This window comes from Meleagris gallopavo, chromosome 4, assembly GCF_905368555.1.
Source record: "Meleagris gallopavo chromosome 4, MGAL_WU_HG_1.1, whole genome shotgun sequence".
Lineage (NCBI taxonomy): Eukaryota > Metazoa > Chordata > Aves > Galliformes > Phasianidae > Meleagris > Meleagris gallopavo.
This window is the reverse complement of record NC_139407.1, coordinates 38060981-38205159: the sequence shown is the minus strand read 5'-3', so window position 1 is coordinate 38205159 and position 144179 is coordinate 38060981. Positions and strand designations below refer to the sequence as shown.

Here is a 144179-nt window from a genome sequence, read left to right as displayed (position 1 = left end):
TACTCACCAAGCGGACAGACACTTACGAAGAGCTCAAGTTGTTTTTGGCTGTTACTTTCCTATGTTCCATTTTACACCTTTGTTCTGCCCCACAACAGTATGATATGTGAAGTTGCAAGGTAAAAGCATCAGGCAGCTGGGAGAACCAAGAATCACCCCAGCTACAGCCATGCCCTTGTCCCATAACACCACATTCCACAGGGTACTTGAACATAGCAGGCAGATCCAGGCCCATTGGTAGCTATGGCTAGAGGAAACCAGGCCCAGGCAGGAGCAGCAGGAGACATTGTTAGAGATAACTAGAAACAGAGATTGAAAATACTCAACACATAGCTCAAAGGAAGGAGAGAGGAGTTCAAAGCTGAGCTTTTGTCCTACGGGCAGGGTGTGTGGGGTGGGGTGGTAGTCTCAGGTGGGACCACACTAGGAAATTAAGGCTCATTAGCATGGTTGGGGCTCACAGAGTGCAGTAAAACCAGTATAGCTGTGAAGTTCACAAGATTACTGTAAGACTAGACATCATTCCCCAATTTATTATTTTCCATGGGAAAACTATGTTCTGTAAACACAAACAAAGAGTTGAGACTTTCAAGATCCCAAGGACAAGTTGTCTCACTTCATTTGTACTGAAAGGGAACAGCTGATGATACTTGGTCTGCAGGCAGCTTCTCCAGTTACATCAAAATAATACAATACACTGTTGATTTTCTCTCTGCTTTCAAGATGTATTCTTTTAAAGTGTTCTGAAAGTCACTAAATTTAAAAGCTACAGGTACTTTATACTGAGGCAGTTAAGGGAACAGACTGCACTATGTAAACTGGCATAAATACACTTGATATCTTACAACAGTAGAAAGACAAATCTCAAATAGTAAGTCATGGCAGGTGCAAAACTCATAGCCAATTTCTGTGGTTTATCAAATCTCTTTTACAGGGATTAAAAATAAACTCAAAGCTGTGATTTGGTCAAGGGCAAATATTTCTGAGTATGTTTTACAGCTGTTTAGAATTCTAATTCCTTGTTAAATCATCAGCAAACAACAAGATTACTGCCAGGATCAGGTGTCTAAGCAAAATATAGTTGCATTTTGCCAATTAGTAAATATGAAGTCATCTAACCATGAAACATTACTATTCATAATAACAGATAAAACTGCATTCAAATTCCCCAATGGGGTTTTCTTTATGCAGACACAAGACTCGTGAGTTATACCAATCCTCTAGAAGACATATCAGTTCAATAAATATATACTTCATTTACCAACATGGAAACATACAACAGAAAAAAATACTGCTGAGGTCTATTACAGCGGTCTCTCATTCCAGAGTTCCCACTAGTGATAATGTCAAGTTTTAGATTTGATTTTTGGACCAGTTGTATATTGTTCCTCTGGATTGAAACATTCTACTCTACATACTGTATTTATGATATTTATGTGCTATCAAAATTCTATGTGGAATATACAGAAACATCTCCCATAGTCTCCAAAGTGAGACAAGAGCAGCACAAGATAGGTAAGTGCAATGTAGTCCAATGAAGTATTAAAATCTCACAAAAAGGGGAAATAAATTGTGTTCAGCTATAGCACAGCTAATAAACTATGTGATTTTAAATAAGTGTGCTCTCTGATCCAGGGTGTTTTGATATGCAAGAAGAACATGTAAGAAGAGGACATAATTGAGTCAAGTGCTTTTCAAAATTCATTGCTAATCTTCCTAGTGGAAAGTAACATATGAATGCATCCACAGCTTACTTCTGTCCTTTTTTGTGAATGATTTCTGATTATTAAAGGTCTTCATTTTCTTCAAAGTAGCATAGATGGACAGAGCAGTATGAGCAGAAGCTGTGGATGTGACAAGGAATCCTAATAAACAGCAAGTTCCCGTCCCTTCTAGTGGCCACAGATGTGAAGAAAGACAGAAAATCAGGCAGAAAACATGGCAGTCAGGTAAGTCATTGTTTATTTCCCATTTACCTCTAATACAGAAATCCACTTGCAACCAAAATGGTGACGAAACACACATAAGACAGCTTTTGCAGGTAACCAGGTGGCTACATAGTGGCAAAAGTTTTCTGAGGATGCTGCCTGATCATTACAAATATGGGCAGTCTCAAACTATATGCTTTTCTGGGAATCAAGAAGAGGTGTCACCTGTCCTCTGGATGCAGACATTAAAAAGTGATATACCTGCCAGGAAATAAACATGGGAATGGCTGAATTCCTCCAGAAAGGAGAAATTGCTAAGCTGCAAGAAGAAATCAATGCTTTGCTGAGAAACAATGACAGAGTGCAGTTTGTACAGATCATAAAATTCCTAAGTGCTGGGAAGTCCATACAAAATCTCTGTACCTTCAAAGTACAATTCTTAGTGAGATAATTGCTGGTGGATTTTCTAATCTTGATAGCACAAAAAAACCTTTATTTTTTTTAGGAATAAAGTACAAAAAAAAAAGAAGAGCCCTGGAAGACTACAGTTGGGCCAAAATGTTCCCATTTAGGAGAGACTCCCTCATGCTGGTTTAAGTTTTAGGCTATTTTGAAAGCTCTCACTTGTCTGAGGAGAGATTTGGGTGTGTATTTCAATGTGACATTTAAAACCTGGATTGATTGAAGGAAAGAAAAAAATTACATAAGTTTCCTGCAAGAAACTGGGAGAGGTGTGTGTTAAAATTCACACATTCTGTCCTAAGGAAAGGGTTTGATCTTTTCTGATGGAAGGAAGAAAGGTCTTCAGTACAAAAGGTAGAGACAAGACAAACATTACAACCATAGCATTAGGACCGTTAGCACCTAATCCCTGCCCATCTCATGAAGAGATACTCATCACTGTGCTCTCAAATGCCCACTGTCTTGTGCTACACAGTCTATGTAACACATTGGCAATGAGTAATGATGCTGTGCTTCAGGAGCCATACCTACTTGTTAGGATTTGCATATTTCACCAAATGGTCTGTCACTCCATCAGTAAACACTACCACAATATTGTGCTTATATTATATACTAAAAATTTCAGTCTCCCATGTACAGTTTTGCTTGTCCCAAAGCATCATCAACATTTATTGCATAGGATTATTCCCATATTCATTAATAATAATTTTTCTGAAGCCTTAAAAAAAACACCTGGGTAATTCTGAAAATCATTAAACGTGAGTCCATCCAAAATATTTCCTATCATTATCACTCTTCAGCCAGAGCCCACATATTTGTTCAACCATGCCCAAGGCAGCTGACAGCCTATGTGTAGGCAGCTTGCCTGTTTCCCCCAGCCCAGGAAGCACTTTCCACCACACCCAAGGTTTCTTACAGGTCAAAGCTTATTCTTTCTGCTACAAACCTTGGGCAAAACGTCAAACAAAACAGTTCTTTGCTTAGCTTGGGCTACCACCCTGCCTGTGACTCTCCTGCCTCTCTGTTCCTCTGCTCTGGGGATTATTGAAGGACATTGCCTGAAATCTTGATAGGAAGAATCTGGACTTGCTCCAGGTGGGTTTTTTAACTGCACAGAATTAACTGTGCAGAAGTCTCTCCTGCCTGGGCAAAGACCTTTTAACCTGAGAAAATTCTCCATTTGTTGCAGAACGCTCATATTTGTGTAGACTGTGCTCTCATTGCTTTCAGGATTCAAAACTTTAGCTGGTTGCTTGAAAAAACTGAGGAAGGAGTGTCTTTTCACATGCATGCACAGATGTCCAGATGCTCCTCAACAGCTAATAACTTCATATCTTTCATTCTTTTTCTTTTTTTTTTCTGCAGAACAGGGCACTGCCTGCATCAGTTACCTATATTTTCCTTTCTTGCTATTTAGTAGGTCACTACTGTTCATAAAATGTTCACATTTTACTCTCTGCTCGTAGTGATCATCAGTAATTTCAAGGCTGTTCTTGGGGAGTAACGGGTAATAAGATATTGACCAATAATATACAAAAGATCAGGCCATGCAGCTACTATTTTGCCCTAAAATTTAGTAAAATATCTTAAATAATAATAATAATAATAATCTACAATTATTAGCACTCAGCATTTTCTTTTGCCTTTTTCTGGAAAAAAAGTATTGTATTAATGCTTGGTCTCACTGGAGCCCTTTGGAATTCTCTGTCATTCCAGCTCCAGTACTTGCTACTAAAACTGTCCACAAAAGCAGAAAACATCAGAAAGACTTATGGATTCTTCTCTCCAGCCAAATAGCTAAAGCTCCGGGCTATATACAAATCTCCAGGTAAGAAAATCAACACGCATAAATATTTGGCTTCAGCTAAAGGTGTCATCTTCAGAGATGGTTAGCAACTTTGCTTCCCTGGGCAGGAAAATAGATGTCTTAGCCAAGTCTAGCAGTGGCCAGAGCTCTCCTCATACATTAGCAAAGTACTGAGGCAGAAGATGTGCTGATCCTTCACGGAGAAATATGCTAACAAATAAGAAGTAGGTAGAATGAATCTTACTTTGAATTCACTACTGTTTGAAGTTACTCTTACATTAACTTCAGCATCAGATATATTGCTCTTCTTTTCTTTTTATCTGTTAAAAATGAAACCATCAAGTGATGTGTTGCTGTGTGTTGCTGTACTAACTGTGTAATACAGATAGACATTACAAATACAATTACAAACACAGCTTTCAAACACAGCTTTCCCTCAAAAACAAATACCTATTATTTTAGGTACATTAAATCTTTTTTTTTTTTTTTTTGGTAAGTAAAAGCTGTTTTATCTAGGCGTACAAATCATGACAATGCCAGTATTTTCAACATCAGACTCACAAGCGACCAATGTATATTGTCTAAATTGATTTTTTTTTTTTAGTAAATTAACATTCTGAATCAGATTTTTATGAAGAGATGAGTATGAACATTGAAAAATAAAAAAAATAATAAAAAAAAAGAACCTTCATAGCTCTGAGCTTTGCCCTTTATTCCCAAATCTGCTTGTGACAGCTTGGCCGTTCGCAGAGATAGTTTATTCCTGGTAAAAAGAGCACACCCTACCTAGTGCAGCAGTACACTCAGATAAGCAGTTTTCAGCCAAGAAAAGTGGAAAATTACTCCAGAAGAACTACAGAGGAACAAATAAAGAGCAATCTCAAATGCAGTGATCTGAAATAGGCATTATTTCCGAGTGGATCCTCATTCTGTCTGGAATAAGCTTGGGATTCAACAATGTTAAAAATAGTGAAACCTATGGATATAGACCAAACAGAATTTTGACACATACAGAACAGATTTTTGATAAAAACATTAGCTTTGTATGCTAAATGGAAAATAGGAGACTACCAGGAAAAATTATGAACAACACATTGGGAACTTTTATAAAGCAACCACTATTACAAAGTTTAATTATTTAATTTAATATTCAAAGAAGCCTTATCTTCCAAGTAGTTTTCTTGTGGTCATCAAGTTATTAATCTCCTTAAATGTTAGAGGAATTCAAAGGTGCTGCTCTCCTATGAGGGATCTCATTTCACATCCGTGGAATGCAGAGAATTTCTGAAAGAAGTATTAAGCACAGATGTTCTTTCATTTATTATCGTCAAGACAATGCCTATAAAACATTAGCCAGGTTTGGAAGCCTTCTTGCCAACTGTTGGTCTACAGGAGGAACCTGCAAATAATTTAGTGAAGGTTGATTATAGAACTGTCTGTAGTTGATCTTTCACACACTAACATCTGCTTCAAGAACAGTTGTTATACAGTGGCAGACAAAGCTAACAGTTAATTTATGCCTGTCTCTGGAATATGTGGTGATGGACTAAAAAGAACCTTTCTTCTCGCCTTCATTACATGCAGAGGGCATAAGGCTCTTTTACCCCAGAATGTAATTCAAAGACAGACCCCTACTGCTTGAGGTAGAAAACTAGAGTTCAGACATACTAAAGGACTTTGGGCTGTAAAGCCTTGTGTTGTCCTTGGCACCAGTACCTCACCATGGAGTAGAAGAATCAGGGGCCTCAGAAGTGTGAACAGCTGGGGACCAACAGGGAGAGGAAGGTCAGGGCGGTCTCATCTCACTTGCTATCCATTCCTTGAAAAGCAGTCATCTGAAATATGACTCTTCTAATTCCAATGATCTACAATGGATTGGGAAGGAAAAAAGAAGGTCCAGGCCTACCTACATATTGAAAGACTTGCCTGTCAACTTGTTCAAGGATTACTTGCTGTGAAATACAAAAAGGATGTGGGAAAAATAAATGATAGCCCCAAACACTCCTCATGTGGAAGCTCTGCTCTGTAGGCTGGAAAATCATATATCTCCTCTGGGCCAGTAAATCTGAAATTATTAATGTTATTTTGCTTAGAGGTAAATTAAACAAAAACAAAACCTAAAAGCCTATAGCATGGGCTCTAGGATGATTTTCAAAGGGGGAATATTCTGACTTTAAATTCCTTTCACATACAGAAAGAAATAAATTCATCCTCTCACTTGGTGGATAAACTGACAAGGATGATATTAGATAAATGAAGGTCTTTTCCTTCAGCTACATGTTAGAAGGAAGTAGCAGCCATGACTTCAATTTTTGAGGAACCTACTGCTTTCAGTACATATATCAGACATTTTTCTGAGGAAGACACAATGAAGTAAAGGCTCTAGCAGAGCTTTTAACTGATCTGTTTTTTTGAGGGAATTATCATTTTTTGAGGGAGCAGGTATCTTCACTAATGACCACCCAGCTCCATTTCAACCTGTATACCACTTTGAACCAGTTAATGGTTATGTTACATTTTGGGGACCCCGATGCTACTGTACAGTTGTCCCTAAGGGCATCAGTGGAAAGATACACTTTTTGAGGACCCTGATGTTCTTCACTTATATACTAACGGCCAAGATTCTCAGTCTTGAGAAGGTTAGAGAAATGGTAAGATGTTCAGAGATACTCACACATCTGGAGAAATGAACACCAAACAGGTGAGTATTTGGAGAGTTCAGGTACATCTGGAGTCCAGTATCAGCTTAGTAAACTTTTCCAGAGAAATTTTGAATTGAGGTTCTTATACCCTTTAACGGCTCTTGCATCTACAGTGCTTACTAGTAACAGTAGCAGACAGCTGTCCTCTGTAAATTATTCTTTAAAGAAAAGATTGAAAATATGTCATGCTGGTTTTCATAGTTCTTTTCAAGTTTCTGAAGTGCACAGTAGTTGGTTTTTCCACTACGTCAACAGTAGGAATGAATACCCAAACTCCAGCCTCAAAGTTCTTCAAGCTGAAGGATTTCATCCATTCACTTGGATGAGTGGTCATCTTTGGTAGATTAGCCACAAGAGGAGCTGTGTAACATGCTGTAGTAGCAAGTCAGCCAGACAGCATCTGTTCACAGCACAGCAGCATGTAAATGAAGACACGAAATGGGAGGTGATCCTCCCCCTCTACTCTGCCCTCGTAAGGCCTCATCTGGAGTACTGTGTCCAGTTCTGGGCTCCCCAGTACAAAAAAGACAGGGATCTCTTGGAAAGAGTCCAGCGGAGGGCCACAAAGATGGTAAAGGGCCTGGAGCATCTCCCCTATGAAGAAAGGCTAAGTGACCTGGGTCTGTTTAGCCTTGAGAAAAGAAGACTGAGAGGGGACCTGATCCAGGTCTGTAAATATCTAAGGTGGGGGCCAGAGTGGCGAGGCCAGACTGTTTTCAGCAGTGCATGGAGACAGGACAAGGGGAAACGGCCAGAAACTGCAGCATAGGAAGTTCTGCACAAATGTGCACAAGAACTTCTTTACGGTGAGGGTGACGGAGCACTGGAACAGGCTGCCCAGGGAGGCTGTGGAGTCTCCTTCTCTAGAGATATTCAAGATCCACCTGGACACCTATTTGTGCAACCTGGTGTAGGGAACCTGCTTTGGCAGGGGGGTTGGACTCGATGATTTCTGGAGGTCCCTTCCAACCCCTACGATTCTGTGATTCTGTGTTTCTGTGACACCAGAATAATACTGGCAGTAGCTACAACCAATGTAGGAGAGGTATAGTTATGCAATGAAGAATGGCCATGCCAGCGTGACTGTGGCAGAGCAAATGCTTTTCCCATCATTATTAAGATACAGGACAGTACTAAATCACACCCCTCCAGATGCATTATGTCTTCTTTTACTTTTATAAAATGCCGTTGTCACTACCACTCTGATAGTACAGCAGTGGCTGTTAATTTACCAAGAAATATACATGGCTGTAACAAAGAATTCTATATCTCAAGAGGTGCATCTGCAATGTATTCCTAGGCAATCACCTGATGCTGCTAGATAATATAATGAATTTAAACCTGCCGAGAATGAACAAGAGTCCTGTAACAAAAGCAGAGACCTATTTACGTACTAGATCAAAACAAGCACAAAAAAGAAACTGTTTTGAAACTGAACTTCACACATTCCAGTTGCAGAGCTTGGCAGACTGTCAAGAGACACAGTGGAGACTCTGGTCTGGGAAAAGAGAGTACCCTATCACAGCAAACTCTGTGGCATCACAGCTAGTAGCCAATGACACAAAACCCTAATTGAAATAAAGCTTACAGTCATGAATTAAAAATTACGGTTTCTGAGACCAGAATTCCAAATGTCAGCAGGAATCTGATGGCTTCTTTTGCTTACCCAAGCTCAGATTAGCTCTTCATCAACCAACATCATTTGGGACCAGTGCTTAAACAATCAGCAAAAGATTATTTGCTGTGATTTATGAAGCATTATATTCCACACTGCAGATCTCCATCACGCAAGGATAGGCAAGCATTGTATCTGTGCTCTAGACAAGGAGATCAGTGATAAACAGGAGCTTCTGATCTGCTTTACAGCTGTGCACTGCCCCACAGCTTTCTGGGGAAGGTAATTTTTATGTGAAACAAGGCTCAGTGCAACCCCAGAGGGCATGATATTTTACCAAAAATACAAAGGACTAATCTTTAGCAGGGAAAAAATTAGTTGATCCTGCACTTAGTCATGCTCCATCACTTGAAACTATCATGTAATATGAGTAGCTAGCTCACTGAACCCTACTTATTTGTCAGTAACTTGTCCTGCCACAGATGCAAAGTAGATGATGTGTTGTGCAAACTGATTAAGATGCTCTATAGAGCGCTCTCCTTTGCATATAAACCTTTGGTTTATTATACTTGTATGTATAAACATACACTGAAACTCCCTGAACCAGACATCTCCCTCTATCAAAACTCAGATATTGACTTTTCACTCTGAATACAAGTAACTTATGCTTCAGTGCAGCCTTGTGCTCATGGATTTTATTTTAAAAAATCCAAATAACTGACTGATGCTTTTCTAAAATTTGTTGAATAAAGTACAATTCAATATATTTAATTGGCAGGATACCTGCAAGTAAAAGCAAACCAGTGCTGTTAATGGAAACAGATAACAGATACGATTCTGTGGCTAAAGATGTTACTTTGATTTGAGATAACTTACAATGTGTAATACTTTGCACAACTGTTTGTAGCATATGAGAAAAATTCACACGTTCTGTGCCTATAAGAAAAATTCACACAGTTTGCATCTGTGCCTATAAGAAACAACTATCTCTTTATTCTTTTTGTGCAGCACACTTGCCTTTCTCATGTGCTGGTAAAGCTAAAGCTAAGCTACTCTGTAACTACATGCCACTTCTGGAGCTTTAACCTTCAGTCATGTCTCAGGCTAATTCCCATAACTGAGATAAGTGAGTTTCTCAGAAATGATGGATCAGTCCCTCACCTGTTAAAAGATATATATATTCTATTGTGCTTGTAAAAAACCATTTCAAAACAGATTTTGCTCTGTTTGAAGTTATCAAACCAATTTCTTTTAAACTTAATTAAAGAAGATAGCGATATGCATCTTAGTGGGGCTTTTGTATTGGAAGACTCACTGGGAATGAATATCTCTGTCTAGAATATAAATCCCTAAAAATTCAGACAAATAATGAAAGGATTGATACATCTTTAATGATGACAATGCCAGGGCAATAAAACCTAACACTACAATGACACTCCTTTATACCAGAAATATACAAAAATAAACAAATGCTACATGTGGAGAAATTATAGAGAAACGCTGTTAACATTTTAAAGGGTAATGAAAATGCCTTTGGCCCATTAAATGTATTCTACTGACTATATGAATCAGTGCCAGAAAGAATCAAAGATTTTATGAAAAAAAAGAAATAAAAGAAAATGGCCAACGAACTTGGTAATGTGTGTCCTTGCTGAATAATTAAATGAATGTGTTGGTCATAACCCAGGAAAAAATATACAGGTAGTTTCATTTTACAGAATCACAAGTACACATATATACACACATACGTATTATGTATATGTTATACCCACAAGCACACTGTATATGGGATATAATACACAATACAAGTATGATAATTTGGCAGATATGAAGAAATCACTTAGCATTCTGTCCTTGTCTATTGAACAGCTCTTATTGATTTTTCTAAATTTTAAATATTTAGAGTACATTCTAAAGTTATGTTCATTTTCTCCCTTATTTTAACCTCCAGCACTTGAGCAACTTATTGATCATGAGCAGATGCAAAGGAGAGTCTCATAATGACAAAACTAGTTCTGAGCACTGAAAAATCGTGGGGTATATTGGATTTTGTGTTCAGTTCTGCAAACAATGGAGATCAAATGTAGAAATGAATATTTCTTATTTTTTCTCAGAACTAATTTATAGATTAAAAAGAAAGACCTGAATTATTCCATCTATATTAACTTGTGTTTCTCCTTGTTTTGGGCAGTGAATTCTTATGGCAAAATCTTGTTTCAAAATCAACTCTTCAGACGATTCCTATTGCAAATTCTTTCTCAAAAGTAACTTTATACCTAGTTCAACCAGCAAATGCAGGAGCAATTCTGTTCCTAAGCCTATGGCTACCTCCTTGTAAAACAGGAAACTTTCTTTTTTAGTTTTATAAACAAATCACTGAGGTAAACAGGAATAATCTATATTCATGTACTTCATGGGGGTCACGGTGATTATCTGCTTCCCACGAATACCAAGAGCAGGAAATATTTTCCATTACCGCCATACTATTGATTTCCTCCTGCTTTTTACTGTTCTCCTTCCTCAAGCACTATGAACAATTTGAGGCTTAAACCAGTCTTTGTGACATGTCTATAATGTACATTGCAAAAAGAAGTCTCGAGCTGCATGAAGCCTATGAATAATATGTTTCTAATACAGTTATGGCAAAGCGTCCTTAGAATGAGACATCTTTTCAGTAATCTACCAGGCAGGAAAAAAAATCCCTCAAACTTTTTGAATACATCTGCTTTATCACTTCTTCATGTAGCCAGAAGACACAGAACATACACCAAACGTCAAATAAATATAGGAAAATCATTAGAAGTTATTATTTCCTTCAAGCTTCTCAGTCCATCTTCTCTACTCTACATCTTCCTTGTAAAGATTGTTGATCATTTAGCAAAACTGCAGCTGCCCTAGTTATTGCCTGACCAACCCACCATTCCCCCCACTGGAATTGCAATCCATTAGATTTAACTTCTCTGAGAATAATAAGAGTTTCTCCTGTGGTATTATTCTGAAGCCAGCTGGCTGTTTAAGGACCCAAAAGATGCAAAACATCTCCTGGAGGTGCCACTCTGACCTTCTCTTAGTTGGGATCCTTTTACTTTCAGCCTGTGAAATAAGAGGTTTTGGATAGCTCTGTGTGGATTGATAACTTGATAGGGAAATCAAAAGGCAGAAGCAGATGAAGATTTTTCCCTTTGCAATTTGAAAAGCCCTAAAGGCTGGGAAGTCAGTAGACTGGGATTACTCCAATGAATACATACGTGCCTCTCTTTGAACAAGAACTGTAGTTTAATCTATTTACATTGACTTCTATCATGACTTCTGCAGTACGTCACAATAAACTCTGAATGAATCTATAAAAAACATGTTTGAAAAAATTCATAACTAATCAGATCACAGAAAAGTTTGGCTTCCTATTTGGACCAGATGGAAGAGATTTTACAGAAAGCACATATAGCTTCATTTTTTTACGTTCAAACACCAAACAGTTGAGGTCTAAGTGACTTTGAATCACTAAATACTCTGCAGAATTTCCCTCTTTACCAAATTTTATTTTCTCCTCACTGTTGAATTTCCTTAGCTTTCAGCTGCTCAGCTAGTATATGGCATATTGTCTCTAAGGGTACATGGGGCTGCAATCTGGCTAAAACAAGCTATGTGCACACATAGAGCAAGGAATAGAGCCTCTTCCCTGTGCTTACTCTAACAGCTTTGGCCAAGCAAAATAATATTTTGCTGAAGAGTCTTAAATATTATGAATGGCAAAAACATAAGATTTCACATCCAGTGTCTTATACTTCTATTTTCCTTCAGATATATGATCAGAAATATGTATAATTAATACATAGTAATTGACAGGAAAAAATCCTGTAATGAGAACTAGCAGCACAGGTATCATCAGCCAAATCAAGAATAAAAATAAAGATATCAATAAAAATTTCATAGAGAATATTTGGCATCTGGGATAATTCATAGGTGGGATGAATGAAGTAGTCCCACAGTTGTTCTGGATCAGGCTTTCTGCTTTTGTTTCTTTTGCACAGCCCATAATGTTTATTCTGCACAGAGTATTATCAACAATATGCATGGCTCAACCTACTAAGCTAATATAGTTCACACTATTATGTTGCTTCATTTGCCAAGCTAGACAGTCATTAACAGCTCTTGTGTTTCGTCATATATTTAACTTCCACATTTTGTAATATTTTCATTCACACCTAAAATCATAGAAAACTATTAATGAAATGGAAGGTGATTTGATATGATATTTTCAGCAACATTTCCTGGAAAGTGTATAAAATTATATATGAAAGCTAAGCCCTTGCTTTCCATAAGGAAAACTATTTCTTGCACAAAACCACATAAAGTTTTGACTAAAAGCGTGATATCAAAGTCATCCTTTTTTGTCTTCTTGGTAGTAACACAGGACAATCTGCCTTGGAAGGGACCTCAGGAGATTCTCAGATCAAACACTTGCTTTGAGGCAGATCAGGTTGCTCCGGATGCTATTTAGTTAAATCTCAAAAACTTCCAAGAATGGAGGCTGGATAACCTCCCTGGGCAAACCAATATCCCAAATAAAATATACATTCTTTAAATAAAATGCAATAAATCTTGTAGGCAAACCCACAGATGTACTCTTTTAGATATGTACACCTCTTACCACATTTTCTCAAAAGATAGAGAATAAGAACACCTGAAGAACAGTCCCATCCCAAGTCCCACATTCCTATTTTTACCCATTTAGTTTTTCATTAGTTGAGCTCTTTATAGAAAAAAATTATCAATACAAGCCTTTACAATCCAAAATATACATGTTCAGACATGAGTATTTTGTCAGTTCCAAGATTTTTCACTCATCAGTTGAATGTGAACTTACCTGAAACCCTTATGATTTCATACGCTGGCACCAGACTTATCCCTTTCCACAGCATGTGTAGCAATAATGTCCCACCTGGTGTCTGAATGGAGATTGCTGACCTTCCTGTTGCCAACTGTAAATGAATACAAATGCTCAGCTGAAGTTTTCAATATTCTCACGGGCAAAACTCAGCTAAATTTTTGGTCAGCCAGGACTGTTCTAACATTACCAATAAGAATTTTTGCTTTAATTTCAGCTCTTTCTGATGTACAGATGTAGTCATGTACAGGAGTTTTATATAGCACTTTTTTCTGTGTGTCTGTGATAGTTTTTGTCACGTTTTTCCCCAACTATGGTAGAAAAGGGCTTGACAAGGGTCATGAAACTTCTGCTAGGTTGCAGCGGAGTTTGCAGTTAAGGTCCTGCTAGTTGGCTATTTTTATTCTTTGGCATCATTAGGTGTCTGGAAAAATGCCCTGAAAAATTGAGTCCAGGCACATTGACTTCAGAAATTGTTATATATTAACCAGAAATTTCCTCTTTCCCCACCTACTTTTAAAATTTTTAACAGTGGAATATATTGAAACATGCAGAGAACTATAAAACAGCCAAGTGGACTTATATAAAACTCACTGAAATGATCCACTCAGCAATGAAATAAATCAGGGGAAATATCAGCTAGGAAAGAGGATATCCAAAGAAAGTGACTACAGATTACTAGTTAAAACTAAAGTGTGATATCCCTTTCAATTTCCATTTGTCTGTTCTTAAGTAGCCAATGACATATTCTAAATGAAGAAATTTTCTCCATTAACTGGTTTGGTTTCAGAAAAATCTCCCATTAAATCCATTTTACTTTCCATTCTCCGTAGCAAACAATGGCAACAGTAACAAAAGTTATACCTTCTTTTGGATCAGCATCAGATGTCTGCAGGCTGATGCCTTCATGGGCACATTTGCCTTCAGTATGGCACGCAAATGCAGGCACTTCACGTTGGCTGATGAGCATCTCTGGGGAGATGTGACAAGTGTTGAAACATGTGGGACAAATCCCACTCTTCAGTTGTGTGTTTGTAGCCCTGCATCTATTGTCTGTGGGGAGGAAGTAAGCAAAGTGCCTTAAAGATGAGAGCAATGCTGGAAATGGTGATCAGAGGCTGAGTGTGCTTACATCTGTTACGGAGAGTTACAATGATATTTCTGAGAACTCCAATTACCACTTATAACTATGTTTTCCAAGAAAACTCCCAATATAGTAGCTGTCGTGAACAAAGACCGCAGGCTATAAGCAACAAATGATCTAACCTTCCTGCCTTTTGGGGCATATTTTCTTTGGCCGGATCTGCAGACAGTTGGTGTGAGGTGCAGGGACAGTCAGGCTGGCTCCTGCCCTGCTACAGGAGCCTGTGATGCAGCTGAGAAGATGGGACTGAAATGCTGATAAGTGGCACTGCCATCACAGCCCTGCCTCTCCCATCTGCCCTGCTTTAGCACTTTGCAACTCACATCAGCAATACAAGGCACAAGATTTTGACTACAGTCTCCAGTGCCTGGGCAAGAAGTAGTAAGTAGAATCTACATTCAAAATTTAAGGGAACGGACTTCACTTTGGTTCCTTTCCTACCCAGAATGGACAAGCGGAGGCAGTATGGGGAGCTGCCACATGCATCCCAGCCACCTCTCTGATTCTAGCCTGAAAATTTTAGCATTTTGCAAAAAAATCCAACCAATTCTAGCACTGTTAAACATCGCAACGTGTAGCCAGTAAGAAGAAGACCATTTTAACTGCTTCCCATCATAAACCCTCAGAACTTGAATTTTGGCTTCACTAACTTTTGACTAATTGTATCGAAGTCCTTAGCAATACTTTCATCCCTATTTTTATTTCCCCTGCAATATTAGCTTCAGACTTCACTCTTTTGTTTATTTTTTCCTTAAAGACTTTGACATTCAGAAGTGATTTTATGTTTCCTATCCTGGCAATATTCAAAGAAGGACTACACAGATGGACAAATAATCATATCAAGATCTGAGGTAACGCTTCCCTTCATGTCGGTCCACTTGGGTAAACTCACACCACGTGCCAGCATGAACTATTCTTGTAACAAGGGCTGTAAATCCCTGCTGAAACTTATTTGGGAAGGGTAATTTTGGCTATGCATAAGTACCATACGTTAAATATATTACAGGTGAAACCTGCTAAGAAGGGCTTTGACATTTATAAGTTACACCAACAGTGTATAATACAGAGCCTCCAAATTCTGAGAGAATGCAATAGAATATTATTTTATATAGCAATTTTATCTTCAGTTTCTTCAAAAAAACTTAAAGAATCATTCAATGTCTTTACATCCTCTGGGGCTCGTATGTTTTTTTGGAAAGCAAGAACAGCAGCAGCAACAACAACAACAAAAAAAAACAGTCTCCAGTATTTAGAATTAAGTAATTTTACTTCAGTTCTTCCTAGATAATCCCTGTGCAAATTTTATCTTCCTACTGCTGAGGAACCTGAGAGGCTTGGACAGCACCTGTAGCTCTGCCTGTGCACTTTCTGCACTACAGCTACAGAGCATGGTTTATTTGCAAAGTTCCATCCACTTCTCTGCCTAGTTATAGCTCTTATTCCAAAGTTGCCAAGTGGTCCCAGCAACCTCTGGGATATTGCTTTTGCTAGAGATATTTGCCACTGAATTAAATTTCTCTGTAAACCTTTTATTTCTTATTGTGCCCTGGTGCATTGGGGGCACCTAATACTCACTTGTAAAACTGCAGGAGATGTATTTCTTGCACACAGTGTAATTCTCATGAGAGGTTTTAAAAGTTGAAACGAATTCTCCCATGTTAAGGTGGTCCAATTGCTGCATTTCCCAACAGGTCAATGGCTGCTTGTCACTACCTGGATACAACCTGCTCTGATGTTTTGTTAGAGTCAGTTCCAAGTGAGTGCTTTTGGCTTCTCTGTGGCAGTTTGGAATGGAAACCAATCCTCCCATGGACTAGGCAATGAACAAAGCCAAGGACATGGCACATAGAGTCTCTCTCTAATATGAGCACAAAAATCTGACCAAATGGAAGGTGTTCCCCCTCCTTTTTGAGTTTAACTGTACTTCAAAATATCTCCTAGAAAAATAGTAGTCAGTTTCTCTTAAGCAGACATTTTCTCTTAAGAAGACAGCCATATCCTAACCCAGCCTATCTGCATACATTATGAGTGACAAGTAATAGATATTCTTGTTTAACTCATCCCCAGTTGGTTTCTCACGGACAATTTGGGAGATAATCATGCCATCCAGGAGATGCAGCTGTGGTGCAGCCTCAGAGCATGGCTGAGGCTCACCCAAAGACAATTTTCACCTCAGCCCAAACAGAGGTATCGGAGGTGCAGCCAAAAATGCAAAGGTTCCATCTGCTGGGTCTGACCCAACCAGCTTCTTTTCACTTTACAACATCTCTAAATATCCATTCCTCCTCTACTTCCAGCATGCGTCTTTCCTGTCAGCTTGTACCTGTTCATTTCTGGATCAGTAACATTAAATTTGCCATCTCATACCTCAATTCTATGAGAGGTTACTGCTCTGGCCTTGAGGGTAGTGGCATTACACACAAAACATCTGGGATGTAAGTTTGAGCCTGAGAAGCTTGAAGATAGCACAGCCTCAGTGGCTGCAGATGCTTTTAGCCATGCAGTGATTAAAAATGGCAAATACTAAATCTGCCACTGGTCCAAAATTAAAAATATCACTCCTGGCACTTAGGTAGACTCTTATAAGATTTGTGCTGGAACTGGATTCACATTTGTGATTGCATTGATTCAGGATCGCTTAGTTTTGCTAGCTTCCACAAATCTGACTACATGGAAAAATAATAACATTGTGAATCATTTTAACAAAAAAGACTTCCACATAAGCTGACAAATGTAAAGAGCTTAGAAAGTGTGCATAGTTGAGGTCTGCAAGGAAGATAAATAGTCTGCTGAATTTCAAAACAATAATAAAAAAGCTAGGAGCTATACATTAATAAAATTGCTTTACAAATATTAATTTAAAGATGTCTGTGGCACACTGCTTGCAGTTAGAATCTAATAAAGCACCGATCTTCAAGGAGACCTCTTGCATGTTTAAGAAGAAGCCCATCTTTAAGGGCTTTGCTGGGTTCCAGACACCAAATGTTGTGTTTCCAGCAAGTGCCATGCTGCCTGCAGTGTCTGGCTTAGTCCAACGGACACTGTCTTGCGTCCAGATCACAAGTCAAAAGGCCATACAGTTTACTGTAATGGAGCGCCTAAATCTGGACTTAATGAACAAGAATGAGAGAAAGGCTGCTAGTTGGATTTTATGCTCATCATCTTTACAATTCAGAGCATGAAGTTTTCTATTCTTTGTATACATCTGCATAATATTATCCGTATGACAACCATAATAAAGGAAAAATAATTAAAACCAGGGTGGTTGGAACTAATACAAAATAAACAGTTTGCTTAATAACTCTAGCTAATTTCCCTTATGAGAAATTGAAGCTAATGCTTCCATCCAAGCTACACAGGGGGTGGAACAGAAGAAAAAGCAAAATATTTAGCTTACATCACCTGAAAGCAATTTCCTCTTTGATCCTGTTTTGATTGAGATGCCAAAATCACTTTTTCTCCAAGATCAACAATTTCCTGTCCACCTCTATGCACATCTCCTTCTGGCCAATTGTTAAGAGCATAGTGATGTTTCAGAATGATTTTTATTAAATAGAATTTCCATATGCGAAAAAGGCTTCATAATTAGCCTCTTTCTCAGCTATATTAGTTTTGCTCCAGCTTTTTGTGTCCAAGACACAAATCTTTAACATAAAGTTGAATACTTGGATGGATCTTATCCCAAACTTCTGGTAGAATTTAAAATTATTTGATTTCTGCTTACTGGAGGAGCTTGACAAGCCTATTATTTATCTCTCCCTCCTTTGAGAAAGCCTTTTCCTTGTGTGTAGTTAGCTGCATAGTTTGATCTATTCTTGCAGAGGAAAAACTTAAGAAGAAGCTTGGTGTATCTTTAACTATAGAGAACTCTGTAATTGCACTCACACATACACTAGCCATACTGCCATCACTCCAGTCAGGGCATACCATTGACTGCTGTGTGTGGCCTTTACCTTCTAATAAATCTTCCCCTGGATTTGGATTTATTTTTACACTCCAAACCTCTGAACAGTTTGAGCTTTGAAACAGAGCAGATCATGCATATGAACACCACAGCAGCACGTGTCTTTGCTGTGCAGATTGTATTACACTGAGAGAACACTGGGAAGGTTGGGAAGTCACGGTCTCTGAAGCTGGGGAGCAGACAGCACCTGTTCAGCCCTCCTCACACACAGCCTTTGATTACCTGTGTGGAACCACCCTCACCCAGGGAAGCTCAACAGGATGAAATGGGGGCACTGCCTGAAGGCAGTTCCTCATGGCCTGTTGTGGGTGAGACATTTCCAGTGATACACTGGAAACTTGGATGGATATCCCCTAAGATGGCTGATCATTTACAAGCAAAACTTCTTTGCATTAATTGTTTTTGGAAGTTACTATTTACTAACACTAACACATGTATAAAAAAATGAAATGAAAATAGTAGCTTACCATGGGGATTGTTGGGCTCATTTAACATGATTATATCACCAGGTTCATCTGTAAATAGTCATTTTCTCTTCACAGGCAGCTATCATTCTGGGAGCTTTTCTCGTAGGCAAATAATTAAAATAGGATAAATTGAAATGTGTCACTGAGAGCTAAGTCAAAGCACAGCAGAGGATACAGCAGCCAAAAATCTTCTGCTGAGTACCTAAGAGGTCTTATAGCCTCGTAACAGCACATGGTTCTTAGAAACTGCTTCCTAAACAAATGAGGGGCAGCAGGTGGAGAAACACTTTCTCGTATCATTAAAATATATATTCTTTAGTAGAGGTAAAACAAAATGAATATACAGGTGATGTCATGGTGGCTCTAAAACAGAGAACAATCTGACAGCTGAGTGCTGCCTTCACCCTTTCCCTCTGTGAGCACATACACATCTCTGGGTTAAACCATCACTTTCATCCTACACACTGAAAATGCTCCATGTGTTAAAGCATGCTGCAGGTTCATCCCATGTGCTTTCAGGGGAATGATCCTTGCCTACCCCATGGGACAGCCAGGCCTGAACAAGGCTGAGCAGGAGCTCTACTAGTTGACCTTCAAAGGTCCCTTCCAACTTCAACCTTGCTTTAGGAAAATAAGGACAGTTATTTAAAAGAGGTAAATGAGGCTGCAGCTCCCACCATCACTAACAGCACCTGGAAGGGAAAGCATGAGGATCCCTTCCAGATGGATAGGAACTCCAAACTAGCAGTGCTGACATAGTGACAAAGCAGGGGATCAACTACCGGATTAGCTCTGGGATTCTTTGTGCTGTTATTCACCTCCAGCTGACACAGAGGAGGATGTGGAATCTGCAGACTGGGGCACTGCAAGAGGAAGTACTTCATGCTTGCTCTGTGAAGACTCCATGTGGCCTTTAGCAGAGGTGGCCATGCCAGAAGCTGGTAGCAATTCACAGAAGCAAAACCATTAGAAAGACGGAAATAGTTCTGCTGCCTACAGACAGCACAGGATGGAATGCTGTAATCTGAAGCAGTGGACAGCACTGATAATGTTAAACAAAGCTCACTTCAGCCTCTGGGTAGCCCAGGAACAACGATGACAAGGAAAAAAAAGGATTTGTTTGATCTCACAGGTACCTCATGAAGACAAAAGAGCTATTTGACCTAAAAGAAAAAAGCTGGCAGAAGAAAAATATGCAAATTTGATGATGAATAAAAATAGGATAGAGAGCGAAGAAAAGTTCTGTCCCACCAGGCTACATCATCTGTATCTCAACTAGGAACATCTCTAACATCTCCGTCTGCTTGCTTCTGAGAATAGTTAAATCTTCTTCATCCATCCTTCATGTCCCCTCACAACATTCAGCCTGACCAGGCTGATAAACAAGTCCTGTGCCAAAATCAGTTTGCCCATTTAGATTCCCTCATATAGTAATCTGTGCACACATTGAAGAAGTAAACCAATTCATTTGCTTCTGCATTTGATTCCTGCTGCTCTGAATTTCTGATGCAACTTATATCCCAGGACCACTGTGCAGACCTGCTTTACACCAATTCTGATGCTATGAAGGGCACTGAGTGTTTAAGAGGTAAAACAGAGCCAGTGCTGGGGTTGTCTGCACTGTTCTCCTTTGGTGACAACACCAGAGGCTGGTCTACAGACAGGTAAAGTCTGTCCAAACTGTGTGCAACATGTCACATTTAGATGGGGGATGATCATATACCATGGAAAGATGTGAAGGACAGAATGGCCAATGCTGTTACCAGCGTCTCAAATGCCTGATGGAAGAAACTACTTTGGAGCACTGTTTGCCTTCCTGGTTGAGTCTGCAAACCTGTGAGGAAGAGAGCGTCTACCTGGGAATCAAATCATATACTGCACTGACTTAGCAATGACAAGGCCTGAGATTGCAATCAACAGTGACCTCTGCAGTGACAGGATGGCAGCCCAAAAGAACAAGAAGAGAGGAGAAGCAATAGTTTGAACAGCCATCCCACTGGGTTGATTTTGTTCTGGGTATACAAAAAATTATCATCTATGCAAGGGAAAGGGCTGGAGCCTGGGTGCAGGTGGTAATCCACCATACAGTGATTTTCACTTCTATGCATCCTTTGTGTGCACAGAGCCATAGCCCAACCTGTAAGCAAACAGTGAGCTCCCACTCATGCCCAAAGGCACTGAAGCTCTGGAGGAACTTTGCCTTTTCTGAAGAAGAAAACATTGATGGTTTGTGACAAACAGAGCTGGGCCAGCACTGGCTGGCATCCACTAATCACTCTTCTGGGAAAAAAGAGGAAAATCCCCTTCATGACATTTTAGAAACATGTTCCCCATGACTGTAAGAGATTCCAAATGACTAAGGTCTGAGTCAATGCAAAAAACCTTTCAGTGTTCTTTTCTTAAACAAAAAGAACTTAATACTATAGGTTTTTTAAGGAATGCATCATTTCTCAGTATATCAGATCATTACAATTCACAACACGATAAAAATATAAAAGCCACCTCTTTATCAGGCATATGTTGATATATATAATATTAAAAAAAAAAAAAACTGTTTAAAAAAAAATAGCAAACAACCAACAGTAACACATTTATAGCTTAGGTGGTTGAAGTAGTGGTGGCTGTGATCTTATAGCACAAGCTAGCACTGCTTTCAATTCCTGAGCAGCAGAGGCTGACAATAACTTAGTCTTCAATATGAAATAACATTCCCATACATAATATATATTACAAATGTAAACTACATAGGCAATATAACACCATCTGTGGGATATCTCAAGTAAATAGCAACATTACCCGCTTGTCTCTTTTCATAAAGGAATGCTACACTTACTATATCTGTCATGTTCCAAATTCTGACTGTTTCCCTGCAATACCATAATACTGTCTAACGAACCATCCAACGCTCCCACAAGACATTACAATCCTAAATGCTAATTCTCATTGAGAAGAAAAATATATGACTTCTCATTCTCCTACTATGATCACATAATTGTCTAGAAGATGAATCTGTTTGGTATGAGGAAACCTTTGCCAAAGCTTTAGAGCTTTTGTAATGGAGAAGCCTTGAAAAAGAAAATGTGATATTGCTGATTTTTTGGGAGAGCATCACAGGCTTCATCAGGGCTGATCTCCGCCAAGAATCTGCACAAAACCTTTTGGAAAAAATGAAAGAGGAGACTATAAAAAAAATAACCTCTCTCCAAATGTTGCAGAGGAAGCCTCTAGCCAACTACAAGAGGCGTTTCAGTGAAAGCAGGAGCAAACAGTTGATTAGCTGCAGATTTGGGAAAATATATATGAAGATGATATATATATATCATATCATATATATATATGATATATATATATATATGATATATAAGATGAACATGTGAGACTTAATGACAGATTGTAGTTTTACTGTAATTTTAGTGATGTTGACACACACTGCTGTATTTCAGAGAAAGTTCAGCGTATTTGTTTCTCCATATATCACTGGTCAGAAATTCCCTGTAATACTCTACTGATTGTCAGTAGAGCATTCCCATATGGGAAAAAAAGTGATACAACAGATTGACTGCACTTAGTTTGCTTACAGAAAATCATGGTAAATCATAGGTTGGACCATAGGTGCTGTGAATGTTAATGTACTCTATTTTATACCCTCCTTTATCTCCAGAAACAAGCACAGGATAAGAATATACAAAAAGAAGCAGGTCTTCTCTATGAAAAATAAAAATAAAAGTCTTGCCTTATGAAGTACTATTTGTTCTTCACACACAGCAGAAGTAGGTAAGTTACTGCAGCATGTGTCACAAACAACTCTTTAAATAATGAAAGTGAATTTGAAATAATGCTGAAGTAATTTTCAAGAGCTCTGAATGAGAGATCTGAGGAGAACTGCAGTTTAGTACAAACACCAACAATTTAGTTTATTCGTGGAGCCAAATTAAGAATTCATCTTTTCTTTTTATTTATTCTTAGAGTATAATGATGATCCTGATTACTAGGTAAGAACTAAGAAATGTTGTATTTGTGTGGAAGTGTGTAAGAATTCAACAACATTTCATTGAATCAGCAAGTAGCTAGAGTAGGATCTTATTTTCACTTTAACTGAAAATTTGAGATTTAACAAATGAAATATCACTGTTTTAAGCAGTATTACTTATGGTAATGATGTTAGAATGACTTACTTCTGGATGCTGCGGTACTCAACTGTTTGTCATCCACCAAACTACAGCTTTCCTCTGAATAGCTTTTGTGACACTAATGGAAGCCTCACTAAAACCAAGGGCCCACGTCCCCGCTTAATTCTGATCTCACTAACTGGGGAAAGAAAATGATCAAATGAATATAGTTTTGATACTAGTTCTATTTTATTTGGAGGGGAGTTAAGTTGAAATAAGCGAGGCCATATTCTCCTAGGTTATCAATGTATGTAATGCTCCATTTGCACTTATATGCTTTTCTTTTACCTGATGAGTTTCAAGGGAAAGAGTTTATGTGGGATGTAATTACTTCTTTGATCTGGTATCTTAAGTTACTTTTACAGTGGAAATTTCTGGGTGGGAAAACTTGATGCTTTGGAAAGTGTGCCAAAATTTAGTGGAAGTTTATATTTGCTAAAGGGACATTTGGCATTTCATTGATGCATCACAAAGACAAACAAAGGACACACCTTGACAGGATTATCTTGTGCTGAAATATTTTAAAACAAACAATAGCACTGTCCAGTAGTAAGAAAAAGCGAGGCGAAGGCATGAATACTGAACAGAAGTTACTGTCATACTGTGGAAAATATGAGCCCTACTCAGAATACAATGTGACAATACATATTTTCAGAGTACAGTAGGAATCCAGAAGAAAAAAAAGAAAAAGAAAGAGAAAAAGGAAAAGGAAAAGGAAAAGAAAAGGAAAAGAAAAAGAAAAAGAAAAAAAAGAAAAAGAAAAAGAAAAAGAAAAAGGAAAAGAAAAAGGAAAAGAAAAAAAAGAAAAAGAAAAAGAAAAAGAAAAAGAAAAAGAAAAAGAAAAAGAAAAAGAAAAAGAAAAAGAAAAAGAAAAAGAAAAAGAAAAAGAAAAAGAAAAAGAAAAGAAAAAGAAAAAGAAAAAGAAAAAGAAAAAGGAATTTTTTAAAGAGCTGAAGATATTTCCAGTGCAAATACAGAAGTGTTTTATTACAACTTGCACACCTTATTATCTTAAATATTTTGGAAAAAAATATTGTGGAAGATATTTTTTCCAAGAGAGCCACATATAAGTTTTAGTACAGTGATTTTAAATTTCTTTAGAGATGTTTTGCTTGTGCTCCATACTATTATAATTTGCCATTCTGGTACAAGACTTTCCTGTAACCATTAAGAAGAGACAGTGGTTTTCTATCCCCAAACTTCCATAGGCATGCTATATTTGGCCTTATCACAGAGCCGAGCACTTTGCCCTATTTTTTTCAGTCATAAGCACAAGTTTCCTATCTATGCCAACTTTCATGGCAAAGGATGAAGAAAGAGACCTTTAGGAGCAGAGTAATACAAAAGCTTGTTATAAGCTAGTTCATGAAATCATGAGCTGTGGTGTGCAGTATGTACAAGGAAAACTGCTAACCAAGTTCAGGAATACCAAATGAGATGATAAACTTGCTGCTGTTTTTTTTTCTTTTTTGTCTGGGAAAAGCAATTCTTTAATGAGAAGTTAGAAGCACAGCTAAATATTTTCTCTCACAAATTCAAGAAAAAGCCATACCACTTTGAGACTTCTGCTGGGCAGCTCTTTCTCCTTTCTTTTCCTCTTTTAAATTTTAAATACTGCATAGGAACCATTTGCTCTGTGAGGTTCCCATAGTTAGGACCAAACCCTTTCTCAGAGGAATTTTGGCACCTTATTAATTAGTTGGTTATGAGAAGGAGCTGCACTCTTTCAGTGACTCCTATTTTGCCATCAGTAAAGTGTGATCCCATAATAAATTTCCATCAAGCAAACTATTTCTGGTAATTCCCCCTAATTAACACCAGACCACTAATAATAAATTAGGCTCTACGTGTTTTTGATATAACCAAGATCTTGTCTGAGAACAAGATATTAGCCCATGTCCTGAGAAAGTAAAACTCAAACCTAAATCAAGCCTTTGCTGGTAAAAGGATTTATATGCAATTTTGTGAGAAACCCTTTGAAGATCTCATACAGCGCATTTTGACCAGCAAACATTTTGAGTGACAGAGAGATTTGTTCTGTGCTGAGCAGTGAAAGTGGATTTACTGTGAAAACACACTGTTGAGTTTTAAGCCTATAAATCTTACACAGGATTACAGTGTTTTAATGAATGAATGACAGATTTCTTATTTTTGTCGGTGCATTTAAATGTTACATGACGTTGTGATTGATAGAAACCAAACCTTTGCCATTAAAACGTCAAATGCAGACCTGTTGCCTTTAAAAGTTTGGCTTCTGGAGTTTAATATACTGTTTGCAAATAGACTTGCATTTGTCTCATTCATAGCCTAAACGCTGAAGGGGAGACAAGTTTTCTGTAAAGTTGCCTCTAAATTTTATAGAGCTACGTGCAGTGTTTTCCTTTGCTTGTATAAATAAAGGTAGAAAATAACAGCACATTTGCCTAGTTAAGAGAGATTCAACTAAGGAAAGTCTTATGAGACCAGTGTTATCATGAAGTAATTGGCCATGTTATAGTTGATGGCTAAGAATCCTGCAGTGAAAGCAGAGAACGCTTTGTGCCACGGCTAAGTACAGCATCAGATAGCGCTTGTCAGAGCAGATAGTATTGCCTTGAACAGTCTCAATATATAAAAATATAAAACACTTTTAAACAAATGTTGTAAACTGTTCTATCTGGATGGTGGAATAGAAGTAAAGGGTGCAAATAAATAGCAATCAGCCAAATCTGAGTTTTACATTGTTACATATTTCACAGTGTTCAGTACTTACTTCCAACTTTAGAAGATGGAGAATCAATCACACCAAGGCTTGGAAGGGTGTGTCTTTGTCCATCCACCTTTCGAAATGAAGGGACTTCGTCTAGTCCCCTGTTCAGAACAGGCAACCACGATCAGTCAGGTTTTGTAAATCTTCACGGACAGAGAACTCCACAACGTCCTTGTGCAACCTGTGCCAGTGCCTGATCACCCACAGTTCCTTGTCACAAGATACCAGTGAGCAAGACCTGGCTCCATCATCTTTACTCCCTCCATCAGGTATTTATCCATGTTGGTAAGATCCCTGAGCCTTCCCCTCTCCAGGAGGAACTATCCCATCTATCTCAGCTCCTCCTCAGAGGAGAGACAGAATTGTAGAATCATTTGTGTTGGAAAAGACCTTCAAGATCATCAAACTCAACCACCAACCTGACCTACATAGTTTCATCGCTAAACCATGCTCTAAATCCTTCATCATTTTTGTGACTTCTCACTGGACTTGCTCCAGTGTGTGTGTACATCTCCCTCGTACTGGTGAGAAGGCCTTGACCTGCTGGCAAGGCTCTGCCTACTGTGTCCCAGGAAGGCAGTGGTCTTTTCACAAGGACATTGCACTGGCTTCATGGTCAACTTGCTATCCACCAGAAACCCCAGGTTTTTCTCGTGCAAAAAACCCTTCAATCTTACTTGAAGAATAAGCAACTCAAATGATATTTATTCATGTGTACAGTCATGACTTTCTTTTACTGACTGAATAAGAACAAAAGTCCAGCAACTGCAAAATAACCACAGACAGATAGTGAGTTCTGTTTTTTATGCTTTTTGTTTGTGGCTTTTAAAAAATATATTATTAAATTTTCAAATGTGAACAGTCAAAAATGCAATGCTCAAACCTTTTAAAGACAAACAAGCAAATCGCCAGGAAAAAACAGCAAACTGTTCAGAGTAAAACAATATAAAATAATAAAAAAAGGAAACTCAAGAAATTAATCTGTGAATGGATATATTTCCCCTTCTTACTCATTTGTGAGTAGCTCCATAAGGAGACAGGTGTGCAGCTGAACAGACAGACACAAAATGAACCATTACTTAACTTTTGTTTATAAGTTTATTGCATTGTTATATTAAGCATTTATTATATTTACACATAACTCTGAATCATTTAGTTACAATTTACTGAAACACTCATCATGATTCAATTATTTAGTTATAAAGATCTTCTAACTTCAAACAGAGTTAAATCCAATTCTCTTGACACAGTTTTGGAAGAAAAAGAAATTACTGGCTGAAAATGCATGCAAAAGCCTACTGTAGTTAGGTTACTAACAAGAATTTCCTGACTTTCTAACTTTGCCTCAAAACATGAATGCTATAGATCTATTTTATGAAGTTGGGAATTTTAAAAACAAACAAGCAAAATCAAATGATAATGAAACTGCTCTGATTTTTGCTATGTCAAGTCTTCAATCAAATATATGTATGTGTATGTGCACAAATATGTATGCCTTAATGTACACACATGTGCATACCTAGGTAAGTATAGATAAATACACGCACATTGACACGCCAAAAATTCCAGAGGTAAGTATTCAGGCTGACAAATAAAACAACCAGTATGAAATAGTCCTAAACAACAAAAAAGTAATAAATATTCAGTGAGATATATGGCAGTATTATAAAGTGCTCTACTAAAATCTCACTTATTAAAATAACAACAAACAATATGTTCCTTTTTGTCTTAGTTGATTTAGATAATTTGAGAGAGCCATTAAATATTCATTATATATCAGTGATTCTATGCTTCCTTTTTAAATTTTAAACAAATAAACATAGCAAAAGCTAAAACACAAAGCAGCTAAGTGAAGCAATCCTACTGGAGCCTTTCAGGCGCTTGTCTTCAAATTCACTAACAACTGTGAAAGTTCAAATGCTAGAGCATATGAATTAAGAAATATAAATCCAATAAAAATTATGAACCTAAAATTAAAAAAAAAAAAAAGAAGAAGAAAAAAGGAAAAAAATCAAATTGACTTTAAGAACATTGACAAACTTTGTGCCCACTGAAGAATCTTCTATCCTACTTCAAAGTAGCCAGGTTTGAACTGCAGAAAATACCACCTTACCCTGTGCATTCCTATTCTCTCCCTCAAACATGTGCAATATAGCTGTATGGAAACCTAGCTCTTAGGTCTCGTTTTCCCACATTCCACTTTTTTCAAAAGTAAACTGGCTCACAGTGCTGTTATCTCATCCATTCAGCTTCCACCTTTTCGATTTTCAGCCAGACTCACAGAAGGGTACCTATAATAGTAGAAGGGTACCTATAATAGTATAAACTCTAAAACAGCTTTGTGACATTTCTTCCATACCACCAGTAGTTAAAAATGAAACAGTAGTATTGAAGAAAAACATCCTCAGGAAATAAAATGAAACAGCCTATCGTGTGAATTCGTTTAACAGAATTATAAAGAAATACCTTTCCATCTTTCAGTACAGCAATTTTGGAGCATTTCCCCCCCCCCCCCCCCCCCTCTTTTGTTGACATTCCCTCTTACTCAACCATAGTAATTTTTTGTATTTTTTCCCAGGACTTTATATCTAAATTTCTTCTTGTTATCATTTAAAAAAACAAACAACAAAAGTCCAAACGAAAAAAGAAATCAGAAGAAAACAAACAAAAAACCTGCCCAGTAAATGGTCAAATGGTCATTTTGAAAGTGTATTGGAAAGAGCACTGAAGCCTAACACAATTCAGCTCTAAAATCCCAGTTGAATTTAATAGCACATAAATGCATTTTGCATCAGAAATCTAATATAGCCCCAAAAGGGCATCCTCTGTTGTGCATCTCTGTTGGAGTAAATTCACCCCTTGCAGAGGGTCATTACCCCTCCCTTATATACTTACTATTACTCCATAACACTTGAGCCCTAATTTGAAGACAAGTGCAAATTAGTTGGTGCATAGGTCTCGTGCTGATTCTCTTTATGGACATGAAATTCATACAGGATTGGCAAAATCTCCTGGCTTGCAATAAATATATAATGGCAGTATTGTCTCCTTTCACCTGCAAAATCTAAGAAATACTGGACTGCTTGACTCAATGTTACATTATTTAATAATATATTCCTTGCATCTGCTGGAAAGGAGAGAAAAAAGCAAAACTAATAAAAATCTTAACAGCTGAGCAAGAAAATAAGTTTTCAGTACACTACCTGGCACACCACCAATATACGTATTTATAAGCTACATCATAAATAGTGTACTAAGAGAAAAACAATGTCCTCAGTTGCATTTCAGAAGTTTCCCTCATTAAACACCAAAGCATCACATTGAAGTTATAAACACTTTTATGCGTAGATTCAATGTTTTTTCCTTCCCGAGGCATTGAAAACTTCCTAAAACTTCAGCTGTGAACAGTAGACTCCCACTTCCTTATACTGAAGATCTGATCTGACATTTCTATCTTGTCAAATGCACCTCAACTAGCACTTTGTTTTGGCTAGTGTTCTGGTAATATATGCCATGATGTAAGAAACAGTATCTCATCTATGCTTTCTTTCAAGTGGCCTCTTCTAAGTCACTCCTGTTTGCTTGTGTAGCCACCTATGCTTAACTGCTTTGTAAAAACATATGTACTCTGCAGGCCCATCAGAGACTTCACTGCTAAAGGCGCAGATATGGGTTCATAAATCAGAGCATCAGATGAAATTATCAGTTGTTGAACTGCATACATACCAAGTAAGCCTATTTTTGCTTTGAGTTCCTTTTTAATGGAGTTTAGCTTCAGTACTTCTAGATACACTTTAAAAAAACATCAGCAAAATAAAGTGATCTGGATCACTGAAGCCAATCTCCTTTCGTTTGTTGAACAGCAGCAAAACCAACACATTAGTATCAGGTATTTATTTTTAGAGAAGTTTCCTTCCTCATATGTAAATATATATAAATGTGGTCATAAAATCATGAACCCAGTAATATGCCAAATGCAGATGTAAAGGCTTGGGTTTGATTCCCAATTCCCATCTTTTTATGAAGCAAATCCCTAACTGATAAAGACTTTAAAAATAGCGTACAAACACCTATTTCCACATTTCTCTTCCATTTTTAACATAGCATACATAAATAATTTTAACCAATTATTGAACACTGACATTTTGACCTTTCCTTCTGCTCAGTACGTTTGCTAAACAAGATGAGCTCCAAGAATCAGATGTTGACAGAGTGAGCATGTTTCTTGCAGAGTGGCTTGTCCTTCTTGGAGAAGAAAGCCTGACCCTCCAAACTGTCATTACATACCTGAAATGGGATCAGAAAGAAAACAACACCCAATTCAGATGGATGAATTGCACGACACATTATTCAGAATGCCTAGTCATGCAACTGTAGTATGAAAAAGTATATTCAAAGCCCAACAGTTATTACCATTTTTCTCAGGGGTATTCTGTAATGCAAAGTTAATGGTCAATGCAAGCATAGCCTTCTTCTTTAAGTCAATAGGTTCTTAACTTGGAGCAGCATTTACAAAAATGTATCCCACCAACAGGATTTCGATGTGTGTGTGTGTGTGTGTGTGTGTGTGTGTGTCTGTGTGGTGAGAGAGAGAGAGAGAGAGAGAGAGAGAAAGAGAGAAAGAGAGAGAGAGAGTGTACGCCACAGAATATTAAAAGGTCATACTTTGGCTACAGTGTCTTTATATCAAAAGCACTCTCGATACCTAAGAAATGCAGCCTGTTCCTTTATGGCCTTCAACATTTGTTTTAGGGAAGTAAATGTCAAGAGTTAAATGCTAGGACACAGGGCTGCAACTCACGCCAAAGCATCTGGACTGATGCCAAAGGCTCACAATAGCAACATACCTTCCAAATAACTGTGAAAGTGCTTTTTGTTTGGGTTCTGAGGACTGAAAGGCATTTTAGCTGTAACTCCTCTATCAGTCAGGTTAGCACAAGTACTGCCGCCATGGGATTGTTTAAAAAGTAGAATAGCTTTACTTACCGAACATACAAAGCAAGTGTCATGCCAAGTGTGGCCAAGGGCTTCAAGGAACCTGTCTCCAGCTTCAATGGGGAATTCACAGCCGTGACACATAGTACCAAAGAGGGCATAGTAATCTGCATCAAACACAAATTTTTAAGATGAAGTATACACAGAAAAGCAAGATTGACCCCTAGAAATTTTTGTGCTTTTCTTTCAATGGCAGTGGATCTGCACTCGTTGAGTTTTGCAATATTAAGTACAAAGTATAAAGAGGACCTAGACTGAAAGAAAGGGATATCCTCCTTTCATTGGCAATTCAGTTCTCTTCCCCTTCTTATCCTTTCAACTGAGCAAATTGAGCACTGTTTCCATCTCCTTGGTGTTTCATTTCCTTGAGAACAATAGAGTGCCAGCAGGAGGGGGAAGGCACTCCCTGCAGGGCACCAGTGCAGACCCTGCCTGCTTCTTATGTTCTCTCAAATTGTGCTTTGAAAGCATGCCCTGGTTTCATGCTGCCTGCTTACATGACAAACCTTGGTTGCATTCTGGCACAATATTTGTCCTAGATTGTTTTACACAAAATCATATAATATTTAACCTCCCATCCTAAACAGAATCTAGCAATGTATAACAAGTCAGAGGAGTCTTCTAGTCACTAGAGCTTATTTCATGGGTCTTTAAAACACAACCAAACAAAACCCAGATACTTTAGCCAGTATACCTATTGCATTTAACAAAAAGTACCACTACAGCATCAGGATGGTTATTAGCATCTAGTGTTGTTGGAAAGTATTCATACCATTATTTTTAAGGCAGTGGAGAGCTTGAAAAAGAGAGAGCAGGGCAAGAGATATATATGAAGTTGTATGTATGGCACATACAACCTTCCATATCCTCACGCTCCCTCTGCATGGGAAAGTTGCTTCTCTGTGCAGATCCATATCATGGACCATGAGACACTACAGCCCTCCACTTCCAACTGTGCAGACCTAAACTTCAATTCAAGTTGTCTGGTCTTTCCTGTTTATTTCTACTTTCAGTGCTTTTTCCTGCACAGAACACAATAGCACTATGGTTCTAACATTAAAAAAATTGGGATCAGCAAGCTGTCATGCCAAATGTATAATGTCACATAGCATTACATCTCATAAAATGTATAAAGTGACAACCCTAATGAAGCTTTTAACTACATCCTTTATAGTAACACTCCAGCCCTTCCAGGGAAATCAGATATTGAGGCCCTTCATCAGGAAGACTTAAAAAGAGCAGCACAGAGGCTACAAGGAGATTCTGTTCTTTTGCTTGATTATTGAGAGATATATGACATAGTGTTAATTGCTGCAGTGACAACAGAGTTTTATCATGTGTGCCCAGCATAGGGAGAGTCCTGTTTCAGTTCAGTAAAACAGTGTTTTCTATAGGGACCTCAAAGAGCATCATCTGGACAAGAAAAGCTACCAGCAGCAAGAAACATCTTCACCAATCTCCTTCCTTTGTCTATGCTGTTGGAATGAATTTGGAAATGTTAAGAAGAAGACAGGCAGTGAAAATATCAAATGGAAGAACACCTCCATCCAAAACCTCTGAAGGACAAGGTCTCATGACCATGCTGTCTCAGCTCTTCACACTCATGTTCACACAGTCTTCTACTGATTTTTTCCTGGTGCCAGCCATTACAACATTTTGTAACGTGCACTATAGTTTGTGTTACTAACTTTATTGGCTTTTCTTCTGAAGAAAAGTAAGAGATAAGGGAGAATGAAGGGCATCAGCTTTCTTTGGCTTTCACATACTTAAACTGCGATACCACAGGAGGCTTCCAACACACTTCTCATATAATAATACAGTATTCCCTGCATGCAGCACTTTCAAAACTAGGTTACTAACTGCGATATTTTAAAGTTGTAGACATCTGCACATTTAATTAAATTTTAACACTCAAATAAAAGAAAATAAAATTGAACTTTTTGCAGATTAAAGCACCCTCTTACTAATAATCATCAGTGTGACAATTTAAAATACAAATTTAAAATTAGAACCCTCCATTGCATTAGGAAGAAGGAAATTTGGCAATGACATTTACTCCCTATTCCTTTAAAATTAGTTACAGGCCCTTAAATCCAGCTGGACTGAAAGTCTTTGAAGAACGAAAACGTCTCAAATTAACATATAGTTAGAGAACCAGAGCCATCACAGCACATCACTGTCAACAGCATCTTGCAGAACGTGTCTGCCTTAACTTGCACTAGGGCCTTTTATCTCAGAAATAAATTTCACAAATAGTATAATATTCTTGACCTTTTATCCATGTTTCCTGCTTGGAGCATAGAAAAGCGTGCATTTTGTGCAAGGGAGCTGTAACAGTAGCACAAATCAATACACTGCACAAGATATGGGTCATTTGGTGAGAGAACAAGAATTCAGTGTTAGCAGAACAAACCCAGTCATGAGCTTTCCACCCAAAGGGAAGTAATCAATCCCTCTGGTACTATTTTTGAATCATGAAATAGATCTAAGATCAGGGGCTTCAGACAGCTTCAGGATGAAATTTCACCATGCTGTCACACTGGAGGATGCTGTTTGTATATCCATTTCCTGTGCTGCTCTACAAATCCAATAGGAGCAACATGTTACCCTACTTGTGTAACTGAATTAGCAGTAACCTAGTTTGTCCTTCCACATCCGCCAACACCTCATCAAACCTGCTCCAATAGAAAATATGGATAAATTTTGCCTGCCTTCTTCACCCATTCAGCGTCTATTATTCTTCATAGCACCCACTTTGAACAGCTGTGGGATCAACTTGGAAGGAAATCTCAGCTTCAAACAATTTATTAGGATTTCGAACTAGATTTCTTCCCGGTCAAACTACTTCCACCACTTGGTAAAAATACAATGCTCCTTACAGTAAAGGAAAAACATGGAAAAACTTTGTCTGACAATTCTGACACAGATGTAAATAATGCACAGTGCAAAAATAGACAATTTTAATATATTGCTTTTCTTCTACGTGGAATTGTTTTACAAATGACATCTATTTCTGCCCTAGCACAAAATAGCACAAGGGAAGTTTTAAGAAGACTAAGAAATTGATATAAATGGAAAAATGTTCATGTTAATCATATAAAAAGATACAATTAGCTGGAAGTGCTAACTAAACAAAACAAAACCAAACAAAAAAAACCCCTGAATTTCTTTGCCACATTTTTCATATATTACTGCTCAACAGGCTTTCATATGCTATACTCTTATCACTGTATTTTTCTCCCGGTGTCCTTATTTACTTTTTTATTTTTATCCTAAGCTTATGTTTCACAGACATTATCCCTGAATCTGCAAACACTTCCTGGGCAGACTGCTTGCTCTTGGAAGTAGCCTCTCCACTGTGAATAAGGCTATTCAAAGAAAAGTACATTGCTCTACAGATATTTGCTCATGTAATAAATAAGCAGATCAAGATAAACTATTATAAAGCCAACTAGAAAATCAACTTAAAATGCTTTGCTGTATCACTGATACCTACATTTGAGAACTTAACAGAAATAACAAGTAAAACCAGTGACAAGAAGCCTGCTCCTACTGAAACCAATTAATAGGTTCTTACCATCTTCTCTGCAAAAGAAACCCACTGCTAACTTTAAGCGTCTACTACATTTATTGTTAGCGTGAACTGAAATTTCAAAGTTATATGAATTTGCTGGGACACTTCTGTATCAAAGTGAAGCTTGAGAAAAAAAAGAATTAATATTATTTTTTAAACCTTATTAAGCTGTTTCTCTGCACAGCTGCATTAATCTTTGCTTGTGTTACTTCTTACCCATCTCACAGTAGGGATCACCATCTTCTAAGTGGAAGACATTATTGCGGATGGGGTTATGACAGGCCACACACACGAAGCAGGAAACATGCCAAGTTTGTTTCAAAGCATTTATTACTTCCTGTTGGGATTAGAAAGAGAGTTATTAACACATTACTTTGATGTGACGACTAGATTGTGGTGACAGTGCTTCCACACTTGGTTCATTTCAAGAATACTTTGCTTCCTACTGCTACTTCGAACACTGTGCATACAGTTTCTGCTGACGTTAAACTCTATACAGTGATTTATTTACGGCACATTTCCTTATTTGTCAGAAACAATTCTACATGAACCTACCAAAAAACAAGGAGCCTGACATATTTAACAACTCATTTGTTCCCTTTCTTCATCTTACTTAGGATCTTATCTACCACAGTCCCCTGAAGTATGAAAAGAAATGTCTTTGACATCTCCTGAAGTCTGTGAATAGTTAATCATAAATTATCATGCTGAAAATTATTACTGCTCCGTGTTGTTTTGTAAGACAATATAATGCCAAATATGACTTGAGAACCATGCTGCCAAAGCCCTGCATGACCCCAGTTGCATAAGAGTACAGACACGCCATTTTCTGCAATAAAGCAGTGAGCAATGAGCTGGCGGGCTCAAATTAGTAATATTAGTGCCGAGTGGGATGATACATCTTTCTATTAGCACTACCATAGGGAATATTTCACTATTTCAAGTCTAGCCAACCAGTGTGCTTCCCAGTGTTCAGTTTGGTTAAGGAGGATTATTTATTTTCCTTTCTTTTTTTCCTCCATTTCTGCAAAATTAAAAGCATTTTGCTCAAGAAAATCTAGTAATATCAAACAGTTACAGAACAGATTAATGAAAATAGGGGCTTAACTTGAAAGATCACATGAGACTACACAACTATCAGAATGCTAGAGAGAGACTGAAAAGGCTCAATGTTTAATATATACATACATATATATACATACATATATATACATATATATATATATATCCCATATGTGATGGGAACATAAGAGGTATGCCAAGGTACATTTGGAGGAATACAGACTAAGAATTTCATTACTGAGATGCAGCAAACACAGTAGTTAATGCTCCCACTAAAGTTTGGGTTAGCCTCTGATCACTTACTCCAAGGATCTTCTTCTGGCACTTGGAACACTCAGGTGCAAAGAACTTCTCATAGCAGACCTCACAGTACAGAGCCCCTTTCTCTTCCACAAATCCAATGTAAGCCATGGAAGTTTTGCAGTGAGCACAGTTAAATTCCTCTGGGTGCCATGACTTCCCCAAGGCCACCAAGAAAGGTCCTCTGGTTAGGAAGAAACGATTAGTTAGCAAATGTCATTGAAGTGGTGGAAGTGATTCCTGCTGAAGCTTTTAATTTACCTCTGCAACACCATGGCACCGTTCAGAATGTGGTATTGCTCCACGCCTCTTCCCTTGGATGGGATTGTGAGAAAGTGCCAATGTTGACTAGTGCTATTCACATGGTACTATCTCCCAGAGACCCATGACCCCAGTGATGACTAATTTTTTTCGCTTCGTGCCATTTCAGAAATCCTGTTTTAGTATTGCATTGAATACAATGCTGAAGTGGCTACTAAGGAAAAGGAAGAAAAAAAAAAAAAGAAAAGAAAAAATAAAAATGTTACATGTTCCCAGCTGTTTCTATCTACTGCAAAGAGACTCAGTGATAACATCAGCTCTCTTCCAGCATGTAATTGTATCAAAGCCACAAATGTTAAAGCACCCTTGACTCCACTGAGAGCCAATTAAAACATTTTCTTGTAAAACAAAAATTCCATAGCTGTCCTTATACAACAAGTTTTTTGCAAGATAGACCATTCAGTTGCTTTTTGTGTGTTTGCTTGTTTTCCCCAGAAGCTAATTAATATTGGACCATTTTCTCCAAGAACAGAAGATCTTCTCCCTTCCCCTCCCCCCAAACACAAAGCATTTGTCTGGCAAATGCAATATGGTTAATGCACAAAATGAAATCTGCCTTTTCTATGCAAACAAACATCTTAGTTTTTAAGTCATAAATCTCTAGCATATATCACTGCATCAGCATTCAATTGAAAACATAATCAGCATGCTTAATTTCTTTAACAAAAATATTTACTTTTATGAGGTGTCTCCTGAGTCCCACCAACACTCAACCTTTCAGAATTCAGGTTTTAAGTGAACACTGTGGCTCAAGCTCATTTCTCACATCAAATTTCACACTTCTGTGATACCACTAATAAAGATACCATTCTTACAGTAACATGTCAGGATTTTTTCCTGATCTAATACTTCACTGCAGAAGAAGTGCAAAGTATTAGCTAGTGTCACCACCCTATTTGCTAAACAATTTTGGAAACCGAATAAGAAACAAAGATGTTTTTGTATAAGAGATTCTCTGATGAGCAAAGAAATGACAACAATAGAAACAAAAACCTTAAAATTTGTTTCCAGGGTTTTGCTAATTGTTAGATAAGAAAATAAATGAGCAGAGGGTGATGTCTCTGGGAGGAACAGATAATTTTTTTTTTCTATGTTTTCTCTGTAGATGTTATATATTCTCAACAGGTGGAGAAGTCAAAGACCGAAAGACTGAAGCAGATTTAGGATTCATGTGTATGCTGCAATGACAACGATACTGAAGCAGTTTCTTCCATTCACCTCTGATTATCATAAAGAAAGCAGTGAAACAGCTCCTGGAGTAGCTCCCAGCCCTCAAGGAGTGAGCCTGGGGATCCCAGTGGATGCCTGAGCAGTGCGAACACTGACCTAACCTGATACCCTCCAGCTGCCATACAAGCACCTTTCTGCATCAGTTGCCCTTTCAGTTATGTACTGATCAAACAATACAAGTCCTTGTGTACAACAAAGCACTCTCCTGGTGCAGTGTCAGCACAGGCTAATTTAATAGATTCATTAAGACAGGACTGACATCGAAGAGGCTCTCTCTTGCTACAGGCAGGATTGAGTTTCTGGACATCTGCATTGCAATGATAGGCCTGGTTAGTTATGAAATGGAAAGAAAGCATGCTAGCGACCAGAGGGGAAGGAATTTTTACAACATCTGCAACATTTAGCTCTTCACAGTTTACAATTCTGACATATTGAGATTAGCCATTCAAGACAGCATGTAGGACTCCAGATGGAAAGTGCGCAAGAGTGCATCTACAGAGTTTCATTCCCAAAAGTCCCCAGGAAGCTGTGGCTGTGCCCTGCACAATGTTTCCTAGGTGTTCCATTAGCAGGCTTGCTCCCTGTGCACATGTGTCCAAAGGAGCACTTTCTAAATGTGATTTCACTTTTAATCAGGCCATAGTTTAAACATGTCAAACTGACATTGTAGCTTAATGATGCCTGTTACTTAAAAGCTGCCCCAAAGCATGTGGGAAGAAAAAAAAAAAAAAAATGGAAAAAAATAAACACTGTCATGTAAAAAACTAAAACATGATATTCAGAACTTGGAGGTGTTCCTGGTCTTTGCATACTTTCATGATCAAAACGGTAACTTCCAGTTATCAAAGGAATTTATTTCCCTGCTTTCATTCAAAAAGGAGTTAAAATGCCTAATTTGGCACAGCCATGCATCCTAATGGGAAGTACCCAGAGCAGGAAATACTAGGAAGATGGCTACAAATGACTTCATCCTTTCATGTACATTAACAAAACAACAACAACAACCCCTTTCTGTCAACTATCTTCTAGTAAACTAGTCAAATTTTACAGGTGGAGTACAAAAAACATCTTACTTCCAGTTGATGATAAGAAATGGTAACATAACTAGCAACAGTTGGCAATGAATACAACTTCATTCCAAGCTACCTTCAAATGCTAAGTAAACTGCTGACATTACCATCTAAGACTACACGAACCAAACCCACAGATGGAGGCAAACAGTAGTAACTTTATTATTATTATTATTATTTAAGAGATTCCAGTGTATTTACATCAGTAGTTACATACTGTTACGTCCCAAAAGATCACTAGATACGTATATTTCGTAGATGTATAACATCTGGATCCCATATGTAGCAATGAAACAGGGTCAAATTGGAACAAAAAGTAAGTAATGTATAAAGAATGCAAGGGTAATTTCAGTATTTTTCCATTTGTAACTATGTATAACTTGATCAATATGTTCATGATGTATTAGTATGGCAATAATCTAGCTTCTCATGTGTCTTTGATTGTGATAGAAATCCAGAACTGAAATTTGTTGGTAGAAAGATCAAAAGGATTTCCACATCTGGTGAATTGGTGAGGCCAATTGTTTTGTAGTTAACTATTCTTTTTCTCTTCATTTGACAATATCATGATGTATAATTACATGTATGGAGATGGGATATGGATATATGGAGATGCTGAAGGGAAGCACCATTTGTACTTTTTCCCTAGTACCTTTAAGATAATTAAGATCCATGAAAAGGTGAAAAAGCAAATCATAATTCAGAAGCAGACACACTAAAGAAACGTTCTCAGACAAGATACAGGGAAAACACATTTGGACTTAAAAGGCAGAGTGAACTCTGCACTGAAGCACCCAGTGAGACTGCCTGATAACCAAAGTCTTCATCAGAAAGTGTCAGGAGTTCATCAGACTAACACAGCAAGCAGATCAAAAGAAATTTAGTTTGCCTCCAACTTGATACTTACAGACATGGAAACAAAACCTTACTTATTGAAGCTGTGGAAGAACTTGAAATCTTCATACAATCACTGTATCAATAATTGAAGATATATTTAAAAGTTATCAGATGCTTTCGGTTTTGGCTTAACTAGCTACGGTTATTCAATGCCTTCGTGTAAAGTAACCAATTTCACAACACATTCTGGCTTCAAAACAGATGCACAGTGCGATGTCACTTAATCCTCCTCTACTTTTTCATAGTAACATGACCATTAAGGGCATGAACTGTAATTATGATAAAACTTGAAACCAAAATGCCTTTGCAATCTTTCAAATTCGCTGTAGACTGTGAACATTTGGTATAATTGACATTGATTAACATGAAAACTCATCCACAAATGAAACAGTGCTTGCTTTTAATAATTGAGATGGCATTTAACATATGAAAAAGTATTAAGATTTAAACAATGACAACAATTTAGGGAGTATCAGTTACTATTCATAAACAGGTGTCACTTTCAGTAGGTGACAATGGTTTAAGTACTGTCAAGTAGGGCTCACTCCTTTCTTCATATGTGATCACTAAGGAACAAAGGTTGCTCCTAGACCACTACACTCCCCTACTCGCAGGGCTGAAGCTCATTTCCTTTTCAATGGTGATTAAAGGAGGGCATAGCAGCTTGTGTTTTAAGTACTGAGAAGAGCACTCAGAAGTGATAGGTTGACTGTTCCGTGAGAGCCTACCGTACAGAGCAAAAGCAAACCCTGCTAAATTACAGGTTCTGTAAAAGGCCCTGAAGTTTCTGCATGAAAGATGCATATTGTATAAGTGCTGTGCTCGTATTCCTTTTAAATGGAAATGTTAATGACAAAAATGAAAGTATACGTTTTCTCACATAGTACTTACTAGATGAATTCAAAGCTCTCCATCACTCAGAGAATAAAGAAGTCAGAATGCTAAAAATGGATATGGTAATTATCAGATGAATCTCTTCCAAAAAGTGCAAAGGCTTTTTTGATACTAATCTTTCATTTTGCAGTGAAGCATAAGATCAGGATTGGTGATCATATACATTTACATTCAGAATTCATGTTGTTTTTTTCTTTCTTTTCTATTGCTTCAAAGAGATTGAGATCATATATTTTATTACCCTGTTATGTAGAATTAAAATAGGAAAATCTTCTCCAGAACTCCACAGGAGAGTTAGCAAATAATCCCCTAAATTAACTTTATGTTAATGGAGCTAGTAGTAAAATATCAGAACAGATATCTAATGGAAGTCAACAAGTTGGACTTGATTCAACCCTAGAAAGAAGCGACCAGTCAGATGAATTTTCTGATGAAGAATTCAAGCAAGGGTTCAAGAAACCTTAAAAGTCTATCGTAGAAAGCTTGATTTTCTATTATCCTGAGTGAAATCTATATGTCTTACAGAGCTCACTTTTCTAATCAAACAAGTTTCTTCCTTTAACCATGGTGAAATATAGTGCATGCTCTCCTATGTTGTTCACTGAAAACATGGGACACAGGTGAAAAAAAAATAAATACTACAGTACATTACTTTGCTCTTGCAGTTCAACAGCACAGATAACTGAACAAACAAGATGGTATCTTAAAAGAATATATTTCATTTAATAATCCCTCCAAAATCCCAGTCAGATGAAAATCAAGGAGAATTTGCACACTGACATGAAAAGTGGTAAGACAACCACATCTAATTTTCAGAACTCACTGACAGAACAATGTAGCCCAGAGTCATTTCTTCCCCCATATGAAATTCTGACTAAATAAAGAATATCTTGGAGATTGAACGAAATTTATTTATATCAATTAGTAAACTTATTTTTGTGTATTCTGGTGATTAATCCTTTCCATTGATATTATACAAATCAAGGACACTAACTACCCAAATGCTGGGGAGCCCACAAAGAACCTTGAAACTTGAAATGTAGTAGGAATTTATTACTAAACCAATCCTAGCAATTGTTAAAACTGTTCTCCTTACTTCTCTTGTATAGCTGAGCCTGCTATCTTTCCTCCTCTCATTTAGAAATTCTGGTTAATAAATTGGCTTTTGTGATGTTAGTCTGCATTTGGTTTCCCTGTACTCTCATTTGTTTCCAGCTTGCTCATTTTCCAGCTTTACTGGCAAGGATGTGAAAGTGAGAACTAGCTATCTGACTCTTCTTTTGCTTTTATTTTTGCCCTACTCCACCCAGCTTTCTAAATCTCTGTAAAATGTGTGGCAAGGATGTGACTGTTGCAACGTTTTCAGTGATTTCCAACATTTGCAATATTCTCCCTCCATAATTTTCTCTCATTCTTAGGTTTCTCTAGATAAACCACTTACAAAACTGGTGTTCTCTGTTACTGAATTGGAACCATACAACACTTGTGACTAAGGAATCAAAATCAATGAAAGCAAAGCAAAGCTTTGAGTAGATACAAACCTAATGACTTGATTGCACTGTGCACACATTGGAGTACGCTTTCCTGCTGGAATATGCTCTGCCCTTTGAACCAATGTGTCCTGTTCTGTTAGCTGAGGGGCTGTTTCAAACTTTTGACTTGGAGCAGTTGTTCCAAATGTTTTAATACTGTTTGATGTCCATCCACTGGCAGGAGCTGTGAAAACAGTGCCAAAAGTATCTTTCAGTACCAAGTAAATGATTCTGAAATACAAGCAACAGGTAGAATTTGTCCAACATCTTTGTCCAGCTTGGTGTATGCCTGCCTACTTAAAGCAACAAATTATAAAACTGGCATTTTTCCTTCCTCCTCCACCAGTAAGACTGTACTTACAAAACACCCATGAAATAACATAGAACAGTTTTAGCTAGCTTGTAAAAGCAGTGGACAAATTTCAACATGTGAAAGAATGTACAACCTGTGAAGGCATTATTTTGCTTCAGATACAAAAGCCAAAGCCAAGAATATCAGTGTATGAGCAGAAACAAGAAAATATGACATAGCTACTCAAAACATTTTACATTAAGTAGAAAAGATCATCCATCATTACCAACAGAATAAATAAGAATATACATTCAACACAACATATATAGGAACTTAAAATACAGTATTGTATAAGGAGAACATATTTCCAAATCAAATTTAAACACTAGGCTAGCTCACTAAACAATGCCAATCTGAGGCATTACAACAACAGTGGTCACATCCCTTTAGAAAAGTTGTGTCTCTGACATAAAATCCAGACATTTCCAGAAGTGTATACATCCATAGACTTGCATTTGCATTCTGGTTTTTAAGGTCATAGGTATAATCTTTTATGGAGTTTGAAAAATGCATTTACAAAAATGAAATGCATAGACCTGTTGCCAAGGGTGATGAAGAAACAAACACTTCTCTACTTTTCTTTCTCCTTTACAGATATGTCTACCTTGATAACATACAGATCACAGCAGTAGATGGTTATGGGAGTAGTTACTCCCGTCAAGTGGAGAATTCTTTTTCAAAGCCAAAAAAAACACCACCAACAACAATAGACACTAAACAATCCCATGTTTCCATAGTGTCTTTTTTGTAATCGGTGGCAAGAAAAACCATGATTGTTTATTCTGTGTCCTGGCTTTATTACAACCATATTAAGCCATATAAATCAAAAAGAGATATTAGGAGGTGACTGGTCAGAAAGTAACAACCAAGCAACTACAGACATGTCTGACAGCATGGGACAATTCTTCTGTTGCAAAGATGCAACATTGTAATATACGGCAAGGATATCTGCAGGTAGCTTCACCAATACTTTTTATGGAAAATTATGAGTTTGTGGACCCATTAACCTTTGTGCTAGTCTTTCACCCTTACCTTTTAAATCATCTTCCAGGGATAAGATGAAAAATTGTTTCACACTATCTCTACCCTATCAAAAAGATGCAAATGCCTTTCCCTAAAGTAAAGTATTCCCTGCTCAGATCAATGTGGCATACTACTTCACAGATAAACTTAAGTCAGAGTGAATACTAAGAGGTTGCACTGTCTGCTGAATTTTCTTACTGCACACTACACAGTTTAATAAAATAAATCCATTGAATGCTAATTAAAAGAAAAAAAAAAAAAAAGGTTGTCCTCCTTCATATCGGTGCACTACGGTCACACAGCCTTTTTTAACACCAACGCTTTTGTGCTGTAATTATGCCTGGTATTAATCCATAGATCCTACTTTTTCTTATTTTTTCCTCTTTATGAAGAAGCAATATAACAGTCACACACTTATTATGTCTAACTGGCTGGTTCACCAAATTTTCTCAAATCAGGTCATTTTAAGACTGATACATTTTTTTTAATGCCTTTCAGTATTTGAAATAGCAAAAAACATTCCATATCCCCAGTTGTTAGTTGTTTTCTTGAGTATAAAGACATTCATCATCACTGAGTTGAAAGCATTCAGAAATATGCACCTCACAAGCATGCGCTCTTGAACAAGTCACTCTGCTACTGTAGTTCATTTTAGATAAATAGCTGCTAACCTGAAAACTTAGGAAGATACAAAAAATGGAAATGGTGGAAGAATGATTTTGAAGATTAATAGCACTTTCCTATTTTCACACATTGCCTTCTAATTTTCAGATCCTATTTCACAAGAAGACAAAAATATACACATTAAAACAAACCCTGTCTGAAGATTGTTTTCTTCATAAATCAAATTGCAATGTAACTTCCAGTATACTGCTAACATGCACTTATCTGCTGAATCCCAAAACATCAGCTAGCTCTTGTTTGCACCATGTAGTTAAAAAACAACAGCAACCACCCTTCAGTTTGCTTAAAGAAAGAATAAGTATAAACACCACAATCACTTCCTTTATTTGGTCTCATTACAGCTTCTATTAATGTTGTAATCATGAATGATGCTTCTTAGAATGCTGCCCAGCTTTAAAATCACTACTGATCAGGATTTATCTGTATAAACTCTCCTAAGAGTTGTTAGACAAATCACATGTAATTCCTGAATTACTTAAAGCGCTACTAGAGGAGAAGATGACTATTCATCAGTTTGAAAGACAATGTTGGTTTACCAATGACCCTATGATAAAATAAAAATTCTCTTAAGCATGAACCATGCTATAAAATATGTAACTTAGTATTGTGTTAAGCAAGAGCTGTAGCCTAAGTAATAACAAATTGGGCACTGAGGACTAGTGAAGACAGGTGGACCCACAGTATCTTGATTGAAGTGGATGAACTCAAGCTCAATGCCCAAATCAGAAAATAGACCAGTAATGTAGCTATATTTATTAGGAATGATAAAAATTATTATGAATCATAAATGAATATATATATTATGAATAGCTATTTCAGAACATACACTATACTGGTTTCTTTGTAAAACTCCTACAGTTCTACAAGACTTTTTTTTCCACTATCTATAATTCTCTCTTTCTTGCTGTTTGACTTGTCTCAGACTTTCATCTTCATGATTACCATCTGAACACCAGCCTGCAGACAGATTTTATTGACTGCTTGTATCTTTCTGCAGGCCAGAAGCGTGCCATTAACACTCCAGTAATTCTACCAAAGGCTTATCACTCTCACTGCAACACAAAGAGCATTTTTTGTTGGTAGCGGTGAGTGGGTTTTTATTGTTGTTGTTTGTTTGTAACACTAATAATTGCCTGCTTATAATCTATATGATTTGTCAATATTTTTTTTTTTAAGCTTTGTTCAACATGGTGTTACAGAATTTCAAGTATTAGGCATATTTTCTCTTTCAGAGTGAACACTGATTTTTTCTCACTAGCCCCCCTTGTTTAAAAGCTAGTCAATTCAAACAAGATTTTATGGATTATAGGGAGGAAGACAACACTGTTAGAGTTCCTGCATTTTTTCCTCCGTTTTATTCTCTATTCCCTTTGTAACTTTTCAGACTGAATTTCGTTCCAAGCTCCGTTTTACTGTGGAAGAAGCCTAACTTGTTTATTTACTTACTAACTTCTGGTTACTTAAACAGATCCTCTAGTTTTCAAACACAAAGGCATCATTTAAAGAAAAACATCAGCCCCTGAAAATTTCCACAGGTTTTTCCCTTGCAAACAGAGCTTTTACTGTGGCACACAAGTAATAGCAAGGTGGGTACGAATTCTCACACTCAGCCTAAGCCTCTCACCCTCTCAACTCTGGCCATCAGTCTGAGCCCTCCTGCAGTTTATACTTTGCTTTTTACTCTCTCCTTTTGGTGTCAAAGCTTGGGGATGGGTTGCTGCTAACTGATGCTTTCCTTTGGAAATACTGTGGACTGCAGATTTGTTGTAGGGAAAAGAGGCTGCAGAAAGGAGGTAGTTATGCTTCCAAATCCCTTTAAAAATGTGTAGACAGGTTCAACAATGAAAAGATGAAAAGACCAAGCACACATGAAAGGAAAAATACATACTGTTAGATCTGCCAGCAGCTCTGTTCTCACAGAGTTGGTACCCAAGGTCTGGCAAAGTGCTCACAAGCATGTGATTTCAAAAGATGACCTACAGGGAGGGGACAGGGAGCAACGCCAGCTGCCCCACAGCATCTCGCTGTAGATTTTCTGGCCCTTGTGCATGCAGTAGGATAGAGTGCAGCAACTTGCAGGGGGGCTCTGAAATATCATGGTTGTAAATAATAAAAAATAAATACATTATAATCAAAACATGACGTTTCATAGGAATTATATGTGTCGTCAGGACCAATTCCACTCTGAGTATCAGAGAGGTTCACATTCTCTTCAAGTCACAGAAAAGACCTCTGTGGCTAAATTTTGGAGTTCTGCAGGCCTGCACCTTCATTCTCTCTTTAGTTAAACCTTTCAAAGCACCACTGATTTCCACTTGTGCATTGTCATAGCTGCCTTTTGTAGAAGACAAAACACTCTGTACCTGACTATTAACTTTCTACTTTATTAGGTTTAAGTTTAGCAAACCCTCAATGTTTGTTTTTACTGAACTCCTTGGTATGGCCAGTTTAATATTTAACAAAGTTTTAGGCAAGGTAGAGAACTGCCTTTTTCTTTCTAAAAATCCCAGTGTGACTTTGCCCTTGTTTCACTAACAATAGGCTGTTCCATTGCTGAACACATGGATAACTACAAACACAAGCGAAAGATTTTTAAGACAAAGGAAGAAAGGCGAATACGCAGTGGTGCCAAAGTCACTTTGACAGAGGTTCTCCGGTGCATAGCAACAATACAACAGCCTGAACTGTTTAACGCTCACTTAAACATAACATCAGGCTTCATGTAATATCTATAAATAACAGTGCTACTTTAACTGGTGGGAGTGCCAGAACTTCATTTTAAAGTGTTCTAACTCGGTGATTTATACACTGCTATCAAACTACTGTATTATTAATGGAAAATATAAAGGTTCATATGTCCAATTTTCTGACTTCTCTTAATATATCTGTATAGTAAGAAATCTTCCAGTTCTTTCCTCCAACTCAAACAGATGGCCGGATGAAGCAACGCGTCTGAAAAGCTCTGCTGTCAGCTCGTTACATTAACCATATATAACACTCTATCCACTCCCGGGCCCGCGTGAAATCGTACAAGTTAAATGGAGAAAACTACGGGACTAGCAAGAAGGAGAAAAAAGAAAAAAGGGGGGGAAAAAAAAAAAGAATGTCATGTTCAACAGTTCTCCCTTCGCTTGCTGCACGGTCTTGGAAGCATAGACAAAGTTAAAAGCCCACCGCTGATTAAAAGCAGAACAGGAAGGATTAAACCATTATCATTTCTTTAAATGCTGGTGAAGGCTGGCATGTGCTCCGTGGAAAATCACAACAGGTGCGAGTGCGGCCCAATTTCAACAACCTCTGCAATTCCAGGGGCCAGTTCCTGTGCTAGCGACCAGCCTTTCAACTGCAAAGATTCCGACTAAATTAACTGTAAAAGATCTTTAATTAAAATGAGTATGGTGGTTTTGGCTTGCTCAGCGTGTCTCCTTGTGATTTGCTACGTCACATACCATCACAAATTTGGCACAACTGGCAGAGCTGTTACTGAAAATGTGCTTCAAGGAAAAGAAAATGAAGCCCTCCTCATTCTCCTGTACAATACATTTTTATTTCTCTGCAGTAACAGCTCAGAAATCCATTTTGTGGCCTTCTGCAGATAACATTTTTCTTCTCTCATTCTGAGCTCCTGTTTTGACCTTGATAGCTTGGCTATGCCTGAGAAGAGCAGGACAGGCTGGTCCTTTATCTGCTGTTTTCATAGAGCTGATGTTTAAGCTTGCATAGTGATAAGACTGTATTTGACAAAGAAATACTGATTTTTCATTTGTTGTACAATTACTAAGGATAACTTCTAGATGATCTACACTCCTACAACTCACTCTTCTGAGTTGCCACCAGCAGTGGTGCAGGCTGCAAATTAAGGAGAAGCTATCAGACAAAGCTGTCTGTGACAACAGACTAATCATTTTTTAAGAAAACAAAGGCAATGAGTATCTAATCTAAGACTGGTGAATGTTCTCACTTAGTGGGTGTGAAATAATCAGAGACAAATAGTCTCCCCACCTCCTTTTTAATGACTAGAGAAAAGAGCATGAATCTGATTTGTGCCTACAATTATTTTAAGTGTACAAAAGTTTGTTGCAATAGCACATGAAATAGCAATACTGGATCACAGGAAAAAATTCAAAATATCAATTTGTTACAGAAAGGTCAGTTTCTGTTCAGCAGATCCACTATTGTGTAGTAGGCCATTCTGCCTCCAGTAAGCACAAGTACACATCTCTATCATTACTAAGACCCACTCCTTCTTAAATATCAACATTCAAGTTTTAAAAATATATTCTAGTTTTCACCATGTCTGCAGGAGTTACTATTTCACATTACCATCAAATTAAGGTTGACATTTATAAATCACTCTGGTTTCACATTGGGTTTTGGTTGGCTAAGTCCAAGTTCACATTACTTAACTTGTAAGAATAAATTCCTGTGCTTTGCTGTCATATGACAATATAATCATTTAGATTAGATGAAAAATTAATAAGAAAAACAGTCCATACACCAGAATCAGGAAGCTTTTGTGTTTTGACCTGTCAATATATCACTTTTATAGACAAGCCTTTCTTCTTTTACGAACAGCAACTGCATCACAGTGGGGCAAACTTTAACAGTCTTTTTCAGTGAAAAATAATGGAACTGTCTATTATTTTTGGACCATTTATAGCTCACCAACAATATAAGAATTTGCCTTAACTTGAAGTATTATTCCAGTTTCTCCTCCATTTTCACACCATTGTCCTCAATGGGCATGGAGTTCCTTAAACCCCTAGTAATTAGTCCAATCTTTATTCTCCTGTTCAGCAAAGGAAACAAAGTGGGACTGGATAACAATAAAGTGCAGGACTTTATGAACAAGGTGACGTTGCCTTTGCCACGCAAAGGTGATAGGCCACAGACTTCACTCACCCTGTCAGGGCAACCTGTAATGCATGTGCATGTAGAGAAAATAACTACTGAAGCATAGAAAAATTTAAAGTGCCACAGGTAACTCCTTTATGGACCTTTAGTAAGTCTTTACTGGAAGTATAAGCATTCTGCCACAGCAGAGTAAATCTCAACACCCCCGTCTTTCTTCTCCTTAGCTCCATGCCATTTGATCCCGAGGCTGATACCATCTTGATTCTGATACATTTACCTTAGCAAACTTTTGCAGACTAAGTCACAAAGAAAAACACAAAGACCCAAACTGGTGGTACATGCAGGACAGGATGTCAAGTCACACCTAGCAGCAGGTTTGTATTTTATTCTGTTTTCAACGTTCCAATATTATCAAGGGACTGGGAAGCAGGAAAAAAAAAAAATGAAGCAAGACAGCACAATAAGGATAACTCCAGAGACGGTAAAGGCAAGTCTATCAAACACATGAAAACAACTGCAAGGAAATAGCAGAATTTTTCAAACAAAGTTGCCTGGGGAGCAATTTTTCAATGCTTACAGTTAGCTTCCAAGTGTGTTCCCCCTACTGAATGGAGCATGTGCTTAACACATGTGCTGGCTCAGGATTAGGCAACTGACAGTTGCGGCTATTGCAGAATATGCTGACATGTCTGACCAGCCCTACTGGAAGAGGATTACATATCCCAGAGGTATTGGGCTGAGAGAAACCCTGGGAATAAGGAGGTTGGCAAAAACAGCTAACTGGTCATCTAACACTGCAAGCTTTGGATGCTTCTTTCATAAACCCTTCCCACTCCATCCCCAGGCTCAGGAGGAAGGTCAGTGCTTATGGCAAACCCTCCTCTCCAAGCAATTTGCTGGCTTTTGTGGCCTCAGCTACACTGACTGTAGGCTATGGTCCTGCTGGAGCCCACCAGCAAAGCAGGGCTCTGCCCACACAGGTCAGCATCGTGCCAGCAGCTTGACATCTGACAACAGCATCTTGAAGAAGGTGATCTTGCATAAGAAATGTGGTCCTACAGTCCCGACTTCTGATCATCAAAGATCCTGCTGCCCATTCTGAGAGACAGTTTGTCTCCTGGCCAAACTCCAGTTTGTGTAACTGCATTTATTGGATAATTGTGCTTTCTAAAATTGTCCCAACAGTTTCAATTTGACACAGTGCTATTCACTTCCTTTCAAGATGCTGTGGGGTGTTACAATGTGCTGAGAAGCAGCTGTTACGTTTCACCAAAGAAGTGTCTGCATGGTGGGCAAAAGCAGTGCCTGTGAGTGCATCATGTGCTTGCACATTAAGACTGCAAATGCTTTGGCATTCCTTGGGGGCTGAATGGTGCTGCATAAGTTACAAAAGTTAGCTACAAAATAGTAAAATAACTCACTGTATCTAAGCTATGGGTGGACTGTGATGGAGCTAGGCCGCTGGTGAGCATTTTGTTGCTGTTGATTGCATATAATAATCTTGTCAAAAGCTTCTCTGTCTCTGGTGGGAGCTCAAAAGGAACATCATAACTTGAAAAACACAAACTGAGGTCTGCTATAAACCCTAGCCAATAAACTTCACACAGTAGCCACCACAGTTTGACTTATTCAAACAAATGGCAAGAGTGTTCTTGTCAAACTGCTGTCCAGGTGTGTATCACCACTTCATCATGTACATGTCCCACTTGCTCTGGATGTTGAGATCCTTGTACCCAATACACCAAAGATCAGGCTTGATTTGACAAGTCAGGCTTTTACCATGTTTATCCAGCTTCTATTACCATACAAGAAAGAGTGAGGCAGCTATCCGCCATTTCCTTTACCAAAGCACTAAAGAATCCTGCAACATTAGGATTTAATTCCAGAAAAGGACATTGTATTGTGTTACTTTCATACTGGGTAACTAACATTGTGATTTGCTGAAATTTGAAAAATAATAATAGTAGAACAATTATGCCTAACTGACATCTTTTCCAGATGCTCTTGAAACAAACAAACAAGAAAAAAAAGAACACCTTTAATCCATAATGCCATCCCACAGAAAACTTTCTACAGGCAACAATACAGAGCTCGTTTTAACCCTAAAAAATTACGCCATTCGTTTCAGCAAGTTGGGAACCTATCATGAGATCTAGACTGGCTCTTGCCATTCTCAATGTCCACTACCACTCAGAGTGCTCAAAGTTGTTTCACAAAAAAAAATGAAATGTTGCTCTTTAAGGAGGTCACTAAAGATTTTAAGGAGGAGAGCTTGAGAAAGGCACACTGATTCATAGACATCTGAAACAATTTTCATGCTACTGTCCAGGAGAATAAACCAAATGCTCCTCTGGGGAGGGCAGAAGCTTGCCATCAGGGAACATATGGTGCTCCCATGTTTAGCACAAGTGTTCACATATACCCTGCAAGCGGTCTCCTACAGCATACAAGGATAATTGAGATCTATAGATGCTATCACTGCAAGATCACTTGGATCAAGGTTGACATCTGCACTGAGAAAACCTATGCCTGGGGTATCTCCAAGTTCACTATGTGAGCCACACATTGTAGACAGTTTTTGCACTTTCAAACCTCTCAGCATAATCCTAAAACAAAACAAAAAAATCTAAGCCAAAACCAAACACAAGAAGCCACACAACTTTTCTTAATATTAAGGGTATTCTCTGATAGCCTATCCAAGAAAGGGAGGTGCCAGTTAAAGGCTTAAGGATGCCTTCTGACCAAATGACTAATGTGTGCAGTTGGACACCTTAATAAATAAAATCACTGGTAATATTTATGCCATAAAACAGCAGACTACATCTTCCCCAAATACAAACAAAATCCTGTAACATGTCTGCTTAGCTGTGGAAATAACTTAGTGCTATGTACAATATTCATTAGAAGAGTGAGTATGACTAGAGCTACAAAACTGTACTCCAAAGGAGTTTCTATTATTAATAGCATACTGATACACATTTGCATAAGACTATGCCTTGATTCCTATTTCCCACGCTAGACTACAACTATGAAATCAATTAGACTCAAAGGGAAAGGTTTCTATTTGTTTAAAATTTTGTCAGATCCACAACCTGCAAGGCCAAATTTTGCTTGGCCTGTGAAGCGTTGGCAATTTTACTTGAAAAGAAACGTCAAGCTCACAGACTGCAAACAAATAGCAGAATTAGTGACTGAAATCCAAATACGCCCTGAAACAGTTATAGTCTTTCTTCAACATTTGACTAATTTTACCAAAACACTCAGCTAATTAAAAGGTTTTACTTGTCAGACTGCTGGTTTCAGCCTTACTAAGCAAGCTTAGGCACAATGAAACCATGGGAATTTTTGTTTTTATGGAATACATGCCTGAGAAAGACTGCCATCAGTCTCCGCTCTAACACTGCTGTAACCACGTTTAGGTCTCTTCTAACTGCTAGTTTTGCATTACTGACCTCGTGAGTGACTGGGGCAGCATGTGACAGAAAAAGCCAAGGGTGAGCTTATGACAGGTCTATGGGTCCAGCTTGCAGTGAAACTTTTATAACCTCCGGACAAGTTTCAGATGCCTAGGCAGCTGTCACAATCTCAGTGAAATCAAGAATTGTTTCTTTTTTCTTTTCTTTTTTTTTTTCCTTCTTTTTCAGCCTAAGAAGCTTGGCTAGTGAGTGGCTAGGTGCATCACTTCCTCACACATGGGCAGATGAAGGTACCTCCAGACTGATAAGTCAAATAATTTAAGATGGAGGAAAAAATAGAAGGAAGAAAAAAGGGCATTTTGACATTTCTGAAATGTCCATTTTACATTTACATTTCAGAAAGAAGCTCCACGAATAAGGAATGAGTACAGACTGGCTGTCCACTTTAGGAAGCATTAGATTTTCAATCTCTCTCTCTACTACACATTTTATTTCTTGCTCCCTCAGTATTTCTGAAGCAGGTAAGACTTTGCTTTTTTGGCAGTGAACTTGAGGCAAGATATTCTCAGGTTTTCTAGCACAAAGCATAAAGCAAGACAGCACAGTTCTCATATTCCCAGCACCACCTTTTATATCATTGCACATCACCCTGAACAGGGATGCAAGGAATGTGCCATATTTCTCTACCTTTGTTTGTCCAAAAAGGTATTTGTTACCCAACATCTTGTATGGTCAGCCTCTTCCCTTGTGCCTGCCGCTGCGGGGAACAGCACTGATCATAACTGGCTCAAATCTGGGGTTCAAGTGACCTGGTTGCATCTCCCAGTGTACAGGCTCATACCTTCATTTTGGACTGCCAGATCTTAACATAGATGCCTTGAAAGTTGTTTTATATAAACTTTGAACTTTTAAAAATAGACTTCTCATTCAATATGTATACATGTAAAACCTGCAAATGCCTGAAAGTGATGAAAAAAGCAAGAGCCAGATGCAAGTTCTAGTAACTAACTGCGGACTTTGCAATTCTGTCAACTTCTACATTATAAAAATTATTTTAAATATGTTGAAATGGCACACAAAGTTGTTTGGGTTATTTTTTAAGCTTTTCTAGTGAATATCAACCAAATCTGCATGCCTAGCTTTTACCCACACTGATCTAATTGATACTCCTAAGGTGAAAGAAGAGATTTTCAAATCATCCAGAGCAGAGGCCCAGATTTCCACAGATGTACAGAATAAAGTGAAATTTAATTCATCCTTACTTATCTTTCTCCATCATGCAGCAGTCATCAGCACCTCAAAAAATTATTTCAAACAATACTTGCATTAATGGCAAAGCACAATAGTAGGAGTTGCTGTGAAATACCTAACAATATTCTGAAAATGGGTGTGGTACTGTTGAAACCCAAAGTTGACCATTGTGGTGGTTGGTTGTTAGTTAGTTACTTAGTTTGTTTGTTGTTGGCACATGAAAGAAATTAATCCCTTTGTGGGACAGAGAAAGGAGTTACACCAAACATGTAACACAGTCACTTCTAAAAATGAAGGATTATCATATTCCCACAATGCTTGCTTGAAGTACATGCTATCAAAAGTAACTTTAAAAAGATTTTCCAATGATAGCTTACTCAAAGTCAGAAAACAAAATTTGACGTCTTTACCTTGTCCTTAAGATGTTTGACAGGGTAGTATAGAAATGACAGCATATTGCCATCTCGAGGCTCCATAGCAGTACTGCATGTTCAAAATGTCTATTTGTCACCAGGCACAACAGTAATTTTAAGCCATATGCGCCAAAGGCTCCATTATAAACATACATCATTAACAACATATGTTTTATCTTTATTTTTATGCCATGGCCTCTGCAGATCCCTTTCTGGGCTGGGTATACTTTAAAGAAGGAAAATCCTTAAGAGTAAAATTTTAAGGGAAAAAAAAAAAGAAAGAAAAAAAGAAAAGAAAAAGCAATTTTAGCATTGCATCCCTTTTCAGAAGGAGAATCGATAGTATTCATCTCATTATTACCAGAAAATCTGCAGTCTAAATTTAATTAGTAATACAGATTTCCCGATTCCTTTGAAATTAATACTAAAGTTTAGTTCAGCACCAAAGACAGATTCAATTTAAGAAACAAGTTACATTAAGAGATTATCTAAAATCACTGCATGTAATATTATGAAAAAATATATACAGAATTACACATATTGTATTTCTTGAAATGCATACAATAATAAGACAGGAGCTTCCATAAAGAAAATAGCATGCTTACCAGACATTTTAGTGTTGGCATAAAGCAATAAAAAATCACAAAACTGAATTCGAAGGCAACAGCCATGCTAGTGATCATTATAAGAACCCACCTGTAAATAAACCCTTATGTCATAAATTGCATAACATTGGCATCCTCCATGAATAAAATCTGCAAATGCCAAATATATAGCCACTTTCATGTTTTAGTCTTTTTTTCCTTTTTTATTTTTTATTTTTTTAACATTGACTTCAGAGGAGATCACTTGGGAAACACGCGTCTCTGTTGATATACTCCTTGAAATCACAGAGAATATGTTCTGTTGAATTTACAGTCATATGGGGAATACCAAGTTAAAATTGTATTTGTACATATGTGATTGTTATACATAATTTTGACAGAAGGTCAAAGACATTGGATTTTGCCTGTTTGTGAAACCAATTGCATCTATAAGGATGCTTTCATAAGGCTATTCATTTACTAGAGCTTCTGTGCTGTTCTTCTTCTCTTTGTTAAACAAAATTTCTTCTACTCAAAACACACGAGTATCCCTTTGAAGGCAGCTGTTCTTACACCTCTAATCAAGCACATCTTACTGAGCTCTCTGAGGGTCTTTAACCAAACAAGAAAAAATACCTCACTGCAAGTTACCTGCTTGACTTGGAGGCTGCCAGCCCGAGTACTTGGCACCGCTTGGCGGTCCTGTTAGCTTGGGCACTGAAGGAGATGTGGCGTTGTTGGTGGGGGTAGGTCTAGGATCTGGGCTTTCATGGCTGGCAGACACATTCCTCACTGAAGTGGCAGTATGAGTGGCAGGTGGAGTAGGCTCCATGGAATCACTGTTCAGAAATGAGGGAGAAAGAAATAGGATGTATGGTCAAGTAGTGCCTTGACCATACAACATGCAAGCACTCTGACACATTATGAGGCCAAAACATAAATTACCTTGATTTTTGTCTCCAGATTTGCAGGGTTAACAAGTTTCACAATGAAAAGAGTATATCTGAATGTTCAGTTTAGTGAGTAATAGCTATTGTAATTAAAGTCTTTTGCTAACAGAGGTAGCTGTCGCTGATGCTCCAGTTGATTTGCTATATGCAGTGCTTACAAGTCCAGTGAAGCACAAAGTGCATTCTGTTACATTCAACTGCTAAAAGATGTTCAGACATCTGAAGCATTTACAGGGTAAGTTAGCCTTCTCAAAAGCTTAGTATACAAGTCTTTTTAACAACAGATTCTGAGGAAGTAGAGATACTGAATAAAAATGCCTTTGCAGACTGAAAGAAAAAGGATAGGAAGACATTATCTGCCATTAAGCAGCAGTCAATGTTACTGACAAAGTAGTTTAGGAGACTGGCTCCTAAAACTATCTGTAAGTTCATTGTCACAGAAGTATCATTCTAAGTTGTTGAGATCATTTGACACATAACTCATCAAACCAATGGACCACTCGCTGGATAAGGAACTGGCTGGTCGCACTCAGAGAGTTGTGTCCAGTGGCTCAATGTCCAAGTAGATGACAAATGGCATTCCACAGGGATTGGTGGTGGGACTGGGGCTTTTTAATGGTTTTGTAGGCAATACGGACAGTGGGATCAAGCGCAACCTCAGTAAATTTGTAGATGACACCAAGCTGAGTGGTGCAGTTGACATGCTAGAGGGAAGGGATGCCATCCAGAGGGACCTGGACAGGCTTGAGAGGTGGGCCCATGAACAGCTCATGAAATTCAACAAGGTCAAGTGCACCTGGGTCAGGGCAATCTCAAGCACCGAAACAGCTTGGGTGGAGAATGGCTTGAGAGCAGACTTGATGGGACAAGCTAAAATTACTCAAATTCATGCTTCAGAACTAATTCCTAAACATTTTTACTTTATCTCCTTTTATGTCAGAAAGCACTCAAACTTCAACTATTTTTATCCATCTTTATTAATAGTTATGTATCTGAAAGAAATGAATTGGTTATGGAAAAGAACTGCAGTTCATTTTTTGTTAGAAGATCGAAGAAGGAATGATGAACCTTGTGTATTTACCAAATTCCACATAAGCAGCTTTCTCAGACTTTCTCAGCAACAGTGAAAATGCTCAGGTTATTCTGATGTCAAAACACTTCTACTGTCATTAACGTCAAGCCTAGCTTCTACCTCTAGTTTTAACCTTTTAGCTTTGTTTTATAATTCAAATGATTTCTTCTCCACTTAATTAATACTTATAGCAAGAAAAAAGTCCATATTGAAAGTTAACATATGTTATCACTGCAAACGTTATTCTAAACTTAGGATAGAAAAACACTTGGTCTTTCCAAAATACAAAGAACACATGTTCCTACATGTAACCAGAAGAGTCATATTCATTATAAGAAAGATGGTACAAGGTACTGAGAGCTTACTAGATGCAATAGAGGGGTGATGAGTGGGAAGCATGTGTGGAAGGAAGTAGGTCCAGGATCACTTTCTCAGAGATAGCTCCTAGATATCTGCAGCCATGCTTCCTTTTGAAAATCAAGTGCTGAGAACACTTCAGAAGTATTCTAGGAAATTAGTACTGGAAAATCCTCCTGAACATATTCAGACATTTTGATACTCTCCCTTCAAAAAGCAAAGAGAAGAAAAACAGATGGTATGGGGTTATAGATGCCTAAACCTCCACCCATCCTTAAAAGGAAACTCTTGTACAGAGCTGTGTATCAGAAATACATGCTTTAAAGAAAATAACTATGTCTCACGCTGTTGTTAGCCAAAGGAAGAGCTGTGCTCCTAGCAGAAAATTAAATACAGGTCATCATATAACTTCTAGCGCTGCTGAAATGGTAACAAGAGACAAATCTCAGACTTTCCTGAGCAGACTTTTTCTAATGCGAGTTCAAGATAGTAAGGTATCCATCAGCAAACATCATCAACCAAGCCTCAGCATGTACTAGTAACTCAGTCTGGTACATCAGCATTTTCCAAATAGTTCTCTGGGTTACAAATGATATTTTCACTCCCACTTGTTGCCCAGAAAGCTGTGTGAATTGGGAACAAATCCCATGAGGTCTGAAGCAGCTTGCCGACAGGGAAGGTCACATAACATCTAAGAGTCTGTAAGAGCTTTCTTCATATGGCCAGGAATTCTGTGAGGTTATTTTCCCTTACGAACAATAAATCTTTTAAGACAAAAACAAGACAAAGAAAAAAAAAAGATGAAAAGATGTGAGCAAATCATTCTTCTTGGTTGTTGGCACCACCAAGTGGAATGTGATAGCCTTGATTCTGCTTTAAAGAGTCTGCAACAAATATATATACATAAACAAACTATTAAGAGTTCCTTTGTGTTAAAAATTACTACCTGCCAGTTACCCGTTCATCCCAAGCAGGCATAGAGTATATACTGCAGGAACTTATATAACTCCTAAAATGTATGCACAATGCTTGATAGAAGCTCTGAAGAAATGAGAAACTTTTAATATGAGATTTTTGAGGCTTTTATACTGAATAAACTTTGAAATGTAGCAGTCGGGGAAGAATGAGTTCTCATCTCCTGGGCCAAGTAAACTGTTGCACAAATGCCTCTCCAAAGAGTTACATACAGCAGGATATCAGCACAGCTGAGATAAAACTTGATCCTAAAATATTAGTTTCTTGCTTTTAGTTACATTGTTTAAGTCATATATAACTCATGACATATCTTGTCTGGTATCTACATTCACATTACCTGAAGATACATGCAGAATATCAGATATCAGAAAAAGCCAGGCATGAGAATTATAAAACCCCACAAATGAAGGAAGACCGTTGTCTTACTCTCTTGCAAAAATACAAGAAATACTAAGTGCTAAATGTATTCCTACTGCTATTGCAAACCCAGAGTCACATTCAACTTCTAAAAATGGCATTTACATTTTATTTTAGTCTAACAGCGTTCCAGTAACTTGCAAGAAGAAAAATGTGCAAAACAAAATAAAAGAGCAAAGAAAGCTGTGTGGGCAGAAGTTTTTTTCCATATCAAGTTACAGTAAGGACATACATTACCCTTACATAAGCAGTGGTCTGCACAAAAAGAATTCAAAACTTCTTTCAGAATAAATATTCTCCAACAGGTTCAGACTGTCTTCTTTTCAAGTAATTGTACACTACATTGGGTCAGGTACCTAAAGCAAAAGTCACATCTACATCTATTCTTGCTAATGTTTCCCAAAACTTCAGGGATTTTTTTGCCATGTGGTTTAATTTTAGGGAAAACTTTAAATTCTTAGAGAGTCAAGATATTAAAGACATTGGTTCCTTTGATTTATATATGCAGTTTTGGGGTGGAGGGGGTTGAGATTAAAAAAAAAATTATCAACAAACCCTATAAAACTTAAGGATCCATTGCCAACAGGATGACCAGTTCATAAAATACTGCATGGATACACTATACAACAACAAAACACAACACATTCTGAGGGATCTGGCAGAGGAATAAAATGTGTAGAAGTTTAACATTACTTCAGGCCAGTTAACAACAGATATTGCATTAGTCACAAAAATGCCAAATTTTCCAGAAGCTATGCAGCACAGTGATGTTTAAGATAGCAAGCTTTTCAGAATAGAGATGAAGTGAAAGAGATTCAATAGAAATAATTCCCCTCCTGCAGAACAAGACCTAAATGCTGTTTTTGATGTATTTACAACCGTCTTGTGTTCTTTCCTAAAGACAGTGCAAACATAAGCTATCTCAGAAAATAGATTCATTACCCTCTTGTGAAAAGTATTTAACATAGAGTTAGAAAACACAAAACTTGAAGTTGTTGAAGCTTATTTACCTTGGCTGTCTCGGTTGCGCCAGTTGTTTTTTGAACAAGTCAGTGTATCATATGATGCCATACCCTCATCTCTTTATGGACATAAGATTTTAGCTCTACTCACACACCAGCTATTGTATTGTGTCATTAAGTGAGCTGTTGTTTAAAATAAATTTTCAGCACTGTGTTTGTGCAGATATTACATTTCATTAGACTGATGGTAATGCAAAGACATTTTAATATCTAGTTTATCATAGAATCATAGAATCACTCAGGTTGGAAAAGACCTTAGAGATCATCAAGTCCAACCGTGACCTAACCATAATACCCTAACAATCCTCCACTAAATCATGTGCCTGAGCACCACATCCAAACGGTTTTTAAACACATTCAGGGACAGTGACTCAACCACATCCCTAGCAAGCATATTCCAGTGTTTAACAACCCTTTCTGTAAAGAAGTGTTTCCTTTTATCCAACCTAAACTTACCCTTCCTTCTCCTGACGTAACTATAAGCATAATTTGCCTTTTGCTTCTATTTTTGCTACATGTTTCTCAGCCTATACAATGAGACTGCGTTCCTTCCCTAGTTATGATGAGGCATCAGAAAGCCTAATTTCCATGGCTCCATCTAGTGTCAATCTCTTCTTCCTTTAGTGGCACTGACAGCCCAAGACAACAACAAAATTAGACACTCTTACCCTAGTATGTTGTGCACAGTTTTATATCAACACCAGTTATTTATGCATTTACATCTCCAAAAGTGCAATTCCCAAATCAGGAGAGTTTCTACTTGGCTCGTGAGCAAAAAGTGGATGAACAAAGACAGTTTCACAATCTACAATTGAAATACTTACATTCTTATAACAAGCCAACTTCACTTGCAGCTTATGCCACAAACACAGAACATCAGTGAGTAAAAGAGAGTCAGAGAATTAATTTTCACCACCATTATTTGCTCTACTAAAGTATCAGCAAATAAATAACACAGATAAAGAATAAAGTCTTGCTGGCAGCGTGCCTTGGACTTCATCTGTGTTGCACAGACATCAGAATTGCTACAGAGAATTTTTCTTTCGGAGAAAATTTTGATACAGCTTAACATTATCTTTGTGTGTCTAATAACACTATTTTCCTCCCAAAAGTCAGGGCTGCTTTAGCCTTTTTCAGTGACTCAAGTCACCCTGGAAGCTATGAAGAAGGAGGCAAATGACTAATACATAACACTTTTTCAATATTAAGTGGTGTTCAGCTCTATCTTTAATTGAGCCTTATCTCCTGAAGTGTATTACTCCTGTGAAAATGCAAGTAAGCGCATGAAAATCCACAGATTATGTCTCCCTTAGCGCAGCTTAGTACGTACTGTCCTTTAAAATATCTGCCAAAGATTTTCCCGTCTGAGGCTGAAGTCAATTACAAAGCATCAGCTTTTCACAGGAGCTGGTGTTAACATAGCTGTGGTCAAGAAACGAGAACAAAACGTCCTGTGCACTGAGCAGAATCAGAGTTGGAACAAAGAGCCTGGACAGCAAATAATTTTTAAAGGACTTATTTGCTGCACCACATGCCAGTTATTTGATTTCATACATTAAAAACAAGCTTTGAAAAATAGCAGCATCCCAGGAACACTTTCAGCAACATACAGCTTGCCCAAGGAATCGTTGCAAATAATTCATCTGGGTAGAGCTTTCATGCCATTTCTTCTCCAGTCAGTTATTTAGTAATAGTGCCAACCAACACAACACAAACAGTACCATGCCTCTCAGAAGTGCACCAGATACCCAACTCTAGACTTAGTATGGTGGATTTACATAAATAGCATTGGCAGGACCAGGGTGCAGATTAGTTCTGCAAACAGGTGAAACCAACAGGATTTGGGGCTGGGTATATTATGCCAAAGTCCACAACAGGCAGACTACTGAAAACATGCAGACAACAGAAACAGGCTTTGAAGTTGAAGCTGGTTCTTTGCAAGTCCTCAGTGTCAACCACATGCAACATCAGGACAATACCTCTTGCTCTTTGGCAACTCCAGAGCACTTGTTGACTTCCTGGAGGGCCTGCTGGCTTGTAGAGGAGGTTTAGTGACAGGGGTGATGAGCAGAGCATCCAAGAGCAAGCGGTAGGCACTAGGTTCTGAGAGCCTAACAAGCATTTGAAAAGACCATGCAAAGAAATTAGCTGACTGAACAGATTTCAGGTTGGCTGGGATTAACTGAAAAATCAGATAAATGAAAGATTCTGAAGGTTCTACAGCAGTATGGATAAAATGAACTGAGAAATGCCATTCAAATAAGTGGTCTTCAAAGTGTGTGTACACACTCCAATGTGGTGCAAGAAAATTCACCACAGTATGAGAAACATATTTAACTTTCATTTTTTTATCTTTAATAACATAATTTTTAAAGGCTCACTTAATCTTTTCCCTCTTTTCTTTTTTCTTTTTTTTTTTTTTTTTTTTTTTTTTAACTATCTGGCTTTGTGTATTGTCCATAATGTATGGATATGTAGATTAGTACAAAGGGTCATGTATACAGTTTAGAAATTAAAAAAAATATACATATATTGGGAATGCATGTTCAAAAATACATATATATATATATTATTTTTTTTTACTGATTGATGTGCATGACCAACAAAGTTGAGACTATTGATCTAAGTAATCCCTTATAAAGAGCAGTGTAATAAAGATTTAGATGCAATTCTCTAGTTGTAGTCTTCAGCATCCAAAAGCTATTGACAGATGCAGATTGTTCTTTGTCATCTGTACAACAGTTGTTATTTTCAGTTGGTTTACTGACAGAACGACAACATGGATGTCCATAAAGATCAGGAAGGTAGAATTATTTATCGAGATTCAGAGCAGCAGTTTGGAGCTAAAATAAAAGGACACAGAAGCTTTGAAAATATTCTGACAACTCACCTACCACGGTACTGTGAAAAAACTTAAATATTCTCAAGCCAAACTATGAAAGGTTCCTTTCAGAGTTGATCTCTACCTGGCATGAACAGCAATGGCAGCAGACACAGCAGCAGCAGCCATACTCTTAATTTTTGATCTCTGCTTGACAGGAGAAAAAACAGGAACAGGAGCAGGTCCAAGCTTGGCCAGACTTCCTGAAGGACTTCCCAGAAATTCTGTTCTAGCACACAAGCTTTGAACCAACAGAGAAAACAAAGAAAGCAGAAAAGATTGACAGAGAAACAGTAAATACTGTATAGCATTAACTACTGGAAAGTGATGCTACCATAGTTTACCAGCTCTCAAAGATTTCAGGGCAACGTGTTAGCAACTTGAACACTAACACAGGAGACAGCAATTCTGGTTTTACCTACAAATAAGTTTCCACTCATCAAGTCAGAGATGAGCATCTACTAGCCTTCCAGTTGCCCATCCTAGTCTACACCTCACCCTTGGCTTGTTCCCACTGAACCCTCTGCCCATGACTGATCTCATTCTCCATGGTGTTGATGGAAAAAGTCCTGGAAGTCAGTTAGCTCACTCCATGTTTTCAGAATAAACAAACATAAAAACATTGGGATATTCACTGATACAACTTCAGCACATTTCTCCCACCCCTTAGTATTTCCCCTAATTATTATGTAGTTGGAAGGAACATGAAGAGGCAAAAATAACGCTGACTCCGAAATCAGCTCTACACTGGTGATATATAATTCAAGCTCTGTTTTAAAATTTCAAGATTACCCACAGAATTGCTGTGTATTTTTTAAATCACTTCAAAAATGAACAAAAGACTCTAAACACCTCCATTTATACAACTACATGTTACAACATGTCTTGGATTTACATGCAGAAATCCTGCCTGAAAATGTTGCATACACCCAAGGAGTCTGCCATAGCTATGCCTTGGAAGATTTACCTTGTGTGACTTATGGATGGTTTAGACTGACAGCTTGAGATATTACCGAAAGTATTTGTTTCGGAAGTAGGCACAGATGCATCATGCCTGCCCAAAAGCAGTAGGAGAAAAAAAATCATAAATCAGATATTAATTATACTTCTGGAGGTGCTAACTAAAGCTCAGAAGAAGTTCATTTAAGGATTTATACAAGCACTCCTTAGTCAATAAAGAAACCAAGTATAGTTTAATATCTTTGTTTATTAACTCTAGCATGCCAATCTGCATGTTAGAAAGGTCAAACAAATTGTTCATTAAAATTGAATGAACTCAGATACACAAATCTCCTTTCTTATATCCAGTGCCCACTCCAATAAAGCTTTATTGTTTAATTCTTCTACCCTCCCTCTTTTTGGAAGGAGTAATGGTAGACATGAGGGAAGCTATCTTTCCCTATTGGTAACTAACATGAATAATTAATATTCTGCCTCTTCACAAGTTGATGCTTGTACTCTGCTCCAGAAACTTCTAGTTACTGGACAATTCAGAAATGTACACTTTATAACAGAGATGACAAAACTTTGCTGGGAAGGTGAATAATATCATCAGCTTCCTAGAACAGTTACTTTCCTATCAGATCTCCAATCTATAACTTTAACTTATCTTCCCCCATCTGAAGGTCACTCTAATTTCTGATCTACTTTATCAATTTTTGCCTAATAGCTATTCCAGTTGTTAGTTGCTATATTAATTTCCAGAGCAGCATGAGAGTCAGGAGATGGCTGAGGGCTGCTCCAGCTTGACAGCATTAACATTAAAAAAAAAATCAGGTGAAATCATATATTAAAATAGGGCTTTGATTGTGACTCTTAACAGTGGGTATCCTTGTACCTGGCAGGACGAGGAGGCACAACAGGAGTCGCTTCCACAGATGGGGCTGCAAAAGGTGGCTGCATGGCTGTAGGAGTGGGCAGAGGGGGCTCTGAGGTCTGTGTAGCCACACTGCACTTTGCAGGGAGAGGAGGCTCTGTGCCAGCTGTGCTTGGCAAAAGGACTGATGCATCAGCAGAGGGCAACTCCACAGTTATTTTCCTAGTTGATGTTAATTTGATAAAAGGTAATCATAATGAGAATACATGCGCATAATTTCCCATCAGATTTTTAAATACTGAACAGTAACAGACAGCTCCTTCTAGATAGTGTTCCTGCATCCTCTGTTACAAAAATAAGCAAGCAGCTCTTGAGGGTTTCTTTTTCTTCCCCAGGAATAAAATATTAATCCTTTGGAAATTAGACTATGCTGAAATGCATTCTTTGGAGCATATTTTACAGATGAAGTTTGAAAGCTTAAAACTAGTCTTGCTTAACCATGGAGAGTTGAACAGAGTGGATGCTGATGAGATTCAACAAGAGCAAAGCAGAGTCCTACACCTGGGGAGGAATAACCACATGCATCTGTACAGGTTAGCATTTGAGATGCTGGAAAGAAGCTCTGCAGAGGATAATGTAGTTGTCCTGGTGACCAAAAGGTTGGTTGTGAGCCAACACTGTGCCATAATGGCCAAGAAGGGATGTCCTGGGATGCATTAAAAGATGAGTGGCCAGAAGCAGTACCAGGGAGGTAATCCTGAGGGTGATAAAGTGGTGGAACAACTTGCCCTGAGAGATTATGGAATCTCCTTCTCTGGAGATATTCAAAACCCACTTGGATGCTTTCCTGTGTATCCTGCACAAGGGAACCTTGTGCTTTAGAGGGATCTCCAGAGGTCCCTTCCAACCCCCATGAGTCTATTAAAAATTTTTTGGGTAGTTCTAAGTAATTACTCAAAAATATATAATATACTTGAAAAAGAGCAAAATCTGCATATTAGAAACTCTACCTAGTGTAAGGAGATGTCACTTTAGACACTGTGGCTACTTGGCTGCTGGTGTTTAAAACCTGATTAGTTGCAAGGGGATGAAGTTCACACTTGAGTAAGGCCTCCAAAGGATTCTCAAACAAAAGTCGTTTGAAGTAAAAGAAAGCAGAAGGACAAGTAGCGTTCACTAAAGAAAATGAATATTTTCTCCCATATTTGATTTCCTCCTGCTTGTAATGAAAGCAAGACAACCATAAAAGATCTGGCAGTTTTGGTTCAGGTAGCCTGGGACATCCCCTTTCCCCAGCCTGACACTCACTTCTCAACTAAATAAGCAGCTCCCATCTTTGCAAGGTTCCTTTTTACATAATGACTACAGATGAGGCAATTTGTTTAGGAAAATCAATGTCAGATCTGACAAAAAGGTGATCTGTCAGACTTTAGGGAAGTACAGAAGCAGATAAAACAATTCACAACAAATGCAGAGCACACAGATTCTGGCCTTTTCTGTAATTACCCTCAAGTAGTTCATAACTTCATAAAACATCTTTGTAGATCTTCATAAGTTATAAAAAGGAGCTTGAAATACGAAAGGAGAAGAGAAATTAATAACAATGGGGATATGCTCCAAAAGGAGAGCAAGCAGACTCCAAATTTTATTCAGACGTACATACTCATTGCATTTCCATTTCTCACTTACTTTGGCAGCAGTTAGAAAAGGAATAAGGAATGACTTTTGGAGTTTCTGCAGAGAATATTCTTGGCTCTGCACTAATCGGAATATACACAACAAAAATCTAGATTAATACCTTCTACTTATTGCTAACTCTGACTATCAGGAATAATTTCATTAATGAAAGGATAAAGTAGGTCTGTAAGCCTATAAAAAGTTTTTATATAATACAGTAATCTAACGATTTGCTGGCACTGGTTCTGCTTTATATTAGTTTCATTTCTCAGGAAGTGCCAGATTCTGTGGTTTACAGAGTCTGAAGTTGCCAGGATGACCATTTAAGGTGATTTTTTGAAACTTCCTGGAAAGGCTGTAATTGCTCCTAAATATTTCATTGCTGTTAAGCTTATAGGAGGATATTGCATATATGAAATTGAGTAATAATATGTTATAAATTATAGTAATTGGCTACATTGTCATATGTCTACTTTAAGCTTTCATTAAAGAGATAAAACTACAATTAAAAAAAGCATTATGTTTTATACAATGAGTCTGCTTTATAAGCAGAGAACCTAGCTTTAATCCAGTAATCGCATCCAGACCCTTCTTACATTTCACACCAAGATCTTTCTCCTTCTTGGTGGTTTGGTAGTGGGTGGTACAAATCACAGAGCTTCAGCCAAGAAAAGACAGAGCCCATTAGGAAAATAAAATCTATGCTAGTCACTGACAGTAAATGCAGGGCTTTAGAGGCAAAAACAAGTCTACTGACCTTTGGATGGACCGCATCTGCATTATTAAAAATCTGATAATGGCACCATGGATTTCTGATAGTTGCCACTTCAAAAAATATAGGATTTCTGGAGACCAGTTTTAGATGTACTCTCTATCCTAAAGAACATTGTAAGTAGCAACACTGGCTCAACAACAAAATATAAACACCAAATATAGTTGCTATACAAATTATCTCAACTTGAGAAAAGAAACAAAACTCCGTAGTTTCATCACATAGTTTACGTTCTCCTTCCCACACTCAATTATAATTCTTCTGTCCCCAGCTCATTCCAAGCAAGAAATACTAATCTACTTATTTTACTGCTTGCATAAATGCTTCAGCTCTCACCCTCAACCATATTTTCAGATTAAATACAGTTACAATAACTTTGCCTCAAATTAATATGCTAACCACTGTACCTGTTTGTCAGTATATAAATTTCCCTCTTAAATGCCGCATGTGATATGTGAAATGAGCTAATACTAGGTGAGAAAGAAGGGAAAAACTATCTCAACATGCTGAAATGTAGCTGCACGCACTCTGGTGAGGAACAAGTAGCATAGTACCTAACACATCAGTAGGCAGCTAATGGGCTGCCAAACATTACTGTAACTAAACTAAAAAAAAAAACAAACAAACAACAACAAAAACCACAACAACTCTGAAACAATCTCTGTAGCAAAGCAGCACCCACACAGTACACATTCTGAAATGCTAATTGCACATCCTTGCACAGAAGTAATCTAAACTTCTGCTCTAAGGAGAGCACTGTCTGCAAGGATACAGCACAAAATACTGTACCCTATGCAGTTGTCAGATCTCAAGATGCCTTCAAAAAAAAAAAAAAAATTAACAGCATTAAGCATTTTGTAAAAAGCTGTCACCCGTGTCTCTCTCAAAGGACAGAAAAAACTGAAAAAATGTGTATCCTATCATCTCCTCCAAGTGTTTTTTCCTCCGAGAGCACAGTGACTGAGTACAAATGTTGACAAGAATCTGTCTTTACTTTCGTGTTCAAAGTGTTAAGGAGAAAAATAAAACAGAAGGAAAAGAAAGAGATCCACATTTCGCTTGGAACTGCAATACGCAATCTATCAGAAAATCCTATGGACCTTCAATAACAGCATAAAAAAAAATTCTAATCACTGTCACAAGACCTAGATCCAAAGATGATCTCCAAAATATCAAGAATAGTGCCATTGAAGCTATCCAAGGCCAATGACAGAAAATTTGCCAATTTGAGGTGTTAAGCGATTCAGGGAACAAAAGCTGCCCCACTGACAATGTATCTATAACTAGATAGAAACTAGACTTTCCCTTTCTAAATTTCAAGTAACTGTCTTAAGCATTGTGTCATATTTGAATAAATATCCACAAAAATGTTCATGAATCTGCTTAGCATTTTTTTCATTTCTCTTCTCCATTCCTTTCCTACCATTTCCAGAAACGTTGCTAATTAATGGCAGATTAAAAAGACAAGTTTAAGTGAATGACAGACAGCTCTCCTTCCCACAAGATAATGAAATCTGAAAGATTTACCTCCCAGAAGCTGTTGCATCAATGTGGTCAGTGAGTCTGAGAGATGGGGCACTGCCAGGGGAGGACTCTGCTATCGGCAGAAAAGTGGCTGCAGACTCTGGTTTAGCATCATTTTCACTCCATTCACAATAACAAAACATACAAAGATTTCAAATCCATACTGAAATAGCGTGCTGGACAGGATACACAGTGCTTAAAAATGTTAGTGAATTGTAAAAAGAAAAAATGCTGCAGTTTATAGTGAAATAAAAATGGGAGATAAAATGAGGCACAATACTCCTAAGAGGTGTCACACTTTTAGTGAAGGGTGAGAAGCATCCTGCTACTTATCAACTCAGAAAGCTATGCAGCATTTTCCACTGATAAATATGGAACATCACATTATGTGATGGAAAAGTTTTTAGAAAAGAAACAGTCAAAAATGCTGGTGGTACAACTCCTTGAGCTGTATTTACTATTTGATGTGACTATTTAGGATGTTAGTTTTGTGAAGATTACAGTACGCATTTCTGCCCCCCAACCCCCTTTTTTTTTTTTCCAGACTAGAAAACAATCTAGAAAATATCATAATGGTGGATCTCTACTTAAAGAAAACACCCACCAGACATCTTATTTTAATATACAAAAGTAAAAGTGAACAACCATGAGTTTAGAGCAGAGTAAGGTAGCCACACAAGTAGAGCTTGTTTCATTTTATTTATTTGAATTAGCATGCAGAACTAAGAATCTTACTAAAGCAGGGACCCATACTAAGTGCTAAAAATTAAACAATTGATAGCATAGGGATGATCAGGGAGCAGACCTCATAGGAATTAAAGATGTAGATGGAAACTCTGGTACAGGTGGTATATCCAAAGCCTGGGTGGCAGTGGAGCTTTTACTCAGATTAGTAGAGGTATCCTGGGCTTCTGCTCTGCTACGCAGATCTGCAGGTATTCTTTACAGGTATTTGTGATGAAGGGAAAAATAAAAGAATCACGATTTATTTTGTTACTGATCAACTGAGGGACAAATATTTTCCAGCAACTACAGATTACCTAAAATATAAATCTGGGAAAATCCAGACATTTCTTCACTCTGGACAGTGAATTAATTCTACATTTAAGAAAAAAAAAAATCTGGATCCAGTGGCTCAAAATTATATAGTTAAAAGTGAACATCAACATACTGAGAAATAGGATATAGTGGAGTTAGAACTGAGTAGTTCCTAAAATGTGTAAATAAACTAGACTTTCCCTTTCTAAATTTCAAGTAACTATCTTAAGAGTTGCAATTTATACATTTCACTGATGGCCCTTCAATTTCCTGTCCTCCCATGTAGCTGAAAGGAAAAAAAGAGAAAATATATATTGTTTTATTCACTTAAATATCCCTAGGAGTGGCAGTTTAGGGAGAGAGAATAATACTAAAAGCCCACATGGCATTTGTCTTGGACAGTGTCCATAAAGCTGTAGCATTAAGTTGTGACGTTTATCAGTAAATTACGGATGGAAGACAAGTTTCTATGCCATTTTTTGTCATGTTCTCTCTTTTAGGTGATCACTTACATTTAAGCCAATTCATTTATATCAAAAACATCTTCAGAAATTTTTTCTGATGCATACCGGGAAGACGTGAGCTAAGGCATGTCATCCACATCCAAATGGAAAAGCCGTCAATTATTTTGGAAACAGTAACAAAGCTCAAAATCTTTGGTGTTGTGTAATGGGAATACTGGAAGAAGAGATGACAACTTCATAGTAGTAAACGAAATATGTTTTACATGTTCATATTACATTTTTGGGAACTAGTTTTTTGTTACTATGAATTCATAATAATATATAACTTTAAGTAGCCTTCCTCAAACTATACTCATACTCAAAATAGACAGACTGTGATTGCCTACGTTTACTTTTAATTAAATAGAGACTTCTATGCTTTGGATTATCTAGAAAGGCTTTTTCACTTGTGTCTAACTAAAGTAACTCATCCTTCAAAAGAAGGAAAGCTCATTAACTCTCATTCAGGAACATCTTCCAAACATAGAAATACTCAAAGGCCAAAACCATTCTATCCTTATGAAGAATACTTCACAGAGAATCTAAGTGATAATCTCTCGTGGTTTTCGTTGTACTGATAGCCTCAGAAACTCCTGTTTTCTTTTTCATTCGTAAGAAATTTTTTAAACCAAGCATAATAATTTTTACACACAGTTTCACATTCCTAACTCAATACACAGTATTCTGTTAACTGATTACATGGTAGTGTATGTGCTCTTCAGTAACATTTAGTTTTAGTAACATAGTACTTGGAAAACTGAGTTATGTGGTAGAGAAAAGACAAACTGATTGGCACTTCTCATCAAAACAGCCTTCGGTGAAATTATTGAAGTACTTTCCCCATTCGTCCTTAAGGAGTTAAACCAAAAGGTGTGTAATAAGTGAGATGTCTTAGTCTGTCATTACTGGTGTAAATATAATTGTACTCTATGCTGTGCAGTGTTATGCATCCATATCAGTGATCGATTGTTAGCATTAGAGACTTGGCTGTTACCTGAGCTCTCCATTCTCTGTTTTTTTTTCCCTAAAGATAAAGTGACAAATACAGTAAGATACTATACTGTGTATCAGTATAAACCACCTGGAAAGGAAATATAGGCACAAAATAACTTCATTAAAGGTGTCAATCCCTTTCAATTTTCCAACTTGTGCAATAAAAACAAAACCAAACAAACAAAAAAATCCCCCCAAATCCCACCACCCATTTCTACATGCTTTCTGTGAACATCAATCTGTTTCCAAGACCAATTTCATAAGAACAACTTTTAGATAAGCTTCAGAAACTACAAGCCAATTGCAACGATTCTCATGAAACATTTATGAGCAATTGGGTTTGCATATGTGCCTCACAGTTCCCATATGAGGATTGAAACTTCTGTGATTCAAAAAATGTAGCAACAGGTGATGGTGAATTTTTCTTAATTGAATTCTTACTTCTGCAATCACACAAAAGGTCAATCATTTTATCAGTTTCTGTAAATCTGATACTGAAATCTTCTGTCAGTTTTGAAAACACAAAAAAAGTAACACATTTCAAACATGATTATAAACTGTTACTTTGATACTTTCATAGAGTTCAGAGAGGTTCTAGGCATACTAGCATGGATGTGATTGTTCCTCTTGCTACCGTCTGTGAAGGTATAATGAATTTACAGCTCTTTGCATGAAGAGACTACTCAAGGAGTCCAAGAGACTCAAAAGAAAAGAGACATCACTACGTTAAAAGCAACTTTTATTAAAATACTCTTCAAGCTTCAGAAAGCATAAATTAATGAAGTGTAGCTACTATAATACATTATTTTACAGGAGAACCACAGAGCCATGAAGCTTTTATAAACACTAGAAATCCTAAGAGCTTCACTCTGAAATAAATAAATACTACCGTCTTGTCTTGCTCTTGTTAGAAGCTATGTGTTGAAGCTCTTACAGGTAAGGTACACAGCAACATTCTGCTTGTTTTCTTCTAGCTTTTCTAAAATATGAACAGTTCACTACAAGCTGCAGAATCTTTATATTTATCTTGCACTTGGATTGGCAACTGGCAATTTTTTATTATTATTACTACTTTCATTCGATTAAAAGCAGTTTATCTTCTTGTTCTACTTGTAAAACATTTACAACCGCTCTAAATTTGACTTGCTGAAAATCTAATGAAATCCAAGACAATTATCCTGTTAAGTACCACAGTCTGAAGTAAATGCATTCAGCCCTCTTCTTCCTCTTCCCCTACCACTAAATCAAAGTGGTACCATTTCATATTCTCTCGTTCACTGTTTTCTGCTAACAACCTACAGTAACTCAAACTTAGCAATGCAAATGACTCTTTTGAGGCAAAAAGAACTGCAACAGCCATCTTCTCTCCCTCACTGGGAAACCCAAGTTGTTCTGTGATAAGTACGTGTTTGTTTTTTTTTTTGTTAACTAGTGTCTAGCACAAAAACATTTTCATCTCAGTTTTTACACATCAGTAGGAAAGTGTTAGAAAAGTATAGAAAAGGCTAGAATTTCTCTCTTAGTGAGGCTAATGAAATACATTTTCTATTTTATTTTTGCAAAGCAGATGGAAAAGAAGAAAGGAAGTATTTGTATTTTGCTTTTGCAACTTGGGTAAAATCACTGGACATTAAGAACACGTGCTGAGACTTCATGGTGCCAGTCACGTAATTTTGTATATTTGGGGCTAAAGACGTGGATGGGGAGCTTTTCCCTGTGGAAAGAAGTGACAGAAGAAAAATAAGAAAAAGGAAAGAAAGAAAGAAAGAAAGTTTGTCTCAAGCAGTTGCACAAGTGGGCATGCAATCTCCATGCACTACTTATATCCATACATCTCCTTCCTGTCCTTCAAACTGTTGTTTCCAGTGTTAGATAATGCCAATAGGAAGACTCCCAACTGCACAAACAGTAAGATTTAGCCACTACATCGTCCTCATATCAAACAACACTTATCCCAAACCAAGGAGACAGCTGACCCTCATTCAGTCTAGAATAGCCCATATTTTCCAGCTACATCTTGAAACCCAATACACACTTGCAAATCAAAAATGCCTGGTTAGATTTAGAAAAAGAAAACATGTTGACAAGCTGACCTTGCACAGAAAAGCAAAACAGTCCAATTTTTTTGAAAAGCTCAAACTCCTGCACAAATATTAATACTGGACTGTACAAACAGGGATTTTAAAAGGTTGGTCTACACAAAAAGATTCTTGATTTTTACATGCTGAATTATAAGGCAAAAGCAGCAATATTTTAAAAACACTCAAACTTCACACAAATGCAAAAGTAACATTATCAGTTATGTAATAAGACATGCAAAGTATTAAAGTAATAATGAAAAACATTGACTCACTTAGACTTCTTTGAACCTTCATGTTCTGGTTCTTTCACTGCAAGAAAACAGAAAATTTTGACTTCCTAAGATACAAAACAGCACTGCCAAACACCAAGATTCTTCCCTGTGCCGAACTATTCACCCCAACAGGAAATTACAAGTCGTATTTAGATTCCTCGATTCTAAATGTGCCCTATGGGAAATGAGATATGTCTATAAACTTGAAGAGCCCCTTTGCCAGCACAATTACTGTAAGATGGTTCTGCTGGTCTCTGTCATGTCTCTTGGCCCGCTGTCCATGTTGGCATTGAGAAAGTAGAGAGAAAGGGAGTTGAGAAGAGAGTGGAATTTTGGAGGCAATTCTTTTGGACAAACATCCAGAGGGTTTGAACGGGGTGATCATTCAAGCACCTGTCTGTAAGGCTATAACTCATCAAGGTGCTAGAGGGCTGCAGGCAGAATAACATAAAATCTCAGCCTGTTTTTAAGTTTGGCGAATATAGTTGCAATCACACTTTGGTAATATTTAGTAAAGCGATTATTTATCAATACTTGATCAGAACACAGATGTATTATTTGATATTGAGTTCTCATTCTGACAGGGAGAGAATTCAAAGAAAGATAATGATGCAATACTAGACTAGTATAACACAGGACTACCAAACAAACTATTAACTATCTGAATTCAGAATGGCGTATCACACAAAGACACTAATCCTTATTCAGTGAGATATTCTCATTGGTCTCTGGAGTAATTCTGCCAGAGAACTGATAGCTGATTTAATCAAATCTGTCCCCAGGGAGGGAGTCCACTTTACTCACTGCCTTTATTTTATTATTATTAAAATATTCACTTATCATAGCACTAGATGTAAAAAGCAGAAAAAACATGAAATTATCAACCTTCCCATTAGCTGTCTGTCTGAACATGACGGACATCAAACATTCTGACACAATTTCTGATAACTTTTATATAGTTTTACAGATATCATCCAATAAACCACAACCAAGAGCATAAAGTGAAATTCAAGATCCACCATAAAATTATATGACTGGGAAAGATCTTCTCTGCATTTTCAGTTTCAATCTACAATAAATATAGACATATTATTATATCATAAGTAGAGGATGAAAACATGCCCTGGGAATAAACTGAGGAGCTATGGAATTGTGCTTCTGAGTCATTAAATCATTATGGATTGCATACCTTCATATAATCGTCAAAGATTTTCTAAACGCCTGAAAAAAGCTTTAGTTTTTCTTTGTACTTTCTGAAGTACTGCATTTGAACAGAAGCAGTGCCATTTTGGTTGTGCAGAAGGGGAAAGAAATGGCAAATACATATTCTAGGAGTAGAAATGGTAACTTTAAAATCTATCTAGAGTGTACCGATACTCAAATCAGTAAGAAATAATGTCTACTAATGCATATATTTTAAGTTACCTGGGAATTTGAAGAGTTCTATAAAAACTACTTCCTACTATAGTCTTCTGAAACTGTCTTCTGCCTCTGATTTATTGTCCAAGAGGAGAAAACTAGTAAGTGTGACTGAATCACCTTATTATTTCCCCTACCAGCTTTAAAAAACACCTATCTTCCCACAGCCTTTAATTTTATTTCCTTATGAAGCTACTCACTATGATCAGTGCCGGTGATCTGGGCAAGGATGCGAAAAGAGCGTGACTGGGTAGTGCCTGTCCGGGGATGCCAGTCTTCAGTGTCTTCGATCAGCCGCTTCTTGCTGGCATCGCTGTGAGTAGGGGTGTGGTAGAACTCCGTATAGGTGTCCACAATGTGCTTCCGTGGCGGGCTGTGTTGAAGGGAGGAGAGAATAGTGAGCTAAAAGCTTCTTCATGAATCATCTAGGTTAGAGTAACTACAAAGACATGGGCAGAACTGTGGCTTTTCACAGCATTTAAAGGCAACTTCTGAGTTTGAATATAGCAGTGAGCTCTACAAACACATCTGAACACAGACTCAGTTCTCTGAACAAAAATACAATTTGATAATTATTCTAGTCCAAATAAAATATTTTCTTTTGTATCATTACTAGAACATTTGAAACTGTAAAAGACAGTATTATCAAGACGTACATATTTAAACATTTACCGTTTGGGTGGGATTTTCCTTGGAGATGACAGAATAACACAGCAAGAAAAAGTTTTCCCAGTGTAAACAGGAAAAAGAGAGAAAAAAGAAAAGAAGAAAAAGTAAGAAGTTTGAAACAAAAAAAAATGCAGCTAATTATTCTACTGAATTAGTTTTAGGGGAAAGTGTATTGAAAGGGCATTGAAACAACAGGTGAATATGCTTGTTTTATTAAAGTCCAGTAGTCTATTCACTTATGATCAAGTGTCCTGGACTAAAAGTCCTGGACAAACTCTTCCCTTCATTCACAAGAGGCAAAAAACTAACTGTGCACAAGGCCACCCAGCACACACAAAGTCTTTTGCAATTGGTAGGACCTGGATCATAGCTGGATGAAAGTGTAGGTAAATACGCTCTAAAGCACAACAGGAAGCTACAGAGTCTTGATACCTTCTCCAAAAGTAAAAGACAATGGGGTAATGATTTTTATCTGAAATGTTTCTCCTCAGTAACTTATGTGCTATTATATGACCAACCCCTGACAGTGGACTTAGGTGAATACAGGATTCTGAAGCCTTACTTTAAGTAATTGATCTAAAGAAAATGTAACGACGTTGATTATTTTAAGAGCAGGTAATAGAAGATTCCTACTACATATATTCCTAAATTCTATATTAGTTATCTTAAAGCATTAATCTCTCAGAACCTATGCCTGTACTCCTTTTTTTTTTTTTTTACAAAGTTTATAAGAGATGACCTGTGCAAAACTAGCTCCTAAGAAATTATAATTCTATTAAAAAAAATAATAATAAAATAAAAACAACCCAATCCTTTAAAAGTTACTTCTATTTTTTTGCTACTACTTACTGCATTGTTAATGTCCGAAGTGCTTTTGGTAAAGATTAAAAATGTGAATGACAATTTTGTACATTATTAATTGCCATCAGGAAAGAATTAGATCCATTCAGTGGAATGCATTAACAAATACTTCAGCTTAAAAGAATAGACAACATTTGAATGATAGGAAATCTATCATTCAAAATTACAGCAAAAGATTGAATTTAAGGACACACAGCATTAGTGAAGGAAATGTACCTCGCCAGATTACTATAGAGGGAGGGTTATAAGAACAAGGAAAGTAGCATTTCCAGGATGGAGTAAAATAAATCCAAAGAAAGTGAAGTAAAGCAATAAAACAGTTAACAGTGAGAATCAAGTCTGAAGCAGTAATTAAAGGTATATTGTTACATAGAAATGTAATCATTTACATGCTGTAATATCATTAGAATAATATTATTGACTGCATTCTAGCAACTAAGAATTAAGTCCTTTGCATTTGATGATAACGGTATAATAATTAAAATATCCTGCTGATTTCTCTCCTTTTACTTTCTTATGGCTTAATGGTCTACTAGTAATGAGCCACTGAGGCACGAGGTGGTGCCAGAGGCAAAGGAATATTCTATGAGATGGACTGAGGCTTGACTCATTCTCGAGGCAAGAGCAGAAAAGACAAGCCAATAAAATCACAATAAGTCATTACTATCATCCCATGTCATTCTTAATTTTGTGGTATGAATTCAACATCTGGCCTTTCATTCCATACTCCTCAGATTATTTTCCCTTTTATACTGTATTTCATCATTCACCGGTTGTGTTACTGACACCAATTAGCTATAGATTCATCAAGAATCTATCAATACACACAAACACTGCACAAATGTTTTGTGGAATAATTTTAAAAAATACTGCAGTTTAACACAGTGAAAAGCAAGATCACATCATGTCCAATGCAGACAAATCATTTATTACACTAAGTAGTTATAAGGAAGCTGAAGCTGTTTTGCCAAAATTTTAAATATAAAACTCTGTAAGAGTTTTATACAATATTGTTTTGTTTGCAAAACAAAAATACATGCTGGTTATTCCAACAAAGAAAAAAACAACCATAATTCAACTCCAGTGCTGTTGATACTAACTTTGTCACTGTTGTTATCTGCAAGGGAAAAAAGGTATTTGACTTGTTAATACAATCTTTGCTTCTTGAAACATTACAGGATCTTCCAAATCCAAATTCTGGTAGTCACATAGAGATTCAAAACTTAAACCATCAAGAGAACCTATAAAGGAAAAATTTAGCCCACCTGAACTTAAATTGAGTGAAGTCTATGAACATCTTACCTTTTTTAAAGCAGCAGGCACATTTTCATGTGAGAGTTGGCAAGAAAGTCACAACAAAATTTAATTGCATGAAGCCTAGTAAGGACAAATTGCTCTCCATTTATGCCAGGAGTAAACAAGGAAAAACAAAACTTCCTGGCCCATCCTGAAGTGAAGGCAAATAGTTTATATACCAAACATTATTTGAGGGAAGTGGGAAGTGAGGAGGGAGGAAGGAAAAAACCAACTTCTGAGTATTAAGCTATGTCTGAAGAATTCTATTTGCTCAGCAGTGCTATCTATGAGCAAGACGCAAGTATACAAGAAGTAAAATGGAATTTATTTCAGGCTGATCAATAATCTAAAGCCCTCACTGTTACATCATAAGCGTCAAATTCCACATTAAATGGGGTTGTGGTTTTACATAGCAAACTTACATTTCTACAGTGATAGTTAACTAAGTAAAACAAAGTTAGTCAGGTAGCTGCAGATGAACATAATCATTTTAATGTTTCTTTACTTGTTTCCTACTTAAGGACTGCAAGACTAGTATTTAATTCTTACTTAATCTGAGTTACAGACTTAAAACACTGTCGTAGGGAAGATATAATACAGTTGTGCTGATTTTTTTTTTTGTCCCTTTTCCACTGCAAATGTTTTCAAGATTATCCAAACTAGATAAGAAAGGCTGGCAGCAAACAGGAATTTCCCAACCTACCAGCCGTGAAACTCCTCAGTCAGTATTATTCACTCATCTCTAAATATAAGGCAAGGAAGGTATCAGCGTGCATTCAGTCACTCTATCCTGATTGTTAAGTGCTTACACCTCCAACACTTCCTTCCTTCCCGAAAACTTAATTTTGTTGCTATTGTTCAGCTTTTTCAGTACCAATTACTACATTTGAATGCTCCTTACATACTATTTGATAAAATTCCTGGGAAGACAGAGACAGTCTGGCAATGTGATCCCAAAGAAGCAAGTCCTTGGGATCTCCTGCTCTCGTCCCATCACTAAGCACTATGGATTCCTTCCATCATCTGTTAAAGATTGGCCTTGAAGGCACCATGACAACAGAGTAATATAAAATCCATCTGGGCAGCATTATATAAATATGCATATGGAAAATATTTGTACTGCAATTTTAGGGGAATAGTCGCCTAAATTTTTCTTTCCAGGAGATGATTACTTGAAACTGTGATCTTTTATTTTAGCTGATATGGATGGCTACTTTTCTGTAGATTTCCTCATATAATCAGTCCGAGAGGAGATTGGATGTGATGGGCACCTTCCCTTTGAGGAATGGGAAATACTAATAATACATTTTAGGTTTCAAGTTCTTGAAATTGAAGATAAGCCAAGAAAAGTCAAAAAGCAAGAAGACAGTCATCACAATCAATGCTGAGGGTCAACAGTCCTTCTTGCCAGGCGGCTCTGCACCTCCAAGTGCCTGCTGCTTTCAACCTCTGCACTGGGACCCAATGTAAACAGTGAGACACAGGTGTCCAAATGAACGCTGGGCTTGTTGCACGGTCTGAAAACACATCACGATACAACAAATTTTGGTGTGGTCTGCTGCAATTTAGATGTGACACTACAAACTGACATTTTCACAATTAAATCCTCACAGACTCAGCCCTTCAAAGCACCCCTTTCTGAAGGCACACCAATTCCTCAGAAATTTGCTTCTGGTAATTGGACGGCACACCTGAGATGTGTTTTACTTGGCACTTGAACAAGCCCAGCTTTTTTCCTGCGAGGAAGAGACCCTCACAGCAAAAAAAAATCCCACCTACCCATTTTGCTGTTTATTGTCACCCTGGTTCTCTCTGAATCCTCGTCGCAGCCCCTCCGCTAGCTCCTGGGTGCTGTCGCCGACATGGCCGCCTGGGGCGGCATTGTGCGTGGCAGGCTGCCGTGGGACATTAACGGCAGGTTTAGCAGTGCTCGGCGTGGGCGGCCGCCCATCAGCATTAGGCTTGGCATTAACATGCAGTCCTGGTGCAGCAAATGGGGCCGGGGTGGGGAGCATGGGTGCCGCCTGGGCTGGGGTGAAGGCAGAGGACGGTGACGGGATGGAGGTGACTTTTGAGGAGGTCACAGCTCCGAATGGCCTCGGGGTCTTATTGTAAGCCACACTGGCCATGGCAGTGACTTTGGATGCAGCAGCAGAGGCAACAGGCACAGGCTTAACTACTTCTTTAGGTTCTCCCTATGCAAGATAAAAAAAAAAAAAAGAAAAAAACACACAAAACCACACCAACCACATGCACATTCCTCAGCAGGTATTTTCAGTGCTGCTGAGGGAGATAACATGCCTAGCATGAAGCAAGGAAGAGGTATGAGCATCACAGAAGCAAGTGAGAGTGTAGTCAAGAAATCTGTGGAAAAAGTGAGCCATGCATTTAAGAAAGGGCATGATCTGTGCGTGCATGGTCAAAAATCAAAGACCACGATGCTAACTTTTCTCATTGCATCCAAAACAGACACTACACAAATCAAATTCAAGACAAACTTAAGCACTGCTCCACTGCAAAACCCAATGGATAATTCATGTGGAAAATATTAGTGTTTTTAGAAATCCATATTCCACTTCCAAATCCAGTTTGAGAAACGCACATTCCTCATAAGCTAGGATCATGTGCGTGCGTATGAACACACGGTATACATTGATCTGTTGATAGGGGCCTGAAGGGAAGAACCGAGCTCCGAAGCTCATTTGCCAGAGGCCAGTACTTCGGAACCATGTCAGCTTTTCTAGTTGCACTCCACTGACTACAGGGACAAAAGTTTCTCCAGCCAAACTTCAGACCCACTCCTGTCCTTACTTGAGACTCGAGGACCAGGTGCCACTTGAGTGGTTGAGTCACAAATACATAACTCAAGATCAGTACGGGTTATAGCTTCCAGATGAGAAAAATATAAGACTGATAACACCTGATATACTACAGCCATGTGGGAAAAGAAAACTGTGGTTATCCCAGGGTCAGGGATGCAAGAGATCAACAGTTTGTTCTTTTTTTCCCTCTTTCTATAAAGTCATTGCCTTTAGAGCAATGGCAGATGAAAATAAAAGAGTTTTTCCCTTGAGGATATCGACAAAAATTCAGCATTATCTTTCAAAAAAGTTCTAAAAGCTGGAAGATAACTTTTTTTTTTTTTTTTAATGGATGCTCATTTGCCAGGTTTCTCAATTCTTTTTGGAGAGAAAAAAGATGTGGAAATAAAGCATGCTGTACTATTTAATAGAAGGATAACAGTTAGTGCTACATGCTACATTTCTTGGTTGTGATGATGAACATACCTTTGGTACATGAATAAGATCAGGTTTTGTTGCAGAAGCCACTCTGAAAGAAAAAATAATGTACACATAATTACAAAAACAAAGGCTTCAATGTTTAAGTATTTCCCTTTCCCAACTCACCACATCTGCCCATGGACCAAAATTGTACCATTTTGTTTCCTTTAAGAGAAACAAGAAGTATTCAAGTTATATATCTGGTAAATATAGGGCAGAAGGAAAAACAAACTGGATGAACTAATCCAGACACAAAATTAGGAACTCTGGCGTGCATCACCAAGTACTATTTCACTTAGAAATTCATAACATCATATCACCAGAAAGGAGACATTAGCTGAAATTTGCTTGTTGTTTTCCTTCCTTTCATTAGAAGATATATCGTGTAACTCAAATGTTCTGGTCAGATAAGTTGCATTCTCAAGTGCATAACCCTTATCTAGGCTTAAAACGGAAAGCTTCTTTTTAAAACAACAACAATCCTTCTGAATGACTTAAATTAAAAAATACAGGGTGCCACTTTTGGCACAGTATTCAGTTTTCAAAGATGAGGTTAATGTCACTTGAATTCCACAGCAGATAGCAAAAAAAAAAAAAAAAAAAAAAAAGCCTTCCAAACAAGGAGTGCATTGAAACTAACACTGGGTGGTAGGAAGCAAAGGAAATATTGTAACGGAAAGAATGAAGATAAAGAAATGACAAGTTCTAAACTGGTAACATAGGACAGTAAAAGAATCTCATTTGATTTATCTTTTTTAGATTTGCAAGTACATGTGTGCAAAAATACACTAATACTCTACAATTTCTCAAAGGCAATCAAATCAAGAAAAAGTTCAACCCACTGACATTTTGTCTGACAACATCACTGCTGATATACTTCAGCTTTCTCTTGATGTTTTGGTAGAAAAGCGGCTTCCTGACACATTTCAAAATATTTCCGGCCATATTTGATAGCTGCTCAGAAAAACTGGATCCTTGAATGACTGAAGAAGAGCTACCATATCCTGCCTAAAAATCACACAACTTTGACTTCCTAAGAACCTTCTAAGCAGGTGTTTGCAGAACTGAAGCTGGATTAACATTTCTGAAAGATACTTTGCTGCTGAGGCAAAAAAAAAGGTTTGTTTATTTTGAGATCAGCAGAGAATACATTTTCATTAAACACCTCTATAGCATAAGGCAGATTTGAAGTAGGCATGCCCAGTCTGCTTAAGTGAAGCCTTCTCAACTCTTAACAAATGTCTTTTTTCTTTTTTAATAACTGTTTTAAATGTTTACTCCTTCCCTCTAAGCCATTTAGTCCTCAGAGCTCATCCAATTTCAACAACAACCTTTTGGCCATTCAGGTTCAGGAACTCACTTATAAAAAAAGGAGATGCATATAATTCACATTTGCTACATTGGCAAACAAACTGAAAAAGCGATAAAACAATAACAAGCAGGAAAAAAATAACAAGCAAGGAAAAAAAAAAGCATAACTATTAGAGTGCAAGAAGATCATCTTCTGCACTTTGCCTTCATTATTTGTGCATCACAGCTGACACACATTATGTCCACATCAACAATAATTCTCGGAGAGAGGGATTTCCCCACTCTGAAGAAGAGGTCTGTTCTCCTGTTTCCCACAGAGTTTCCAGCCTATGAGAATTCTGGCCTCCAGCCCTCCAAAGCACCAGGGTGCATCATTAATCACTCCTAATTGCAGAGTTGTCAATTTGCAGCAACAAAAGCAACATAAATGTAACAACACATATGGAAGCCTTTTCTTTTTAAAGACTAGAGTTAGAAGGAAATATGCATCTCGTTCCATGTTTTAGGTATGCATTTGTTAATAAACTTGGAACTTTTAAAAGATGGATTAAACTAACCTAACAGTTAGGAGTAGTAAGATATTCATTACTCAGATTAACTCCTTATTTCAGAGTTGAGAAGAAAAGTTTCTCCTTGCTAATGCTCAATTCTGCAGTTCCAATCTATAAGAGAAATGCATCTTTTTCTTGATTGTTTTAAAAATAATTAAATTCCAGTTTGCAGCAAAAGTTTGCTCTGAATTCACCATAGCATTTAGCAAAATTTCAATCCCTGCTTCTATTCTTCAAAATTCATCCACCAAGAAGAAAAAAATGCATTTAAAAAAAAAAAAGGCTTGTTAACTACACTGTTCCCAATGTTCTTTTATTACTGGAGTCAGACAGCAGACAGCACAACAACTTTAATTCCCCCAAACATACTTGAAACAAGGACATAAGTCTGTGTCCCAGACATACTTCAAACAGTTTAACTTGGCCATGTCAAATTCAGACCATAGCCAGACTAAAATCTTTGATTTATCCAATACCGCATAAAGAAAATGCTCATCCAGCAAACTGAGCCACCAGGATCTGAATGTGAAAAATGTACAGTGGTTAGACAAGACAGTACAAAAGGAAATGCACAGTTCAAACTGAGGAGCAAAACATGTCCAACACATTTAAGAAGCTACCTGCTTCAGGGCTTACATCTTGACTGCTGTCCTCGGAAATAAAGATAGATATTAAGAAATCTGCAGAGTAAGATGAAACATTTTAACTGCAGATTCTTGATCATTTTCTTAGCTGTTAACACCTAGCTTTCCACCTAGCAATTTAAGATTTCATGCTATTTTGATTAAGCAGAGTGTATTAATACCTGACGATGCGGCCTCCAGAATAAGATGACATTCTTGTCTTGTTAATACTCATTAGAAAAGAAGAACAGCAAGGTATTTTCTGAATGACTTAAAGATGGCAATTCAGTACATTAGTTTATGTAAAATTCTGGTTATGTACAAACAAAACAGATACAAAAGCTCAGTAATAAATGCTTATTATAAACAGTGCACACAAAAGACTTTTGCTAATGGCTGGATTGAGTTCCAGGCTGCATTGTTAAGCTTCTTACAAATTATTTTAGACAATGGAAATACAGGCAACATTCATCAGTTAGTGACAGCTGGGATACTGAAAACGAAAGTGCACAACATTTTTGCACTTCTCCATCAAAGTTGTTTGTTCTTTCAATAAAAGGGCTATACTTAGTCTGCATAAACAGTTCATTTCAACCAGAAAAACATGTTCAAATTTACTTTCCCAACATCCTACAAGCTGTTTCTCTCCAGTGAATACTTTTGTGACATTTAATGTAATTCCAACATTCAACTTCCAGCACAGCCTTATTAGGAAAATGAATTGGTTTGCTCATCACTGTAAATAGAGTGCCCAGCAAAAAACATTCATTCCTTAAATTCTCCTTTTATTAATTCACTCTTCCAAGTATTTCACCCATTGAGAAGACCTAATACAACCAAATCCTTTCAAAATTACTGATACTTGGAAACCCCCAAGTAATGCTATGAGCTGTACAACTTGGTATAACATCTCCAAAAAGCAGTCACCAATATAAACACTATAATCTCACTGATGAGTGTTAAGGAATTAAATTTAAGGCAAAACAAAATTCTTCAGAGGCCCCAATACCCAGCTGGTAAATCTGGTAAACCAAAAGATGCATTTCAGAGTATTTCTCCTAAATTCCATTAAGGACCTATCACTCCTTTAAGGTAAACCTCAAGGAGGTAACTGTACTCAATGCCTGTATTCATACAGGTATTGTGTTTTTGGCTTTTTTTTTTTTAACTCTGAAATTTAAAAGATTGCTTATGAATTCTAGTCTCAGATACAGCAATGAGAGGTTGCAAAATTTTAATTAGTAAAGTCAAGGCAGGAAGACTTTCTGCAAAATTGGATTTGTTGGTCTTAAGTGAAAAATTCTAATAGGAGGAAGGAAGATAGATTTTTTTTTTCCCTTCTCATTTTGAAAAAGAGCTCCTTTTCCCTAGCTGTACAGTCAGGACATAGTTTCTGGCAGCAGATACAACATCCCTGAAAAGTCAGTGCTCAGGACTTCTTGCTGAAAACCTCAGCTTTTAATGGTTTTGCCACTGTAGTCTGCAGTTCTGTTTTGTTGATGTTTTTGACTCATATATTTCTAGATAGCAGTTGACAGGGCAGAAAGCTAAATGCATTTGTTTTTCATAAATTAGCTAGCCTGCATGAAAACAAGAAAATGACAAGCAGAAAATACTTAGCATTGTAAATAATAAATTATGACTTTTACTAGGGGTTATCTGAATAAAAACAAATTCAGATATAATTTAAAGAAAAAAAAGAATAATCCAAAAATTATTTTTCCCTTAGTGCAAAGCCCTTTCCCTACTGCAGACAATTCAATTTTTACCACCTCTGCATTGTAAGAACAGAAGACCATTCTCAAGCTTGCTTCTTGTTGCAGTACATACAGAATATATCAGAAATGGTTGCCTTATGCAAATAACTTGAGTCATCTGCCAGGAAGTAAAATAACATGCAACTGCACTTCCCACAACTTGTAGGATTGTACGCTGTGCCAGGTGGCACAAGTTGGCATGCTGGCACTTCAGAAACATTGCTGGGACAAATATTTGCAGCCCAGCAACGGCAACCCTGTGCACATCTCCATATGTGAGGAAGAAGAGGCAGAAAAATTATCATTAAGCAGAGCTAGATGAGAACTGGAAAGCACTACAGTCACTGTAAAAAAGGAGATGACATTTTTTACTCCTCTTTAAGAAACACTGCAATGTTTTCAGACCTATACTTTGGCCATCATGCCTGGTAGTGCACCAACAGGCTGCTGTGATGGCTATATCACTTTCTCTCTCCCCTAAGCCATTCTTTTTGTTCTAGTTCAGTACATTAGATTTCATTTAGTTGAACAGGTGAAATTATAACAAATATGAAAGGATGAAGATTGGATGTCCATCTGCTTTTTACAAAAATGGTGGCACTTAAGACACCATATATAGTAAGTCTTAGTGCTAATCTCACATTCTTACATTACAAGCTAATTATTACATTAAAAATGCATATTTCTTCTCTTGCCCTATAAAATCAGTCAGTAAATCTTGCTTCCAGGATCTTTCAAACGTAAATGTTAAAACACAAATTCCAGTGTGTTTCTAATGAAAAGAGTTTCTGTGGGTACTCAGTTTGCATCTGAAATGCCAGGAAAGGAGCTGTACAGCCAGATGGCTGATTTTATTTATTTATTTATAAACAGCTAGCCTCTTTAAAACCAACTTTGAAAGAGTTGTCATTTAGAGCTTAAGGCATCCACACTCTTTGCTGAGCTATATTCATGGAATATGTTGAGAAGATTGGCATTTATTTCTTCATAGGTTAGTATGTCAAGATAATATTTGTCATCTCTGAAACAGTGCTTTCTTACACATAGCCTAGGAACATTAGCTTATAAGTCATTCAACACATATTCTGTTTTCATTAAGTTTAAAGGGGGAGATTTAATATAATGTACATGTCAGCATTTTGCATCTGGCGTATAGTATGTAATACCTTTATATCCGCACACTGTGCACCCTCCCAGCACTTCAGATGAAGATAAAATGAAATCAGGTAAAAGAAAGAAAAATTACGTCCTTGTTTTACTGCTCATCTGATAGTTGGCCAAGTCAAATGTAGATCCTCGAAATTTAAATAAGGTTTGGGATTTCATTATTATGTGTTAAAATAAACAGTGCTGACATTTTAGGAGAGGAAGAAATTGCCCTTTGCTTCGGTATTCCAGCCCACAAAGGATTAGTTGTTTTCAAGACCTCCCAAAGGCAACCACTGCTCATAGTCTCATTCCTGTGGTCTGTGGCAACCCTACCAAATACATCTGTAAAGAAAATTTAAGTGCACTCAGATAATATTTTATTTTATTAAGACAAAGCCAAAACCAAACTAAAAGCTAAGGAAGAAATGCTGTGAAATACATCTCACTTACCTTCTGACTGACAAAGATTCACAAGTACTTTTTAGAAGTAGAACTTTAGAAACCTGCAGGTACCAGTGTATACCAGCGTATACCTGCGTATGACCAGGAATGGACCAGGAGCAGTATATTTGTCTGTACCTACTTAAGACTCCATGACCAGAACTGAGACAGGAAAAGTTCCCCTACTACCAATTATGGCCTTTGTTTTACATCTGTATACAACTCAGTCCTGTCCAAGTCCTGCCATCTACTTCAGGTGGCAAGAATCTCTCCTCGCCACTGCTTTGCTACTCTCAAGCAATGGAAAAAATAATATCTTGTCTATAAGACTTGCCCATGCATTGCCTTCAACAACGGTGATTATTTCTATCTATTATATCTTGTTGTAACTAATTTTCTTATTTAGCATTTCTAAAGCTGTCTGGCCAAGTAATGTTATCCGCATGACAATTAAGCGCAAATATCAAGACGGAACAAAAAGCCTTCAAGCAGCTGTACCTCAACTTTTAGTTTTCTTAAGAAGAACTTAATAGATATTAACTCTAGCACAGTGAGCTACCTTTCAAAAATAGCCACCTTAATGGAAAGCATAGATCCAGACAACTCACAGATCTTGCTCTTCCTCCAAATTTGCTTGACTTCATGTTGACTTCAGTCTGTCATCAAATCTAGGTTACAATTTAGGAGATTTGACACTACAAACTAACATTTTTTTTCTAGTGCCTTCCACACTATAGCGACTAATATTTGAATTACCTCCTTTGTACAAAATGCAGTTTAAATAAACTTGAAAGTATATGAGCATTTTTTTTTTAACTAGAAAATTGATGACAAACAGCTATTCAATCCCCAATATGACATTATTAGGGTTTTGGGTTTTTTTAATCTTTTTTTCTTAGTAAGTGTACATTTGGGAAGGAACGTTTATTTCAAGCTTTATCTCTCAATTGAAGAACCTGGCAACTTAGAGAGCCATTAGGCTATTATATCTTTTGTCCTACAGAAATTAAATTCTTCTCTGAAAAGCAGGTCACCCATTAGCTTTGCGACAAACTTGGAGTGAAATGTTATGGAAGCAGAGTTAATTGGATGAAAGCTCAATGTCTGAGACGTCAGGCAGCTGTAACAAAGAGGAGCCATGTCCTCCACTGTGTCACCAGAGCAGGAAGCAGTATCACTCACACTGTCCCCAGCAATGTCTCCCAGATGTCTTCAATCTACATTCATGCCTCCTGTTTCTTGTTGACTCAGTGATCATACTGGAATGCTACAGCTTCTGAATTTGAGTCAGTTTAGCTATTTTACCATCAGTGATCTTGTGGTGTTTGGAACTGCATATCATCTCAACCATGTGGATATATAAAGAGCCTTCTGCAATTGTATGGTTGGCAGCATGCTACTGAGCCTGGGGCTGGTCCAGAAAAGACAGATACAGCAGAAATCACCAATAAAACGCACAAGACATCCAGGCTTGTCCCTAAAAGGAGCACCACCCAGCTTCCTCTCTCCTGTCCCTCTGCACCACACACATGGGGTTAGGGGGAGGTATCAGCTGCAGAGAAAGCAGAGCTGAAGCCCTACAGACACTCTGTAGATTCATTGCAGGATCAGTTTAATAACCATGCAGTTGTCAGAAGTTGAGTTCACCTTGCGACTACCTTCTGTCTTTGCTTTTCTTGGCTTTTATCACTTCCATGTATTGTTCATATGGTAAATATATTTAACGTCATCAGTTATGTAGGTTTATTGTTTTGAGAAAAATTGTGTTCCATTCCAACTAACTAGCTTTTTTTTTTTTTTTTAATAGCTTTAGATTACTAAAAGCTTTAATGTAAAAGAAGTCTTATAAAGAAAACCTCTAAGTATCATATCTACATTTTATGGTATAGAAGGCCTCAGCTTAGCCTTGGCCTATAGATCTAACCACACCTATCTCCAAGGGAAGCCAAAGAGAATCAGCCAGAGCAAGGTCTGCAGCTGGGAATTGTCTACTGCAAAAGCTAAGCAAAAACGATCAATTATTTGAGATGACTACTGCTCTTTAACTCCTGTAGTCAACACACCAAAGTACTAATTATAATGGAAACTCTCCTGCTGTTTAAATAAAGGTGCATAAAGCACATGGTTGTAACTCTTCTGGTCATTTGCAGCAACTGGGAAAGAAGAGAAAAATGAACAATGGCAGCTGACTCAGACTCAGTAAAGAGTTCTCCCTTCTCACAGCCTAGCTTTAGAAAAAAGCTTTTACTGCTCAAAATACCTAGGGGATGCCATTCAAAGCACTCATGCAACACACGAGGCAATTAACTGTTTTGTGAGCAACTAATCATTGATGCAAAACACTGACAGTAACAAAACTTGCAGAAATTTTTTCACAATGCTGAAACCATTAATTCTGTTCTAAGGCAAGACAGGAGTAAGTAGCTTGTGACAGGCACGATAAATGTTTTTATTACCTCATGGGGTTTTGTGGTTCTGTGCCACAGACATGTCTTACTACTTACAATAGCCTGGAATTTTTCAAAGGCACTAGTTTACAAAAAAGAAAATGGGGGGAAAAAAAAGCTTTCTGAGGAGTTTGGCTGTACTGGAAAAAAATATTTGTATTTTATTTTATTTTGCCTCCCTTGCAAGTGAATAACAAACTAAAACAGATGAACTAAAAGTAGATCTGGAGAAAGAAACCTTCCTTGTTTCTTTATGTCCTACAGTTCTGCATTACTGCAACTACCTTTCCTCCCTATTAAAAGCTAGTAGCTTGACTGTATCTACCACTTATCTTTCTGTTAAACAGTGCAAGTGATGCCTCTCTAGTAAAACTTTTAGTGGTTGCTGAACAACTTGCACTTATCTCCATTTCAGACCCCTAGAGAAGTACATATACTTGAAAATCTGACAGCTTTTCCCAGCATTACCATAAATCCTATCTGTCTTAAGCTGTTATACTTTCAAGATACTACCACTGTCTTTCAAAAAAACATCCGATCTTCAATTTGTTCTCGTTACCAGAATGAGGTAGAAAGTCCTATTGATGAGTCAGGGCACTGCAATTTTGATTCTCAACAGCTGAGAGATGACCTTGCATGGCAGAGGAGTGGTTCTTTTTAAACAGTGTTTCATTTTTTCCTGTGGGCAGATACAGGAACAGTTTATCTACCACCACCAATCAGTTCACATATTTACCCTCCTTTTTTTTCCTAGCTTTTACATCCTACATTCAAAGAGATGCAAAAACTACAATCTGAAATTCAAAAACTAAGCATTTACTCGCTATATCTAATTGTTAGCACTAGCTCTCTCAGCCAACTTGAACTATTTTCAGCATATAAAGGACAGAGGCCACTTTTAAACCATGAAATCTTCTTTTAATCCATTTAGAGACAACTGTCCCTTGATAGATCATCACATAGCCTTTTATAATTAAAGAATGTCTGCAAGTTAGCATCATAAATCTTGCAGGTAAGAGAGATGTGCTTTTCAGAGGCAAATGACAGTTGTTGGGAAAGTGCTTTATTTGAGGGGGAAAAAAAATGTAAATAGAAACAAGTAACATCACATTGTGGCACCTAAACAATTCATGTTTACCAAAGAAAAAAGTGATGAACAGACCAAGGTAGGGTATATTTGGGTGTCTTTGGATCAGACGAGGTGCCTGTACCCATAATAGAGAGAAAACAAGGAAATTATTTTTCTCCCACTCTTAATATTCAGATAATAGGAACAAGATGAAGTTGATTTTCAAAAGAAGTGAAATAAAAGCCATTAAGTATATCATACAATCAAGATATTGTATGAAGTATGAAAATCTTCACATTTTCTCAGAAAAGATGACAAAGTTCCACTCCCAAATGTACTAGCATACTATTCAAACTCACAGGTGAGAAGGATCGCATTTTAAGAAATGTTTCCATTTTCCAAAATGTAAGCTTTTCCATTTCTCTAGCCTTGGCCAGGAGCACAGGAAGCACCACTGTTCATGCATGGCTGCCAAATGACTGCCAAATCCCAAGGCTACTTCAGGTTCTGGGAAGGAAACCAACAGTGCTTCAAAACTTTTTGATCAGAAAGCTTTTGGACTTGGGTCAAGCAGCCATTATTTAAACCTGCTGTCTTTCTGGCAGTCTCATTAAGCTATTGAATTCAATGGGAGCTTGACTAACACCAGTACTGGAGAATCAAAAGCAGCAGCAGCAAGAAAGCTTTGCCTAATATTTGCATGAAGCTGTTGCTTCCTCGATTTTCTGATAGATTGTTATTAAACACATGGAATTATTAGGGAGGATGGGAAGAACTATTTGCTCAGTGTCCCAAACCAGTACAGATAGTACATTCATGTTAGTCTTGAGGTGCATGCAATCAGGTTGTTTGCAAATCAGTTACGCAGACAAAATGAGATCTACACTTCTGTGTTCACATGGAGCACATACAACTTCCAAAATGAAATTTGTCAGAGGTGCAGCTTTTCCCTATATCTCCTGGTTAAAGGCATTGATATTTTTGCTATTGGCCTTCTTTCTGTGAAAAAAGAAAACAAAACAAAAAAACAACACTTTTTGCAGTTGATCCAAGGGCTATTAAATCTTTCCTCCAAGAACAACTCCAGTGGAAAACATGGCAGAGACAAACATGATCAAGATAAATTTTTGTGCAGGCAGTAATATGTGTAAGAGCCATCTCCCCTCAACCTCAGATTCAATTACTGTGAAGAGATCTTTGAGTGCTTCATAGCAAAATCTAGTCTGGTTGCTGGTTAAGTTGCTGGTATGTACAGCTTAAAGGGTTTTGCTTTTTCAGTTAATAGAATATGGTGACTCTTTCCACAGAGACTTGCTCTAACCCAGCTGCCATGCTTGGCATAAAAACAAGGAGAGGAGATTTGCAAAACCAAAACAAACCTAACAATTCTTCCATAACTGCATCTTTCTAATAAATACTTTGTAGAGCTCAAATTATCAATTCCACAGAAAAGGGCACACGTGGACAGAGACAGCTTATCTTGACAGATCTGAGCATCTCGTCTTTCAATATTTTCACCTACTCCCATGCAAAACAGCTCAATGTTTGGCCTGACACTTTTCAGGCTTCTGAGTAACAAGCAGCCAGGCACAATATGCAAACAGAATTGATCAAGGTGAAATAGAAGATTTCTGTATGTACAGTACAAAATGCTGTACTGTGCATTTTGTAGATATGGCTAAAGCCTGGGAGGACATTGTGCTGCAGCATACTGGACAACATACACAACCACTGGATAATTTCACTACAGTGATGCTTATTTCCAAATGCCTAAGTAAAGATCTCCAGGGCAAGATACTATTTATTTGCTGTAGGAAAAGGGCTTTGGATTACTTTTTCAATCTCTGTGAGTCTGCTTATGCCTAACACTCCCTTAAAATATAACCAAGGTCTGATTTCCTCAAATGAATGCATCCCAAGTAATTCTCCATATCCTGAAGAAAAGCATACCAATACACCCATGAGTGATCTTTGGACCAAACAAATAAATGTATTCAGGGGCGTGGAGGAGTTTTAACAGCTGCATTGTTCTAATGCAGCTGTTACCAATTACTGGCATACGTTGTGAGGCCAGTCTGATTACAACTTGTTTCATCTATATATAAACACAGTATTTTGCTTCTCAAAAGTTTGGCATTCAGATGGTAACTGCAAGGCTTCAAAACTGAAGTCTATCTGTTATGTCCCAGCTGGCTATTTTGAAGCGTGCCAACAGAATTAAAATGTCACTAAAGATCATGCCACTCTCTGAGGTATCTGTGTTATTTTAAGACTTGAAGATAAACTGTGGCCAACTTCACATTGTTTCCTTAAATTTTTCACTCAATAGCTAAGAATGAAGCTTAAAATAAATTAATGATACCATAATGTGCACGCTAACTGACAAGTCTCTGACATTGAAAAAGGTACCGGATGGGTTGCACAGGTCAAATTAGGAGTGGAAAGAAGAGTTTCATCCATAACAGTGAACGGCAGATCACACTGGAGACCAGTTATACAGACAATCCTACATCCTTTTTCAACAGCGCTAGCAAGAAAATCTTACGAGAATGGTGTTAAGAAAACATTTACATTCTTTACTTGAAGTACAGGAGTTCTCAAAGAACTGGGCCAGATTACACAAAATGTTCTTTAAAATTAGTATCATGCTAATTTGCTTCTGCAAATTGTTACATATGCTCTTTTTTTAGTAAAAGATACTGAAGTGAGCCTTCAGAATTGCTTTTCTTGGGTCTACTGTTACTCCAAGAGAAGACATAAGCCACGTGTACAATAACCTTTGGAGAGCTCCCACTAGGGCTGGTCCTCGGGACTAAAGCCCTTCTTAAAGGTTTTCTGCATCTCTAGAACTGGCCAAGTTTGAAATTATTGCAAGTGCTTAGGTTCCCTTAATCCCACAAAGAAACACTTCCACGTCTAACACTGTAGAGGAGGGAGTAAAGGCATACCATGAATACCACAAACTCGGGCCATGGAGCCTTTTTTTTCTGCCCCTCCTCCCTCCACGTCCCCCCCTTTTTTTTCCTTGTATGGTCATTAGCAAACCACAGTAACATATAGAAGGGGATAGTATTGGACCACTAATAGCATATACTGTATCTTCTGTTCCACATTTTCACCTAAATGGGTAGCAGTCAAGTCTGATAGATCCCCTTCAAGAAGGACAATAATAAACAAACAAAACCAATCATAGATAGGCAGGCATATAGATTTAAAAAAAAAAAAAAAGGAGGAAGAAAAATACTGAAAATTTCAAAAAAGCAACAATGATTTAGTGACTCATGATCAAAGAAGTCTTCTGTGGTATTTAAGAAAAAAAAACCACAACAGCAAAAAGCGGCAACTTAGTGTGTCATAGGAAGAATCAGACAAATTCTTAGCATTTTTTCAGAATAGAATCATTTGGGTGAATTACCCCATGAACAGGGCAGGGAAGAGTAAATACGCAATGTTTGCAATTGCTGCAGCTCACCCCCATACTTCCTTTAGGCCTCACACGCAATGAGCAGCTACTTATAGTATCTCATTCCAACAAGAAGACTTTCACTAATGGTAAAGTACTGGGGGGGAGAGGAAAAAAACACAACTAAGCCAAGAAAAATATTCATGTTCAAAATTAAAAGGTATGTGTTTAAAATAAAAAACTTTGAAATTATATCTTCAGACAAAGCCTCACAGAAAACTACAACCTCCTCCACCTCTGTTTCAAAAAGACAAGAAAAAAAAAATTCACAGCTTCCTTTACTCATGTCTTGATCAAAGATGGCCTGAGTCTGCCAAATACTGTCTTATGGCAGAAACAGTTCAGGTCCAGCCCTGCAAAGTATTATGTTTCTCCAGGAAGTCTGCTATGTGCCTCAGGCTCCATTATCTTTAACATCAGATGAAGTCCTCTTCATTAAACAAAGAGCTTTTTTCCACCTCAAGAGAAATTCAAAACTTACTAAATGTATTTTATTTCAAAGCACTTTTGTTATTTCAAGTTTGAAAATAAACATATCTAAGATAGGAAGCCATCTTCCCTACTAAGATAAATCCACCAGATTAATACCCACTTAGGAGTACATTAAATGCATTTCTGATTTCTCCAAGTCCTTTTTTTAAACGACCAACGACAGCATCAAGTTGATATATTGATTTTAGCACTGACATTCCACCTCCTCTCACTTGTGTGGTTGCATAAAAATCTATTTTTTTCTTGTTTCTGCTCCAAAAAAGCTCCCTTCAATCTCTTCAAGAAGAGTAATTGGCACAAAAATACTACAAACATACTCTCTTTGTGTGTAGTTACATTATACATATTGCTCATTTTTTATACCAGGAGAAGGTATGATAAAAATCACACTTCTCCTGGTGTTCATTTCACTGTCACCTTAATGGGGTGGTACTTTATGGATTAACAAGTCTTAATGGAAAACAAATAACTTTCTGAGCTCTTACCTTTCATCCAAAACATGGAAAAGGAGATAGCTGGCAACACTTTTGGCCAAGGGACTCTAAGATCAGTATCAATAGCAGGCACATTTATGAAGTTCAATAATTGAAAGGCTTTGAATGGAAAGTATTACCTGTTTTTGTTCCTAAAAAACTGTTATGTTATACTTAGTACAGTACGTGTATTTAGTGGCTCCATGTGCCACTGAAAATTAGCCTGCTCATATGGAATGGCTTTGTATGTGAAGGAAAAATAATCTATTTGTAATTGAGAAGCATTAACTATCTCTGAAGTCACTTCATTAAATTTGAAGCGTTCATTAACTTTGGCTTTCTGAACTCTGTAATACAGTTCAAGAATGTATTCTATGTTCTGTTTTTCACATCAAATTTTAGTAGTTATAAGTGACACTGTGCGGACAATAAACTAACTGGTTTGGACTGTTTTTCCACCAAAAGTGAGTGTTTAAAATTCCCTTTTCTGAAGTTCACACAGTTTCCACAATTCATTCCTTTCTGCTGAAATTCTTGCACAGCAGTGGTCATAGCTTAAGCACAGGTAACAGACAAGTCAGAAGAAGCAAGTCCCTCAAAACAACTGTCTTTCAGGTAACCCATTTAATTGCCAACTTAATTATCCAGAAATTAACAATAAACATTGGCAATGGCTTCTAAAGTCATTAGTTTTTATTTTGGAGGGTTTTCTGCTCAGATATATCCACACAACGCTAGCTGCTCAAGCCTTTTTTGTTTTTCCAACGCAATGGTATTTAATAGTATGCTGGCAAAAATTAACTAAGTTAGGATATTAAAGCTTGCCAAAATCGTAGGAGAAAAATACTTAGCTGCCATTATAAGCTTAGAAGTTGTTGCAAGGCATGAAGATAAACATTTAAGATCCAAAATATGAAAGTATATAAATCTGTTGTGAATTCAAATGTGACAGATTGAAATCATTTGCAAATTGCATTTTAATGACAAAGTATACTCAGTTTACACAAGAATGCTGGTAAAAAGCTCAGACCTAAACATGCGCCAATATTTTATAAAGCATACACCAAACAACTTGTTCACATCAAGCTCAGTTGAACTTATCTGAAAAACTAACCAAAACAGGGGGTTGCTGCTTCTACATAAGTGATAATGCACCATGTGCTAAGAGAAAGCAAAGATGCACCATGCACAAAGCTAAAGGAAAAAAAAAAAACAAAGAAAAAGAAATGTGAGCACACACTTCCCATTTTCACACAGCACAAACACTTTGATGCTGTCAGCCTGTCTAGGGTGATTGTCACACTGATAGATATAGGAACCAACATACATAGGACCCCCATTTAATTGTTAGCTACAAGCATGTATGATAATCAATCCCCAATCTCCTGCACAAGCAGCTAGATTTTCACCACACAGGAGTTACACAAAGCTGTTCTCAGCATGGTTTACTTTCGCCTCCCTTTTCTACTGAATCATTGGGTACCAGCTAGGACGAGTCTGGCCACCAGACTAACAGGTTCACGGATCCAACGTGCTCCCCTTTCAGAGGAAACTGTCTCTGCCATTTTTCCATTCTATTATTGTTCAAGCTTAGTATTCAGACCAGAACACGTTCACCAAAATAAATCTACTCAGTGTCAGGCCAAAACACGTCCTATTGGAAAATGTGAGGTAGTGAGGGATGTATAATCAGTGTATGTATAGCTATGCCATTCAAGCCACAAGCAAAGCTCAATTTTACTTCTAATACTGAGGTAACAGCAGCCTTAACAGATGCAACTCATAGGACATTTTACAGGGCAATTAATCTCTGTAGTGTATTTTACAACAGAGCTTCCAAGAGCACAGCTTTCTCCTCATCTTACTCTCTCATAGGAAACTTCTCTTTGGGAAGTGAAATATGGGCACAAAATACTATTTAGCAGTTCAAAGTAGAATTATGTCATTACTGAAATGTAAGAATACTTGTAATAATCAATATTTCCCTTGGGAGGTTTTGACAACTATAGGGAGAACAAGCACTTAAATTAAACAAAAGTGATTGGCAATGGTCACCCTTAATTGAATGGTCATCATGGTAACTTATGTAGTATTTTCCACTGAAGTCCTTGGAGCCCCGATAGTTATCAAGCAAGGTCAGATTTTACAGTGTGAACAGTAGATATATGTTACCTGCACAAGAAAAAGAGGAGATTTCTATAGTTTTAGGAAATAAAATGCTGAAGCCAAATGAAATCTGCAAGAAATCCAGAAACAGCACTAGAAATTACACATTTAAAAACTAAATCAGCTCTGACAAAATAGAATAACACCTGAAATATCGAGATTGCTTATAGAAAATATTTTGCAAACACTAAAAAAAGTTGTAACTAGTTGTGAAGTTGTAATTAGGTGCTTTGCAAAGCAGATAGTATTACTAAAGAAACAAAAATGTTGCAGTGCTTATGCAGCATATGTCATCATCACTGTGCAAGCTGTGGAAGTTTATTACAAGATGCAGAAATGAAAGTCAGAATTCTTTCAGTGGCCTCCTGGACAGTAATACTCTATGACTATTGCTTCAAATGAAAAAAAAAATATCCTAAAGAATATAACTTTTTAAATGGCCTGTAATAACTCATTAATAAACAAACAAACCCCACATATGTTTCACCTTGAGGATTAATTCTAAGTGGGAAGAAACATACACCACCCCGAAACATAGCTGTGAATCTGCTCTGCATGTAAACCGAAAAGCAGGACCAAATCGGGAAGCTACATGCTATTGCATATTTGCAATCAAAATCAGAAGTATTCTATGACTTGATATCTGCATTTTTCCCAAAATGCATATATTTAATGCTTGGAAAGCCATTCAGTTTACCAATTAGAGGCATCCACGCTATCAAACACTGCTTGAAAAGTGAAGTTGCGCTGCATTAAATTGATCCGAACATTTTCAACTGAGGACATTCAAACATCAATTGTAAGATCTGGTTCCACACTTCCATAGCAATGAGGAGGCTTTTCAGCACTGGGAATATGAATCAATTTAACAGACAAGCAAAACTGTCCCAAGAAATTTGCAATCTGGAGATTTCCATTAGGCAGTAGTCAGACTCCTAGTAACAGTAGTTACCACTGCAACCTTCCTAGACACATTTTGAGTATTAAATTTCAGCTTGCAAACCTAAGTTCTTGCTGTACACGTTAAAACAGAAGTTTAACCATGTGGAGTACATTAGAGAATTTCCTGCTGCCCACAGAGATAATCGCTCAACTTTGCTTCTCCACATTCTGGAAGAATGCACACACTGGCATCAAGAGTGCTGCTCTAATTTTCAAGTATTTCAAACTAATTACATTGCTTTGGGTAAAATATGTTTGATTAAATTATCACTATTTGTTTCTGTCTTCAGAGATGTAAATCAATCATTATATCTCAGCTAGAGTACTGTTGAAAGAAACATTTAAGGTGCTCAGTAAATTATGACCTACCATAGTTCCTGGCATTGTCCTCTATATATTTACGATGGAATTTATGATCCTATGTTACCAAAATACATTCACATATTTTCATCCCTGCAGCTCTACAGATCCCCAACAAGGCTCTGTGGCAGACAATATGTGGAAGGCTACTACTCTGCCAGCCCTCACTCCCACCCACCTGGCAGATGCGTAGGTATGATCCCAACAAAAATAAAATGGATTACTGAACTCTACTTTTACCCTGAAACCTTACATTTTCACCCCAGCAACTCCCTTTTGAGCTTCAAGGCAAGTCTTCAGTCTGTTCAGTTTGTTTATCTGCAACATATTTTGTGGTTCATCTAATTGCTAGTTGACATGCAGCAAAATGCTGAGCACAACAAAAGGTTTTGAATTCCAGCTGGAAGCAAGAGCTGTACCCCTTGCATTTGTTTAGTTTGCAGCCAGACTTCCCAAAGGCATGGCTTAGCCAGCAAAACCTGTTCAGCTGCTACATGAGGAGCAAAAACTTTCTATCCAGGCTCCAATTAAAAAGAAAAAAGTGCAAACAACAAGATGCGTGCGAAGAAGGAACAAGAGCATCTCCATTAAATTTGAATTCTGTGGACAACTGCCTGCCCAGTGCTGCTTAATTTCAAAATGAGGCACAAGGGTGACTCAGTTGATTGCACTGCAATATACTGTGTTTCTTCTGCAGGGCAAGCTACTGCCAAACCCAAAGGGCAGGCTGACCAAAACACTAGGCCATTTTCCTGCCAGGAAGCACGCAGCCTTGAATCACCTTTTCCTCATATCAATTATCTGCACTGGTGCAGGAGGTCAGGTGAGTTCCAGCTTGGCACTGGCATTTCTCCTCAGCCCTGCTGATCAGCACGTCATGAAGCAAACCCAAAGGTCTAACGGACTAGCTCTCCATTACAGCACTGTTGGCACACTTCTCCCGCTTCATCAAAGCTTCCAGGTTTATGAAAATATAGAATAAAATAGCTCTTAGAGTATATTGGGTTGAACTGTTTGGTGACTGTTGTGTTTTATTTTATTTGCATTACTTCATTTCTTGCCTGATCATGCAGACATTCAGTGTAGACATCCTTGAAAGAAGAGTTATACAAGTATTTATGTTATAGGAAAAAAAGAAGAACTCCAGCAATAATAATAATAATTATTATTATAATAATAATGAAACTTAGAAAAGTGTTGAGATTCTTTAAACTCAAGTTGTGATCCTTTAAGATTTAACTGTTTAATGGCTACATTCAACTAGCAAAGGAAACAAAGGCATCTTTTATATGCTAAAAAGGCAAATCACTGAAGAAAAAAAATAAAAAATGACTATGTAAGGGAAACAATGATGACTAGTAAACCAAAGTGGGAGAAAAATAAGACTTCCTCATGCATTCTTGCCATAGTTTCTTAAAAGCTTATCCTTATATGGTTTGTGGAAACAAAATATCCACCCCAAGCAATCCATGACTCATAAACCATAAAGTACAAGTCTTAACCATCACCTAAAGTGAAACTTGTGTAGTCTGAAATCCTTTCTACACTTGTAATTCTTCTAGTGGTTCCTTTCTTAAATTATTTTCATTATATCACTACTTTTGTCATTTTATTTAACAGTTATACTGTTTTCTCCCTTCTCTCTGGAGGCTATATGAAGTTTAACATTTAGGAATTCCAATTTCTGTACTGATGACTCAGGCCAGATCTTGGGATCCACAGTACTATTTCCAGCATCTCTGATTTTTTTTTTTTTTTTTTTTTTTTTTTGAGTCAAAATTGTTTACAGACAGTCTATTCCTAAGGAGCAAAGCAAGAAAAAGTCTCTTATAATCTCACTTCCCAAATTCAAAACAGAAACAAGATCATACACTTTATCCACACAGTTTGTCAGAATACGTATGCCTCACAGCAAAAAGTCCTAGCAGATCAGGTTCTTTATACAATAAATGGTAAAAATATTTTCTTACTTTCTGCTAAATATAATATTAGGAACAATAAAAATGGTAATTAAAATGCATACTGAGCTAGTCTTACTGCAGACAACCCTTTCTGAAATGGATAATTTGAAAAATCATCCTACAAAACAGAAATCAAATGATCCATAACATTTTTCCTTATTACCCCACCTCAAATCATGAGAATTTCAGCTGTTCTTAAGCTGGAAGTCTAGACTTTGTATTTCCTGAAGGAAAATCTGAGATGAGGAAGAATGCTGTAAAGATCTGCTAATAAAGATCTCATAGTCAGGAAAGCAGATAAAATAAGTGTCACTGGTGTAGACATTTGGTTTATTAACTGCAGAACCCAGTCTTAAGGCTCATCTGAATTTTGCCTCCAAATTTGTCCTGCTAATATAGATATCAAATTGCCCAGCTGGCTTTAGCCTCACCTGAAACTCCTGGGTAGCCCTGTAGTTCTAAAAGTTCAGAAAAACAAAACCAAAAATCCCATAGGCATCTCTGAAATTCAACGGCTGTACTGCAATGCCCCACATTTGTTTGTAAAAATCCATGAACTCAACCACTGGAGAAATGGAAGAGCATTAGAAAAACCACAATGTGTTGACACACAGCACCCAAAAGATTTCTGAAGCATTGCTACAAGGTGATAGAAAAGTAAAAAACAAACATCCTCAAGGGTGCTTCCCAAGTGAATTGGCTCCATAGCCTTCTGTTCCTGTTCTCAGGGAGAGATGAAAAAAACTCCTTCAGAAGTAGCACCATTTTCTCACTATAAAGATCTGTTTCATGAATTAGAGAGGTAAATAAATTCCATATTATAAAAGTAAAAAAAAAACAACCAGTGCCTTCCAGGATTTTCTCCACTGTTTCTTCTTAATCCTTGCATTGCTCATTGCCACTTTTTCCAGAAGTTTCATGGGAATCATGGTGTCATGTAACAGTAGAAATACATGATCTTTATCTTTCTCAATTCCAAAGAATGATTAAGGCATAAGTCTGGAGAAATAGTCCCCAAAAACAATATTTAAAATAGGTGGTGGCTCTTAGCTGTTCAGTAACGTACAGGTTTATTTATGGAAGCCCATGCTAAGTTACTAAAGTTGATATTCAAAAAGCAAGCATCTGGTTTCCATCTGTCCTCATGGGAACCATAAATGGGATTTAACAGAAAAATAAAATACTGGGGTGCAAAAGAACAAGGTCTCTGAGAGCAAGGGATAAATATCATAATGAAATAATTCTTAACTATAAAATGCATTTAATGTTTCTTAAAAACATATATATGAAGAAAGAAAACATACATTAAATGAAAGGTAAAATCATATGTTATAAAAGGAGAATTTTTTAGCCATATCCCCAATTTTTTTTTTAGCTATATGTAAAAGGAAAAATGAAAAAAAATCCACAAATTGTAATTTAAAAATTGTGAAATGAAATTATAACTTTCATGCTAACCAACAAAACTTGTGTCCAGAGCTAATCAGTTTTAAAGGCATCATCTGAACACACTTCCCAGCAATGGAAATATTGAGAACGTCCAGCTGTGTACAGCAGGCAACCACAGTTTATCTATTTGCATTTAAGCAATCTCCAAACAAAGTGGACTTTTAATTATGACAGCTATAATATCAATTCCTTCAGTAACGGAGGAGTGAATATATAAAAAACAGCATGTCATGCAGTCTTACACATGAAGAAAGGAAGCTTTTATTCTCCCCTCTTCAAATATTGCACTAACATTCAGTTACAAAACAGCTAAATTGGGTTTTCAATCAAGATATGTGCACAACTGCCTCCACAAACATACCCCTTTAAGATGTAAAGTTTCAGAAGGCATTGCTTTAAATATGCCTTCCAGGCAAGTTACTTCTTGCACCTTAATTTCCTTCTCTTCCTTTTTTTTTTTTTCCATTTTGCACCAAAAAAAAAAAAAAAAAAAAAAAGAGAAAGTCAAATAAAAACCTGACAGAGTTGTACCAAATTAAAATATCTATGATGAGGAAATTGATCATAAAGACTTCTCTCTTGCCTTTGTTGTGTATTCTCGTGAAGTTATATACGTAGATATAAAAGCTACAGCTCTGTAAGTTTTACTTTCAAATAACAAATTGCTCTGATCATTTTATTTAGTCTCTCATGAGCGAGTTGCATAGAAAGCTTCATCGTGAGGCTGGTAGTGTATCCAGTAATTTTTTCCCATCTTGCCACTATTTTTACTTCTCACTGAAGTCTCCATAACCATGTTTACTTCCACATATTCGAAATTACATAAAACTGTATCAAATTATAACCAGTGAAGGATAGAGCAGGCAACCATAGCTGAAAGTACAGTACTTCCACCATTTATCACAAAGGTTATTAAGTATTACCACAATAAAAAGCACCAAGTGGTGCTTTTATATTCAAGTTCCTATAACTACCTTCACCAAACATGGACACTGCAAAAGCCATTAGCTCAAGCTGTAACACTCGCTCAGTTTTCTTGGCCCTTACTGATCACTGTTTTCCTTTAAAATGGCAAAAAACTGGGGCATTATCTAGACATTTATATATGCTTTTAGAACTAACTTCAGTATTCGCACACTGTAGCTATTAGTGAGTGGAAGTATATAAAAATTCAAGGTTTTTTGTTGTTTTTTTTTTTTTTTAAAAAGTAGTCTTAAGTTTTCCTATCCTATCAGTGATATTGACACATAATTTAAAGACCAACACTTTCACATTCACAGCATCTCTTTAATCTTGGAGGGGAGCAATAATGTCTCAGAATACTTTATTTAGTTTTGAGAGAAGAGGTAGGAACAGAAGAATGTAATTATGGAAATCCCTCAGTATTAAAATCTTATCTCACCACCCCATTTATAGCCACAAGCCATTCTTCCCATGGGCAAGCTGCATCTGCAGCTAGCATGAGTCCATCCAACTTTGCAAAGCGCTTTTTTCCAGACTAAAAAGAATAAACAAACCAACAAAGCAAATTCCTCACAGGCAGGAAAGCTGGGAGTGCGCTGCCCATGGCTTTGGTTTCATGAGATCCAAGCTAAATTAGAAACAGCTGAGCCCATGGGACTGCAGAGAAGCACCACCTCAAGACAGGACATCCGTCCCACTCTGATGCTGGGGCTGAGGCTATTTCTTTGATCTTTGATTGTCTCATCCCAGCCCAGCCTTCAGCTGTCAGGTACCAGACACAAACCCATGAGTCAGTTCCTGAGCAAGGTAGGAAGGGTGAGAACAGGAGACAACTGGGTTAACTCATGATTAATTCAATTTTTAAACCACACAGCAGTCATCTCTGTGCCCAACCAGGCAAGTTACTGCCTGAATGGGACACACCTGCTGTTCCTTTCTGATATCTGATATTAACCCCACCAATCGATTTAAAATGACAGGCAAAAGTGGGTCAAACGTGGTTGCCTGCAGGTGTGACTCAATGGACTCCTGGACAGTGAGGCATTTCCAAATGGCTTGCTTGCCCTGTTAAAAACCCCAAAAATGAATGACACACTAAGTACAGTGTATGATTCCACTGGTGGGTTGTTTCATCAAGAAACTCTTCATGCCAACTTTACAAGTTTCACTGGAGAAAATGCCCCGGGCATGAACCACACCACAAGATAATCCTTTATTCAGAGGCTGAGCAAAAAGGAATCGCTCATTAAGAACAGCTAAAGACCAAAGCACAGCAGGACAACAGACAAAACAAGAATCAGCAAGCAGGACTGAAACTGTACCCTCTCAGAAAAGAGAGCATTCACACACAAATTCAACTATATGTCTTGTAATGCTGTGTATCACCACCACCCTGGAGAGTATGACATTTCTCAGACTACAGCCATGTCCTTTCTTTATTTTTGTACTCTCTGACAGGGATGTTCCTTTTCTTATTGAAAGGAAGGATAACTTGCTCAGAAAGGTAGCAGTAACTGGTGAGGCAATATTGATATGGGGCTCAAGCAACACTCACTGAAGAACTTCATTGCTGAAGGAGGGCACAGCAGCAATCAGCAGGATACAATGGCAGTTATTTCCTTTGATAACAAGAAAAGATGGTTCTCATTATGTAATAGTTTCAGTGGTCAGTTTTTCTGCAAGATACTCACTCACATCATTAAATAAAAACAGTAGTCTTCTAATAAAAGCCGACTTTCAGCCTTGGGAGACTTTTGAGAGTCTGCAGGAATTTATTGCTTAGTGCTGCTGCTCTTCCTGCTTCAATTCCAACAATGAGCATGTGAGCATTCTGCTCCCTTTTTCCAACCTCTCCCAGAACATAGCCCCATGCTAAGTGCAGTATGCTGAAATTCAAAAAAATTTAGGAACAGGCAGATTGGCCCAACCAATCTATAGTGGTAACTGCAGTTCACAAAGGGAAGCTGCAATTTTGTACAGCTGTACTGCCACTTTGGGAACCACCTCTCTCTGACACCAAGCTGCAATATTTTCATCTGTGTAACTCAAGGGCTGACGGAAAAAAAGAAAAAATCCATCATTCAGCAGCAGAGAGATTTTGCTGCAGGTATTAAAATAACCACTTGCCAAAGTCAACTATTTATCAAACCGGCAGTATTCCAGGAACTGGACAGTGGTGTATTTCACTTTTACCTGCAGTAAAACTGAACACCCTTTCCCCCCAACCAAAATCCAACGCACAGTTTAGCTTTGTGGAACAGTGGGTATTTTACCTTGCTCTATTTTACTGCTTTTTATACCTTAACTCTGCACATTTTCTAATTATTTATTCGCAGCATCAACTTATTAACCAAAAACAGGTTCAGATCACCTACTAATAGTGTTCTTATGCCTCCTAAGATTCCCCCTAGTAGTAGGTTCTAAAATACTTTATTAAAAAAAAAAAGTTGCTTTAAACAAGTGCTAACAAATAGTCATCATTTGAATTAATGCAATCTTACTGCAATTTTTTCAAGAAACTTTCATCACAATATACTTCAACCAAAAGTACTGCTGGCCTCTGAAGGCCTGTTCTGCCATGTTAGCTGCTATTGACTGCTTCCACAGTGTCATTCAGCTTATTTTTTAAACTTCCAGCAATATGTAATGGAGTAAGTGGAGGTTTAGAAGCAAAAATAATGTAGGATCTGACACAAGAAGGTACCACCCTCAGTCAACTAGAAGAGAGAGGTCAGGTCTATTTTTAATTAAGAACTGTTAACAAAACCGAAGTTCAAGGAGAAGCTAGACATCATACAATGTGAAAGAGGTGACATAAGGTTGGCAAAGATCTCTGCCTACTCAAGTAATTAACAACTAATGTGTTTTCTGAAATGCTATAAATCAAGACATTTCAGGTTACAGTAGTGTATCTTCAAATGAAGGCCACTTAACTCCAAGCACTTTGCCAAACTACTTACATGGTTTTAGCCTCCAAACATCTGCTATGATAATGATAATTCTCCATTAAAAAAAAAAAAAAGAAAGAAAAAAGCTTCCTTACCTTTGCAAAGTCATATTCAGATTGCCTGTACATGCCTTGATCTTGTTTTGTGCTTCTAGATGAGTCATCCCGTCTGTACTTATCCCATCAATAGTGAGAACCACGTCACCAATCCCCACGTGTGCTCGGGCTGCTTTTCCACCGTCGTTAAGCTGAAATGCCACAAAAAAGGCAAATGAGAGACTTAAATACTTTATGCTTTATTCTCTGAACAAAGGAAAATAACTTATACAATGTTTTGTTCATAAAAATGGAAAAAGTTTGAGTTTCTTTATGAGCATGTTTCTGTGGATATTGCAGTATATGTACAATCTTTTTGGTGAAGCATTATTTATAAATTCATGTTTTTATTTCATACTAATGACAGGAAAAGCATTGCATAGCATTATCTATTTTTCAAAACCAAACTACTCATTGACTGGCTGACAGCTATGCACCTTCACCAAAAAAGGGAAGCAGGGAGAGGCACGTAAAATTTCCTGGTTGCAAGCTTCAGTCTATTATCTCTTTACATCTGAGATTTCTCACATGGATGAAAGAAAGGCTGTAAGTCAGTTTTTTCAATTCTAGCTTTTCAATCTAATCCATCTCCTCAAAGTTTATGTATTTGTTAACAGTTGGTTATATGTATGAAAGTCTTTATTAACGGTGAAGCTATCTTTCCCCTCAGCTGCAACTACAAGAAAGTCAAAAATTCAACATTACAAACAGGCCAGTTACAGAATTTTGTTTTGACTCATTCTTGGTTTATAGCTGTAGTGACCCACAGTATACTCAAAACAGAATAAGAAAGGCTTCTTGAAAAGTCTGACTCTTTGATCAAGGTTACTGCTGAAGTTCAGCTCATTTGCCTTTGGTCCACTTTAATGAAGCACTCTAACAACAAAAACTTTTGTAAAAATCACATTACTGACTCTGACTGAACAATAAATCAATCTTCTCATCTGATGCCACCAGCTTTAATCTCAAGGACACACACACACAACAACAACAGAAAAAACAGCAATGCATGGTAAGATTTACATAGTGATTTATAATCTTGGTCCTCAATCTGTTGAGCACTTCGTAGCTAGATATTGAGAACAGTCCTATATGGTGCAAATTCCCTCTTTGTACTCATATTTCCTCTCTTTCAGCAGACAAGCTGTTACTGTTTGACCATGTATGTAAAACCCCACGTCTACTTTGCATGCAAGCATGAGTCAGTTTCTTGAAGAAATCACTACTTTTAGGGAGGTACTGCAAGCAACACAATTACTTTGTCTTCATTTCCAAAAGCGTGGTCCAAAGAGAACTCCAATTGCTGTAAATCAAGCAGCTGCCCAAGGGAAAGCAGAATGAAGGCCCTCATCTGAGTTGCCTGCAACCTCTCATTTACTGCATCCAGCAGCTACCAGAAAGTTACCTCTCTCAACAATGACAAATCACTAATTACCCCATTTACTTTTCCAACAAGAGAAACAAGGCTAGCTCTTGAAATCAGTCTATGGCAAGGGGGTACAAACACAATGAATATGAAAGACTCACTTTTTGTATTTGTGTCACTGTTAGTATACAAGGAAGAATGTCACCTCCTTATAAACCTGTGGGAAGTACCCCATCAGCCTATCAGATGTTCCTAAAAATCTCAGGGATGATGCACAACAACTGGGATGTATATCTGACAGCATCTGAAGACAAACACTTTTGCTACAAGGCAAACGCAAATGCAATAGCCCCAAAACCACTAAATTTGACAACAATTACTGAAAGCAGAAGCTTTTATACTTGGTGGATCAGAGCTCACGCTTTCCCACATCAGTCTCTATCACACAGACATTTGAAGTAGCAATCATCAGCAACTCAAAACATTAGCCAAAAACTCAAAAAAAATCTGATAAATCTTCCGGTTTGGTGTCAGTTTTATGAAACATGTTACCTTTGTGAAAGGGGAAGCAGGAGAAGTAGGAAGACTTGTAATCTCTTAAGGTTCAGAAGAGCAGTTTGTCCCTCACCATGACAGGTCAACACAATTATTTTACCCAGAGATGAAACTGAAGTGTGCTCACAAATGGAAGGCAGCAGAGCAAGTTTCATGCAAGCAAAAAAAAAAAAAAAAAACAGGAAAAAGATGATGCTCTAATTTTTGAAAGCTTCTGGACTTGCTACATTAATCAGAATTACAATTTCTGTGGTAAAACAATTTCCAAAAGGTTTCAACAACAAAGTGAGAATTTCTGCAAAAAATTGGTGTTCAGACCCAGCTTTCAGCGAAGAGACCCAATTTTGATAAAACCCAGTTCAGGGAACCCCATTAGCATGCAGAAAGCTATGACCAACGTAGCTATTTATAGTGAAGATCCTTAAATCTTGGCGGGGGGAAACCACAGTAAACAGTTCTCTAAATCGCTACATTACAGCAGGTTGACATTTGTCAGCGATGTCTGCAAAAGGGAATGGAATGTCAGGGCATTAAAAGCTAAAGGTCAGAAGGATCACCATGCCTTGTAGCTGGACTGCTGAAGTTAATAAAATCCAGCTTTCTCAGAATATACGCAAATGGGCATAATCCACATATGATGTAATTGGCGATGAAAAGAGCAACCTAAAAGCACTTAAGCAGCAAGACATCAAAAAGCAGGGTTCAGAGTGAATATTTTCATTGGGAAGGGGTGCTTATGTTCTGGAGAAGTGTAAAGTAAAACAAAAAGAACACTTTTTTTTTTTTGGTCTAATTACAGTGCCAACACATAACAAACCAGAGTCAGAGTGACATTTGAAGAGGCCACTCTTAAATATTTGTCTTCTGGTAACCAAACTCTCTGTATGCATTAATGAGAGGGAGCTGCAAAATTATTTTTCAGAAGTAAGCCCCGGGCAAAAATTCATTAAAAATGTCATTGGGAAGTTCATCTTGGGAAGAAAGCAGCACGTCCCAGAAAGCAAGGTGAGCTTCTGTCTGCGTCCACGAGACCTGCTGGGCAGGAAAGGAATTGAATCTGCCTTAGAGATGGAGGGATCACAGACACGACTGAATTAACAAATTACTGGACTGTTAATGGCCGAACCATGCACGCAAAGGGATGCCAGTGCACTAATCTCCTTATCTAGATAGAGTGGATAAAACTTCCAAGTAGCACTCACTGATTTGGGATCAGAGATCTGACTAATGGGAGGAGAGGTTGGTACTTCTAGGAAATCTCAGCTCAGCACGACTCTGCCCTGGCAGTGCCTGCCAGCATCCTTGGTTCATCAAGCATCTGTTCATCTCATACTGAACAGAGCAAGCTTTGCCACAGATACTGAAAAGAGCAATATACTCAGAGCATACAGAGCATCAACAGATACATAAATAAAAATAAACATCTACACTGAATACATCAGTAGGAATTCAAACACTGAAAGAATTATGGACCGCAGATGTATTTTTACTTCCAGGAACCTCAGTTTTGACACCTCTTTGTTTCTCTAACAGCACATTACCATTACAAACAATAAGTTCATAAACATATTGAGCATTATATACATATTACTGTGTAAGTATTCAAACCAAAAATAAATCAAAGATTCCCCACATATTCCTCACCACTAACTCCAATTATTTCTGTTTTTAAACTCAGAACTTGAAAAAATCCAACCGATATTGAAGTTCTACAAAAAAAAAAAAAAAAACAAAAAAACGTAGGTGCCAAAGTACAAGAAAACCCAGAGTGTTATTCGTAAATCATATCTACTTTTACACAGTACTTGTCTTATATGAGTGGTTTGGTCTTATACTGGACATTTAACTTCAGCTATGAAGTTAGTAAGATGAGCCTGCATCAGTCAGAGGTGAACTACAGTGTTACATATGCTTAAAGACCAAAATACCAATAGACCGATGGGCAAAAAGCCAAAAACTAATGCAGAAATCCTAGTATGAGGAAAGGATATCATTAGAACATATGCTTGTTTAAATACGCCTAAACAATAAATGGAAGCAATGCAACAAGGTGTATGTACAGAAGAGAATGGCATTAAAATTGTAAGACACGCTATCTGCAAGTCAAACTAATTTCTAAGCAGTATAAACATTCTTGCAATCCTTTATGGATCTGTTTTTAATTCTGCATTTACAATATGAGTTTTTAATTTTTTTTAAATCAAGTATGAATTAGGGATAAAAAAAAGTTTAGTTTTGTTTTTGATGTTACATAGAATACCTCTAAAACTATGAAATTGCCAATATTTGCTCCTACTGAGCTCCATCTCCATTTTCTTTGGGAAGCTCATTTTGAGGTAGGGAGGCAAGCAGGAGAGACGTTTCATGACCAGGCACCTGCCAAGGCCAATCATCCCCACAGCCCCAGCAGCAAACCTCCTCTCAGCCTCATAGCAGCCCCCAGCTCCATGGCTGAAAGCCAAAACCCAGTCTATGCCATCCACACTCAGAACAGTTTCTAATAAACACTTATAAAATCATCCACCTAATATTAGACTTCAGCTTTGTTTGACCTCCAAGTTCTTTTCATTGCTGTTGTTTTTAAACAGCAGAATTTCCAAGCTGCAAACATTGTTCTAAGCTACGTTCCAAACTAAGATAAAACAAAAGTAAACTAGTTCTTGATCCAGGATGAACTTCAAAGGCAGTGTAAAGTAATCCCAGCACAGTTCTACCCCTCCAATTTCTAAAAGCAAACAGGCCAAATCACGCTGCATTAAAGCCACTTTGTTGAGCTAAGTTTTAGCTCATCTTTTATCATTTGTTTTTTTAATAAACAGCATTTAAAAAATAAAAAGGAAGATGGGAGGGAAAAAATAAAAATACCTCTTTTGCTTTCCAGAGATATTTTAAGATAATATTCTTTTCAGGAAAATTGTATGTGCACACATACATGCACACCTCTCTCTAAATTAATGCAATTTGTAGTTTAACTCATTCCTAATTAGCTTATAACCATTTGTTTTCCCTCACATGACTTTGAGGAAAAGCTTGACAAACATCTCTTCTTTGGGCCATACTGTTACTTAGCTTTTATGCAGTAACAAATGAAATACCTAGACTGCAGTTACCCATAAGACAAAGGACTATATACAGAGATGGATGCTGCCTTTCGTCTTTCCTACACTGCCTGCCCTGAATCAACTGCAGCTGCCAGCAGCTTGCCTGATGCTGCATCACAACCACTTTGCCAGAGACTATTTTATAGTCAGACAGCAAATAATGCTTTCCCTCATGATGCAAAAAAGCCTTCAATATCAGATGTAACTTCCACACTCCCAGAATGGAATTATTTACTCTGAATTTAAAACTTTGAGTTCTCTCCGGTTTGATTTTTATCCCTCCAGCACTTCTGATGCACTCTTGCCTATAGCAATTCAAGAAATGCATAAACACAACAGAAGTCAACCAGACAACGACCTTTAATTACCACCATTCCTGCTTCCCTTTCTGCCTACACCCTTACTTACATTAGAATATCGAAACAAAAAAAACACATAAAAAACAAGCAGCATACACACTTACAGAATTAATGTTATGAGAGAACTTTGCCTGTTTGATTTGTTTGTGGCTTTGCTCTCTTCATCAAATACCATCCTGCTTTTGCACATAGCAGTCCCAGCCACAGAGGCTCTCTTTCTCTCTGCCGTAACACACGCAGACGCTACCATTTACACTGTGACCAGTTACTCTGTTGTTGATTGCTGACCTTGCTTCACCTGAGCAAAGCACGATGTTGCAGCAGCATTTAACAGCAGGCTCTCACATGCACGCAGAGCTCCAAGCATGCTCGAAAGCAGCCCTTGGGTGGTTTACTGAAAGCTCGGGGAATAGACCGTTGCCCCACACAAAGAGACCCAAAGACACAGCAGCACATCACCATGGGATCTGACATGCAAACCTTTGAGTACAAACAGCTCAGTGCTGTGCTCCAACCAGCCCTAACTAGTGCAGCAATTTGTCCAAGCTGTTTCTCCCCTGCAAATCAGAAGCAAAAACCCTGCCTAAACTCAGGCCTTCTAAAAGGCTTTAGAATCTACATTACCACTTCTTCATGAAAAAAAAGTTTCTGAAAGAGTCATGGGAGCACCTGCTCTTTGTGGCAAATGAGCTTCTTCAGCTCTCACTGGAAACTGAGAGCTGGATCGTATTCCTCACAGCCTTTACTACTGCAGTGTTATTCACATAGCCAACAGATTAGCCAGCCAGCCTTCGTACTTGCTTCCAAATCAAGAACGTACATGGCAGTTTTAAAGTCCAGATCAAATTTATACAGCTGAGGTATAAGAGCTCTAATACAGGGTTTGCAGTGGAAACCGCTGACACAACTGATTACAAAAGGGGATATGAGGCAGTCCTATAACTATGCTGAAGATTTTCCCCAAACCAACCAGAGCTTAGGTGAAAAAGAGAGAGAGAGAGAAAGAGAGAGAGAGAAAGAGAAAAAAAAAAAACTTCAATTCCCAGAGCATTTTGCTGTGGCCCATTTCTTCCATTACCAGAAAGCCCTGCCCTCACCTCTCCCTCTGCTCCCATCATTTGTGTTCTTCTCTCCGCAGCCCTAGGAGTGCTCCCAGACTAACGCTGTAGTCTGGGGTGAACACCCCATGACAACCATCACTGAAGACAATAAACATAAAGCATCAACTGTACTTCTCAGCCTCATTCTGCACCACTCTGCCAGCTACCATCCCAGTGAGAGGACTACACTGCATCCCAGCCTGTTCTCACAGGGCATCCTGCTCTTCTTCAGCCCTTCTCTTCAGCTGCAGCGCAGCAGCAGTTTGGCTGAAGTTTACCCAAGACAGCCCTTCAACTTACTGCAGCCCACAAAGAGAGGATGAAGGGAGCCCACAGGCATTCAAGCATTTTGCTTGGGAGCAACCCACAAAACCACTCCTCACATTTCATTCTCATTTCTGCCATTTATCCTCAAAGGAGCACAAGGAGATGGCTGCTGAAAAAAGAAGAGGCATCACACAGTGAAAATTACTCTTGCACATGATTGGGTTGATGGCAGATAGGATCTAAAAATATTAATTAAGAGTTTAGAAAATAGGATAACTGCACAATGTATAGGTCTTTTGAATAGGCTGTCTCCTGCTTTTCATCATCTGACACTGAACAGATCCACTTGAATGCCAGGAGGTGAAACAGAAGAACAAGCCCAGAGCTTCCCTTGCTTGCTCCAGAATAGGTTGCTAATAAGCAGGCATGGTTTCCAGGTGCTGCTGCCAGAAGGGTTATTAGCTGGTGCCATTCCTCACTTGTCACGGCTTGGCTGACGGTGGTTTCCTCACAGCCCTGCTCTTCCACAAGTACGTTTCATCCATGCCACCTCTCTCTTATGACAGCTCAACTGCTGCAGTGTGGCAGCTTCAGAGACAGTGCCTTCAGCTTTAACTTCTCTAGGAAGAGGGAAGTAATTAACTAAACAAACTCAGCAATAAATTCCAACATAAATAATGTGTTTATATGTAGCCTAAGGATGTTATTGAGGTATTGAAACATAAGCTAAAATCTAGGAATATCCACTGGGATTCAAAGAACTACCAAAACAAATCAAAACTTCCACCCAGTTCACAAAAGGAATAAAGAAACTCTTCGATGGGTGTGCATCTCTATTGGCAAGGCTAGGCATCTGGTGTTGCTTTTCTGAGCCACCAAAAGCACTGAGGAAAGCAAACAGGTGATCACTGAAATGAGACAGGTAATACCTGTAGGCTTCCTGAACAACAGGATCCAATTAATGTTCTGATTTAGGGAAGAAATAAAGTTGCAATGTCAGAAATCAAGTTGTCAAAAGCAGAAGGGCAAAATAATTGAGATATTGCAGCTACAGCTGGATTTGAAAGAAGGTGGGCAATTCCTCCAAATACTTCAATGACAGAAAATGACTTACAGCAAGTGCTAGAACGCCTGCAGATATTTTGGAGTATAAATTAGAAGGTTTTGCAAAGCCTTTTCTCAGAAGGCTCGGTTCCCATACGGTCAGTGTGCCCCAGAGCCCTTTTTATTTTAACTGGCTGGCTACTCCCTGAAGATTATTCTTCTGTTCATAGAGTTTACAGAACTAATCCAGGCTTCTCCGTGGGAGAATATATGCCAGTGGGTAAAAATTACTGCCTACTTAATTTCTCAGAGAGACAGCAAGAGGAAACAGAATAAAAACATAGCTAGCAATGCTATGTAAACATCATGTGACTGCTCTAGCTCTTGCAAGCTTTACGTCTATAGAGACTCCCTTCCAAAGATTTTTGTACGTCCAACACAAATTAATTCCACAACGGAAGCATGCAATTACTTGGGACTGTTGAAGAGACATCACCTTAGTAGCCACATGGTTTGCATCAAAACAGGAGCTCCCAGTACCTGAAGTTTTTACAACAGTGAGAAGCACTGCTGACTCCAACATCCACTCAGAGGCAGCAGTCAGGGCCTTGCCCATCAAGGAGGGCAGATGGCATCCATTCCCACAGCATGAAGGCAATACAATGAAGATCCCTGCACTGCCTACAGTGATGTAAATTGTCCTTTCCCAAACAGAACTATCATTACTCATTTACAGATGATAAAATTAATTCAACTGATTGAACATCTTGATTCCATACGATTTTCAAGCCTATTATTTAGTCCTAAACAATGAGATATGCCTTTCATGCATCAAATGTAACATCATTGTCCTGCATTTTCCAGGATGTCCTCTTCTACAGGAAACCAAACAGATTAACATTTTATTCTGTTAGTCCTTCCTGTGGGAAGTTGACCTGAGGGATGCAGAGGAGTCTTGCATGTTGCAGCAGTGTGAAGGAAATGCTACTCATGAAACAATCCCACATGTGAAAGCAAAAGCAAACAGAGAAAGTAAGCGGAGAAGCACGAACTGAAACCTGACCTGAAAGAAACTAATAGCCCTTTACCAGTGGCAAGAAAACCCTACTACAAATTAGATGTCTCATGATAGCTCACCTGCTGCTTCACTTTCACAGACATGCACAAACACATAAAGTCCTTCTTCAAAGACTATATAATTTAGATAATGATAAGCTGTACCACGTAAGTAAAGAGGAAAACAGAGGCAAGTTCAAACATTGTCAGCCTATCTTTTATGGGTAAAATCTGTACAGGGAGGACAGCTCACCTGAACATTATCTCAAGCCAAAATTCTGCTGGAGTTTCTGCAGAAGTCCACTTTTCAAGGCTAAACCCATATGCAGCAATGGGAGTCACCACAGAATTACATATGACACATTTAGGAGTCGCATGTGAAAAAAAAAAAACAACAGTGAATTTATTCACAGTTAGTGACATAAGTCCTGACCAGGAGTCGCACAGTAGATGTGAGGAATATAAATGGGACTGGAAGATCAGTACATTTTTATTAAGTATAAGAAGTTCACTTTAGAGAACTAAGAAGTTCACTTTCGAGGCTGAAGGGGAAGGGTGAATCAATTCAACAGACAATGAAGGAAGTCTTGTGGCAACCATATCAGATAGGACTTGGGGAGCACCCAGGACAAAAAAGGAGAAAATTGTGCTAGCAAGAAACAAGGAGGAAGGGACTGGCTGGCAGGTTTTGCAACTGGTCAGAGAATCCATGACCAGTCATCCAAACATCGCAAATGAAAAGGCAGCAACTTTTTAATGTAGCTTGAAAGAAAAGGAGAAGATATACTGCATCATCATCACATAGCTGATTTTTTATTTATTTATTTTTTAAAAAATATTACCTACGCCAGATCAGGAAAAAGATTCATATGCGTATGTGCTTTCACTTAAAGCTAGGGACAGAGAACTCTCAGGATTTGTCAAGCAAAACTTCTAGCACAAAGAAATAAAAGAGAAATAGGAGACATCAGGAAATCCTAGTGGATATCTAGCTTTTTATATGTCAAGGGAATATTAGAACAGACATTTACTTTTAGGCAGACACTTATTGGCTGAAAACCCAAAGTATAAAATATTGCAGAAAGAAGTCCAATAAAAACTCTAAGAAAACAAGAAACACATTTTAAAGGAGTTGTATATTGTTTAATAAATTCATACCAGCTGTTTACAGCTAAGACGCAAAAGTCCTTACCACAAGCTAAAAAAGCTCATGAGCACATATAACAATTTCAAATTTAATTTTGCATTTGTAGATTGCACACAAACAACATGGTTTTGGTTTACCTGACTTTAAACATGACTTGTACATTACTTCAGTTTACACAGATCCAGGTTGTTTTTAAAGCAATGGATACATTACAATAGAAAGTGTTACACACATACACACCTCTTTTTTGGTTTGTTTCTTAGTGTTTTTTGTTGTTTGTTTTGTTTTGTTTTTAAAAACATAGCCACACACACAAATTTAAGGGCATTCTTCCTCTCCGATGGGGACCTGTATGAAATGGCCACATGAAGACGATCAGCTTTTCTTTTTAGGCAGTGCTTGACAAAAAGCACTTCTCCAGAGAAATTGGAAGCTATTCAGGACAAATACTCTAACAGCAAAATGAAGACCCTCATTCCAGGTACAATTTTCTTATATTTTCCTTTACGTGCCATGACCTCTGGACTCTATCCTACAAATCAAGACACTTGAAACTCAGTTCTGGAAAAAAATCCCCCCCCTAAATTTTCACTGCAAGGTTTACACTGTGATCACATCTCAGGAGAATAACATTTAAATATTTCCACTCTGGAATTTTGGGACTAAAAACAAGACCACTTTTAAAAATTCAGCGCAGATTATAGACAAATATAGGCAACAATTCCAGTCTAAACAATGCAATACCAAAACCTAATATTTACTCATTTCTCCAACCTAATCCAAGACAGATAATACAGAATCTTTGCATGTTTTAGCATTTTTTCCCCTCCTCCTTTTTCTGTTAAATGCAAGTAACTACAAAATAATAATAACTTGCATAGGAGTCAGTGGGCTCCATAGGAGCAAGACTGTTGAAAGTGGCAGTGAGATTTTATGCCGTGTACCCTAAAACAAATGAAAAAGATATTTTCAAATGAATCTGGTATTTAGAACAAATCTTCAAGAAAAACTAGGTAAGTAACAGCCTCTCAAAAGCACATCTTTTCATCTACTGAGGTAGAAAAGAAACGAGAAATCCAAGAAACATCTTGGAAAGCAGAGGAGTGCTGCCCTAGCAGAGCTGTGCCAAGTTCATGCTCATTCCCATCTAGAGGCTTACCCAGGCTGGACCTGCTACCCATTTCAGCAGAAGATGCAGGTGCCCACTGCCTGAAGTAAGGAAAGACACCTCCCTCTGCCCACCCTATATACTGTGTTGAGATGGGGAATAGTTTCCAAAACTGATGAGGTTCCACCTTTAGTTTGAGAACATAGTAAAATACAAAGTAGAAATATTTCAATCCTCCTTCTTCTCCCGCTGCCCAACTACCACTAGCCAAGATATGATGTACTGCTCAAAGGCTATCAAGGAATAGTCACCATAAGAACAAGAAAGATCTGATGGTTCCCCGCTCAAGACCATCATTAAACAGCAATGCCATGCCTGCTCTTGTGGGTGGAAGGCAAAAATAAACACACATACGGAGGCAGAAAGTGAGATACAACATGCAGTCAGTGACCTTTGGCAAGCTATGTCTAATTGCCACGTGAGCTGGTGACATCAAGGATCACAACATTCTGATCCTAAAATGCATTGTTTGCATACTTGCAAATTGGTTTAACAAAACAATTTTAGGAGCAGACTTTTTCCTCATCTATATGACATTCTTATGCAGTCACTTTCTAAAAGCCAAATGGGTTCAGCAAGGCAATTAAGAAAAAAAAAAAAAAAAAAAAAAAAAGGTACAGAAGGTTGTGAACTCTTCGCACAGCCATTCATCATGTCTTCCTCAAAATTAACAGCTTCATACATTCCTCTCCAGCCACCTATTAAGAGGCATCAGATAACTTCTAATTACGCAAGCCACCTGCCTGGCCACCGCAGAGGCTGAGCAGTCTGGAAGTGTTTAATACCTCTCCCAGTGTTTAGTTACAACCTGCACCTCAAGCCCAGGGGCAGGATGGCTTTCCCAGGCAGAAATGGCTTCTCTGTCTCCTGAGCTGCTAGATTTAAATGGCAACATAGCACAGTTACGGCATACCTAAACATAGTTTTGATGCTGACAACATAGGATTTTCCATGCATTTATAGAAACATGTTGTGATGAGACTTTTGAAGAAATAGAATCATATGGTACATAAACATGTAAATACACAAACACTGAAATGGCTATAAAAATATTAATTCCTTACTCAAATTTTAGACTGGAATTATTTTAATGTGTGTAGATTTCATCTCAACAACAAAATAATTCAAGCTAACCTTCAACAACTACAGGTAAGCTAAGCTGCTACTAGTATCAGCAGAAGTATTGCAACTGGTTACAAGTAGCAGTGAGTCCTGAACTACTCTGCCTTCTAAGTGCAGAGACGAACAGAAACAAACTGCACAGAGAACAAGCAAAACTGATGTGAGCTGAAGGCAGAAAACAAATAAAGCATCTCTGAAGCATCCCTTCATTCCCACTCATAGACAAGGTGAGGGGATACTAGGCTTGTGTGGATTTAGAGCATTTTCTTTTTTTCCCTACTCACATAAAAGTATCTTGTGACTCAGCAGAGTAATTTGGTTGAATTAATACACTGATCATCCATCTTGCAACATGCAGATTACTTGGAGTGTGAACTGAAATGGAATGTATGACTTTAACCCAAAGTCCAATCCCTTATTACAAGAAAACTCGTGCAACTGGAGGTCTCTGTTGCAAGGGAAGGATCTGAAGGGTAAGTTCCTACAGAAATGCAGACTAAACATGTCTGAACACACTCCTTGAAACCACAACACTACAATGCAGCTCGAGTTCTGGACAGAAACCTTGGTCTGGACAGAAAGCTTGGTCACAGAAGTGACAACAATCCTCATAGATCTAGTACTGACCAATTAACTTTACACTTAACCCCCCCAGTCCAAGAACCCGTAGGCCCCTCCTACCCAAACCACAGTCTTGAGACTACGCACAAAAACACGAGAAGGTCTTCTTACGGGACAGGCCCCTGTTCATTCTAAGGAGCAAAGAGCTGAATTGCCCCTGTTGCTTTCAGGCACTTTATTGCCCTTGAGGACACAAAGGGCTTCAGCCTCCCATTTATAGGAACTCCTTACCACCATGAAATTTACCACGTTTAATTACTTCTGAAGGATGTCTCTCAATAGCTAAACATGCCAGGGGAAAGAACAGCACTGGCAGCATAGTATTCTGCTGCTGTGGCTCAAGCTGAAGAGCACGACACCCCTATGTTAACAGTAGAGGCACTTACATCGCAAGCCCTTCAGATGCATAAGGAAACCAAGTACGCGTCTTTAACCTGCTGTACATAACTGCAGCAAGGAAGCCCGAACTTTGCAAACTGAGAGCAGATAAAGTGCAGATATAACGACAGGAGCACAAGAGGTGTACCAAGGGAGCAAGTTTCCTCCACATTCCAATTAAATTGAGAGGAAGGAGAACGTCTTTTCTGAATAAACAAAGCTTAAAGCAGAACATGATCTTTCCCTTTTTCCTCCAGAGTAGACAAAGCTACTAATGCAAACAAAATAAAAGTAGCAGCAAGCAGATACACAAAAATTCTGGTGCAACTGAAGGTTTGAATTCAAGCATCAGAAGGCATGGCGGTTAACCTGTCCAAGGTTTCACCAGACCTCCCTGCAGCTCAGTTCCTGTCACCAACACTTACTAAACATGAGGTGCAGCACTCACTGAACACAAAATAGCTGTCACTCCTCTCGCTGTAGCAAAAAAGCCAGGTAGGCTGGTATTCATCAGCCTGAAGACAGGACTGACTCAATACCTCAGTAGCCTGAGTTGCAGCTGGGGCAGCACTGACAAGTACAATCTGTTGGAAAGCAAAGCAGCTCAACACACCCATAGAAGCCTATGAGAAGAACGGGATCTATGTGTGGGCGACCCAGACCACTGCATACATAGAGGCATACAGGAAGATGAAGAACACTTCTAAAGGAAATAAATATCTGTAAATGAAGCATCACAAAGCTGCACTGCAGAGCATCTCCATTTAAATCTCTGAAGCTATCTCAAACCAGGAAGAAGGGAAAGTTGATTTCCCAGCACAGGTGCAGAAATTCACATCCTTGGGGTTGGATTAGGCAAACATCACCAAAACAAAACAAGAATGTGCTAACCTCCAGTTTACAAAATTAACTTTGAGATTTTTTAATAGCAAAAAGCTCTGCAGTTACACATAATTCACCCAGAATCCTAATTCTGGGGATCCTAATAGTAAAGCTGACAATCTCACACAGCTGTAACAACGTATGTCTTTCTACTGTTTTAGCACAGCACGTGAACAGATGAGCAGGGGCATATAGGCTGGGAAGAACACAGGGTCAGTGCATGACTGGGCTGTGGCAGGACAGACAGACTGCAAATCACCCTCCTACACAGGGTTATTATTAGAGATGGGTTGTAGAGCTCACTAAACCATATCAGTCCACTAATGACACTTGCAACCGCAGAGGAAGCTCCCACCCCCTAAACTGGAAGAGAGTTTGGTGTAACACTGAGAAAGATGCAAGTGCAAATCCCCACAAAAGAAACCCTAGGCAAGCTCTGAGTTTCTGAGACACACAGTTTGAAGAACTTAGCGTTAGCCTTACAGCCAAACAGATCTGTTCCCTGAAGGAAAATACTACTAGGTATTTTTCCACTCATTTGATCTCCTTTTTAGTTGGTGGAATGAAAACTTTACTAGCACAAGCATCCTCTGATTTAAACTCTGCACAATTATATATTTTTAAGTACTGTTTTCTAATTTGAGGACATTTTAGCATGGCCACCTAAAAATTTTGTTTCAGTCAAATGCCATTTTACTTATATGGAACATCTGCAAATAAAAATAAACACTCAAACTTAATACAGAGATACTTTGGGGAGGGGGGGGGGAAGGGGGAAAGCAACAAGAACATCAATCTGCAGACACATACAGCACAAGAAACGAGCTCTCCTCTAGAGCTGTCGCTCTGCTCCAGTTCTTAAAAAAAAAAAAAAAAAAAACACAAAACACACACACACAATAAAAGGTCTAACCTAAAAAAACATGGGAAAACAGCAGCAAACCAGACCTAGCGACATCAGGGAGCCCCCAGGACAGACACACGTGCCCCTGGAGCTACGTGTTGGACAGTGAGCTCCAACTTTGGTATGGGCTGCTCAGCAAGAGGCTAAACTTTCCTCGCATACTCTGGGGAGATGAATGCAAGTTATTTAAAACCCCAGCACATCGAGCTGGCACGTCATGTCAATACACTGCCTGAGGATTACATTACAGTTCTGCTTGACAGTGAACCTTTAGGTCCATTTCCAGCTCTCTGGTGAAACAAAGCAGGCTGCCAGGCTCCATTTCTGAGAATGACAACTTTTAGTTTACTCTTCTGCCAAATAAGAATGTGCTGATCCAGATGCATCCCAAGGAAGTGGAAAATGCAAGAGGTGTTTGTTAAGAGCCTTGGGTTCAAGACGTTTACTATGGACAAATGAAATTCAGTTGCAAACTCACTATATTTATGGTGCTCCACATTCTCTAACACTTTAGATCTGTCTATAAACATTTTAATATTTTGTAAAATGTGCCCCTTCCTCTCCCAGTTTACACACACACCTCAGATTTATATCTTGGGCCTTCACAGCTTGGCAGCAGTCAGCAAAATCTTGTTTAAAGCAGAACTAAGGAAAGCATCAATTGCTTCAACAGTACAGGAAAGTGTGGGTGAGAGGCAGGGAGTGCCAACATGGATGTCAGAAGCACGAGCATCACATGCTGTGCATAAGGTTGGGTGAGGCAGGACAGCAGGACACAGTCAAGGCAATAGACAGGCTGTCCCATAATAGTGGAATTGCCAGCGACACTAAAGGCAGATGTGGAAAAAACAAAATATTGAAGCATTTCAAATCAGTATTGCTTCACATGTTAAAAAAACACTGTCATTTCACATTAAAAAAAGCCCTAAATAAATCATATGAAACAAACCAGTATCCTGCACGATATAGCTAGTAGATAGTCCCCTTTAGAGACTACTCAGGTATTGCAAAAATCTTGGCAACAGGAGGGAAAAAAAAAAAATAAGTATGTGTATATATATATACACATACACACACATACATATATATAAATATATATATACAAAAAATATTTTTATCTTTTAAAAGAGTATAGAAATTAAAAAAAAAAAGATAAAAGAGTCCTTTGTCACTCATTTTTCAGTGACATTTAGTTTGGCTCATCACTGTTCCTTTGAGGGCACAGTGAGAAAAAAAAATGAGGAAGAGTCTTGAAAACACAAAAAACAGTTTGACAACTGTTAAATAAGCTGATTTTCACAGTAAATTTGAGCATAATTAAACTACTATTTTTGGCCCTGCTGTCATGTAGAAGGGTGAGGACATAGTAAACTACTGCTGCATGAATGAAGTTGCCCTGTGGGATGCAGGCTGAGCCACACTCTACCACTTCCCACGGGATTGCCAAAAAATATATTTCTTTTTCTCATGAGCAAGTTTCTGGTCTTGAACCAAAGGTTGCAGTGGGTGATTTCAAGACAGAATCTGCCTTGCAATAACTTAAAAATTGCTTAAGAACTTCAACATATTTTGACAAAAGAAAATAATGGCCTTAACAAAATTTCAAAATTCATTCATAGCTCAGAACATTTAAGGAGAAACAAAGCAAATTTTTCAGTAAACTGTCTCTCAGAAGACATAGCACCTCATCTCTCCCTCAAGGGTGTGGTCGTCACTTTTATTTTTAGCCTGGCTCAACTAATGTACGATTTTCTTTTTTCCATATGAAAATATTTGAGGTCTGAGAAGAGGTCCAATCCTAAGAAGAATTGAAGAGTAGACAAGACAATACACTTTAGCAGTGTTCAAAGCCAGCAGTGAAATGGAAGTGCAAGGCATGCTTGCAAGGCTAAAATCACCTTCCTACTTCAGCCTGTTGCAAAGCAAAAGAGCAACAAAAGTAAAAGGAGAGTTCAGAAAGAAAGAGCAGCTTTAGTAGAGAAACATTTATTGACTAAAAAGCCAAAGAAATTGGAGTTCTGGGCTCAGCACAACATCTTTTTAATAAATAAACCACTTAAATGGTTTAGCCAAGGAAAGCTGTTAGACAGGACCCTCCAACTACTCTCAGAAAAGGATGTGTGCATGGTTTTCCTGCAGACGCTATCATCACTCCATGCCAGAGGTGGAACCTCTGAGTTGCCTTTCATTACTTCTCACTATTCCATCCCAAAAAAGCCCTCAGCCCTACGGCAAGGCTGTGTGTCGACACTGAGAAGGCTCAAGTATGTACAGAGTTAGTATTTGAGTGCACAAGCAGAGAAGAAAAGGAATAGAAGGTAAAACCATTTTGGTGATTGCTTACAGGAAAATATCCTTCCAGCCCATGCATAAGGATCCCAATACTCGGGTGTTCAAGGGCTCAAAGTTCACCATCTGCTTAGGCGTTAAAGCACTACAGCAGAGCTGGCTAGAATCAGGTATTTGCCCACAAACAAGATTCTTCACGTAGCCCATAGAAACATAAAATATTCATTCAACTGCCAAATTAGTTCTATGCCACGTTCTTCATTACTCTGCTGGTTTCTGAAGCCAAAATACTTAAACAGTGAGTAAAATTTTGCTGAAAACAAAAGTCCTAGTCATCTCAAAAAAATATTCACTTACTAGCATCAAAATACATTTTAACATGGAGAACTTGGAGCTGTCTCAACTCTTCTTTTTTGGGAAAGTAGCCAGTGAAATCACAAGAGCGACAACTTTTCTTTTAAAGTCTTTCTAGGCTGACTGCAGTTTGACCAAAAAATTCCTGAAACTTTGAGCAGATTTGTTTGCAAATACACGTGGGAAACATCATCAACAGCACTGCAACAAATACTGAAAGTGAAGCAATTTTCTCAGTTTCACATAAGATTTTATTTTGGATGATGGATAACTTCCATTGCAAAAGTCTTCCAGAGCACTCTCCCACTCAGCCATATGGTGCAAGTGTGAGATATCCTACCCCAACACTAGGGTAGAAGCCTGGAGATGATGCAGCACCTCGGTGTAGCTCTGCAGTGTAGCAAGGACAGCAAGCACGAGCTCCATACCAACAGACAACATACAGGAAATGCTATAGCAAATTACTGTCTGGGTGAGCCAAAGGAGGAAAGTTCAGTGGATATTAACATTTTTCCATCAGATAAAAAATAGACTACAAAAGGTATGAGAAACAGATTTGTCACTTCATAGTTTTCCATGTCCATCCAGCTGCCAGAAATGTTAAACTGTGTGATTCAAAAAGAAGGCATCATGCCAACTGTCATATTCCTCTGTATAGAAAGTGAAGCAAATGAAGAAAGGAAAAGATATTAAGGGTAAAATTGCTCTTAAAGGCAATGTATTAATCCAATTTTTCCTACAATCAGTTAGTTTAAAATATATTCAAGAAAATATGTACAGTATAAGCTCCATTCTGACACTGAAATTAAGTTTTCAAAATAAACGCATTACATGTAGTAGTCAAAATTATGTCTGAGTGATAACTGTGGTGTGCTGTGTTCACCTACTGGTTACACTCTACTGTTAGTCACCTCATTTTAAACAAAAGCATATGGAGACATAAGGTACATACCATAAATATTTCTCTTTCTTCCCTGAAAAAATTGAAACTGCTAATTTTCCTGCATTGCAAATCTGTATAGTTTATAGTGACTGGGACCAGCCACTGAAAATGAACTCAGGTATTACCTTTTAAAACATTGCAAATTTGATTGAGTAACGTATTTCCAAGATAACTTAAACAAGAATAACCTAAACCTCTCTGTGTATCTACTTCTCCCAATATTTGCTCAGCATCTTCCTGCAACACTCCATTCCTGATTCCAAGGATTTCCCGCTCATGGACAAATGCTTGTGAAAACAGCAAACAAGCAAGTACATTCTCAGAAGCAATACATGTTTTCTCTGGTTAAAGAGTTGTCCTTTTCAGGTCAGAGAAATAAGTGAAGGTGGTCCAGGAACTCCTGCAAGTTTGAGGGCTTATTCTACCTGTGCACACAGCAGTTTGGTTTCATCACAAGTTTTTCCACACACTACCATACTCACGATGAACAAATTAGAGAAGTAAGCATACGCTCCTTTTCATTTGCTTTGTATATGCTGCTGGCACAGGCAGGAGTCACCATTCTGAGTGGACACTGCCCTACTTATTTTCCTAACAGGGTCAAATTCTACTACACATGCCACAGTCTGTTTATTTCTGAATATCTCTAGCAAGCCAGCTCCTGTACAATTCACCTCAATATACACTAAACAGCATGCACCACATCCTGATAAAGCAATTTTCAGACAACGAGCAACATTTAATTCACTATCTAATTGATTTAAATACCTAGATTTTATACACCCTTCTCAGAAATAGATTTTACATTCTGCTTGTTTAATTACACACAATCAAGTTATAAACAAGCTGCTGTAATTTGTTTTGGGAATTAGGAGGAGAATAAAATGAACACTAGAAAAATATTTGGCAAAGTTCTGTGCCCTAAAGTCCTGAAATATTTATAATGCTATGTGACCATAGGAGCAAGCATTGCCACCCTCGTGCATTCAGAAACCATGAGTCAGGCCCTAGAAATAAGAAGTGTTTTCTAATCTCACGACTGCCATGCCAAGATACACTCTGATGTTTCCTTGGGTATTTAAGCTTAATTTTCTTGAATACTTCATGTAACACTAAGGGATTATTTAGACAACGTAAATTGCATCCAGGTTTTGATACAAGCACGGCAACGCAAGGCACTTTGGGCTTAGCAGCCTCCTCTGCTCACCTCCCAGAATTTCACTGCAAAATCAAAGGAAGGCACCAGTAAGAACAACTTTGGGTTTTTCTATCGTCTAGACCTAGAGCAGTCTTCTCCCCCTTGCAAGGGCTGCTGTTGGAGCATCATTTGAGCGTGAAGGAAGACAGCAAGAGAGCTCAAAAACAGCTGGGGCAGTGAGCAATGTCTACCTGGGGAGATTGCTGAGGAGCTCCCCACCCTTCCTCCCCTTTACTGCCCTATTCACAGCCACGGCACTACCAACTGGAGAAAAAAACTTGGCTCTGTTACACTGCCACATGGAAAGGGATGGCCACAGAGATATCTTTTGGGAGATTTCAACGAACGCTTCACTTCTAGGCTGCATAAACTGGTTCCTGAAAGAGCAGCTTGTTTCTCTGTGCTGAAGCATTTAATGCAACTGTACTAGCAACACAAGGCTGCCTGCTTTTTTGGTTAGCAGAAACCCAGACCTGGGCACAGTAAAGCTGGGATGGGCCACAACACAGGGCAGCCTAGCAAGGGGAGGGAAAACTGGAAAGAAAAGGATGGATACAGTCTCAGAATGAAGAACTTATAAAACTCAAAATAGAGACAAAAACTTTTAAACGAGTCACCCCTGTAAATACTTATGGCATCTAGTACACAGGGCCCAATGCTTTCCTCATTTGTTATTCATGACTTTTGACAAATATCTTGTGTATATTTTAATAGGGTTTTAGTTTGTTTTGGTTTTGTTTGATTGTTTTAAATACCTAGCTCTTATTAATCCGTTAATTCCAATCCCATCATATGCTTTTCTGAACACTAAACCCTGCTAAGCACCACAATTAATATCGGCTTCTGAATGGAAATTCTCTTAAAAAACAAACTAAGAGCAAAAACATCTGACAGACTTATTTCAAGAGAAAGGCAAACACTACAGCCTAAGAAAGGCAAAGGGGAAAAAAAAGAACCACAAAAAAAACTGAAAGCAATATAGATCGTATTCTTGTGAAAATACCTTCCACATCACACTTAAAATTCAAAAAAAAAAAAAAAAAAAAGCAGGTGACAAACTGGAAGGATCTAATCTGTTTGGCAGAATGTCAAAAAATATGCCATTATAAACAGGTTTGAATGAGTTTGAGCAGTTCACAATTTTAAATGCCATGTTAAGTATTTCCTAGCCTGTCGTACCCATTGTTGTGCACTGCATTTCCCAGAACTGTTGCTAATATTACATAACTGTCATTGCACTTTTATCTGAATAATTTGCATGCCACCCTTCTCAAGCCTATGCTATCCTTGAAATGCAGCAGTTACAAATAGCACAAAGCTTGTCTTTATCCCCTTATTCAAGATATTTTTCCTCCATGAAAGATCACCTCTTGTAAGTCTCAGCTCTCCCCTCTAAACTCTCAGCCCCTCAAATTATCCAGGAGTTTCTTTCAAGAGAACAGACCTGTGCTGTAGGATAAAGGGGGGCTTGTACTGGGTAGTCAGCAGGACAAAACTCCAAAATCTCATTTGACAGGTTGGGGATAGCAAGTGACAGCACAGATGAGTTTGCCTAAAATCCTTGCTTTGACTGCTGTAATCAGAGCTTCCTGTGAGCAATTTCCAGTTATTTATTCCCACGCCATCCAGGGCAGAGCTATAAGCTGATCTGGGCTGTCGACTGCAGCAGCAGTTTTCATCAGGTCACATATCCAAACAAATTAATGTCATATGAATTTCCAATAATCATCAGTTCCCACTTTTTTGAAGTTCAAATATAGATGTGTCAGTGGAAGAAATACCCTCAACAGAGAAGTTTCTTGATCAACCAGAGAGTACCAAATGCCTTCCAACATAAGAGGGTCAGTGATGCTTGTCTCCGCAACAAGTAAGAATTCCAGCCTGGAAGATTTAGGCACACATCACTGGTTTTTCATGTTGCAAGTGGACTGCGTTTCCAGACACATACAAAAAGTATTCTTTCAGCCAAAAAATGCTATTCATCTGTATATTGTTCGTAAGCTCAGTCATTATAGTGAATAGTTCAGAAAAGGCAGCTTTACAAAATTATCTAAAAAGGACCAGTTCTAAGGTTCTAATTTCTCACTTTACAAGGTGCTAGAGCATCTGCACAGGGTTTCCAGGATGTAAGATACTGTCACCACATCTGGTTTTTGAGAGTTTCTCCCCCAAATGCTCTTGCACCCCTTCATTTAGCATTAGAGTTCCAGTGATGGAGACTGACCGGCTCAAAGGTATGTTTGTAATTAGTTCTCCAGACATCATACCAAATTCTCTCTAGCCAGTTCTCTTGTGGCTAACACACATCAACTAGTACTGACTTCAGAGAAAGCAGAAAGTTGGCTGGGAAGAGTTCATTTTCTCCTCCAAGATAGCCAATGACTCTTTCTGGTAATGGCAAACTGAAGAGCCAGCACAGCAGGGTGATGAGCAGCAACTAACATCAGCATCAGCTGAGCTTTGAGTAAAAAAAATAATAAAAATTAAAAAAAAAAAATAGAAAAATAAAAAAAATTAAAAAAATAATAAAAAATTTAAAAATTTAAAAAAAAATTAAAAAAAATTAACTTCACAAACACAATTTGCATGTCTAAAATCATACTAGTGCTCAAATATTTTTGTGGCACCAGGGCCTGGGCTCTTGGCATTTACAGGATTATGCTCAAGCCACACAAGAGCTAAATAACTTTATTTATCAATTGAGTATATTCTCAAAAGGGATTCATGAAAGCCTCTGCTACAATGACTTTTGCTTATACCCAGTTGCCAGAGTATGACAGCTGGAAAGTAGAAAGAGCAGACTGCATCCGTAACTGACAAAAGCGGTAATTTAATAAGCACTTGGGGGGCAGTTTTCACAGCTTAGTGCACTGGCAGACGTGTCCTAGCAAGCCTGGCCTCAGCACTTTCAGACTGCCCTGTTCCCAGACAACTGCCCTGGTTGGGATAATAATACCCCAATGCCACCTATTACACCTGCTTAGGGTGCTGATGGAAATGCAGACACAGTCCTCTTCTATCAGCTCTTTCCAGCCACTGACATAGAGGTGGGGGGAAGTTCAAGTGTAGAAGATGTATTTGGTATTAGATGAGCTCTTAAGCAAGCTGCTGATGTCCAGGAGCTGGACTCAGTCATCCTTGTGGGTTCCTTCTAACTAAGGATATTCAATGATTCTGTTTGTTTTGTTCTTCCCTCTTCTTCCTATCCGCACAAAGACAATTTATTCAATTTTGATGAAAATTTAAAAGAACTAGGTTGCCAGGTAAGAAACTGTGTTGACTGCTCCCCAACCACTGCTTCCTTCACCAAGTAGGTTGTATCCCTAGACCAGCGTCTGCATTACCATCAATCCCTCAAGAAAAGGGACAGGCACAAGTCCCTCAGAAAGGACAAGAGCCCTCACAACTGAGGGTTGAATGTATTTTTGGAGAAGTCTTTTCATTTCTGAAATAACTGCTACTCAGCCACACTAAGCATCCTCTTAAGAGGTATGGACGCAGAACATTTAAGATTGGATGAGGAGCTACAGAGAGCCAAAAGGAAACAATATTATTTACACCATAAACATATATTTTACGTTTAAAGGTTTACATGCCTTCAATTGCCCTTTCCTTCTAATAGATGTAAACCCAACTCAACTCCACAAACGCTCTGGTTTGCAGAGCTTCACTGGTGGTCTTTCTGAGATCAACAAATAAAAAGGCATTAAGTAAAAATATAGAGCACTACAGGAAAAACTGCCTAAATACATCAGGTTGCAGAAACAAATACTACCCCTTCATAAATAAATAAATTGGATGTTGGTCTCCTGCTTTAAAAGAAAGAATGAAAAGCTTAATTTTAGTTGCACTGGACACTGAACTACAACTGACTTGTCACGTGTAAGTTGTACATCAGGGAAAAAAATTATTAGCAACAGACATATTACAGATCTCATTTGTAGATTCAGCCATACTGTCTGGCAAAGAGTTTGCTCACACAGAAATGCTATTTCCTCTTTCTAAAGTTTCTAAATGAAAACATTTCACAGCTGGAGTTTCCAGCAAAGCAAAACCTTTTTTTTTTAATAACAAAAATACGTTTGTATTTATGTCTGCAGCCTTCACATTAAGTGTTTTGTCTTTATCCTATTGCACTCCTTTTTTTTTAAAAAAAAAAATCCAAATGCTATTGCTACCAATACAATACCACACTTAACAGAGGCACTTGGATCATTTCCTGCCCAGATTCAATAAATGTTAGGGATACATGCAGGTGATCCCATTAGTTAAATACAGAAACTTGGCAGGGAATTTTACTCTCCCGAAACTGATACAGCCAACACTAACCCAGGCTTTGCACCTCAATCACTATTCAAGAGCCTTTAAAATAACCATGAAATAACACAAAATAAATTTCTGTTGTCTTCCCATTCTAAATACTTGACATTGTTCAACCACTTGGTAGAGAAAGAACTAAATGTCACATTAGGTCATTCCTTAATATAGACCAGGATAAGCCAAACTTCTTTCATGTCCAGTTAACAGGCAAATCATTTGACCTTTCCAACAGGACTACTGAAGACCTGGCAAGATGTGCTTTTTAGTCTACGGCACTTCACACAAGGCATTGCATTGCATTTCATTTCAGGGCTTTGTTACAAACAAAGCTGACAGCAGTCACTACAGCTCCCACTTTTTAATACTTTCAGCAATGAGATATTGTTTAGTCTTACTTTTACTTCTGCTAAACTGTTTAAGCAGAACTTTCTAAGGTACAAATTTAACTCTGAATGAGACAAAACGTAATAATAATAATATTCCATAGTGAAAAAATATGGATTATTCTACTGGGAAATTTCTGTCTTACTTTAATGGAAAAACAAAAACCACTCTCTGAAGGAATGCATAGCACCTTCGTATTTTGGGTGGGAATGCAATGCTTGTTAAATTACAAAGCTTGACAGAGAAGAAGGGTAGGCAGAACAGTCGTCCAAGTGTCACAGATAATCATCAGCTTCACTCCAACTTTTCTGGATTATAAAACTCCAAAGAATATCATTTTCACTATTAAGTAAAAATAGGGCACTAACAGCAGAATTCTCTGTGCTCCATGTCTACTGGCCTTGCTTTACACCAAAACTACTGAGTGTATTACCTTGTTGCAGCACTTTCTCATCTGCTTTGAAGATAACTGAAGAGATGTGTCATGATATGGTCTTCAGTTTATGGTGTGCTATTTTTCCCCTTCACAGCACTTCTCTACTTAGATTAACATACATAAGAGACTGTGTGGTGGGACTGCATTGGTGTCTCTGACTGACGGATGACAAAGAGCTACTCTGTGAGAACCCATCCCACTTATCTGACAGCACTGAAAGATGAGTGACTGATGAAGCAGAGACATGGAAAAACAGAGTAAGAATATCCCTTGTGTTAAGAAAATCATTTAAATTAGATTTGTGACATTAAGAGTGATCATGACTACTCAGCTAGAAACCATAAGGTCTGTGCAGCATGCAGCTGGCTGGTGCCTCCACATACCTCAGCCAAATCTGAAGGCATCAGTGTTTGCTCTCCCTCTTTTTCTGAGCTTCATTCCCACACGTATCCAGTTTTAAGTAGGTTGTTGGAAAGGCCACTGTTCAGTACAAACACAGACACTATCATTCTCCAGCTGAAGAAGGATGAAGCCAGCATGACCACACTACTGAAGAAGATAACTTCAGCAAGGGTACCTTGAAGTGAATGCAATTACAAACCTGATTTATTAGGTTATCTTGACCAAGAGTTAGGATTGCAATCCTAATCTAGACCAGTGTATCTTATAGTCATCTAACTTATATATCCATGGTCATAGCTTCTCAGCTTTTAAACCAGACTAGTGAAGTTTGTGACACCAAATCTTCTAGCTAGCCACTCCACCTTCAGCATCTCATAAGAGAACAGCTGGATTATTATCAAGTCTTCTACACAAACAAAGATTCAAGGCAAGATGGTAACAGAAGCTACTGACACAGAGTCCTTTGCTGAGTTGCAAATGTTCACAACCTTTATCTTTCACCTATGCCAACTTGTCTAAGAACAGACAATAACTCACTCCACAAATTCAGCTTGTGGATCCCTTACAGTAAGGCACCCTAAGCAAATATTTTAGTTACATTTTCCTTCTTTTACTTCCCTGAAGCCTTTTATCATTCACAAACTTGGGTAACACCAGCCGCAGGAGCTGTTTCCCTTTCCAATGCCTCTATTCTTGGAAGAGTCACCTATACTTCCATTTCTCATTTTCAGATAATTCTCAATCTCATTTCCAACCCCTTCTTGACCACTGCCAGGAAGCGTACTAACCTACTTATATTTTGCACTGTTTCAGGCCCAGAATAGATAGTTTTCTCTCACACTTACCCTTACATTGATAACATATGAAATCTATTCTTAAAATGTCAAAACAAATGCAAAAAATTAACAATGTTATCTGCTGGCTCTGTACCAAAACCAAACAAACAAATCTTTCACCACCACGTCTCTTCTCACAATGCCTTCTGATAGCCATCAGCCAATGAATAATGAGAAAAACAGTCACACTAAAAATAGCAGCTCAAAATGGTGGGGAAGTTGACAGAAGTTGTCAAGCCTCCAGGGTCAGATACTCACAAGGAAAATACTTTTTTTTATTTGTCCCCCCTGTTTCTATTTAATGAGTGACCTTACTTTTTAGCCTCCAGACAGCCTGCCAATTTTTCATCTACTCTGAGCTTCTAATTAGAGTTTATTTTTTCCACTACATCTGTCTTTCAAAAGTGGACACTGTAAACAAACTTCAGTTTTTCCATCATAAAACATTTCACTTTTAATCCTCATAGTGTAACTATAGTCACTTATAAGTTAAAAAAAAAAAAAAAGTTACCAGCATCCCTAACTGAAAAAATAACATGTTGACACATGAAGTCAGATATCCCTTAGCCACAAACTTGTAGGTTCCTTTTCTTCCCTGATATGACATTTAAATTCACTTTTGGGAGAATTACATCAGTACAGGAACTATTTAGATTAAGTTTGCTTCCTACTAAGTCTGAGGAGGTTGTCTGCCAAATAAAGACAAGGACAGATGAGATGTAGACATGTTTCTCCTGCCTCTTACCCTACAGCCTCGCTTCTACCTTCCCTTCTCCTGTCAGGGATGCTCTGTCTTGCTTTAAACTACACAGCAAGGGAAGGAAAACAAATGGTTTGGGAAAACAAACTTTTTTCCAACTTTCAACACAAAGATTGAGTAGTGCTGAAAAGGGAGGCAACTGGTAAATTACAGCCATACAAAGTGATCTCTCCTCCCATCTTCAAGGGAAATTCTTTCAAGGAGGACACCGCTTGCAGGCAGCTCTGCAAACCCTGAAGCTCTACACCATGCTCTTAAGACCTTCAGAAAACTTGCTAACTTTATCAGGGCTGCTCTAAAGATACTCTTTGTATCTGTTGGAGCTTCTATGGAAATAAATAGGAGACGTTACTTTCAGAGTGACCTACATATATTACTTGTGAAGCAAGGAACATGATTATTGTCCATATTCAATTTAGTCCCAAAAGTAAAAAAAAACAAAAAACAAAACAAAAAAAAAACACAAACAAACAAAAAAAAAAAACACACAAACCACCTCTATTCCTTCAGGATTCAGTGTAGAGAGGATGAAAACTCATAGCTCGTTTGTCATTCTTAGTAAGCCACATCTAACCAGAATTAAATAAAATACAACCAAGTAATGCTTCTTGCTTTATTGGTTGCTGAATGTTATCCATTCTATGAACTCCCATAAAACAAAGCACTTTTTGCCTCAGGAGCAGGAAGAGCAGATAACTACTGTGACCTCTGTAGATTCCCCTCAGCCCCCACCCTGTGCCAGGAAAGATCCCTGTTGAGAACCACAGCCTGCATTTAGGCCAATCCAAAGCTCATTTCTGAGAAGAAATGATAATTTCTTGGAAGTTCACTTAAAATAAGGCAAGTGAAGATTAAATACAACTTTTACATAGCCTATAAAAAGAAGAAAGACCACTGATGTTAACATTCATCCTTCTTGAATCTCAAAGGAAGACTACATAAGTAGATAATTTTGGTTCTTACCAAGTTTTCAGTATCATAACTTTCTACTCTGGTGCTACACTTTAAAAAAAAATAATAATAATAATTGCTGAATACCTCAATACTGACAGCTTTCCTTAAAGTCCAAGATCTGGAAGTCATGCTATTATTCCTATTTTCAAAATGATTGGTACATTCCAGCATTCATTGTTGCTAAGAAATTTTAGCCCATAAAAGAAAGAAAAAGAAGACAAACAGACTTGAAACGAGATGGAGATTTAAACAATTTTTTTTCCCCAAATCTCATCTTGGATAGATCAAGTTCAACATCCAAAATACTTTTGGATCTATCAACTTCCAGTATTTTCTTTTTAAAAATTTCCCCAATAAAAATAGAGATTAAAAAAGAAAAAAGAAAGAAAAAAAGATGACAGAAGTCCCATTTCATTACCAGACATTGACATTACCCATTATCTCCTACTCAGGAACTTCTCTTACGGTTCACAAAAAAGTATCTTTAATGATCAGATATCCTTCATGAATTTTAAGATACAGACTGACTACTTATTCCTACACACACCTCTTGCCCTACTTCCTGGCTTGAGACTCTTCCCAGAGATGTGCAACACTTTCTACAGCTGATGGTTTCATTGGACACGTATAAGAAATTTTACATTTTAAAATGACACATTGTGTAAAATAAGTCTGCCAGAAAAACAGAGCAATGCAAGTTACAGTAACGGAAAACATCTGAAGCCATGTTTTGTGGAAACCATCACCACTCAGGAGCAACTCCCAGGAGCACAGCAATGCCAGCAGCTGCCAGTTAGGGCTTAGTTAGTAGCTTGCAAGAGCTTCCAAGACAGAGCATAAAGTTACCGACACAATTATCACTGGCCAGGCCACCAGTTGTTCTAGTGTTTCTCTCCTATTACACATGCCTGCTTGAAAGACAATTTCCCTAGTCCCCACTGTAATAGTTTATTTTATACCAAAACAAAAACAAAAAAACTTTTTTTTACTGAAAACAATGCATACGGCTTAAAAAAAAGTCATGCCAAACAAAGGGCTCAGCCAAATGCTAGTCAATCTAAGCTGGCATACCTGGGGTCCATTCAAGGCACTGTTTTATTTAATTAACATTACAATTAATTTTCACAGATGTTAATGACAATCATAGTTTGCTTCGTAACAATAGGAAGACCAAAGGCCAAGCTTCTGCATAAGCAAATATTATGCAAACACCATACACATGCTCCATCCCCATGGATAACTTGCTAGATAGCCATATGGATACCTGGGTTGGAAGAATGGAAAAAATGGGAATGCAAAGGAGGGCAATTGCTCTGGTGATGATCATCTGACACCAGCATGAAGAATTTCAGCATGCTCACGTGGGACGTAGATTGAGCTACCGATATGCCGCATGCATATTCATTCTCCACTTCATCCCAAAGTGGGCTACTTGTCTACCCATTCCCTGGGGGTGCTGCATGCTGACAAATTCGTTATCATGATCCTTTCACCAGCTACAGCCTTGCCACAGAAACACAAGGAAAAACGCACTTGAAATGTGAATAAATGCAAAAACACAGAGCTATTTCTGAGGGGATTTCTGATAGTGAAAAAAATGTCAGTGGGTTCCATTTTTTTCCCCTACATGTAGGAACTCAGTTCCACACCTTTACTTCAAGTGTAGTTCCATCAGAGGTCATTTTGTCAGACTGCCTCTCAGCTGCCATCTTTCACACAGCAACAAAATGTAAGGGAATATTGGTGGAAAGGTTCAGCCTCTACTGCTATACCACCAACATCCACCTCTGACGTTGTGGGTCAATGTAATAAAGTAGGAGGCGTTGCTTTCAGAGCAACTCTCCTAGACTACTATAGTATCACTTCAGTATTTCCTTGTTTCTGGCAGCAATTACTGTCATAAAACTGAGATAAGAATTGTTTACAGACTTTGCTACAAGACTTGTGTCCCAATTTTGGTATGTTACGAATGTTTTAAGAATGCACTTAGAATGAATACTTAAACCTGTCAGTCCATTACAACGTTAATGAATAATCCTTCAGTACCAAGGGCTACTCATTTCATTCTGCAGAATGCAACTGTAGGATTACAATTGCCAAAACTGCTATGCTTACCAAGTCTATTCTAGTTACGTTTATTGAGCACTGAGGACTAACTAAATCGCCCTCAAAGTAATACAGACATAATATTAATGCAAAGTCTAAAGAGATTAATATGTCCAAATGGACATAAAAGAAACATCACTAGGATTTATCCAGGACCTCAGATGTGCATAGATATTAGCCATAGCAAATCATTCAGTATTGGCAAACTAAAAATGAAATAACACCATTTCAAATATTTTGACCAACTTTTTTTGGTCCAGCTGGTATTTAGCAGCTTGGAAATAAACTTTACATGGAAATAATTAAGAAATAACGAAGTCTTAGATGCAATTCTTACAATGTAGGTGAATACCAAAGAATGGAGACACTTCCTCATGTCCCAAGAGCCTACTAGCAACAGCTAACTGAAGCTTGAGATGGAGATGCCAAATAAGCAGCTGCCTGCGTAGTGGCCTGTGCTGATTAAGAGGTGATCAATTCATTTGCATCAAGTTGCATGATGACAAATGTAATCTCACATAACTGCATGTATTAGAAAGATGGGCAGGTATTAAGCTTTTGCTTTCATAGGGAAAGTCAGGCACTTCCTACAATAGCTAAAAATAAAATTCGCATTCCAAAATAATTAGTTATTACTTGCTCTAAGTTTCCATTTTGTTGTCTTAAACAAATGTTTTCCTTGCTCCTTCAATTAATGTAAAACACCACAAGGAACAAGTGAAGACAGCATCTCAGTAATGTTAGTTTGCACACGTCATCTCCTGCAATTTCTACTTTCTTCAGCATGAGTTAACTGGCCACAGCTTGCAGTCTCTTATTATACAAGTGCCACTTCAGAATTAAGTACCTGGAAGCCTCACAGTACAGCAGCATGTGGTGGCTTGAGCGACTTGAATGGTTTATTGTTAGTAGAAGATGGAGATCTACAACCTCAGCCCGCCCTTCATTCCTGGTCCAAGGGCAAAGATCAATTTTATTTGTTTTTTTAAAACTCATAGAGCAACTCCCTCTCCAGTGAGGACTCTCTTGTGAGAGCAACACCTTTGCTCCACACCTGTAGCACAAACCTACTACAACCACTCCCAACACACCACCTCCTGCTATGGGCCTATTTCTGACCCATGTAATGGCACTGGATAGAGTTCCTTTGCAAGGAGCCCCCTAGTTGAAGTCCAGTCATATCCAACTGCATGCAGCTCCAAGCATTGCATGTATTGATTTATGCTAGTGCCTACAAGGATATGCCCAGCACGGTGTACACTACTTGCCGTGCAATCTGTGCAGCTGTATACGTAACAATTTTAAAGCACTAAAATAGATAAGCTGTTGCTTATAATGTGGCAATAAGTCTACAGTGTACTAGTGTTGGGGGGAAAACAAACAAACAAAAAAAACAACAGTAGAACACAAAACAGATTGGCTTTACCACTCCCTCTGAAATGGCATACCATTGCAAGCCAAATGAATTACTGAAAGCTTTCTCCAGGAAGCCTATGAAATGTTGTTCACATTATCAGTAATAAGACATTAGCTTTTTGGATAAACAGCATTCAAAAACAAAGTATGCTCTATGCTTCATAAACTGTACTTTATTTGAACTTAAATTCAAAGAGCCAAAACTAAACTAAAGCAGGAAATTAGTCCTCAGCAAAGCAGCCGGATTCATCCTCAGCATCAAGGGCAAAAATTTAAGGAAAAAAAAGTCCTCCTTGCCAAAGAACATAATTCTGCTGCCTCATTAGTGTTGTGCTAAAATAATTTAATTAGTGGTTTTCAGATGCAGGAAGGCATTTATACTTTGTCAGGAAAAGAAGGGGTGGGGGTGAATGGTACAGGCTGTTCTAGAATACCAGGAACACAGCACCGTTTTCTTCCAGCTACCAGACCAAATGCTTTTTTGATTGAAAAGTATTGTTGTCGTTATACTAGAGCAGTGCAAAATCTGGATGGCCTTAATTCCAAATAAAGAGAAATGACTCAGTCAGAAAGCAGAGCTGAGGTCCAACATGTGAATGGGGTATTGTGCTTCCCCTCTCTGTGCATGTTTAGAACCTTAAAACCACCTCAGAACCCATTTTTCATTATGGTCTGCTGACACGAGCACTGACACTTGTCATTAGGGAATCCCATAATTCAGGCTTTTAAACGCAGCTGTTTAGGCTAATTCCTTCCTGCTACTCCATACAAACAGCACATTTAATTCATGTGATAAAATACTCATATAGACTAATTTCAATACATTTGTTTCCTCTATAGAAATTTTCAGATGGAAAACATGCTTACCAGCCAGGTTGCACTGCTGCTCTCCAGCACAGCAGAGCCCCTTACAAAAAAATAAGTGTTACTGTTGCTATAATTGGCTGATCATTGTGTCTTCCTGCCTACAGCCCAGGGCTGCTCATCAATACCGCCTGCAAACACCCCATGATGGCAACAGCCTATGCTTCTGAAACTGTCCTTGCTACAGTAGTCCTTCGGCCATCACATTGGAAGAACATTCCCACTTCAAACATGTCTTTGCTGCAGGAGTGTCCAGATGCTGAACAAGAAACCGAGTTCTAGCTTAGCTTGAAAATTCCCAGAATTTGGGAATAAACTGTAGTTCAGCCCCTTTTGGTTCAGATATAATCTGTACGGAGGTATTTTCACAGCTCTCCATTTTACCCCAGCAATAAAAAAAAATAATAATCCACAGGTGACTAAGATTAGTCAAGTCTAAATGAACTGGCAGGCTGCGAATTGCTAGTTGAGATTAGCTAAAAATATTGCCATGATGCATAAACCCAAATAGAAACCTGCTCCCTCTCCCAGGAATTCTGCAGTCCCAACAGGTGTAAAAAATAATTAATCTTTGTCACTAAACTGCATAAATACGCAGAAGGGGGAGGCAGGCTGCTGGCAGAGAAGATGTCATTTATACACGAATGCTTCCACCATGCAAAGCACAGTTTAAAGGTGCTGGAGTCCAAAGCCATAACTCTTCACCCAGAGATTTCCAGTACTCACATAAATTCAATAGTTTTATTATTTTAAATAATAAGATTTAGTCCCTGTGTGATGTAAATGAAGTGTTTTAGTCATCTGAGGAAGGCTTTGAAACTCAGCCCACATAGAAAGAAAATTCACTGAAAAAAAAAAAAAAAAAAAGCCATTTCAAAAGCTGAGAACTGGTAGATACTGCCTGGATACAAAGATCACATTTGTTTTGACTTAGTTCCTCAAATCCTTTCAGTATCAGTTAAGAGCACATACTCTATAAAACACTCCTGTGAAAATCAGTTAAGAGCACTTGCTGCATTAAAAAAAAAAAAAAAAACTTTTGAGAAAGCAGCATTTTCACCCAGGCACATATCCATGAATTACCGTTTATAACTCCCGTTTCTTAAGTGCAGCTTACTGCAAATAGTGGGATTTGAAAGAACAGACACCAAAAGATCCTCCAACTGTTAAGAACTGCTGAATAAACAATGGGAACATGAGTGATTCTCCCCCGCTGCCTCCCATGTGAACTGCACAGGCAGAAAATTGCCCATTTCCTGCCAGCCTCCTTCCTCATGTCACAACTTTCTGAGGGTGAGCAGAGAGGGAAATTCAAGGGTGCTTTCTGCCTGTTTTGTTGCATAGATAAGAACATAGATTAGATTTTAGATGAAGATACACATCTTCCTTGGAACCTTCAGACAACAAAGATGTATTTCCCCAGATCCCCACGCCACAGGGCAAGTTGAGCCCAGCACCCACAGCTCAAGGCTTTGTAGTCTGATGAAGGCTGCAGGCTGACTGCAGCATGATGGATACCCACACACAAGCAGAGGAGAGAACAGACTCACCCGAGAGATGGACAGGGGCATGTTGAAATCCTTGCCACCTTGAAGCCTGAAACCCCAAGGAGCTGGGCCAACCAAAGACACGCTGTAGTTGCTCATGGTGTTCAGTATTCAAGGATCCAAGCTAAGGACTTGATGCCTGCAGAAGAGGATTACACTTTCAAATTAAGGAAGATAAAAACAAAAAGCACTGCCCACTGCTTCTCCATAGTATAAGGACAGCCAAAAACCTACACAAAGTCTGTCATTACTTATACTTTCATTCCCATGTTTTGCTGTGCTAAATTGATTAGGAAGAAACACAGGGAGCTGGTAACACGCTCTTCCTACTTTCAAGGTTTCTGGTAATGAAATACTTGCATCTCAAGAAAAGCACACAGTAAAAAAACCATCCGATAGAATACTGTGGGGGAAAAAAACAAACCTCAATGCTGAGACAAGCATGAATTGATAGCATCCTTTAAATCCAAGTATGGAAGAAGTTACTATCATTGGCACATTTGTATCTGACAAAATGAATATCACATGCTGCCGTGTCATCAGCTCAGAACTTGTTTCCCAACACATTATGGTTTGACAGTTTCAGAACAACATCAAAATGTCACAACTTTGAAGTTAACCAGAAGAAAATAAAAACCCCGTGACTTTTAGTTTTACAGCATAACTTCACATTGACAGAACAATGCTACAGACATTACAGATCTTAACACCAAGCCTCAAATGAAAACTGCAAATTAAATTAAAATACCGACAGCCACATCGTAACAGTGAGGGGAAAGGAAAAAAAAAAAAAAACGTAGAGCAAAACTCCAGCGTCTCCCTCCTCTCCACCTCAATGCGAGCAACAAATTACCTTTAAAAGGCAACCTCCGCACTTAATTGCTGCCCAGAGCCAGAGATAAGGGCTTCAGTTTCACCTCAGATAAGTAACATTACAATGACATCTTAGGTAGTGGATCCCGACTATTTTGGTATGGTTGAAGTAAGGCAAAGAACACAGCAGAGCGGGGTGTAAGCCTACACCGCGGTACGGCCAGATTCCAGCTCCTGTGCTGACATTTAAGGTGGCACCACGGGCACACTGCAGCGAGTGGGCTGCACGCCCCAACCCAGTCTGACCTCACCGTGCACTGCAGAGGGATTTCAGGTTTTGAGGCAGAAGGATTTGCAAAGACGCCCAAGTCCAGTGGGCCGCCCGAGGTGTGGAAACCAGGATTCAGAGCTACCTTGGCAGCTCTAGCCCCAACACTGGCTCAGCATACCCCAAAATCCTCGGCATGGTAAATGCCACTGCATTTTTCCTGCTGCTGGAGAGGCTGAGAAGAAGAAAAACCTCCAAGCAAGTTTGAGCTCTCAGGGGGCTTGCTCACCACTGAAGCGAGAAGTACAACTTTGCTAATTCCTTCTGAAAGGGGATTTTAATTAGTCACAGATTTCCTCCCTCATGAAAGGGAGAATTCTTTTCATTCCCTGTAAATGAAAGGCACCACGGCAACAGGTCACCATACACTGGGGATGTCAAGAAAGCACACTGTGTACAGCTAGCATACACGCGTGGTTCACGGGCACCAGCAAAAGGCTTTACCTCTAAGAAGGAGCCAAAGATCTCATGATCAGGTTTAAAAAAAAAAAAAAGTAACAACTAGTTGCAACAACAGCTACAGGAAAAGATTAAGTTTCTTTCGAAAAGGATGGTTCTCCCCACCCCGTTTGAAGCAGCTACAAACGGAGAGAAAGAAGCTGCCTGGTGAAATGCCTCGCGTGGCTCGCAGCACCGCTCCTCTCTCCTTTCTCATCCCCGCGACTCTGCACCTCCAGCCTCCCAGACGGAGCAGGAAGGAGGCGATCACTCGGAAACTCACTACACTTCTCAAAGCATGAGAGCAGCATCTAAGCCTCACAACCCCACTTCGCGCAGCGGGCGTTGAGCAACCACGGAGGAACTGCGCAACTTCCATCTATTTTCACCAAACGCTCGCTGGGTCGGCTCCTGGAAGGGGGAATTTCAAAACCCTGATAGAAACGCCCGTCACCACGCGTGGGGACGCGGAACAGCGGGAACCCGAGGAGGAGGCAGTCCTCGGGGCAGTGACAGCACCGAGCCGCCAGCCCCGCCGCACCGCCCGGGGGCGAAGCTCCAGCCCTAAGGCAGCGACCTGAGTCCCGCACCCTGCGGTGAGCTCCCCGGGCAGCCTAGCGGCACCCCGACACGGAATTAAATTACAACAAAATCAACTTACAGGTTACGAGAAGCAGCACGAAGTTCGAGCCTCACCCCCAACCTTCCAGCTTCCCCTCTCCCTCTCCGCCTAGCCCCCCGCTCACTCACCCAGCCCGGCGCTGCGGGGCGCGGAGCGACGAAGACACCCGCGGCGCGTCTGCCAGGCAGCGGCTCCGTCCCTCGCTCTTGTTTTCACTTCCGTCTCCCGCCGCTCCTCCCCCGGCACGGCCCGGCCCGGCACCGCGCGGTGGGGACGGGGCAGGGGCGGAGCGCGGTGCCCGCGGTCCGGTGGCTGGAAATGCTCTAACGCACCGCTCTCAAGAGGATCTGAATTCGATTGCTATTTTTTAGTCCCACTTCACTACTTTTTAAACAGGGGAATGCTTATTTTATTACATATTTTTTTATTTTATTTTAAAACCTTTATCTAACTAAAGGTGCATCTGTGAAATCCAAAGGATAGTGATGAGGGCGGGGAAACCGAGTGTCTACACATCGCCCCTCTATCCTCAGCCTGAAGAAAGGAGTTGTTGTGTAAATTGATGCAAAGGGGCAGCCCAAGCTTACAGTGCAGCCCATGTAGGCTGCCACAGCTACCCTACAGTAACTTCTACAAGAACAACAAAACTTCACTTTATTTACCAAGGACACCACGAGGACAGATGAGGATATGTTCGCCACCCCAGTCACATCAAAGTGGTGAACAGCAGCAAGGCAGTAGAGGTATTTAAGCTACAAAACAATGCACAAGAACAGATGGGTATAAGGTGACTGTGAATAAACATAACTTAGCTAGTAAGGGAGGTTTGTGCAGTAGTGAGTCCAGAGGCAGGACTGCTGGCTGGTCAGTGTGCTACTGCTGACCTGTGGCACCACTGGGGTCTGGCAGCTGGGAGAAGCAGTATGGAGAGCAGCAGCACTGCCTCGGAGGTTTAGCTGTGTCACAGCTGGGCGAGGCCTGGGGTTCCCTTCTATACTTCACCTGCATTAGAAGTGATCTCAAGTAAAAGTGGTTGTGAAAGAAACACACCTCATTAGCAGTGCACGCAGCACTGCAATCGTGATGATTTCAATTCGGTCTTCAAGCATGGATTTGCTATGGAGGAAGAGTGCAAAAGAAAGCTTTAAGCCCTGTGCTAAATCCGCTGCAAATACAACACAGTCCTTTATCATCATCCTGCCTAGTCCTTCTGTCCCTGCGTGGGAACAGAGTAACACTGTCCCTTGTCTTCCCAGTCCCAGTTGTGTGAGCTTTAATGGAGCTGTTTAATGTCACCCCCTGAGCTGTCCATTTTCTTGGCTGTGCTGACTGAACAGAGTGAATCTCACATCGTGTCTCAGCAATACAAGCATCCAAGACCCCGCCAATTCAGCAGAACCACTCATCTGGAAGTCTGTCTTCCTCACCCTGCTCTTTTCTTATTAAGTGCCTCTAATCAGGCAAAACTGAAAAATCTCCATTACACACATAGACTCTCACATGGTTTTAAGTCACAGAGGTAAAAATTCCCCATCCAAGGGATTCTTCATGGTGTCACGAGGGCCTTAGGTCATTCTCACAGTGTCACATTTATCAGAGGACAAAGAGCCCCAGGACCCCACAGCCCAGCAGAGCCCATGTGACACTCCCAAGGCCAGTGTGGCCCTGTGCCATCTTGCTGAGCTGCAGCCTGCCACCACTCACTGAACCTGGGCTATCAACTAGGTACGTTCAAGGAAAACATCCCTTTCCACCTCTCCAGAAGCCACTAGTTTTTCTTTACAGATGAATTGTTTGCTCAGACAGCTGAATATTTAATCTCAGGACTAATCCCCCAGGACAGAAGGGAACAGCCCAGTAGGCATCCCCAGTGCCACTGTGCACAGCCAGGCCATGCCAAAGCCTACGGTGCCCCCAGCTGCCAGCCTATCATCCCCTGCTTTGTGACAAATGAACCCCGGAGATAGTTTGACAGTTCACCATCCCTGGTCACTTTTCAAACATTCTCCTTCTTGGGAAAGCTTTTCATTAAGGCTGAACAGCAAAAAGAGGGATAGTGAGTAGAGGACAAACCTTGGCAGCAGGCAGAACTATGGCCTGCCTGTTCTTCCTACGACTGCTGGATTTCAGACAGAATTTGCATTTTTTCCTCTGAACAAGGAAGGAAGAAGTCCAGAATTTAATTAAATGCAGTAGACAGCTAGCCACACAAATGCAGCCCTATCACAAAATTACTTAGGCACTTAAGCCTCATTTAAATGCTAATGAAATGCCTCAGGTGTCAGTAATACAGAACTTGATGGAGAGTATCACCTGCAGACCTGAAGTACAAAAAGACACTCACAAAAGGGAAAAAAAAAAAAAAAAAAGTCATACATTATGAACAGATTAACAGTGCATGGTGAAAAAATTCTCAGTTAAACAGCAGTTAATCTAATATTCCCTTTCTATGTGCTGAGACACAGACCTGAAATGCTTACATTACTACTTATGCTTTTACTTTTCTTTTGAGAAGCTAAGGGTGCCATTAGGACAGGGCAAGCTTTTCTGCCTGAATCATGCTGAATCCTAAACTACCTTCAATTTTTATCACAGAAGCACTTATACAGTTCTTCTTTTTCTCTCTCTCTTTTTTCTTTTTTTCTTTTTTTTTTCTCCATTCCTCATTTGGAAATATACCCAGTACTGAATGACCTCCTATTTCACACATTCTATCAAGCACCATATCTCTAGTTAGCTTGAAGCGTTCCTCAGGTGGGAACCAGTGCTATACAGTTGTGGTGATGCAATTCACTTCAAGTCAGCCTTGTTGGAAAAAGAAATTAATTTAAAAAAAAACAAAAAACAAAAAACATAGTCAAGTTTACCTTAGCTCTCCTCTCATTTCTCACATTTTTTATTTGCTCTTCTCAGAGCCCTGCTCTTCCTCCAGATGTGCTATCCCCTCTCGCTCCTTGTCATCTTGTTTTTCCACTGGTGCATACTGTATTACAACTTCAATTTGTATAGCTGTTTCACTACAGTGGTGTGGGGCAGTCCAGCTTTTAAGGCTTAGGCTTTCATTAGATTAAAACATTAACATCATATAGAGCATAAGTGGTTTTATAAGTGGATTTCTGGTCCTTTTGTATCCTGATTTTTTCTTTATTTTAGCTTATCAACACTTGGATTTTTCTTTTATAGCACTTTTTTTTTTTTTTAATGTAATTGTTACTA

At 38.3% G+C, this 144179-nt stretch overlaps 1 protein-coding gene across 18 annotated transcripts; it reads right to left on the bottom strand.

Moving 5' to 3' along the window:
• Positions 1–26974: 26974 nt before the first annotated feature.
• Positions 26975–141244, bottom strand: PDLIM5 (PDZ and LIM domain 5). Of its 18 annotated transcripts, none has more exons than XM_085222908.1 (21): positions 141092–141244; positions 138766–138901; positions 104884–105035; positions 80230–80272; positions 78722–79137; positions 74789–74806; positions 74317–74489; positions 72698–72734; positions 70346–70375; positions 68616–68750; positions 67814–67930; positions 63859–64059; positions 62989–63075; positions 62107–62262; positions 61120–61251; positions 54999–55186; positions 41780–41954; positions 35830–36010; positions 34681–34801; positions 30882–30997; positions 26975–30182 (listed from the first exon to the last, which is right to left on the bottom strand). In XM_085222908.1, exons 2-21 carry the CDS (start codon positions 138859–138861, stop codon positions 30093–30095), a joined length of 2664 nt encoding a protein of 887 aa, XP_085079034.1. In that variant the 5' UTR covers positions 138862–138901; positions 141092–141244; the 3' UTR covers positions 26975–30092. The 18 variants fall into 18 exon arrangements, with proteins under 18 accessions (XP_085079034.1, XP_085079041.1, XP_085079042.1 ...); XM_085222915.1 differs by having other exon boundaries at positions 78722–78837; XM_085222916.1 differs by lacking the exon at positions 78722–79137 and adding an exon at positions 76747–76763.
• Positions 141245–144179: the final 2935 nt, after the last annotated feature.

Bases quoted from the DNA above. Each gene is read 5' to 3' on its own strand.
- PDLIM5 (XM_085222908.1), bottom strand. From the start codon at position 138,861: ATGAGCAACTACAGCGTGTCTTTGGTTGGCCCAGCTCCTTGGGGTTTC. The intron at 61,252-62,106 runs GTAGAGATCAAC...AATGCTTGTTAG, and splicing joins GCCATTGCTGTTCATGCCAG to GCTCTCAGAACCTAGTGCCT. The intron at 36,011-41,779 runs GTTTGTATCTAC...CTTCCTAACCAG, and splicing joins CAGTGCAATCAAGTCATTAG to AGGACCTTTCTTGGTGGCCT.